Here is a 122,632-nt window from a genome sequence, read left to right on the forward strand (position 1 = left end):
GGATTTGATTCAGTGCTCTGTTGTGAATTTTTTTTCAGGAAATATGATTTTAGATAGTAAACAATTCTATTTCTCTACTACTACCTTGCCTACTAACATTTCAGACCCACAAGATCAAATTGCAATTTGTACCAGCTCAAGATTGGGTACACTAGGAATGAGTCAGTTTGTAATATTTTACCTTTTCTTGAGTCCTTTGTAATGTTGTGGGTCCTGATGCTAAGTAATCTTGCACACACACACTTGGAGGAAAAAGTTTTTGTCTATTTTATTAGAGTTTTTTGTTTTAATCACATCACCTTGGATGATCCAATAATCATCCTGGATGATCTGTTAAAAATAGAAACCCTAATTAGGACATCCAAATTAAGATAGTTGCAATTAAGTGTATTGTCCTGAACGATATTCCATCGGCCGGATATGATGGCTCAAATCAGAAAGAATCAGCCGCCAGATCTATTTAGGTATTGTTTATTTTTGGACATCATCTAGGACATCGTATAGGATATTATCCTGAACAATGCAGTGAAATTATGCCTAAATTAATCCTGTAATTAAGGAAAGTAATTAAAGTTTGATTGCTCGATCATATCGGCCTGGATGATCTCAAGATCATCCAGAACGATCAGTTCAAAAACCTTAGTTGTTCCTGGATGATCAAACATTGGCCAGCTTCTATTCAGGGTGATTCTCTGGATGATATGCACTGATTTGAACTAATCATCCGGGATAATTGTGAGATTGGCTTGGAGATCAAGTTATTTTTACATCATCCAGACATCCATTCAGGGTGATGTTCTGGATGATATTCAATGACTTGTACTAATCATACAGGATGATATAATATCATCCTTGATGATATGAATAATAATGTTTTGATCGTCCCAAATTATCATGGCTGATTGAGCTAAATTTGTACTAATCGTATAGGACGATATTTAGATCATCCTAGATGATAAAGTTAGTTTATTGCAATTAAAAGCTATTTTGAAGCTCTTCTATATAAAACCTCTTATTTCTCACAAGTAAGTATCTTTTGTTGTTTTCTTGACCTAAGAGAGCCTAGAAGAGAGGAAGAGTGAGTGAGAGAGAGAGAGAGAGAGAGAGAGAGAGAGAGAGGATCTTATGAGGGGGAGTTTGTGAGGGGTTTCACAAAGATTACTTCAAGTAAGGATCTGAGTCATCTTCTCTGGTCATTGTCCCTGGTTTCTTGGGCATCGAGAGAGGTCTACTTCAACAATTGATCAAGGTTCTTTGTCTACTTCAGGAGGAAGCGAAAAGAGTCGGGTTCTCTTCTTGCTTTAGGAGGAAGTAAAAGGAGTCAGGTTCTCTACCTCACCGGTGTCGGTGGAAAGGAGGTTGGTTCATGCTTCTCTGCCTTATTATGGGGGCAAAAGGAGAGATACTGAGTTTAGTGCAATACTTGGAGGGTGTCTCCGGGGAGTGGATGTAGGTCAAGTTGATCGAACTACTATAAATTTCTATGTTACTGCTTTTAGATTCTGCACTTTAATTTTCTTTATGGTGAATTTTAGTTTGGTTTGAATTTGTGTTTTTTCTTGGAGAAAATTTTAAAATACTAATTCACCCCCCCCCACACCCTCTTTGTTAGCCTTGGTCTAGTTCATAAGGGTTTAACATCCCTAACAAACTTTCAAGTGGTATCAGAGCGAGATTAAAAAAAATCAAGTTTTTCTCCATGGCTGACTCCGGTAATCATAATACTGTAGAAGGGTATTCTATTACCCGATCACCTTTATTTGATAATATTCCTTTTAATTTTTGGAAAACTCGCTTGTCTACATTTTTATAATCTATTAACTATCATATGTGAATGCTTATTAAAGAAGGATATTCTCCTTCATCTCATGAAATTAATAGCATTAAAATTGAACTTCCTTTTACTGAATAGACTTTTAATGAATAATATTTAGCAAAACTGAATGCAAAATATTTGAACTAATTTTTTTGTGCTTTAAAATTAAAAGATTACATGCGTATTTCAACTTGTGCTACTGGTAAAAAAAATTTGGATAGATTGTGTATTACTTATGAAGGAACAAATGAAGTAAGCAATCTCGCTTGAATATTTTATTGAATGACAATGAACTTTTTCATATGAAATCTTCAGAATCAATTTCTGACATGTATACTAGATTTATGCAAATTATCACCTCACTGCGTGCTTTAGGAAGAGAACTCGTGAATTATGAAAATTTTAATACATCACATAGTTCATCCATAGAAAAAATTATGCCACATCAAACTCTTATGGAGCTTCAAGGGCCCTATCCTCAACATCATCCAGGTTTACTTCATTGGTAAGAGAAATAACTAGATATCAATGGGAGACAATGAATGTTCACATGAGTGGATTGGTTCTTCCCTATACAACCCATACCTTCTAGGGTTTGAGGGTGATCAGTTTGCCAAATATGGACTTGCTAAAGAACTCGTTCATCAAATTAAGTTGAAGAAATGACACCCTGCTTTATATAGCCTTCCATAATAGTGGAAAGTAATAAAGGACATTTATAACCCCCTTATCTATAACAGCCTCCACTAGACCCTTATTCACAGGCCCTAGTGGGGCACCTATACTATGGGATAAAGAAACACACTCACTAGGTCTTACTGGCACAAATGATTTGTATAGTGGAGGTATATAGTTCTTGCTAATCTACAGTGGGCCACCAATATTATTGGAAGGAGTATTAAAAGATCTTTGACGAGACTCCTCAACTATTATTCCACACATCATATGGGAAAGAGATTGTTTGTTAGTAATCTGACGTCGAAAGTCTCCTTCCTCGTTTGAGCTACTCTCTAAAAATAAACTACCCTTAAGTATCATGTACCTACAAAAGGTAGGGAGTGAACTATAATCATCAAAATCTGAGGGTGATGAGAGAATTGAATAATGAGGAACATCGATCATCTCATCATCTGAAGAGACAGACTCAACAGTCAAAGAAAAAGTATAAAGGTACGAGGGAGGAGGAATTTGAGTGTTGTAGTTTCTCGATGAGCAAGTTGAATTTCTACCTCTACCTCTATCTCATCCTCCCCTATCTCTACTAGGGGAAATATCGTGCCTAACTGCAAACTAAAAAGGAGCTCTATCAAAATTTATAATGGAAACACCTACCTTAATACCAACTTGTGATGGACCCTAGACTAATGGTTATATAGGGCCCTATGCAGGTGACTTGGCAAGGGGGAGGTTTACGAGTTTTTGAGTCATGTAATGATCAGCATCATCATAAATAGAGACCTCATGCATGAAAAAAGGTTGAGTATCCCCAAGAATAAAATACTCAACATCATTCCTCATATACTTCATATATTGGTGCAAGGTAGAGGGCAACATTCCATATTCATAAAGCCAAGACCTTCCTAAGAGAGCTCTGTATGAATTATTTGCTTCGATCACATGAAACTTTGCCTCAATTAGGAAATTCCCAAACTTTAAAGGTAGTGTAATAGACCCTAGTGCATACTGGCCTTAGTCATTAAAGCTTTTCAACATAGTCTTATTAAAAGTTAGCTTTAAATGACTGAGAGAGAGGCCCTTTAGAGTTTCATAACTCAGGATATTTACTGAAGCCCATGTTTAATGGGGACCCTATTCAACTCAAAACCATTAATTTCAGTGGTGAAATACAAGGGATGATTGTGCTAAGAAGTCCCTAAGAGAAGATCGCAGTCTAAAAAGGTAATGCATGGTATATCTCTTAAATTATATGTATCTCTAATAGACTTGGAAGTAGAGAAGGCTTTATAAGACTCTAGCGATAAAATTAAGGCTGTTTTTGTATACCTTTTATTATTTCTGAATAAGTTCTAGTTGCACATTCTTTCAAAAATGATGTTGTGATTTCAAAATTACATTAAATAGAAGATGGTAATCTAGTTGTTGAAAATGCTAATGGAGAAGATTTTAACAAGATGAAGACAAAAGAGATAACTTCAAATTTAAAATCTCCAGATGTTATGACTTGGCAATTAACGAACATATTTATGATACAGGTACTTTTGAATATTATGCTGGTGATGTATAATTAGTAAATTCTGAAGTTAATAGAGTCCAAAATACTACAATTGAAAAGGTTTTGGATAAAGTTCAATACAGTGTGCCAATAGAAGATTATGCTGAAGACATTCCAAAGAAGTTGAAAGTATCAAACTCAGCTTTTAAAGCTATTAATGGTAATTCTTTTTCTATTATTGCTTCTTCTAATAATGATAATTTTAGTGGAATTGAATTTTTGCATAATGTTAATAATAAGAATCATTCATCTTCAAAATATGGTCAACAAAAGAAAAAAATTAAAAAAGAATTGAGTTTGTATGGTCCTATTAAGGACAGTCTTAGAGGAAGAAGAAGTGAAGGATATCATGAAGGTACTGGGGTCTCTTCCCCATTAATTTCTTAAATGTCTTCATTGCTTTTTTTGGAAATTTTAGGGAGCGAATAAAAAAGAAGCTTCCCATTATTTGAGAAGTTTGGTTGTAGATAATGGTGTTTTCTTTACTGGTATTATGGAAACTAAATAATATTCCATGGATCTTAATGAAGTTAGAAGGACTATTGGTATGGAGTGGAATATTTTTCTTGTTAATGCTAGAGGAACTTCTAGTGGTATTCTTGCATTGTGGCAAAATAATATTTCTTAATTCACTATTTTAAATTCTTCTAATTAATAAATCATTGGTAACTTAAAAACTCCTAATGGCATTATCTGGATGGTAACCATTATTTATGGAAATAAGGATTTACATGAAAGAAGAAACATGTAAGGAGAACGTCCACAATTCTAGGGAGGATTTTGGTGTTTTCGGGAAGAGGGTGGCCGGTCATCTAATGATGACCGAAATACCTCTTCCTTAATATCTGCCGCACGTCCAACTCTGTTGGATTCAAAAGGTAGATTTTTGTTCAATCGCATCTTTTCTCATAAATTCATGAACTCTCCTCTTATAATCAGAGAGGGAGGTTTGATTTCCAAGAAGAAGTCTTTGTTGGATTCAGGGAAAGGAAAAGGAATAATTTCTGACTTAAACAGTAAGTCATTCTCTCCAAATCTATTTTTTATCCCTAAATTAAATGATAAGGAAGCTTCTTCTTCGGGTAGTAAAGATATTAATCCGTTGAAGAAAGATTTTGATGTTTTCAATAACATTCAAAGTGAAGTTAGTATTAAAATTCTAGTCTCTTCATCTGGAATGGACAATTCTAATGTGTGGATTAAAAAACCACATATGAAATTAAATTTTAATGAAGTTTTGAATGGGAATGAGGATGTAAATGTAGTTAAACTTGATATGGAGAAGGAAAAAACCAATGTTGAAGTGTTGAGACATTCATTGGTGGTGAAGATTCTAAGTAAGAATTTACCGTTTTCAATTTGTTCAAATGAATTGAGGAGGAAATGGACTAAATTTGGAGGATTTCATTTAACATCACTCGGATTGGATTGGCTTCTGTGTTCGTTTCAATCATTTGAAGCAATGGAGGAAGTTCTTAATGGAGGACCTTGGTATGTTGAGGGCTTTATTATTGGCTTAGATAGATGGTCACCTGATTTCTCTCCTATCTCCATGGATGGGATTTCTTCTCCCATTTGGGTTCGTCTTTCTCATTTGCCTCTTCATTGTTGGGATGAAACCAACATTACTAGAATAGTTTCTAGAATTGGGACTCCTTTATTATTAAATGGCAACATGTTTAGATGGGGAAGAAGGGAGTTTGCTAGAGCTTGCATTCGAGTTAAATTGAACTCTAAGCTTCCTTGTGGTATTTGGGTTGAAGGTTACAATGGAAGATTTTTTCAGAAATTTGAATATGAAACTCTTTCCTCTATTTATTTTAAATGTGGGAGAATTAGACATAAAGACTCTGTATGTCCAAACATTTCTCAATCTATGAATCTGGTTGTTAAAGCAGTTCATAAAAGTTCTTCTCAAGATAGTTCTTATGGTCCTTGGATGCATGTTATGTTCAAGAACAAAAGAAGGCAGAAAATCCTCTCTACAAGTAATCCTTTTTCATATAGGATTAATGTTGAAGATAATGAAATTGCTGGTCTTGCTACACCTGTTATAATCTCATCGAATCTTATAGATTCCAATAAATATAGTGTGCTTTCTCTTGAAGGAAAAGATAATATGGATACTAAATTATTTGTTGTTAACAAAGATGTTTTGGACAAAAAATTAATTGAAGTTGATTTTTTACGGAAGGTTCAAAGTCAAGTAATAATCCTAATGAATGGTGCCGGGATGTTGCTTATGAATCAATTGCTGATCAAGTCATTCCAATTCCTATTTATGTTAATTCAAAAATTGATGCACAGAACCTGGTTGGGAAGAAAATTCAAAATTTGAAAATGCTCAAAATCTGGATGAAGAAGATGAAGCAGTTATGATTCAAATTTCAAAATTTGAATTATTGAAGGAATTAAATCAGGACATAGGAAAGGAGGCTGTTACTCAGGATAAGGCAAATAAGGTGGCTGAACCAGAAGTTGTTACAGCTGCAGTTGATACCATAACTGAGAATGATGGAAGAACGGCTGATCCTTTAATCATAATGGATAAATTCAGTTATATTGGCAATGATTTCGTTACTCCCCCATCGGCTATTTCCACTGAGAGTTTTGAATTTTCTGAAGGGATAAGTGGAGATTATTCTGCTCAGAAATCAGAGGAGGTTACTCCATTGTATGATATTAACTTGAATTTCAAAAAATCTTTTGTTGTTAAGAATAAAGCTATTATTATTAAAGATAGCTATTCCTCCAATCCTAAACACAAGCTGTTTAAAGAGATTCAAACCTTGGGACCGTTGGAATACACACCTAGGGGAAGAACTGTTGGTTCAAAATTTAAGAATCATAAAAGTGGGTTTTCCCCTATAGCCCGTTAATATGAGTGGTTATTATTATATTAGCAAGTTGGAAAGAAGCATGTTGGATCTTTCTTTATGGTACGTGATGACTGAACTTATGTTCAGAAAATTTCTCTGTTTCCTTGATAGGAGCATTGTCCTCATCAATAGTAATTGGGTTATCTCTACTTCAAAGGATGAGATTATTATTCAAAAGGATGCAATGGATGGAAATAGTTTATTCCATAGAAGACTACTTAAAGACCTTTTAGGCTTCTTATGCACTTTTATTATTCTTTTTCTCTTTTGTAATTGGTTTTTCATTATTTTAGTTTTATATTTATTTTATAAGATTATTATAATTGGTTATGAGATTGTTACTAGTTCTTATTTTTTAACAAGTTGGGAATTCTAGGATACTAATCAACCTTTTAGGTTATTTAATCTTTGGTATCCCCTCCACCCCAAGGGTTTTAAAATCGGAAGTAGTGCATTTCATTCCAATTATGATAATTTTATTTTAACAAATATGCTATTCAATAAGGTTCCTTTCCACTTTGGTTTAGGAACTATTAGTTTTATTTACTTCTAGTCTGTACTAGGTTTTTCTTTTCATTAATGCAATTTGCATTTCTTCAAAAAAAAAAAGAAGAAACATGTGGAATATGATAGAAGCCTTTACTACAATTGATAATCCTTGTATTATTGGAGGAGATTTTAATTGTATCCTATCCATAGTAGAAAAAAAGGTGGCAAAAGATTCATGTTCTCCCTAAGGAGATTTTAAAATCTTTTTGAGTATTGTAAATATTGAATAGTGGAATATTGTTGAGAATTTTTTTTTTTTTATTTTGAAATTATGCCTGATAGCTGGAAAGAAACATTGGCTGTATTTATTCATAAGATTTCTAAAGTTCCTAATTCATAAGATGTGACTAGGTTTAGACTTATAATCTTATGTCAAACTACCTATAAAATGGTGGAAGGTATGATCTTGAATAGATTAAAGGAGTCCCAGGATTATTTCAGAATAATAAGGAGCATTTATACCAGGAAGATCTATTTCTGAAAACTATCTTTTGGTTCATGAGATTGAAAATAAATTTAGATTCTCAAAAGCTTATCCGGGATATATGTTACTTAAACTTGATATGAAACAAGCATATGATAGCATGTATTGGGAAACTTTAAAGCATATTTTATATGTTATGAGATTCCTGGAAAAGATTAGTAACTTAATTATCTAATGCAAAAGCTATATGAAATTCTCTATTATTATCAATGGAAGGAAGAGTAATTAGATAAATACTGAATGTGGGTTCAGACAAGGATGCACATTATGTTTTTTTCCTTTTCATTCTTTGTTCTGAGCTGCTATCTAAGGTAATACATAATAAAGGAGGTGATCTTTGGATAAGAATTGCTCCAAATACTACAAAGGTTTCTCATATGTTGTATGTTGATAATGTTTTATTAGTAGCTGAAGCTACTCAGAATAAAGCATAGTTTATCATTAAAATCTTGATGGATTACTGTACTTGGACTGGACAAAAGATTAATGTTAAAAAATCTATGGTTTTGTATAGAAAATATGTTACTAGAAGAAGGCAGAGAAAGTTAAATAAAAATCTTTCTTACTAACAAGTTGCATAAATCACCTATCTTGGTGTGAAGATGGCCCCAAGAAGGTTAAAAGCTACATTTTTATGAATTTGTATAGAATAAGGAAATGGAGAAGCTCAATAGGTGGGGATCTTGTTCACTATCATTGACTGGAAAACATTTGTTGATTAAAATTGTATATTCTTCTATTCCATCATTCATTATGACTCACTCGTTGGTGTTAAAGAGTATTCTTTATGATATTGATAGATTTTGTAGAAGTTTCTTATGGCATAAGGAATAAGGAATATATGGTTTGCATTATTTCTCTTAGAATACTCTTTGCACTTCAATTAATCTTGGTGGTCTTAGTATTTAAGGGACTGCTAATAGATAAGGTCCTTTAAGAGCTCTTATAACATGGAACTTCATTCAAAATCAAAATAATACTCTTGGCAAAATAATTATGCCAAAATATGTTTGTGAAATTTGGAATGAAGATATCAGAAGAAGCTCATCTCCTGATTGCCGTATTATAAAAGATAATGCTAGTTTCTTAAAACAAATAAAAATTTACAAGTTACAAATGGCAAAAGAAATAATATTTCAAGTTACATCTGGATTCTTGATAGATGTTTAAATAAATGGCCAACAATGTATAACATTAGTGAACCTAAAAAAAATTAGTTTCATATCTTCTAGATAAAACTGGCAGATGGAACAAGGCGGTGTTAAAGAAGCACTTTTCTAAACATTTACTATAGTTAATTTTTGAAATTCAATTTTTTTAATCAAGGAAGATCAACTGGAACTTTTATTTGGCAATTACAGCATTGGCATATGAGGCATCTTCAGTCCACACTATAATTGGTATAAATATCAAATTGATTATAAAGTTAAATCTAACTCCTAAGGAAGTCTTATTTTGGAGGACGTTGGTAAACAATGCATTACCTACTATTCTTTGGTTGAATCATATAAAACTACAAGATTATGTTTGTTGTCCTAGAAGTTGTTTGGAAATTGAAGATACTCATCATATTTCAGTCCAATGTTTGAAGTTAAATGAAATATTTAATATGTTAGAACAATGGGGTATTCATTTTCCTAATTTTAATAATTTAGATTATTACTTGAATAATTTGGGGAAGTTGGCATTATCATACTCAGGAATAGAAAGAGTTTATTTCTCCTCAGTTTATCACAATTGTAAAGCTAGGTGTTATTTTAAGCATGGGGTCAATGTTCCTACTCCAGCAATGATAACAACTTATACTCTTTCTTATTCAATTCAACCTAAATAAATTCCAATTTATCAGAATCGGGATGCTAACTAACATGTAATCCAGTCAAATAATTAGTATCCCCCACCAACAAATTGGATTAAGTTGAATGTGATGCTTCATTGATACATTCCAATTTGGCAAGTATAGCAGGAGTATTACGTGATCATAAAGGTCATTTCTTATTAGATTATGGAAGGTAGTTAAAGCATTGGGACATTTCATTAGTGGAACTACTAGCTATTTTTTATTTCAAGTATGTAATTCAAGACTGAATGAGGGATGAGCAAGGAATCATTATTGAAGGTTATGACATTAATGTTATCAAACACTTGCAAAATACTTTTACGAGGACCAATAATCAAAATAAAAAGCTACAAAGATTGAATTTTTCTTTTTAGATGTTTTTCATAAAGTAAATTTACTTTTTGTTTTTAGAGAGAGTAAAGGAATGGCTGATGTTTATTATCTTTAAGCCCTTTAAGGAGATTTTTATTAGGATGCTTCTGTTTTTACTGAACTTCCTTCAAGGTTTGTTGAATTGATTATATAGGATTTCTATCACATAGTTTTTTTTTTATCTTTTTTCTTTTAGTTTTAATACAATTTTCATTTCTTAAAAAAAAAAGTTCCTTTCAAGCTTGTCCTTGATAACTACACAGTCTTCGATCGTGTGGCCTAGCATCCGGTGGCAGGGGCAAAAGTTGGAATATTCCTTTTTGTTTACCTCTTATGTCCTCCTGGCCTCTAAGAACCTAATTTTGTTTTCTTCAAAAGACTTTTGAAAATCTTTTGTTCAATTCTATGTTGAAAGGATAAGGCTTCATCAATGTCTTTGAAAGGGATCAAGTAAGAGTCTTTAGTGGGCTTCCTAGAAAGGCTATCTTTGAATTGTTTATGGTGGGGGAGCACTGGGATGACTTATAACAGGTTGTTTTCCCTTATTTACTACTAAGATTGTCACTATTCTCTTCTTAAATGACTTCACAAGCTTGGGAACCTTCTTCTCTTCAGATAGATCATTTATGAATGACATCTAAGGAGCCTGTTCATATAGGTTTCTAGCTTTTCTTATAAGCTTTTCAAAGGTTTTTATGGTGAACCACTTTAGGAAAAAAGTAATAAGCTTGTGGATACTGTTCAAGAGAATCTCCATTGCATGTTGCTCTTGCAACTAGGGTTCACACTTCATTGAGAGGTTTCATTACCTAAGGATGTCCTCAACCAAAGACTCTCCTATCTTTTACTTTTCAACAACAAAATCGTCATTAACTATATGCTGTCGAGCTTCAAAAAATCTATTTAAGAATAATTTTTTTAGCTCGTTGATGGTTCTTACTAAACCATTGGGCATATCATCACACCATTCAAAATCAATGCTAGAAAGACTACTAATAAATTGGAAAAATAGTAGAGAGCCTGACTCTTCTACTTTGTAACAGTTTGCTCAAAAATGGGCTAGATGCTATATTGGGTTTTCAACAATGTGAAAAATTTTAAAAGATGGTTGCATAAAGCCCTCCGCATAATGGACTAAATCATACTCCTCATGGTAAGGCCTACCCTATGGAATAGATGTAGTCAATTATGAATGGGCCAAGGGCTCCCTTACCTATTCATTAATAAACTATTTGATATCCTTCTAAGCTGGCGATGGAGGAACCGAGGGATTTAAACAAATTATAGGTTGAACTGAGAAAATTCCTAGTAGAGTTAAAGGAACCGATGGCACTAACTCAAGAATTATTTAACTGGATTCTTGTTTTCTAGTGTAGTCATAACTGCATGTACTGTGGGTTGTGACTGCTCAGGTTGAGACTATTCAGTTTTAGCCAACTAGCTCTACATGTCTATAACCCTTAGTAGCATCTCTATAACTTGCCTCTCTAGATCTTAATATGATCATCTTTAATTTTCAACCTGACTAATCGATCAGAATTAGAATCAATAATAGATGAATCTTCTTCCTCACACGAATGGTGTCAACTAGGCTCTAAGTCTTTAGGTGAGGCTCTTGTTTCAACCATGTTGGCACTGTCAATAATAGCTTCATCTTTGTCCTTCAGTAAATCATCTGAGTCTAGATCAAAAGCTTCCATAGGTTCATTCTTATTTAAGATATCTCTAATTTCATGTACTACCTCATTGACTGGTTTTCCAAACACTAACTAAGATTTGAGTGGTAAATAACCCTTATAACCTAACATTTATTTAAATTCCTTCACGTTAAACTTAGAAGGAATATCATGTAGTATGAGATATTTTGCAGAAGAAGATGCTTCCATCAATTATTTAATCATCTCCTAATTTGTGTCAAGGAATATCCCTTCCCCTTTGACTATTCTAAGGTCAGTAGTCATAAGGGTGGCATCCTCAATAGGGTGAGGGACATCCACCTTTAAAGGTGATTAAGGATATGAAGGGTAACAACTCTTTTTTTTTTTAAAGAAATGCAATTATTGCATTAAAAGGAAATAAATAATAACCTAATACAAACTAGAATGAAAAAACTAATGGTTCCTTGATCAAAAAAAAAAAAAAAAGAACCTTATTGAAAGCATATTTGTTAAAATAAATTTATTATTATTGAAATGAGAGACACTATTTCCCCTTTTAAAACCCTTGAGATGCAGGGGATACCAAAGTATTAAACAACCCAAAGGTTGGTTAGTATCCCAGAGTTCCCAACCTGTTAAAAAATAAGACCTAGTAACGATCCCATAAGCAATTGGAATAAGTTTAAAAAACAAATAAAAACCTAAAAGAAAAAAGAAGCTACAAAAGATAACAAGAAGGAAAATACAATTTATCACTGACATCCACATAATACCTATGAATACTACAAAAAGGTATTTCAGATGCCTTTTCCAACTTCCAAATCCGTAATCCAAACCTAACATTCTGATGAATTCTATCAATAGCTCCATATTCGAGTATCTTTCTACTTTGCTAATTGCAAAGAGAAAACCAACAAGCATTTTTAACGAGTTAAGAGAGAAGAACTATACAGTTATTCATTCTGAGATCAGCCTTCCTTCCAGGAAGATCTTTCACCAGTCCTAAGTCTTGTAATTCTTTGAACAATTTGTGCTTAGAACCAAAAGAAAGCTTAGAACATGAAGAATGATCCAAATTAATAGATTCACATTTCCCTTTCACTAATACCGACTTTTTAAAATTCAGGTTAACTTTTGAAGAGGGAGTAACAACTTCAAGTAATTCCAAAATAGTATATCCATTTGAAATTTCCATAACATTAGGAGTTTTCAAGGAAACAGCTGAACGAATAGCTCCTAAAGGTTCAGCCACCATTTTTGTTTCAGAATTAACGTCTTCCTCAACTCCTTCCTATAATTATGAAATTTTGAATTCAATTTTTGAAGCTTCCACCGATTCAACAACCAACTCTGACTCAGCACAAACAGTAACCTCACCTTCTCCCATAATATTAGTATTATTGAATTAAAATTATGAGTTCTGAACGGACTCCATAAGAAGAAAAGTTTGTTCCAAAATTAAGTCATCTGAGATAATCTGGTAATGGATTAATGAAGATCCATCAATCTGATTTACATCCAGATTTCGATTGATAAAACAATCAGCAACCTTGTTAAAACTCTTATCAAAATCTGCTTTGTTAATAGCTTCAACTAAATTAGCCTCCAAATTAATATTGTTATCAAGAGATAACACAATATTTTTATTGTAAATTAGAAAATCTAGAGGTGTATCTTTATTATGACTTTTAACCAAATTACTCTTAACAGGATTGAAGAGATAATCAGGTTGCTTTTTCTCAATTTGTTTCCTTTTTATGGTATTGAATTTCACGTGCATCCATGGCCCATAGGAATTATCTTCAAGTAGATGTGATTTTTTTGGAACTTATTTATCAAGAAAATCTAGATTTTGATAACCATTAGGACATACAAAATCTTTATGTCCAATTCTTCCACATTTGAAACAAATAAATGATAGATTTTCAAATTCAAATTTTTGAAAAAATCTACCATGAAGACCTTCAACCCAAGTTCCACAAGGGAGGTTAGAATTCAATTTAACCCAAATGCAAGCTCTAGCAAATTCTCTTCTCCCCCATATAAATATATTGCCATCTAATAATAAAGGAGTCCCAATTCTAGAAACAATTCTAGTAATATTGGTTTCTTCCCAGCAATGTAAAGGCAAATGAGGAAGACTAACTCAAATAGGAGAATAAATCCCATTCATGGAATTAGGAGAGAAATTGGGAGACCATCTATCTAACCCAATGATAAAGCCCCCCACATACCATGGACCTCCATTAAGAACTTCCTCCATTGCTTCATGTGACTGAAAAGAGCATAAAAAGCAATCTAATCCAAGTGTGGTTATATGAAACCATCCAAATTTAACCCACTACCTCCTTAATTCAATAGCACAATTTGAAAAGGGCAAATTTTTACAAAGAATCTTCACAACCAATGAATTCCTAAACACTTGAACATTGGCTTTTTCATTTTCCAAATTAAGTTTGACCACATTTGCATCTTCATTTTGATAATGAACTTCTTTCATATTTATTTTAATATTTGGTTTTTTAGTCCACACAATAGAATCATCCAATACATATGACGACACTGGATTTTTGAAATTAACATCACCAAGGATGGTATTATCAATAACCTTATCATTCTTCAACAAATTATTATCTTTGCAACCTAATGAAGAAGCTTCCATATCATTTACTTTAGGGATAAAAATTGACATGGGTGGGAATGACTTACTGTTAAAAACTTCAGTGACTTGTTTTCCTTTACCTGTCTCCGGCAAAGACTTTTGCATAGAGACAAAACCTCCCTCTCTAATAACCAGAGGAGAGTTCAAAAAACAAGAATTCTGAGGGAAGCTGTGATTGAATGAAAATCTACCTTTTGAATACAACAAAGTTGGATGCGCGATAGATCTAAAGGATTTGGTGTTCCGGTCATCCAAGGATGACCGGCCACCTTCTTCCATCTCCAATGCTTGCAGCTGAAATCTTCTTCAAAATTCTTCCTCTTTTTGTGGAGCTTCTCTCTCCTAAACCGATTCTAGTTTTTGGACTGACTAGAATACCTTATGTAACAACTCATACATAAGGTAGGGTTGAGTCCTTACATCCCTAAATAAGGAGCCTGGGGACATCTACTCATATGAGGGTCTTCAGTTTACTGACCTTCTTTAGACTATTTTTTTCCTTAGGGGCCTTTGGCCTCTTTGCCCTTAAATCTAGCTATCTCCTTAATCTCATCATCTTCTCAAGCTTTAACTACCACTAATGCCAATTTTGTAAATTTGGAAGGTGGGATCTATAGTCTGCTAGTAGGATAGCAACCCTTGCCATATCCAGTAAGTACATTCTCCTCCATCTTAGTGGATGATAGGCGAGGCACCCAGTGGTAATAATCCACCAACACAGACGTCACTAGCTACTTGACAAACTTCTTATTCTTTCTAATAGGTTGAGGGGTAAGGTTTTTTGCTTTATACTCTTCTTTTCTTTAAGAGTTATTTCTCAAACTTATGTGATATCACCCCCTTCAGGTGCCTCAAATATTCTTCCTTAGTTTCACATGTCTGGGTAGCATGTATATGGATTATGTTTCTTAACATTCTAGTCCTTTCTACTTATTTTTCTTTTTGAGTTATCTTCATAGAATAATCCACCATGAATGGTGGAGATCTAGCTATCTAAGCTACCCTTTCCTCCCTTGTGGTAGTATTAAGGGGGTAGAAGTGACTCCCCTTAAGGAGTGGTGAGGATGTAGGAATAGGAAGCTCCTCAACACCTCTGGTTCAACCTATTATAGGGCTTTAGCTTAGCAGACTTCCTTGACATGGTTATTTTCTCTATAACCCGCCTCAGATAGTTCTTTCGTTGATTTTTGCTAATTAAAGGAATCCCAAAAATGAATCCTTTTTCAAACAATGATTTTACTTTAATAGTCTCAATGGGGAGATCCTCCCTAGTAGGAGAAACAACGGGTAGGCAATAGTGACCTCCTTTTAGAAAGTGGGGGAGTCAGCCCCTAACCCAAGTGTAATCTCCATTAGGGGGATATCCTTTTCCCCCTCAGCAATAAGATCAACCATGACATTTTAATTAAAAGAAAACTTGATTGACTTAAATCTTATTCAAAACAGCATTATGTTATTACAGGCTAACTCTTCAACGTACAAGTCACAATCAAAAGAAAGGATCGATATGCCAGCCATTATATTGGAATTGATTTTCTATAATTGGAGAAAAAGTTTGAATTTGATGTTTTGAAATTGAATTTCAAAATTCATAAAGGACCTTTTATTTTATTACACATGTTGAATTATAAGAGTTATAACCCAACTTGTGATTATAAAATACAAAGGTCACTTATGTTTTAAACAAGGTTTGAATTTTCACGGCATATGTTAACTACAAGGGGATGTTGTAGGCCGATATATGGCTAGGATAATCTGGAATTGATTTTAGAAATATTTTTATTTTGAAAATTTAACAAATTTTTTTTTAACTTTTCGAACTCAATATGTTTAATCTTTACTCGACATTAGGGTTCACTAAATTAGTAAGAAAATTTAAAGAATTCAGCTTGACTCTTTCACCCCGCCGATCTTCTCGAAGGTGAAATGTCAAAGCTTGGATCTTAGAAGATTTTAGATCTTGAAATTAAGATTGATATATCCCCTTCAAATTTTAAAACTCAATATATTTACTTTCGCTCAATTATGCAAATTTATAAGATTAATGTGAAGATCCTAAAAGTTTGACTCGACTCTTTCACTCCACCAATTGATTGGGGGGGAAATATCAAAGTCTAATTCTAGGAGAGGTTTCCTCATTCAGCTATCTTTCTGACAAGTCTTTTTGATGTTGGCTACACTCACCCAAGAAAGAAATGAGTTAATTGATCAATAGAAGGAAGGTAGTCAAAAATAATTATGCAATAAAAATTATGATGTTATTAAAGATGGAGAGAGAAATTTAGTCCCTCATGGTATGCCATTTTTTTGCATTTGAAAATATTGGATTTACCTTACATGTGAAAATGAAAAAAAAAAATTAAATTTCCTTTGGAAAGTTAGAAGTTGACTGAGATTTAATTCTAAAATTGAACCTACCATTGTGGAAAATATACACCTCGAAAGGTGGAGATAAAATCTCTTAATTAGCTTAGACTCGGAATTATGAATTTTCTTTCGAATATCATAACTAAATTTAAGAAGAAACTACATATGACACTATAGGGCCAAATGGAGTTTGATTAAGTATTTAGCTACGAAAAACTAGATGGCTTATTATTGATTTCATATTTGAGGTGGCGCAAAAATATGATATATCACCCCAAAGGAAGAAAATATCATTTATTATCAATTATTCAAATATGAAAATAACGATCATCATTAATTTTGATTTTTCCAAGGGTTAATTTGAATTTTTGAAAATTAGATGTGTGTTCTGAATCTTCTACATGTGTGATCCCTTATAGTTAATTACAACATAGGGAGGTTGAATTCCCCATGAGTACTCTCAATCAGAATAATAATAGAAATTATATTTTTGAAGATTTTTTAGGAGTGATATCAAAGGAGGTGAATTTAGAATCTCAACTAGGATTGGATTGAGTTTGAGCACTTATTTTAGAGATCAAAGAAGGAGAAGTAAGAAAAACTTTTGGTTTCTGTAATATTTTAGAAGTGCCTTAACCTATTATAAGAGTTAGTCTTTAAGTTTTAGATCGAGGAAGCTTTGATTTGAGCTGATCGATATATTAGAAATTTGGGATTACATTCCTGAAAGTTGGAGACTTAAGATTTTGAGTCTGCCTTACACCCCAAGTCTATTTAGAGCATTGGACAAACAGTAGCCTGAACCTAGCTAATACAATGCAAGACCTGGACTTACCCAAATCTGGATTGAGGAGCCAGCTAACCACCAAAGAGATGTAAAATATATGAATCCAATCCTTTTATGAAATAGTGCATGGTATGGCCATTTTTAATTAAGTTTTGAGGAGTTGGGGATGGAATCTATATTGCAAACTGTATTCAAATACTCTAATTTTAATGATTACAAACATTATTGTCTTTATTATTTCTTTCTCTTATTTCTATGATATTTTGTTTTTCGTTTGTGCATACTAACATTTTAGGAAATTAGTCCATCGTTCACTTGCAATTCTGACCAGCCCAAGACTGGGTAGATTTGCGTTATAGTCGATATTATTTAATTTTATATTTTTTTCCTTTCTTGAGTCAAATCATGTAATTGGTTAAATAACATTACTGAGTAACCTAGTACACACACGGGGGGAGGGATAAAAATACTTTTAAGAAATTTTTTTTAAAGTAATTCGTACTGTATGAAACTAGTTTTGTACTACATAAAGTATTTCAAACTGTATGAATTTATTTGTATTGTATGAACTATTGTGCTAATTGTATACCAATCATACAATATGATTTGGATTATATTGTATGCCCTAATTAAAATCTTTCTTCTTTTTTTTTTTTGAAGGAAGCAAGAATGCATTATAAAAAAAAGAGCAAAGAACCTACAAGAATTCTCCCATAGATTCCTCCTTCAAAATTATAAAGAATGAAGAAGGAATCTTATCCATCGCAATGTTGTCACAAATAAAAGAGGAAAAAACTGCCAAGTTAGCACAAATATCAGCTAACTTATTAGAGTTTCTATCTATACAATTAAAAAGAACTAAATTGAATTTTTGAAGAAAAGAGAGATTATGGGAATTTTGATCACCTTTCTTCATTGTCTCTTGAATGAGCTTCATGATGTTTGCATTATCTCCTTCAATGATGATACCTTTATACTCAAGCATCTAATCTTGAATGACGTCCTTGATCATCTTGATTGCTAGTAGCTCCAAATATGTTATATCCCAATGAATGAAAGACTTGCCAAAAGCTAGAAGAAATCTACCTCTATAGTCTCAGATAACACCTCCAATTCCTCCTTTGTTATATCTCAACAAAGAAGCATCCAAATTAATCTTGATCAAACAGGGTGGAGGAAGATGCCAATTTTTTTTCCAATAGCATTTGCTGATTAGCATCTAACCGGCCCGGGCATAAGAACTTCCATCCTGTAGAAGCTGTAGCAAAGCTGACCATTCAATCATTCCATGAACACTTTCATTTCTTTCTTTCCAGGATAGATATGTTGAACTGCAGTAAATGTTACATAACATAGCATTTTGTTCATTCATCCACTTACGTCTATACTCCATTGTTTCAAAAAATGGAATACCAAACCCCCATTCATTTAGATAAGTGAAAACTTCGAAGATTTTTGCACATCTGTTAGTCACATGATTCATATCTTCCGGCTCATTACAACCTCTAGGACAGAGGTTATTAGTCTACAGTTTCCTAATAGAAAGAAGCTGAAAAAATGGAATAGCATTGTTGAAAAATCTTCACCAAAAGTTTTCTACTCTAGCATTCAGTTTGGCCTCCTTGATCCAACTACAGTATAGTTGTTTATTACAATCACCATTGTATTCAAAAAATCTTTCTTAATTAATCCCATGATATTAGGCAATGAAATCATGGACAATTTTTGTGATTGATTGAATTATACAAAATAGTTTGTACTGTACAATTACCCTTGTATAAAATTTGTCATCTCTTGGATTGTACCAAATTAAATACATAATTTTTGTACATAATGTACCATACGATGTCTACAGTGCTGGATGATCACACGTGTTTGAAGTAGGCCATCCCAAGGATCATCCCAAATGATATGAAGGAATTTCTACAGATCATACCATATAATATTTGTATCATACTTTACGATGCTTTATAAAAGTTAATTAGTTCTTCTAAATAATCTTACTGGACTAGTCTGAATTAAATTGATCGTACTGTACAAACAGAAGACGGATCTCTTGGTTTTAGGGTTTTTTTCAAGCCCACTACTTAAGATTTTCTAACACTCCTATTATATCATCTATGCATATTGAGACTTCAAGTAAAAGTGCTTTGAGGAAGAGAAGAAGGGGAGCTTTGTGAGAGAAGAGATAGAGATTTTTTAGGGAGAAGCTATGAGGGTATTAACAAGATTTCCCCAAGCAAGAATCTTGCCTAGTACTTATAAGTGTCTGTCTGGATTCTCTATGGCTATGAATAAGGAGTTTATTAACCAAGATCATGGTTCTCTAACCATTACCATATGGGTGACAATAGATTCATGGTTTTCTGACCATCATCACGAGGTTAAAAATAGAGATGTGGTTCTCTAACCATCACTTGGAGGATGAAAATAGAGTTGAGATTTTCTGTCACACCGGGGTGGTGAAACAACATATGTATCGTCTTCTCTACCTAACTATAGGAGAAAAAGGAGAGTCACTACTGTTTAGTGCAATACTTGGAGAGGGAGTCTCTAAAGAGCGGATATATTTTAGGTATACCAAAACACTATAAATTCTAATATATTCATTTTGATTATTTTTCACACATTATTTTTTGCTTTTATTTTTGTGATAACTACGTGGGTGAAATATCTAATTTATCTTTTTATTATGAATGTAATTCACTTTCACATCAAGTTATAAAAATATTTTTTATTAAAATAAGTTTTTAAATATCCAATTCACCCCCTCCCTCTCTTGGTTAGCCTCGAGCTAGTTCTTTAGGGTTTATCAACCTTCATAAACTTTCAAGTGGTGTCAGAGTAGGATTCATAAATTATATTTTTGAAAACTTTTGAAAAAAGATCTATGGCTAACTTTGGTATTTGTAACACTGTGCAATGATACTCAATATCTTGACCACCTCCATTTGATAACCTTCATTTTGATTTCTAGAAAACTTGCATGCCCACCTTTTACAATCAATTAATTATTCCATGTGGAAGATAGTACATGATGGTTATTTTGCACCATCATAATTAGTAAATGGCATTAAAATTGAACTTTCTTTTTCTGAATGGAGTATAGATGATAAAAATATAGCCCAACTGAATGCTATGTATTTAAACTATTTTTTTATGCTTTGAAATTTGATGATTAAATGCATTTATGTACTTGCATAATTAGAAAAGAAATTTGGGATAGACTCTGCATAACCTATGAAGGAACAACTAAAGTGAAATAATTTAGGTTAAATATTATGCTCCATGATTATGAACTCTTTCATATAAAACCTAGTGAAACCATATCTGAAATATATACTAGGTTCACACAAATCATCACATCCCTACATGCTTTAGGTAGAGAATTATCAAACTTTCAAAAAGTCAATAAGATCATGCGATGTCTGCTTAGTTCATATGATGCCAAAATAACTTCTATTTCAAAATCCAAGGATTTAAATGTTTATCCTATTAATAACTCATAAGCTAAAAGTAATTTGATGTATGAGAAAGAAAGAGAAAATGATAGCCTTAAATGCTAGTGATTCAGATTGTTCCTCTGATGGAGGAGATAAAGAAAGTGCACTAATGACTCGATAGCAATGGAGCAAGGTAAGAATTATAGAAGTTCTAAACCTTCTAATGATATTATCTATTATGAATGTAGGAAATCAGGGCTTGTTAAAACTGATTGCCCAAATCTTAATGGTCACAAAATCAAGGAGAATATTGAAGAAAAAGCAAAGTAATATAAATGAAAGAAAAAGAACACAAAAATCCTGTTAAGGATCATATGGCATTACTGGATGAGTTTGATGAATTGAATAAGAAGTATTCTACTTTATCTAAAACACGTGATTCTTTGAAAGAATTGGAACTTGATTTAGAACAATCATTTAATGAGTTAGAAGCATGTATTAACATTTTAGATCTTAGTGAGCACTCATTAAAAATTAAAATATATGCTCTTGAAAGTGCTAATGAAACAATGTTAGAAAAAAAATAAATGATTTTTAAAATAAACCTGTTCTTAAGCACTCACCATATCATGCATCTCATAAACCTAGGAATAAGAATCATAACTATCATAGTTAGTTAACACTTTTCCTAATATTAGATATTATTGTTGTGGCATGTTGGGACACATTAGCCACACTTGACCCTTCACCGTAGAACACACTTGGTGTGGAGACCAAAATGCATCAAATATAACATGGCATGTATTCTGATAATTTACCAAAATTCTAGAAGGGATCCAAACTCACTTGGGCTCCCAAAACTTTTCTTCTACGATCTTTGAATTTTAAAAGCTCTCACAAAAGACTCAGTGGGAGCGTGTGGTTTTTTTTGGCTCGATATTTATTTCCTATCACTTGAAATTAACCATTCATAATCTTCTTAATGTATATGTTTTTGTCTTGTGATTTTTGTGATTTTGTTTTTGTTCATATTTTTGTTCCTTTGGTTTTGTTGTTCTTATTCTTTATGATTGTATCCTGATCTTCACACAAACTGCCATACTAAACCTCACTACCTTTTCTACAAAACATATTTTTTTTATCTTCTAATCATATTGTGTGATCTGCACAGCACTACTTTGATCACAACCCTTCGCTTCATGAATGATCCATATTGTATTTATCATTGACCATCATACTATATGAAAGCATCATATTGTACGAATACCTTTTCATACTATATGATCCATCTATCAACTCTATTTGGGATAAATTAAATTCGATTTGGTATGACATTTATTATTGATCATACTGTATGAACACCTTTTTGTATTGTTTCAAACTTTTTTGTTAAAGGTCGTACAGGCTGACTCCTCCGGATGAGATCCATGTCTCTAATCATCACGTATGATGTCTAATCATACTGTATGATTAGACACATTTTTTAACTAATCATATATCTGAAATAAATACATACAGCAATCCCTTATGATAGCATGATTGTACGACACAATTTGCTGAATTTCTTTTTAAATAACCAACCTCATTCAATTTTTTTTACACTACTCTTCAAATCCTCCCTTCTTGTATTCCAATCCTTACAATGTTTGGTGGAAAACATAGTCAACAAACCCATAGGGCTTCCTCCTCTCAAAACTCTACATATAATTATTTTCTGATAGCTTCTTATGAAGTTACCTTCAAAAATACAAAGAAGTCATGATCACGCCTTCCAGGCTTCTTAATCAGTAGGCCCTTAGCTTCCTAGTAATGAATCTCTTCAACTCTACTTCACTTTAATTTATTCTGACCTTGACCTATCCCTTCCATTTTAAATCCTTTATGAATTTATCACAAACCATAAGATTAGTAGGGATGCTACGGTTATGTCTTCCAAAGTGTGCTGTCAGAATATAGGAATCACTAAGGAAGACATAAGAATTAGAAATCACTAAGGAAATAGACCTGTTGTCATGGCCTCCAGATCTGATTTTAACTAGAGTGCTATAAACCTGAAGCTTAGAAATGATACTCTAAACTTCCACTAACCTTTGATTCACACCATTAACTAAAATGCCAAGGTTATCTAGGACGGTCTGAGAACTTCTATCATCCCTAAAGTTGGAGATCATATAAATATGACTCCCTACTATCAATTGTCACATACTTTATAATTTCAAACACCGAAATGATAATTAATTACATCCAAAATCTCACTTCCGTTTGATAGACTTGAGACTCGCCTGGATCAATATTAAACCCAGCATGATAATGATATGGGCTGGTTTAGGGAGCAATTTGGGTATATCCAATAAAAATTTACTAACATCTAACAATATTAAGATAGATTTAGTAAGTTTTTCCAACCACCTCCATAGCAACCTTCAGATCAGGATCCAGCTCGGTAATAGTTTGTTCGTGTTGTACTTTTATTTTTATGTCTCTATTTTTCTTTTATGGTTTATTATTTTGTCTTTGTATTTTATTTTTCTTTCTAGAACTTCATATGTTGTTATTCTTTTAAATTTAAAAAAAATAATTAAAATATTTTGTGTTTATTTCTTCTCTTTTATGTGGAACTTTTTCTTTCTAGTTGGTTTTATGCACTTAAATATCTTTTATATGCCTTTTACTTAAGAAATCTATAATTAAAAAAAATGTGTTTCTGTTGATCATACTGGATTACATGGATCATACCGTATGATTAAACTTGTACTATACAACTTTGATCGTACTGTATGAATGAACTCTCTTCAATGCTCTTTATTGTTTGTAATAAATATATTTCTATTCTGACTTAAAAAGTTTAATAAGTATATGCTGGCTTTATTAAAACTTGAAGGATAAATGAATCTTGTGAATTTTCATATCCCTTCTTATTTCCTTTGCATGATAATTCCATGTCTGAACTTGAAATATAAATCAAATTAGAGTTGATTTGTTTGAAATAAAAACTCTTTTATTCTACTATATTTTTTATATATATCATGAATATATTCTATAATTTGATAAGTAAGACTCATTATTTTTCAAAAATCGGGCTATTTTTTTGCTATTAGAAATATCGGGTTTTCTTTGTAGATTATTCCTCCCTATATAAAAGAGTGAATTACTCATATCTTCTTAAATATTTAGAAAAGAAGTGATTTATAAAAAAATGAGACCAAAATCAAAAGATGTGCAATGATGCCAAAAATAAAAAGATGCACTAAGTGTCTCAAAAAATAAAAGATATGTTATGTATGCCAAAAGCTGATAAAATAGGCACAAAATGAGCCCAACTTAAATTAGCTTTTCTTTCTAGTAAATCTTTAAATCTTAGAAAATTCCTATGTTCTAGAATATGTTTTATACTTGATTTTGGAATATCATTGTTCTTCATTAATCACGTTTTATGTAATATTCTGTTTGATTTATTTTATGCTAGATGTCTGAAAAGTTTATGTTTCCCTGTCTAATTTTAACTCTTGAATTAGATGTTTGTTTCAACAAAGAATTTTAGCCTATGAAGATGTTAAGTTGGGTGTGTAAAGTCTAGAATTCAAATCCTCTAGTCACAATAAAGTCAAAACTTATCTTATTTGTTTTATTTTTTATTTGTAAAGTAATTTTATTTTATTCTAAAAAATGACCACGATAGTTTACTGGTCTGTGATATTTTTCTTTACCTTGAGTTTTTAGTTGTTTTGAGTCTGTTTGTTTTATACATTTTAGGTTCTATTTTCTATTCTTCTTCCTTTTGTTTACCCTCTTGTTTGTGATGTCAAAAGGTGAGTAGTATTTTGTTGTTTGTTGTTGTTATTGTAATTTTTTTTTTATTTGTTATTGTTATTGTTGTCTATATATTTAAAAAATAAAAAAAATTAGATAAAGTTTTTACACTCCCTTTTCTTATAGTTGGTTATTATCTAAGGGGGAGTTTAGAGGAAAACAATATTTTGAAAATCTAAATAATAATGTTTGCCATCATAAAAAAGGAGGAGATTATTACAAACCATATTCAAGCATAATAATTTTGATGATAATAAATATTATTGTGTTTGCTGCTGCTTTCTCTTATTTCTGTGATATTTTATTTTGTGTTTATGCATACTAACATTTCAAGAAATCAGTCTATCGTTCACTTGCAATTCTGATAAGCTCAAGCCTACTAAACTAGAGTTATAGTCTATTTTCATTTTATTATGTTTTTTTTGTTCTTTCTTGAGTCATACCATATAATTAAGTGGATAGCATTACTGAGTAACCTAGCATACAAATAGGAGGAGAGGTATAAATGTTTTTGAGGGAGTTATTTTTAAGTAATTTATACTGTACTAAATTGGTTTTGTACTGTACGAAGTATTTCATAATGTATGATTTTAATTTGTACTGTATGAACTATTATGGTCTATCAAAACCCTAACCGTCAAAGGTTATGAAAGTTTCTAATTCTGTACTGATCATATAATATGATTTGGATTGTATTGTACGCCCTAATTAAAATCTTTCTTAATTAATCCCACTATATAAGGCAATAAAATCATGGACAATTATTATGATTGATCGTATTGTACAAAATAGTTCATTCTGTATGATTACTTGTGTACAAAATTGGTCATCCCTTAGATCATACAAAACAAAATCTATAATTTTTGTACTAATCATGCAGTTTGATGTCCACAATGCTAGACAATCACTTGTTTATGAAGAAGTTCATCCCAAGGATCATCCCAGATGAATAGAAGGAATTTCTACAGATCGTACCATAAGATGTTTGGATTGTACTGCGTGATGTTTTATAATAGTTAAATAGTTCATCTGAACGATCTTACTAAATGAGTCTGAATTGAATTGATCGTACCATCTGATATGTGTATCATATTTTATGAACAAAAGATGGATCTCTTAGATTTTAGGATTTTTTGAAGCCCACTACTTAAGGTTTTCTAATACTACTATTAGATCATCTTTGGTTGTTGACACTTCTAGGAAAAGAGCCTTGAGGGAGAGAAGAAGGAGAGCTTTGTGAGATAAGAAAGGGAGATTTTATGAGGGAGAAGTTGTGAGGGGATTCACAAGGTTACTCCAAGCAAGAATCTTGACTAGTACCTACAAGCATCTGCTTGGATTCTCTATTACTTTGAAGGACTTATTCAGCAAAGATCAAGATTCTTTGACCATCACCAGGAGGGTGAAAATAGAGTCGTGGTACTCTGACCATCACCAGGAGGTTGAAAATAGAGTTGTGGTTCTCTGACCATCACCTGGAGGGTGAAAATAAAGTTGAATTTCTCTACCTATAAAAGTTTCATGATTCTTTATCACACAGGGCAAGAAAAATAACATTTGTATAGGATTCTGTACATTGCTGTGGGAGAAAAAGAAGAGTCACCACTATTTAGGGTAATACATGGAGAGTGAAAGTGCTCTGATGGCACTAGAAAGTTCGACAGGAATGTTAAGCCCTTATGAACTAGTCCCAAGGCTAACCAAAAAGGGGGTGAATTGGATATTAAAAACTTCTTTAACTAAAAGCACAATCACAATCTTTTTTTTTTTTTTTTTAAAAAAGATGCACCAAATTGCATTAAGTAGAGAAAAAGGAAACTAATTACAATTGCTATAATGATTACATTCCTCCTTGATTAATTTCAACAATAAGGACAGAATGTCATCAAAAGAAAAGCTATCAAAAGTAAAACTCCTATCTAAAGCCATAGTAGCACAATGATTAGATACTTTATTACAACTTCTAGGAACATGGAAAAAGATCACTTTATTGAAATCATCCAAGAAGTATAGCTCCTTATCCGTCCACCTATCCACATGCCAGAACTTCTTCTTTAAAGAATTTTGAATGAATGTAATAATGTTGATGTTGTCACTCTCAATAATCTCTCCTTTACATTCTAACATCCATCTCCGAATGAAGTTTCTCACTGTAAATACCGCCTCCAACTCCAACTGAGCTATATCCCAATGAAACTTATTCTTCCCAAATGCTAGAATAAGCCTGCCTTTATGATCTCTGAAGACACCTCCTATTCCAGCATTATTTGAACTGAGTAATGAAGCATCCACGTTGATCTTAATCCAATATATTGAAGGAGGGCACCAAGCTTTTGAAGACTCCCGAAGGAGATTAGTACCCTAGCAATCTAGATATGGACTAGACTTATACATGGCCAAAGATAGAGCATTTGCAGCTACTAATGAACATGGTAAAGTAGACTTACCATGCTTAACTTCATTGCGGTTCTTCCAATTAAGATAAACAATGGTGTAGTAAATTCTTACAATTCCAGAATTCTGGTCTGTTAATCTCCTAAGCTTCTTTAAACAATCTTTCAAACACTGAAAAACAGGTATATGAATGCCCCAATCACCCATTTTTATAATAGTATCAACCAAATATTTACACAGAATCATAATATGTTCATAATCCTCCACCACCTGACATCCTCTAGCACACAAGTCATTAAAGGAAATTCTGTAGTATTTAAGAAAGTGATTGGTGGGAATCATAGATTTGCTTAGCCGCCACCCAAAGATCTCCTCCTTTTTGTTGAGTTTCAACTTTTTAAGCCAATTACCATATCCATCATCATCATCATCAGAATATCTACACTTCATCAGCTTCTCATATGATAAGGCAGAAATAGTCTTACCCGAAAACATGCTCAACAATTCCAACTGATCCTCCATCATCGAAGAATCAATTTGAATTTTAGCGATCAACAAAATAAGATCTATATGAAAGAACTGCTTAAGCAAATTATAATTCTAGCTGCCATCGGATATAAGATGTTGCACTGTCATATCCTCCAATGCAGCACAATCACAATCTAAACCAACATTCACCACAAGAATCAAAGTTGTGGAAATTAAATGTGGAAGTAATAAAAAGAAAGAACACACCAAATTTATAGTGGTTCGGTCAAACCTTGACCTATGTCCACTCCTCAGAGGCACCCTCCGAGTATTGCACTAACCATAGTGTCTCTCCTTTAGCCCCCACAGTTAGACAGAAAAGCTCTTACAAAATAACTTCCACCTTCCTCGGTGCGGCGAAGTCGTCAGGTCCCTTGACACCAAAGAGATCTTCCAAAAACTTCCCTCAAGATGAACCTTGAATCAGATGGTACTAAGGTGCAAGCTTGCCGGAGCAACTGTGTGGACTCCCCTCCACACTCCCTCGAAACCCCCTCTAAGGATGTTCTCCCTCTCCAAACTCCACCCTTTCCTCTCTCCCTTTCAAGCTCTCTCTTCAAGTTTTCTCCAGAAGAAACAAATCCTCAATGGCAGCCAAAGACACTTACTAAGTGCCTTATCAAGGATTAAATAGAAGAGCTCCAAACTAGCTCTTAATTGCAACAAACCAACATTATCATCCAGGATGATATAAATATCATCATGTACGATTAGTGCAAATTGAGTTCAATCTGGTAGGATTATTTGAGACGATCAGAAACTTTTTGTTCATATCGTCCAGGCCGATATAAAATCATCCTTTGTGATTAGTACAAATCGGTGAATATCATCCAGACAATCGCACTGAATGGATGTTTGGACGATCGAAAAATAGCTTGATCGTCCAGGCCGATCTCACGATCATCCTAGACAATTAGTTTAAATTTGTCGAAATTGTTCAAAGCTTCACCTTGAATAGGAGCTGTGTGATGTTAATCGTCCAGGATAAACTAAGGTTTTTTGAACTAATTGTCCAGGATGAATTGATCGAGCAATCAAACCTTAATTACTTTTCTTAATTACCAGATTAATTTAGGCATAATTATGTTGCATCATCTAGGATGATGTCCTGGATGATGTCCAAAAATAAAAGCTACCTAAATAGATCTGGTGGGTTGATTCTTTCTAATTTGAGCCTATCGTCCCGGCCGATACAAACATCATCCAAGACGATGAGCTTAAGGAAAGCTGCCTTAACTAGGATGCCTTAATTAGGGTTTCTATTTTAACTAATCGTCAAGGCCAATTTGTGGATCGTCTCGGATAATGAGAGCAAAAAATAAAAAATAATAAAATAAAAATAAGTGGCAAGGTTATAAGCAAGCATACACCCTTACAGAATAAAAATACATTAATAAAATTTACAAATAAAACTTATTTTGCCAAAACATGATCCTTGTAAGGTGCACTGTAATCTTGAAATATTAGTAAACACAGAAACAAATATATATTGCAAATACAGGTGAACAACAGAAAGTGAGCCACAATATTTGTTATTATCAAAAGCATAAACTCCTAGGATTGAGTTACAACAATCTCCCCCTTTTTGATGAAGACAAATATTATAGGTTGGATTTACAAAAAAAGGAAAAAACATTTTCGCCTACTCTCCCTCTTACTAGAATAAAAATTAAAAAATAGCATAAATCAAATTTTTTGTTATTTTTATTTATTTGAAAAAAAAGTATAAAAAATATACAAATACTACAATACGTTCTCCTCCTTTGACATCATCAAAAAGAGAAGGGGCGCAAACAAACAAAACCAACCATGATAAAAAAGTCTTTAAAAATGAGAAAGTTATCTCTTGATTTTATTCAAAAACTTTGTAAGGAATGTATTGATAACCATAATTTAGAAAAGGTTAGAAATTTAGAAATTATTACTCCAAGCTCAAGTTCTTTTAAAGGCTCAAAAACTTTTTAATCCAATATCTAAATCAAGGAATAAATTAGAGAAAGAAAACATTAATTTTTTTAAAACTCCTTTCATAAAACATATCTAATATAAAATCAATGTAAAAATTGGTGAATCAGGAATCATGATTTTTAAGCTCAAGTACCGAAAATATCAAGGGTTTTCTTAAGCTTTAAGTAGTGCAAGAAAAGTAAGAATACTTTTTGTGGGCTCATTTTATTCCTCTTGTCAGTTGTTTGGCAAACTTTGCGCATCTTTTAACACTTGATATATTTTGTGTATCTTTCTCAATTCGGCGTCATTGCGTATCTTTTGATTTGGCATCATTGGTCATTTTTTTTCAATCAAATATGCTTCCTTTATGATATTTTAAGAACTAAAGCAAACTCATACTATTGACAAAACGAACTACTTGATTGAGAAAATTATGAGATGGATTCAAGAACTTATAAAAGATTCCTATGTGATAGATAAAATGTATGGAGATGAAAAAGTTCAGTTTTAAAATCTAATTTAAAATAAAATAAAGATTTTGAATTAAAAATAAAATATTATCTTTAGAAAATAGAGATAGAGAGTCAAAATCATGAGTTTCCTTCCTTTGACTATTCTTAAGCAAGTCAACCACAATTTACATAAGAATTCAAGAAAAATAGGAGGTAGGTTTTTCATTTTTAGAAAAAATAAATAACTTTTAAAAAAAGGTTTTGGTTTTCAGAAAAATGATGATATGTGTGTGTTGATCAGAGAAAACATCACAGAAAAAGAAAAAAAAAAGACAAAAATTAAAAATTTAATAAAAAAGAAAAGGAAAAAGAATGAAAAAGAATAAATCCAAAGAAAAAATACAAAACACACAAAAAACGAACAAAACATGCATACACAAAAAAATAAACACAAAAATAATGGTTTAAACATCATTTTCCTCATGTTCTGATAATTCAGAAGCTAGGTCTAACTAGGAGATTTTTTTCTTTTCATTATTTACACTTTTTACAGTTTGCTTAGCTTTACCCTTTTTTTTTGCAAAAAGAGTTCTTAAATTACGGTACTGATTTTTCATATGTCCAGATTTCCTACATCCAAAGAAAATAACGTTAGAAAAAATTTAAACATTCTTACCATTTTTACCTTTATTCTACTTTTGTTAATGCTTATATTTTAGTAAGTTTTCCAATTTGCTTGATAAGTCATCACTATTGTCACCAACTAAGTCACTTTTCTCTGAGTCTTTAGCATTTAATACTATCATTTCACCTGCATGCAAAAGTATTTAGCCCAAGTATTGCTCGTAGGTAATGAGTGAGCCAATTAAATTATCAATAAAATATTTATTCAAATTTTTTGATTCATAAATAGCAACTACTTTAGCATCAAACTTATCAAGTAGACAGCATAGAATTTTATTGACTTTTTTAGAGTTTGAAAATTCTTTACCTAAAGCATATAATGATGTCACAATTTGAATAAACCTAGTATACATGTCTAAGATCATTTTATAAGGTTTCATACAAAAATATTTATAATCATGCATTAAAATATTCAATCTGGATTGCTTAATTTCACTAATGCCTTCTTATGTAGTGTGTAATTTATTTCAAATTTCCTTGCCAGAAGAGCACGTAGATATAAACATAAAATCATCATAATTTAAAGCACATAAAAAATAGTTTAATGATTTAGCATTCATTGAGAATTGATTTTTTTTCTCTACTCTACTGATTAAAAGGAATATCAGTTTTAATTCTATCTATAATACATGATGGTATAGCATAACCAGTTAAAATCATTTGCCACGTTTAAAAATCAATTGATTGCAAGAAAGTAGACATGCAAATTTTCCAAAAATCAAAAGGAATATTATCAAACAAAGGTGGTCTTGTAATAGAATATCCTTCCATTATATTACAAATACCAAAGTTAGCCATCGATCAAAATTTAAAAGTTTTCAAAAACTGGATTTTATGAATCTCGCTCTGATACGACTTAAAAGTGCTCTGATGGCAATAAAAAGTTCGACAAGGATGTTAAGTCATTATCAACTAGTCCCAAGGCTAACCAAGAGGGGGGTGAATTAAACATTAAAAACTTCTTTAACTAAAAGCACAATCATAATCAAAATAAAGATTCACTATAGAAATCAAAGCGCAAAAATTAAATGTGAAAGTAATAATAAGAAAGAGCACATGAGATTTATAGTGGTTCGGTCAAACCTTGACCTACTTCCACTTCTTGGAGGCACCCTCCGAGTATTGCACTAACCACAGTGTCTCTCCTTTATCCCCCACAGTTAGGCAAAGAAGCCCTTACAAAATCACTTTCGCCTTCCCCAGTTTGGTAGAGTCGCCGGGTTCCTTGACACCAAAGATATCTTCTTCTTCCCAAAACTTTCCTCAAGATAAACCTTGAATCCTATTGTACTAAAGTGCAAGCTCTCCAGAGCAACTGTGTGGACTTCTCTCCACACTCCCTTGAAACCCCCTCTAAGGATCTTCTCCCTCTCTCAAACTCAACCCTTTCCTCTCTCCCTTTCAAGCTCACTCTTCAAGTTTTCTCCAGAAGAAACGAAGCCTCAATGGCTGTTAAAGAGACTTACTAAGTGCTTTGTCAAAGCTTAAATAAAAGAGCTCCAAACTATCTCTTAATTGCAACAAACTGACATTATTGTCCATGACGATATAAATATCATCCTTACAATCAGTGCAAATTAAGATATATCAGCCAGGACAATTTGGGATGATCAGAAGGTTTTTATTCATATCATCCAGGCCGATATAAAATTGTCCTATACAATTAGTACAAATTGGTGAATATCATCCAGACAATCACACTAAATGGATGTCTGGATGATGAAAAAATAGCTTGATCGTCCTGAACGATTAGTTCAAATCAAAGAAAAATTGTCCAGAGCATCACCCTGAATAAGAGCTATCTGATATTGATCGTCCCGGAGCAACTAAGCTTTTTTTAATTGATCGTCCCGGCCGATCCAACGATCATCCAGGATGAATTGATCGAGCAATCAAACCTTAATTACTAGATTAATTTAGGTATAATTGTGTTGCATCATTCAGGATGATGTCTTGGACGATGTCTAAAAATAAAAGCTACCTAAATAGATCTGGCGGTTGATTCTTTCTGATTTGACCATATCGTCCTGGCCGATACAAATATTGTCTAGGATGATGAGCTTAAAGACAGCTGCCTTAACCAGGATGCCCTAATTAGTGTTTATGTTTTTAACTGATCGTTTAGGCCGATTTGTGGATTGTCTCAGACGATGAGAGCAAAAAATAAAAAACACTAAAATAGAAATAAGTGACAAGGTTACAAGCAAGCATACACCCTTACAGAATAAAAATACATTAATGAAAATTATAAATAAAACTTGTTTTGCCAAAACTTGAGCTTTATAAGGTGCACTATAATCCTTAAATATTAGTAAACACAGAAACAAAAATATATTGTAAATACAGGTAAACAACAGAAAGTGAACACAATATTTTTTATATCAAAAGCATAAACTCTTAGGCTCGAGTTGCAATAGAGAGGGAATCTCTAAGAAGTGGATATAGTTTAGGTTGACCGAACCATTATAAATTCTAGTGCGTTCATTCTTATTATTTTCCATACTTTTTTTCCACATTTATTTTTTTGATAACTGTGTGGTTAAAAACTATGATTTCTCTTTTTATTTTGAATGTAATTTGCTTCTACATCAAGTTATAAGAATATTTTTTTATTAAAAGAAATTTTAAATATCCAATTCATCTACCTCTTAGTTAGCCTCAGATAAGTTCTTTAGGGTTCACAACCCTCATAAACTTTCAATCTATAGTGGATCCTAATTAGCCCCTTGACTTATATAGGGTGAATATGCTTGAAAGAAAATGCCATTAAATTATAGACTCATTTAATTAGTTTTTAAAGCAATACATGTTGATTGACTCGAATGCATACATGAGTATGAAGGAATTTAAAAATGGCTTTAAAATATATTTTTATCTAGAGATTGCACAACATCCCCTTAACAAAATTACACCCTAATAGGCCAGGTGGTCGGCTAGAATCCATAAGCAGGGAGGTGCATAACGAGGAAAAGTTTACATGATACATAAAAGACTCTCAGCAGTCCCAAGCTTACTTCTTAAATAATTAGAATTACTATGTGGGCCTAAAATTTTTATTTTATTTTAAGTAGAAAATATTTTCATTCATACCCTCACGAGGCTCCAAACATATTCAGGATAAATTAAAATCAGCATGCAAGAATAAAAGCTAAAAAAAAGAAAGCAGTTATAAGCACATTCAATGTAAATAAATTAATAAAATTAATTAAATAAATTAAAATGTCCACATGGAAAATGCCACTTAATTACAACTCAAGATCTGTAGAAAATTAAAAGTGATTGAGTACCACTAACAATAACCCAGATTATAATCCTAAGATTGACATAAATCTCCTTGAGTTAGATACTCTTTATTTCACTTCTTCATCTTTCTACTGACTCCTTGGATTTTTTAGGTACATATATCCAAATGAAAAGAAATTCCTCTCCAAAGAGGTATTTTATCTTCTCTTTGGATATTAAAATCATCCTAACTTGAATCTACAAATGACAGTGAACTCTCTCCTAAGGGATGTTCTCTCCTCTTTGGATTACAAGTTGGATTTATGTATCGCAACTCAAACATGACTTTCTCAACTCAACTTGATTATAATTGAATTACATTGCAATTGAAAAATAAAAGAAAATTTTAAACTGCCTGTATGGTTATCCAAAGCCGTTGAAATTAATCATAATATCCCAAGCAGTTATATATTTTTGCATTAAATGTAATTCACAGTCATGCTTGACCATGCTCTTTTAATTTTTAAGGGGAGGATTTAGAATTTTCATAGCTATAAAAAACTTATCAATTTAAATCTTTTAATTTTGCCTCCTTGATTTATCCTATATGAGCATTGTCACCTACATAAAACTTTGTATGCATCCAGATCATTCCTAACGAAAGGGTAATCTATCACCGGCTGTTATAATAAATATAGCCGCCAGAAAAAGCGGTGGTCCAAAAATTGCCGGTTAAACGGTCAGTATTAAATCCTATCGACGCATTACCGGTGGCTTGAACCGCCATTGTTAAGTGAATTTATTTTCTATGGTTTGAACCACCGGATAGCCGCTAGAAAAGTTCCTATAATAATCCATCCCGAGCCTTCTATTTCATATCATTGCCCGCTCTCTCTCCTGCGCAGCGCTTGACCCCGTCTCCTTTGCCCACTCATGATCGAGATTCCTCCTCTGGCTGCCGACGAGCTACCTCTGGCCGCCAATAATCATGTATTTTCTCATTAGACATTTGCGAGAGGATGTAACCTTATTGTATGCTTTTTGTTGATGATATTCTTATTGTTGATAAGACTATAGAGGGAGTTGATGGTAAACTTAAATTATGGAGGTCAACCATAGAGTCTAAAGATTTTCTCTTGAGTAAATCTAAAACTAAAAATATGAAGTATAATTTTATTAGTAATAGACCTAGTGAGAGGTTTGTGACTTTGGGTGATCAAGTCATTAATAAAAGTACATGTTTTAGATATCTTGGATCTATTGTTCAGAGTGATGGTGAAATAGAAGTGGATATTATCAGCACAATTCAAGTTGGATGGTTGAAATGGAGGAATGAATCAGGCTTGTTGTGTGGTAGAAACGTCCCCCTCAAACTTAAGGGGAAAGTTCTATAAGATGGTGGTGAGATCTGCAATGCTTTACGGTGCCGAATCTTGGTCATTATAAGAGAAGCATAATACTAAGTTAAGTGTTGTATAGATGAGGGTGCTTAGGTGGATGAGTGGCTTTATCCCTAAAGATATGATACAAAATGAGCATGGATGTTCTTTTTGCTTTAGTCATGGATGTTCTCACTAGACATTTACGAAAGGATGTAACTTGTTGTATGCTTTTTGTTGATGATATTCTTCTTGTTGATATGACTAGAGAGGGAGTTGATGGTATTCTTCTTATTGATAAGACTAGACACCGCTAGAGTTGCATACGAGAACTCATCAACATCAAGCTGACCATTAGTGGGTTGATGAGAAGGCTAAAAAGGCTCATGTGAGTATAATTTTTTGGAGTTTAGGAATAGAAATTTATTATAATAAAACTAATTCTAATATCAATATATTTTATGGATTTATTCTCATAGGATGATTTTGTACGAGCTTGGGAAAGTCATCAGTCCATTGGTGAGGGATCATCTTCAAGATCGACCTAGATTTTTTAGTATCATACTTGGTCATATATTATTGGAGGAAGATGGAGGGTGAGGGTATATGGCTTGGGTTTGCAAGGCTATGCTTATGAGGGCAGTTCATCCACCTCATCATTTTGTGATCCAAGTGGAGATGAAGAAATTATAAGCCATAGGGTTGCAACGCTAACGAGAGAGATAGAAGAGATGAGAAAGGTTCAAAATGAGATGCATGCAGAGCTGCGATCCTATAGGGATGAAAATCAAAATAAGAAAGAGCAAGAGCAAGAGAAGATACATGCATCACTAGACTGCGAGGATACGGAGGAGGATTAGTACTCTTTTTTGTTTGATGAACTTATGGTGAAGTTATTGTAAATTTATTTGGTTATGAACTTATTTGGTTTAACTTTTTAAACTTAGTTATGAACTTATTTGGTTGAACTTATGAATTTAGTTATGAAATTATTTGGTTTTACTTATTGTTTTGTTTTAATGAATATATTTGTGATAATTATTGTGATTGACTATAGTGGCGTGTTTTCCAAATTATGAACATTGACTGTAGTGGCGTGTTGCCCAAAATTGTGAACATTTCTGAAATTTTTATGCAGGTTTAGAGTTTAGAGTGAAAATCCCTCAAATAGAGGGGAGGCTACCAATTTTTTTTTCAAATGCTATAGGTTTCTGGCGGCCAACCGGCGGTTTGGCCGACTAAAACTTCGATACCGGACGACTAATTAACAATGCCGAAAAACTTCTAAAACTGCCTGCAACATCGGCAGTTTGCCGACGGTATCCGGCTGTACACCGGCGACACACCGGCAGTCGCACTGACGCACTGTCAGCCCCGTCAGTGTTAACCGCCGGTCACAAAATTGGCGGTCACTGGTGCTTAGACCGTTGGAAGCTAACTGACGGTTGAACGGCCAGTACGCCATCGGTAATAGAACCGCTGGTCACCGGCGCTTAGACCGCCGGAAGCTAACCGGCGGTATTAACCACCGGAAAATTGCTGGTGAAACAAACCACCAAAAAAACATCGCCGTAAAAGGTTTCTGGCGCAATTTTTTCGGCGTTTTAAAAGCTGTTGAGAAGCCGTTGGTTTTTTTCCAAACCGCCGGAAAACAAGTAGTAACCGCCGGAATAAACCGCCGAAAATGAGTGATTTTCCTGTAGTGTTTTATTTTGTCCTTTATGGGAATAAAGTCAACGAAAAAAGGATTTCACATATATCTCATTTATTTCTGTTGATGAATATCCAAATAAAAACTTAAATGACAAAGAAAATAATTCTCAACAAATATTAATGAAATTAAATGAATTAAAAGAGTTCTACAATATTAATATTAAAAAGTAATTTCCCTGTTCTCAATATTCAGAGTGTTCCTATCAACATTGAATTAGAAATGTCTAATTCAGATAATTTATCGGAAGAAATTCAAAAGACAAAAACCCATTAGGGATTAAATGTATTTAAAATTAAATAGACCTTGCAAAAACATTAACTCCCTATCAGCTTATCCAAATTGGACAAATAAACCTTTGATGGATTTAGGAAGAAACCCTCTATTTATTGAACTAAACATTACGGCTAGAGGAGTGGTAGATTTATCTGAGTAGTTAGATTAGTAATTTGAGTGTTTTGTGTAATTGGAAAGCTTAAATACATAAAATTGGATTCAAATTATGCTTGATTGAACTTTAGGGTATGTTTATCATCCTAGAATTTTCTCAACTTTGTTTGAATCATACTTTGGACTAATTGGAATTTTGAAGCTCATAGGTCAAATTTTGACCTATGAATTTAAAAATCATAACTCCTAATTCAATGAGAAAAATTTCCTGTAATTTATGTATATTTTCACACTTTATGTAAGGGGTAGATGAGCATTGATTACACCTAAATTTCTTTCTTAGATAACCTTTAATTATTCTTCAAAAATATAGATGCATTTACTTTTGAAAAATTGTATGAAATTTAATGTTGACCAAAATGATATAAAATTTCTTTGGAACACTTCTAATATTCTTAGGGATGTGGGTTTAAATTTCATAGCAATTGGATAATCAATTAGCTAACTCTATTTATATAATACACTAAATAACCTATAAATTTTAATAGCTCATAAAAATAAATTTAAAAAAATGAAGTCCAAAAGAATGAATTTTCTTTGAAGATGATTTATTTTCAAATTATTTAGAAGAGATGGTCATAATGTGGAGATCTGAAGATGAACAAAATATATGTATATAAACAACTTCATTTTGTATAAACTTTAGTTAATCTTAGTGTAGAAATCCAAGATTTTTATTGGTGGAGCTTGGCCACCACCATTAAGTTTCTCCAGACCCTCGGTTCACATGCACTTTTCTTTTACTTCTTTTGTATACACTTTGATTTCTTACTGATTATTTATTGTATATGATGTGTGAATTAGAAATTATCTATTTTTCTTAGTTTTCTTACATTGCATGTGATTTTTCCTGGTCACTCATTAGGTTCATAGGATTCCATGATGTTTATCATTTAAAAACACCAACCTTTATGTGAGCATGGCATGCATATTTTTTTTTCTACTATGGATACTAAGCTCACACATGCCAGCAATAAGATCGGGGTGGCTGAAGAGATGGGGTTGGTATACTATTCCTATTAATATAAGGTCGTATTGCTGCTAAATTTTTTTAGAAAGCCAGACATAAAGATCACATTAGTTAATGATCACAAATGATATTGATTATATTGATATAAATTATATTTAAGTGTGTAGACTTTTAAACTTAAACTTTAGGTAAGAAGAGATATCTTCTACATAAAGGACAAAATTAAGAATAAGAAACGACTGATACCAAAATTAAAAATGTGAAGCCATCAAAGACAAAAATGATATGAAAGAAAGTATAGTGTGCCGATCTACAATTTTCTTATTTTTTTAATAATATTCTTCTTGTACATGAATATATTAGATTCAACAATCAACCATATACATCAGAGTGCAGAATACATGAAAGAAAAAAAATTATGAAAGTTAATCAAAGAACTTTATCTCTCACCAATTGTACTATACAATTTGGATAGAACTGCATGATATTATTTTAAAAATTGGACAATGTGAAATTAATTTAAAATTAAAATTTGAAGTAATAAATCATATAGTACAGTGAATATTATCATGTATGATCTTCTATTTGATTGAACTGGTTGTTATCTATTATTTTAAAAAATATTTAAAATCATATTTTATCTAATCATCAATACAAACCTATATATATATATATATATATATATATTAAAGATATTTAACTATTTTTAATATAAAATTAAGGAGTTGAATCAGATCAAATTTTAGACTATGCGATTACTAATATACATCTAAACAAATTGAGAGCTTATCTGGAAAATCTCAGTTTGAATAGGATGATTCAATGCTTCGAGTAAAAAAAAATAAAAAATTCAATGCTTCGAGTCAGAAACTTGTACTACTTATATGATTCACATCATATAGTCCTACCAAATAGAGAATAATGCTTGGTGTTTTAGGCTAATTAAACTAATTATACTGAATAATCTATGTACTATACTATACATTCAGGAAGATAATTTTAATAAACGAATTTTTAGTGTTTCTTTTACAACCACCACATAAATATCAATAACCAAGAAACCTAAGAGAGTATATGAGGAGAGCTTTTACATGGTGTTTATAAGATTTTATGAAGAATCTTGAGAAAATTTAAATAAGTTTTGGAAGAGAGATTGGAGAAACTTTTATGAAACATTTTGGGAGAAATCTAAAGAATTAGGTGATGGGATTCACCAAGAATATCTTGTCTTATTTATTTCCTAGATCCTCTAGATTATTGTAATAGCTCTTTTAAAAGGACTCTTGTGAATCTTGGTGTGGAGACTCAAATCTAATTAAGGAGGTTAGTGAGAAGTTATTTTCAAGGAGAAAGGCATTTTAGGGTTCCTCCATTGCCCATGAAGGAGAGAGGCTTTATTTCTTTGCAAGAAACAAAATGAGAGAATTAGTAGAATTCTTGATGAGAGGACTCAAAGAGTGGATGTAAGTCAAGTCTATTAAAACATTGTAAATCATTTACATTCAATTTACTTAATTTTTGCATTTACTTTATTACAATCTTATATTCTACTTGTGATTGTTTGATGATCTATGAAAAAAAAATATTTAATATTGCAATCTAATACTCTTAATGTAATTTTTCTTTATAAAATAATTTGAAGAAAATTATGTCAAAAGTAGGTTTTATTTAAAGAAAGTTTCTATATGCAAGTCATTAAAAAGTTCTCTTTTAGTTGATAAAATACTTTTTTTTTTTAAATCTGTGTTTTTATATATACGCACTTCCCTCTAAAGTTACAACTTTTAATACATATCAATCTACACCCACCCCACCCCTGTGTGTGCCATACAGTTTCAATTAACATCAAACCGTTTTCTTAAACTTAAAGCTAATAATCTATCAAATTACTTACTAGTCTCTCTAAAGCATATTTAATAAAGCCATTGCTAAAATTCTAGCTAATTCATCTAAATTTGATGCATCTCTCATTATGCATCAAATAATATCTATAAAGATTTATTAAATTATAACAATTATATTTATACTGATGAGATTATCAAAGCCTTTCATACTTTATGATTCTCTAAAAAATTCATGCATCAAAACTGATTTAATAAGTACTTTTCACACTGTCAAATGGAGTTTTTTTTAAGGGATAATTTTCAATTCAATAATTATGTTACAACTCTATTTTATATTTATTTCTTATTTTCCTTATGCCTTCATTTACGTCATGCATGTATGTTTATTTCCTTATCCTTAAAGACAATTATTTCAAGTATGAATTTCATCCTATTGTATAAAAGTAAGCTAATGTATTTCACTTGATTATGCTGATGATCTATTAATTTTGAAAATATCAATCATCTTTATATAGAGGCTTTTTAAGACTATATAGTCCAATTCTACCATTCATCTAGTCATCTAGCAAGCTATAATAAAACTTTAATATGTTAAATTAAATCTATTACAAATCCATACTTTCTTGTTACTATTTTAAACCTTAAATGGTCAAATATTCCTTTTAAAATATATTGATTCTTCCTTGTCATCTACTAAAACTTTTGTTAGAGAACTAACCTTTATTGCTTTAGAGAATTCAGGATTGACTTTTTGGGATCAAAACAAACATAGTGTATTCTACTAATAAACTTTAATTGATTAAGGATATTTTTTTATTTATAATTCATGTTGGTTTAGATCTCTATCTCTCCCTAAATATATTTGGAAATGTTTTTAGATTATGTTTTATATTACCCTAACTAGACAAACCTACCAAAAAAGCACATATCTTATCCTAACAACAAATTGCTATGACAAAATATGAGAGGAGAATTAGCTTGACTTCTCTCTCTATTCTTAATTCAATAAAAATAAAGATGATCTAGAACCATATGCACAATAATAACATTTTTAGGTCAAAATGAAAGCCTGCTATGTTTTTTTCTTGGTACACTACATCTAAGGGTTTCATGCTTTTGAAAGAAAGTTCCTTTAGTTACCTATACAAGAAATAAAGTATGTTATAAAATGGGCTTTGGACTGACTTTCTCTTTATTTCATGATCCTTGGCTTAGTGGCTACAATTTTGTATAAGCATTCAATAGAATTGCTTTCTATATTTTTAACCTTTTTCACATCAAGTTGGCTTCAATTATCTCCAATGTTTAATGAAAACTTTCCATAATTGCAACATTCTCAATAATGAGAGTAATAACCAAATACTATAGGTTAAGACTTTATTTTTCCCTAAGTATTATTTGTTGTTTGTTGCGAATCTGATTTCAGAGAATATAATTTTGATGATAGCAAACACTTATGTTTCTCTACGACTGCCTTACCTACTAACATTTCAGGTCCACAAGATCAAACTGCAATTTGAACCAGCTCAAGATTGGGTAGACTAGGTCTGAGTCAGTTTGTAATCTTCTTACCATTTCTAGAGTCAATTGTAAACGATGTGATTCCTGATGTTAAGCAACCTTGCATACACACACTCTTGGGGGAAAATTTCTGACTATTTTTTAGAGTTTTCTATTTTTGATCACATCGTCCGGGATGATTCAAAAATTGGCCTAGATGATCAGTTAAAAACAAAAACCCTAATTAGGGCATCCTGGTTAAGGCAGCCATTATTAAGCGCATCGTCCTGGATGATAGGCTCAAATCAGAAAGAATCTTCCACCAGATCTATTTAGGTATCATTTATTTTTTGACATCATCCAGGACATCATCTTGAACGATGCAATGCAATTATGCCTAAATTAATCTATTAATTAAGGAAAGTAATTAAGGTTTGATTGTTCGATCATATCATCCAAGACGATTGCAGGATCGACCGGGACGATCAGTTCACAAACCTTGGTTTTTCATGGATGATCAAACATCGGCCAGCTTCTATTCAGGGTGATGTTCTGGATGATATGTACTGAATTGAACTAATCATCCGGGACAATCGTGAGATCGTCCTAGACGATCAAGTTATTTTTTCTCACTCAACTCTCCTTCAATCCTTCTTGCACTCCCTGTTTCACTATGATCATGGCCTAGTTTAGGGAGTCGTTTGCGCCTCTTTCCAATTACTTTTAGCCATCACCACCACCACCACCTCCCCCTTCAGATGATCAGGGGCTATATACCTTTTAGTTTATTTTCGTGATATTATTTTTCCTTGTTTTAGTCTTCTCAAGTTTTGCAGTTTATGTGTTATTTTTTTCTTTTTCCCTCCTCCTTTTTATGATGTCAAAAGGGGGAGTAGCTGTACTATTCAAGTTTGTACTATTTTCTCGATGTACTATGTTGTTCTTTAGTAAAATTTAAATTTTTTATTTCACACTATTTTTATTAATTTGCTTTGCTTTGAGCACATTTAATTATTTGATTGTTTGTCATCATAAAAAAGGGGGGATTATTGTGAATATGATTTCAGGAAATATATTTTTGATGATAGCAAACACTTATGTTTCTCTACGACTACCTTGCCTACTAACATTTCAGGTTCACAAGATCAAACTATAATTTGAACCAACTCAAGATTAGGTAGACTAGGTCTGAGTTAGTTTGTAATCTTTTTACCTTTTCTTGAGTCAATTGTAAATGATGTAGTTCTTGATGCTAAGCAACCTTGCACACCCACACTTGGGGAAAATTTTTTAACTATTTTTTAGAGTTTTCTATTTTTGATCACATCATACGGGATGATCCAAAAATCAGCCTGGACGATCAGTTAAAAATAGAAACCTTAATTAGGGCATCCTGGTGAAGACAACAGTCAATAAGTGCATCGTCTTGGATAATAATTGTATCAGCCGAGACAATAGGCTCAAATCAGAAAGAATCTACTGTCAGATCTATTTAGGTATGATTTATTTTTGGACATCGATGTCCATGCAATTATGCTTAAATTAATCTAGTAATTAAGAAAAGAAATTAAGGTTTAATTGCTCGATCATATCGTCTTGGACGATCGCAAGATCAATTGGAACGATTAGTTCACAAACCTTAGTTATTCCTAGACGATTAAACATCAGCTAGCTTCTATTCATGGTGATATTCTAGATAATATATGATGTATTGAACTAATCATTCGGGATGATCATGAGATCGTCCTAGACGATCAAGTTATTTTTACATCATCCAGACACCTATTCAGTGTGATGTTCTAGACGATATTCAATGAATTATACTAGTCGTACAGGACGATATCCTATCAACCTGGATGAAATAAACAAAAACCTTCTGATCGTCTCAAATCATCCTGACTGATTGAGCTAAAGTTTTACTGATCGTACAGGACGATATTTATATCGTCCTAGACGACAAAGTCAATTTGATGCAATTACGAGCTATTCTGAAGCTCTTCTATTTAAGACCTCTTGTTCTACCCAAGAGAGTATTTTTTGCTACTATTCTGACCTGAGAGAGCCAAGAGGAGAGGGAGAGCAAGAGAGAGAGAGAAAGGATCTTATGAGGGAGAGTTTGTGAGGTGTTTTTCAAAGGTTTCTCCAAGCAAGGATCTGTCGTCCTCTTCTTTGGTCGTCGTCCCAAATTCCTTCGAAGTTTTAGAGAGGTCTACTTCAGCATCTAATCAAGGTTCTCTACCTGCTTTAGGATGAAGCAAAAGGAGTTGGGTTCTCCACCTCACCTGAGTTAGTAGAAAGGAGGTTTTTACAGGCTTCTCCGCCTTGCTGTAGGGGCAAAAGGAGAGACTGAGTTTAGTGCAATACTCGGAGGGCACCTCTGGGGAATGGACGTAGGTGGAGTTAACCGAACCACTATAAATTTATGTGTTCTTTATTACTGCTTCCATATTTAATTTCGGCACTTTGATTTCTTTGTAGTGAACTTTGGTTTAAGTTTGTGCTTTTGCTTAAAGATTTTTTAAAATATCAATTCACCCCCCCCCCCCCCCTCTTAGTTAGCCTTGGGACTAGTTCATTAGGGCTTAACATCCCTGTCGAACTTTCACTATTAAGTGAGCTCTTTACTCTCACTTTTAGATATCCATTAAGCTAAATTAATTTGGCATGATGGCTTCTCGCTTCACCATTAATTTTTTCCTTGAATAACCTATTTATATAATTCAAAAAATTTTAATAATTTAATCCATTTTTCTCAATTACAATACATGAAGTTTTTATATAATGAGTATTGTACATTACATCCACCTTCCTTTTCTCTCATTCTCTATAATTTTTTAAAGCTACTCTTCTTATTGACCCAACATCTTATTTGGCCCTTTTGAACTCTTGAAGTTTAATGAATCATGTCAAAGCCAAATAGATAATAAAATAATTTATCACCTTCCTTGTTTACTTTCTAGTACAAAATATTTGATGGAAAAATGTAGTATCCAATGTGAACCAAATGAGGTGTGGGAACTAATAGTGGTGTTTTTATAGATTTTGGACTAGCTTGAGAAGTTATGAAGCTTTTAATTTAGCTGCTTACAATGGAAAATTATCTTTCTATATTAAAACTTTGGATATGGTATATTAGCTTCTTAGGGATTTGAATCCGTGGATGGGTATGAGAGATGTATAGGGCTATTTAGGAGAGTCTGGATATGTTTGGGTTAAAGGATGTTAAGCTTAAGGCTAGGCACAAGAGATGCAAATTAAGCTGGGAAAGAGGAGAATTAATGACAAGAAGAGGTAACTAAGGACTTGTCAAATCCCTTAAGGATCAGCCACCAAACCTTCTCGCATAAAATTTACAAAAGAAAAATATAATTTTTACTCAATATGTCAAAAGAACAAAGCAATCTCCATTTATAGCCCTTTTTCAAGCCTATACATCTTTGGAAAGCCATAGGAGCCAATACAATATGATTAAATTTATTGATGATATGTCCTAATACTATTAAAAAAAAATATATAGAATTAAATTAAGTTCCAAATACATTAGAACTTGGATTAGCATCAAATAACATGTAAAGTGATCTTTAAATAAATTAATTTATGAAGATCTTTGTCTTTTTTTACTTGTATGGCCCACCTGCTCATCAAGGGGCATTAAATTAGGCTTTTAAATCATTATACCATTTTTTTAATAGTATTATGGGACATTTATGGGCTTATATGGAGAGTTTTGCATAATGACTGGCCCAAATTCTAATGATGAACCTAATTTGTAATCTTGTTGCTGGACTTTTTTTTTTTTTTTTTTTTAAAAAAAAACCACAACACTTTGTTTTTGAAGAAAATGCAGCAAATTGCATTAAAGGAAGAGCTAAGAAGTTATTACAACTCTAAAGACTCATAGAAAAAGATTCCTCCTTTAACATAGACATAAATAAAGGAGGAACCTTATTCATACTAACATCATCCCAAATAAATGAGCTCAAAATACCATAGTTAGCACATAAATTAGCTAACTTATTACAACATCTATCAACACAATTGAAAATGATGTTGTTAAACTCATTAAATAGATGAATGTCTTCATACCTTGTGTCTCCCTTTTGTTTAGCCTTCTTCAAGAACTTCATGACATTGATATTATCACCTTCAATAATGATTCCCTTGTATTTAAACATCCAATCTTTCAACATCTCCTTAATAGATTGAGTTGCCAATAATTACAAATGAGATATGTCCCAATGTATATACAGTTTCCCAAATGCTAGTAGGAATCTCCCTTTGTGATCACGAAAATCTCCTCCAATACCATCTTTATATGAAGAAAGTAATGCAGCATCCATGTTTACTTTAAGCCAATCAGGTGGAGGGGGATGCCAATGAAGATTAGACAACCTAGAAGGTTGGTTGACATCCCATATACCCGAGAATCTTCCTATCCCTTGAGCAGAAATTGAAGCATAGCTCATTGCATTTGAAGCAATAATCAAAGAGCTATCTTCCTTCCCATTGTGTATAAACTTATTTCTTGACTTCCAAGTTAAATACACCACAGAACAGTAAAGACTGATCAAAAAGGGACTTAGAGATGAGAGGCACTTATAGCAATCTAATAATGAATCAAATTCCTGAAAAGTAAAGCCCCATTCCTTGATTTGTTTAAGGACATCCTTCAGTTACTCACCATTAGCTGCAACATGGTCTCTATCTTCAATTACATTGCAGTTTTTTGGGCAGAGATTATCCCTTTCCAATCTTCTATGTTCAAGGAATTCATGAGTAGGCAGGCCATTATTGAAAATTCTCCACCATAAATTCTCCACCTTTGGGTTAAGCTTGGCTTTCTTCATCCATCTCCAAAACAATTTTGATTCTCGTAGATTCACCGAATTCTCAAATACCATGGAAGGTATTGACCTCCCATTGTTTTGGAACATAAGTTCCATTATATCATCATCCAACCCACTTGGAATATTGGTTTGTAAGATTAGACTTACAAGATCCTCCCCCATGATTCTTCTCATATACTTCACGTTCCAACTCCCATCATAAAAGAATTTGAATAGTGTAAATCTGTTGCAGTTTAGAGGAGTAATAAATGTTGGCCATTTGTTAATGCTTTTATCCAAGATCCATGTATCATTGAATACATCAATGTCATTCCCATTAGAAACTCTCCATCTGATCAACGGCCTTAAAAATTTGCCTCCCATCATAATGATCTTCCAAGCTGAAGATCCCATTTTTTTAATATCTACCTTTTCCAGCAGATTTCCATACTTTGGATAGAAGACTTTGTGTAGAAAGGATTCTTTGTCAGACATATATTTCCATGCAATTTTGGATATCAATGGACCAACTTTAGTAGAGCAAGAATGGAGAGCTCTACCTCCCCATTTGGTTGGCAAGCACATAGTATACCACTTAACATAATGTATGCCATGTCTTCCATTAGATTTGTTCCAAATATAACTTCTACAAATCTTGTCTACCTCATCAAGAATACTTTTAGGCACAAGGGAGTTAGTGCAATGAAATGTAGTGAAGGATAATAAAATAGTTTTAGTTAATAAGATCTTTCCTGCCAAAGATATCATTCTTCCTCCCCAAATGTTTGTCATTTTCAAGGCTTTATCAACAATAAAAAGAAAATCTTCTTTAACTAACCTTCTCATTGCAAGTTTCACACCAAGGTAAGACAATTGTTTGGCTGTTTTGAAGCCCATCACTCGGCCAATAGACTTCTTCCTCCTTCTACTAACATTTTTGCTGAAAATCATAGAAGATTTGTTGACAATGATGGGAAGACCTATCCAACTGCAGAAATTACCCAAAATAGATTTAATCTCCTTAGTTGCCTTCATGGTTGCTTCCAAGAAGATGATCACATCATCTGTGTACAACAAATGAGAAATAGAAGGCCCATTTGCACAGAGACAAACTCCCAATTAATCTCCTCTTTGTTTGAAGGCATTTGATAGTAGTTGTGCACAAAGGATAAATAGATATGGAGGCAAGGGACAACCTTGTCTAAAGCCGCACTTTCCATCTATCCAATTTGATAAACTTCCATTAATAGAAATAAAGAATTTTGAATTTTGAATACATTCCAAAATCAGTTTAGAAAACTACCATGGAAAACCAAAGTAATTCAAAGCTTTTTCCAAGGTGAGTCATCCCATAGAATCATAAGCTTGCTCCATGTCAATTTTGAAGGAGACAAAACCTTTTGATGAATTGGAAATCCTTAATTTGTGAATAACCTCTTGAGCTATCAACACGTGATCTGATAAGGATCTTCCTTTGATGAAAGCCGCTTGTTCTTCTGAGATCAATTTAGGGATGATAGTGGCCATTCTATTCATAAGAATTTTTTCCACCAATTTGTAGACCGAATTGCATAAGCTAATTGGTCTATAGTTAGAGGGAGTTAATGGGTTGGCAACTTTGGGAATCAACACTATTAGTGTCTCCTTCCATTTAGGATCCATTTCAGATGTTTCAAAAAAAACCATTTAAGGCTTTCCATAAATCTTTTTTATTATCTCCCAATAGGCTTTAAAATATGTGAAAGTTATTCCATCATTACCTGGGAAGATATTGTTTCCACTTTGCTTGACAACTTCTTCCATCTCTTCAATAGTGAAGGCTTTGCTCAATGTACTTCTATCATCCTCATCTAGGCAGCTCCATGTACTTGGCCAATCTTCTAAATTACAGCAACAGTATCTCCACTTTTCCTTGAAATGTTCAATCAAAACATTTTCTATAAGAGATTGTTCCTCCACCACTTCTCCAGCTCCATTCTTGATCTTAGAGATGAAGTTGGAATTCCTTCTAGCTGAGGCATAGGCCTGAAAGAAATTTGAATTTCGGTCTCCCTCCATCATCCACTTTACCTTAGCCCTTTGTCTCCACCATGTGTCCAGCTGGGCTATAGTAGAATTGAGTTCTTCCACCTTTGATTTTAGCAACCAGCAATCTTCTTCTGTTAATTCTCCTTCATTTGCCTCCAATTGAAGATCTTCTATTTGTTTTAGCAAGTCCTTTTTTAGTGATAGTAAATTCTGCATTTTTTCTTTGCTCTAATAGAAAAGAGCCTTAAGAGAGTTTTCCTATTTGAAATTCAAAACATTAGCTGAATTGCCTTTCTAGTTTTTCCTCCAAACTTTATCCACCATAGCCATTGAAGCCTTGTTAGAGGCCCAAACATCCTCATACCTTAGTATCTTCTTACTTGTTTGTTGAACCATAAGGTTTAGGATGATCGGGCAATGATCTAAAGTCACACGAGCCAATTGCCTCACTAGGAAGCGATTAGTAGAAGTTAGAGCAGCCGGATTTAGGAAGCATCTATCCAGCCTCTCTAGGATTCGGTCTACACCTTTCTTATTGTTACACCATGTGAATTTAGGACCAACAAATCCTACATCATGGAAGTCATTGTTAGCTAGGAAGGTCTTCATTTCCTTGGATCCAAGGGAAAGTTTGAATCTTTTCCCTCCCCTCTTATCATCACATAAAAGAATACAATTGAAGTCACCTCCTATGACCATAGGTAACTCCTTAGAGGCAAAGAATTCCAGCCTTTCCTAAAGTCTTCTCCTTCTATAGACATCCTTGTTGCCATAGATTGAAGCTATCCTCCATGTACCTTTATTAGGAACCTCCAAATCCCCCATAATGTATTGTGAAGAGGATTCTAAAACTTGAAATGTAGCCATGTTTGATTTCTATATCACGAGAATACCCCTGACAAGCCTTCTGAAGGAACATGAAAAAATTCCCATTCAAAGACAATAAGTTAATCCACCTCTTTTCTTTCAAAAGAAGTGATTTTGGTTTTGAATAAACCAATAAAAAAAACCCCATATTCTTTGACAAACTCCTTCAAGTATAGAGAAGCTCTTCTCTTCCTAGCTCCTCTATAATTCCAAAATGCTATGGATGAATTCATTGAATAAAAGGGGATGAGGACCCCATCTTATCTTTGTTTTCAGCTTCAGCCCTCCTACTCCTAGGAGCTATGTTAATTGGACCCAATCCTTTTAACTTTTTAGTACCTTTCCTCTTAATAGAAGAGGATCCTCCATCCTTGGTTTCTTTGGCAATCTTCAAATTCTCTCTGTTGTTGATAAGATCTTTTTCTGAGTCTTTGATAGATCCTCTCATTTCTTCACACAAGTTGTTCTCAACCACTTATGTAGATATAATTTCTCCTTCCTCTACCAATTCATCTAGGATGCTGAATTTGTTAGCATAGATAATGCTAGAGGAATGAACATTCTTACCTTTATCAACCTTGTTTTATAAGGATTCTTTGTTTTGAATTTGAATGTTCTTAGATTGTGGATTAATATTGACTTCCTCTGTATGAGTAACCAGCTCCTCCACATTTGACATCTTCACAGCTTCCCTTACCTTCCAAACCGTCTGGTTATTGACAGTTGCAGTTTTATTTCCAGCATTTTCCTTACTGTCCCGAGGGAAGGAATTTCTGACAGCATTTTTAAAATTCCTTTTTTCTATCATAATTGACCTAAAGCCAAGGCCCGTAACCAATATTTTCTGCATTTGGAGCTGCAGTATTTGCTGCTTTACTGAGATTTGAGCTTCCTTCTACCAACACCTTTGAAGTTCCCCCATCTTCCTTTGAAACATTGGTTTTATTTGATGAATCTCCAAGCAGTTGTTCTTGGTGTGACCAATTTTCCCACAACAAAAATAGAAATCTGGAAGTCTTTCATACTCTATCTTTTGAAAGAACTTGCCCGAGCTCCCTTCCACCCAAACTCCTAGGGGTAAGTTAGTGTCCAAATTGATGCGAACACAAACCCTTCCAAACTCCCTCCTACCCCATTGGAACAAATTTCCATCAATCATGAGAGGTTTTCCAACCATTGAGGCAATTCTACATATATTGATTTCATCCCAACAATGGAGTGGGAGGTTAGGAAGCCTAATCTAGATTGGGGCACACAACCCTTTTAAGGATGACGGATTGAAGTTTGGAGGCCATTTGTCCATACCAATGATCTTTCCATTTACAAACCAAGGGCCATTAGTGTAGACTGCATCCAAGGCTTCTTTGTCGTAGAATGAACAAAGAACCCAGTCCAATCCTAACATTGTTAAGTGGAACTTCCCTTTTGAAAACTCCTTTCCTAAAGAGTTAGAGAATACAAATGTAGAAAAATAAATAAATAAGAGTAAATAAAAATAAATACATAAAATTATGCAAATAAATAAATAATATAATTGTAGCTTGATAACAACATATTTATTCAATAAAAGAAAAAAATTTAATCAAATTAATCATATCATAAGGTGTAATCTAGTTCTTTTTTTTTTTTTTTGAAGAAAATGCATAGCATTGCATTAAAATAGAAAAAAGAACAAACTAAGGACTTACCACACTAGATTCCTCCTTTAATATAGACATAAAGAGAGGAGGAATCTTGTCGTTGGTAACACCATCCCAAACATAAGAACTCATAATCCCATAGTTAGCACATAAATCCGCTAACTTATTACATCTTCTATCAACATAATTAAAAACAATTGAATGAAAATCTTCAAAAATTTGAGTATTACCATACCTTATGTTTCCTTTTTGTAAGAACCTTATCACATTAGCATTGTCTCCTTCAATTATAATACCCTTATACTTGAACATCCAATCCTTGATCACATCCTTGATTGATTGAGTAGCAAGAAGCTCCAATGAAGAAATGTCCCAATGAACATATGGTTTACCAAAAGCCAATAGAAATCTACCTTTGTGATCACGTATAACTCCTATTCCATCTTTATAAGAAGTTAGTAGGGAAGCATCCACATTGATCTTAAGTCAATCGGGTGGAGGGGGATACCAATGAATATTGGACAGCCTTGACGAATGGTGTAATCTAGTTCACCAAATTAAAAAAATGCACATAAAGAATGGAGTTGAGAAAAGAATTTTATTCTTGATGTTGAAAAAAAAAACAAAGAGAACCAGAAAAAAACACCATAATGCAAGTTTGGGCAAACTCACCAAGTTATTCCAACAAGATAAATGGATCACCAAATCCATCATCACATGCAAACAAGTGGATCTTCTTTGCTCATAGCAATATGGATGGAGAAGTAAAACCCATGAATTTTCTAATGGTGATAGTTTGGACATGGATCTAATTATTATTTTATGGGGAACTTATCCTAATGCAAAAGGCCATCAAGCCATATCAAAAATCTAAACAAACACCGACGCAAACAACATAAATTAAATCAATTCTTCACCAAAAATATCTGATACTCAATTGTTGTGTTCGTGGGTATTTACCAAGTTCTTTAATTCTGGATAAATTAGATCCTACCGCAAACATTTCTAGCTTTTGCAGCGAGTGACATGTGCCTTCAAGCTCCTTAATATTGACTTCTTTAGACCACTTGCCATTGATACCAAAAACTATATAGTGTCATTGGGATCTTTATGGTGAAGACAACAATTTGATTGATGTCCTCTTAGGGCGATGATATAATGCTTATTTGGGTGGTGGTGAAGTTGGATTTCAAGATTTTTGATAGATTTGCATTTAAAAATCCTAAGCTAAAAAAAATGGATATTCCTTGGATAAAAATAACGAGAAACTTCATATCAAAGGTTTGGGATGTTAGAGGACTAACGGTTGTATTTTTATGAATTTTGGATAAGTGTTTGAGAGAAGTTATGAAACTTCTAATTTAGTTCATCGCAAGAAAAAAATGTCTTTCTATATTGGAACATCGGCTATCATATATTATGGTTTTTAGTGATTTGAAGCTTTGGAAGGGTATGAGAGATGTATATAAAAGAGAGTTTTGGAGTGTTTGGATATATTTAGGATTTGGGAAGCTAACCGTAAGGCTAAGTAATAGAGATAAAAATTGTGTCAGGAAAGAGGAGGAATAGTGGCAAGAAGAGAACACTGAGGACTCACCAAAACCCTTGAGGATTAGCCACCAAGCTTTACTAATAAGTAGAATAGCCACCAAGCCTTTCCACATGAAATTTGCATAAGGAAAAATATTTTTTTATTCAATCAATCAAAATTCTAAAGCAATATCCTATTTATAGACTTTTTCTAAGCATAGACAACTTAGGAAGCCTTAGGAGCAAAAAAAACTATTACATGGATTGATGACATGCCCTAATACTAAAAGGCAAAAAATAAATAAATTAAAAGCTTCTAAAAACATGAAAAATCGGATTGACCACAAATGACAGGTAGAGTGGCTTTGAAATAAATTAATTTATGAAAATATTTACCTTTTTTACTTATATGATTTACCCACTCATCAATGAGCGTCAAATTAATCTTTTAAATCATTCTCCTATAATTTTAAAAATATTATGGTACATTCATTAATTTGCATAGAGATTTTGAGGGTAATGATCTTAGCTTGAAGGGTTCATAGATTTAGAGAACCAAATAACGGATTTGTTAATGTTACCAATGAGACCAATATAATCATGAAAAGAGTTTAACATAGACCTGAGGGCAGAGAAATATGATTACCATATACATAACTAATTAGTTCTATTCAACAAGAAAACTTGTTACTTGTTTCCACCAAGTCAAATCTAAGCTTTAAAGGTGAAATAAATTTATTAGTGTTTTACCTCATAAAGTTCATGCCATTAGATTTGGACTTATGGAGGTATTTTTCATTATCATTCCAATTATCATCGTTAACACATGTAATTACCATATCATTTGAGCTACTGTACTCTTTTTAATCTTCTCAACTATTGTTTCATTAAGAAATAAAATCCAACATTGGCTAGCCGGCGCTTTTTGGCCAGTGTTGTTGGTGTCTAGTTGTACTTATATTTATTTCCAGATATTGAATGCCTTTGTAAGTTGGGATGCTGAAGACCTCTGCTACTGTTTTTGTGGCTTTGCCTTCGTTTTTTTTTATTTCATTTTATAATAAAATTGAACTCCTTTCTCAAGAGAATAAAAAAACCAACCTGAAGAAGAGCTGCGCATGACATTGAGTATGAACAATATGCGAATATAATTGTGAGCATTTTCAAGTAGTTCAAATGAAATAAGCTTAGAGTCATCATAGATTGTTTATTCACATAAAACTTCAGCCTTCTGATAAGTTTATCAAGAGAATAGATATGTTAATATTAAAAAATATAAATATATACTTAAAAAGACCTAATTAGAAATTCTTAAAAAAGTCTTTTATTAAATTTAAATAAAATTAAACTCTTAATAAAACAGACAAAAAAAATCATATAACCTCATGTAGTGAAATAAAAGCATGTTCTTTATATCTTCAAGTTGTTCCAATGACCAGAAATTATCTACCGAAAAGTAGAACTAAACTGGGGCATGTTTAAATAAAACTACAGAAGATTGATTATATAAAACTTCTATGCAACCACTAAGCTTAAATTGCTCAAAACAGCTTGATCCTAAGAAACCAAATTCAAGTTTTTACTAATAAACATGCTTGCGGATGTAAACGGAAGCAATATGGATGCCCATTTGATTTTAGACAAATTAAAAATATGTTTATGATTTCATAAAATTGACTAAATTTTGTTAAGTAAAATTCCACCGAAATCTTAAAATCCATAAATCGCTCAATTTTATATATTCACACATAAAGCAACATAATAGAAAATCACAATTAAAACAACTGAAATTGCCTGCAACCAAATAATAAATATACAACTCATAGAAATAAGTTCAAATTGAATGTGTAGAATTGATTGTATAACTTATTTAAATACTGGTATTTCATTTCTAAGTGGTTTACACGTTCATAGAATGCAGTTCATGTGATCTATTGCTTGAAAGAGCTTTGATTCTCAACCAAAAGTCCTAAATTTGAAACATGTATATAATTTGTGTGTGAGTTTAATTTAGATGGCTTAAATGTTCCCCAAAAAATCATAGAACAGTAAAAAATTGTATACATACAAGTACACGACAGTACATGTATTAATCGCTCATAAAGCCTCTCACAAAAACAGTCAAAAACCAAATGAGGTAGATCAGCATAGTTAATAGCACAGCCCCGCTCACCGATGAATTCTAGACCAGATCGTTAAGCTAAACTCAATACTGAGACTAAATATTTTTACTTGGGGAAGAAGATTCAAATGGAATTAACAAATAAGATTTACATAATGTGAACTAAATTATATTCAAAGGAACAAACCCTTGGAAGTTGTTGGCACCACTAATACGATCCTGCGACATTATGTGAGTTGTCCTCCAACCAGCTTTGGCTTCCCATTAAAGCAGTGTCAGTCTCCGACAATGGTGCTGCAAGAAAAACTAAAGTTAATATCAAGGGTGTCACTTTGATTGTACATCCAACATAAATATAGTTAATCTGAATTGACCGGTTTATTAAACGGGTTGAATATCTCCTAAAAGTACATATTATAATTTTCTGATTTTATAATAACTAAACAAAAATAATAATAATTTACCATTTAATAAAATTTTCATGTCAAAAAACAATGAAATAGTTGATTCATTATTTTCAGGTTAAGCGAACCCATCAAAATATCACGAATATCATTTGGATTTCGAGTTAATTAAGCTAACTTGAACTCAACCCAAATTTTATTTGAGTTAAATTTTCATGCCATATTCAGGTCAAATTTTAGTATTGAATTCATTATTTACACCCCTAGTCAATACTAACCTTACATGTTCCGCCATCTAATGAAATCCACTTACTTCAAGAGTTTATGTTCACTAGATTATTTTTTATTTTCCTCAAATTTTTTTACAAATGTTAATGACCTTTTTCAACAAATAATTGAGCCAGAACATTCCATACTCGCTTTTTTATTGATAAAATCCTATTTACTACATTGTTGAGCTGATGGTTTGTTCTGCATGAGGCCCTTCAGTTTTTTACTCCTAGTACTATTTTCACGATATAGCCTACTATCCCTGAAAAAACCCATTCTAAAAAAGATTAATATATGATATTATTATCAAACAATAGAAAACCAAAATCATTGATATTAATCTCAATCTAAGGACATCTTAATGATCTAATTTATTCACTTTCAAGAATATTTATCCTTTAATATATCTTGTCGAAAAAAAAAAGTTACCTTACGGTGCCTTTCACTAAAAATACCATTTGTGTATACCTTTTTGGAATAAATTCCACTGAAAGTATATCATATCATGTAAAAAATAATGAATTATTTCTCTCATTATCTAGATCTACTCAGATGTTATATTTGGATGCTCGATGCATGACCAATCATCATGAAGTTTTATAAAAATTCGCTATTACTTATCGTGATAGTAAATTAAGATGAAGTGTCTTAATTTGCTAATTGCATGTTGCATGATTGAGCAAGAAGCACAAATAAAGTCCCATCAAAACGTCTCTATTAAAAAAAAAAATCCAGTAGTCTATCCTTCGCTCTCCCTTGCACTACCTTGGACCAGCCATCAATGTGAAATTTATTTTTCTTAAAGCACAAGTATTTGTAGTTTGAATTTTGTTGTTCGTTGTCACATGCTTGAAGAGTGGTTAATGTAACTAAGGGATTGTGTAAATGTAGTTAGATTTCCGTTTCTTTTTCAAGTATTTCAGGTAAAATCAATGATTTTAATTCTTGATACCCCACCGAAATTTGCCTTGATCAAGCACGAATCTCGAGGCATATTCATGTTGAAAAACTTCCAAATTTAAATTTGAGACGATTCAAACTCCAATTTCAGCAACATTATAGTCAAATTGAACATCTCAAGGAGACGAACCCAGCGACACCTAAATCATTTCAATCCGAGCCCAAATAGCTCCAAATTAAGGGACTGAAGCATAGTTGGAAGCTTCAAAGTACTAATTGGGTGACCGAATGATATCCAAATAAAGCATGTTTATAGTCAAACTGAGCAGTTAGACGAAATGAATCAAACAAGCCCAAGATCACTTATTTCTGACATTATTAAGACACATATATGTTGCATGAAGCTTTATGATCGAGGGGATCAGTATGGGCTATCTAATGGAGCAATCTAAACATTCCCTAGAACTTCTCCATTTTTACATAGCATGCTATAAATAGGCTGATACTCTATTCATGAGAGGGACATTTGGCTTTGGAGAGAGCTCTAAGGCTTCAAGGATCCTAGAGTTCTACCCAAGCACCACTGCCGACGAACTTTTGTTGACCACAGCCCGATCACCCGACAATCATCGAACCACCGTTGCTTGACTAAGGTCCCTCCAACCACTATCGCCCACCGAATATGGTCCTACCGACCACCGTTGCCTACCGACTACGGTCCCTCAGACCATCATTGCTCATCGACTATAATCCCTCCGACAACCATCATCCACCGACTATGGTCCCTCTGACCTTCTGTCGCCCACCAACTATAGTTCCTTCGACCAATGTCGCCCGCCGACTATGGCCCCTCCAATCTCCATCGATCACCAACTATGGTACCTCCAACCACTGTCGCACACCGACCAAGCTCCATCCAACCACCATCGCCCGCGACTACGGCCCCTCCGACCACCATCGTCTCTCAACTATAGTCCCTCCAACCATCGAACCACCACAGGTCGTCGGCTATGGTCCCTCCGACCAACATCGCTCGCCCACTACGACCCCTTCGACCTCCGTCGCCAGCCGACTACAATATGTACGATCTCCTGTCGCTCGCATATTACAATCTGTCCGACCACCGTCGCCCGACTACGGTCCCTATAACCATTGTTGCCCGCCAATTGTGATCTCTCCGACCACCGTCACTCACCGACTAAGGTCCCACCGACCACCATCGCCCGATTGCAGTCCCTTCTACCCACCATCGCCCTTGACTGTTGACCTCTGCTGTGAAAACAAAACAAAAAAGAAAAAAATAATAAAAAATGCATACCTGCCTCTGCCAGATATCACAAATCCTACCGAAATCACGATGAATCGACGTCGAAACAGTCGCTTCTTTGCTATTCCCGCACTGGCCTCAATCCTCACCTTCTACGCGCCTTTAAAATGAGAGCGATGCTCTCATTCACGCTCGGCAGCCATTCGCAAACCACAAACTCCATTCTCGACATCTCCACACACGAAGCTTCCGCTCAACATCTCCTGCTCCCTTTTGGTGATCTCTCGTAGCTCTTCCTTTTTCCCAACCTTCTCTACCCTCTCCGATCTTCCCCAACAGTCGAATCCGTAGCTGAGTCGGAGCCGTGACCTTTGATGACATTCCCTTTACTTGTTAGGATCGGAGGTAACGACATTTAGAGGGGAAGTAGTGACTAAAGTTCGCTGCCTGTGAAGGAAACTTTCTCCCTTTTGTGTGCTTCTCCGCCTCCCTCGTTGTCGATCGACTTTGCTCCCTCGACGACGTCCTGTTGGATCAGGAGTCACGACATTTTAAGGCAAAGCAAAAACGAGAGCCGCAAGCTGTGAACGTAAATCCCTCCCTATCGCAAGCTTCTTCGGCTAAATCCCGTAAATCCACCGAACCAGGGGAATTATTAAATCCCGAATTTGCTACAAAAAGAGGAAGGTAAGGCTTTAACTTGTTGTGAGATTTACGAGACGATCAAATGCTCCTATCCTAATCCATCCCGTCAATATCGGGCTCAAATCCTTCTTAATTACAACAACAACAACAACAACATCAAGCCTTTATCCCACTACGTGGGGTCGGCTACATGAATCCTTTTTCTCCATTGTGTCCTATTAAAAGTCAAATTCTCGTTTAAATCTAATAAAGAAAGGTCATTCCTAATATTTTCTAACCAAGTCTTTTTAGGTCTGCCCCTACCTTTCTTAACATAAGTCAAATCTAATACCTCTACTCTCCTAACCGGGTCATCGCAAGGCCGCCGTTTTATGTGACCAAACCATCTAAGGCGACTTTCTCTAATCTTATCTTCTACTGGAGCTACTCCAACCTTTTCACGTATATGCTCATTTTGTATCCTATCTCTAAGGGTAAAGCCACTCATCCACCTGAGCATCCTCATCTCTTCCACACTTAACTTAGTATTATGCTTCTCTTTTAAAGGCCAACATTCGGCACCATAAAGCATTGCAGGCCTCACTACCATCTTATAGAATTTTCCCTTAAGTTTGAGGGGTACATTTCTATCACATAACAAGCCCGATGCATTCCTCCACTTCAACCATCCAACTTGAATTCTGCTGATAATATCCCCATCTATTTCACCATCACTCTGAACAATAGATCCAAGATATCTAAAACGTGTACTCTTATTAATGACTTGATCGCCCAAAGTCACAATCCCCTCACTAGGTCTATTACTATTAAAATTACACTCCATATATTTCGTTTTAGATCTACTCAAGCGAAAACCTTTAGACTCTAAGGTTGACCTCCATAATTCAAGTTTACCTTCAACTCCCTCTCTAGTCTTATCAACAAGAAGAATATCATCAGCAAAAAGCATACACCAAGGTACATCCTCTTGCAAATGTCTAGTGAGAACATCCATGACTAAAGTAAAAAGATATGGGCTTAAGGCTGATCCTTGATGTAACCCAACCGAAATAGGAAAATACTTGGTCAATCCACCTTGTGTTTGAACACAAGTAATAACTCCTGCATACATATCTTTAATGATTTGAATATAAGCATTATTGACTCCTTTCTTTTCAAGAACTCTCCATAGCACTTCTCTTGGAACTTTATCATATGCTTTTTCTAAATCAATAAATATCATATGTAGATCCTCCTTATTTTCTCTATATTTCTCCATCAAACCTCTTAATAAATGTATGGCTTCCATAGTCGACCTACCCGGCATGAATCCAAATTGATTTTGAGAAACATTAGTATCACGCCGCAACCTATGCTCCAAAACTCGCTCCCATAGTTTTAAAGTATGACACATTAACTTAATACCTCTATAATTCGCACAATCCTGTACATCACCTTTATTCTTAAAAATAGGAATTAACACACTCATTCTCCACTCATCTAGCATCTTTTTAGTCTTCAAAATAGTATTAAAGAATTTAGTAAGCCATGAAATTCCTTCATCTCCTAAGCATTTCCATACCTCTATTGGAATATCATTAGGTCCAACAGCTTTTCCACCCTTCATTTTCTTTAAAGTCACTCTAACTTCAGTTTTACTAATACGCCGATAAAAACAGAAATCTTTATTTTCATTTAGGGTGCTAAGGTCACTATAGTCAATCTTATTTTCACAATCTTCATTAAAAAGTTTAGCAAAATATCTTAATTTGAACTCTAATTTGAGCAAACATAAAGAACCTTCACTCAAATTGAATATCAATCAAACTTGCAAACATCGAAGTTAAGCTTGAATGAACATTTACAAGGGACTTGGGTAAGATTTGGACAGTTTGAATCTGCACACCGAATTAAACATGAACTAGATTCAATTCTGTACTTGGATATTGGATCTAAACAAAGGGCAGAATGACATGGACCTCTGAGTGATCAACAAAGAATTGAACTTCAAGATCATTAAATTCATTTTTGAAGATACTAAAATCAAGTTATAGTTTTGATCAATCAAATGCATATCAACAAATAAATGTGAGACTCACGTCAAATAGAACTATATTGCATATGCGTGACAAGTAATTGAAGCACCTTTGACCGACATCCATTGTCTTGCTAACATGTGTAGCAATCCCTACAAATACTTAAAGAGATGCAAGAAGATGCAGTCATTATTATGATATCCATACAATCAATGTCCACTAACTAGTAAAGGAAAATGATATTCCTTACAAAGAACTATGGGATATATGTGAGTACGCATGAGCAATAGTGATACACATCCAAATGAATATCATGCAATCCACATAAAGAAGAGGATGATTGATGCATATCAATCAGACAAACAAATGTATTTCCTTCTCATTGCTTTTAAATACAACAAAGAACATATCTTCAAATATGAATTTGCAAGATAATATGTCAAATTCTTCCAAGCAACAACATAATAGCAAAATAACCTATAAAGCGGTGAATGGTAAATGATACGCCGACATTCAAGCAATGGTAGTAAAGAAGTCACAGATGAATAATGCAATTACTTATGTATGTTGAAAGTCAACATACAACGAGCAGTGTGCAATAAATGTCGGATCCTATCTATGACCAGCTATATGCATGCATACAACTGAATATACCGATCTTATGTAAGCAGAGGTGAATAATACAAAATGAATGCAAGTTCCTACGAGCAGTGGTAGAAGTTTTGTCGTACATATAACATGCCACCCAAAAGAAAGATACAAGGGAGCTGCAGCAGATGGCAGCACCTACCAACCTGAAGCAGGATATTAGTTAGTGTACTACAATTTACCTACAGAAAGCAACAAATAGTGCACGACAGTCTATCTGTACAATGCAGCAAACAACTCAATCCAAAAGCTGCTACAATATGTCATTGGATCTGCAACATTCATGCAAGCGGACAAAAGACGTTTCACAAATATTCCAAGAATATCTCCTATACGTGCACCATAGTTTGTATACATATAGGTACACAAAGGATAAATACAATCATAACACCCGCATAGGCCCCGACGAACATGTTATAAGTATACACGTGACATTTAGGGAAGCTGCGCAGGTTAATAAGTGAATTCAAATTCAAACCCGATCCTCTTGAGTAGATAAATAGGAGTCGACAAGGTTCCACAAATAATTATAAAATACCGCCAAACACCCGCATGGGCTCTGGCGAGCGTGTTATTGCTACACACGTGACGTCTAAAAATGCTGCGCGGGTCAACAAATGAATTCAAGTTTGAACCCGATCCTTCTATGCGGATCAATAGGAGTCGACAAAGTTCGAACCATCAAACAAATATACAGTTGTGGTGACCAGTATATTTATTTTAGTACATTCCTATTAGGCCTTCAAGGCTTATAACAAAGAAAATTCACTAATAAAGACATAAAGCCTGTGAAACCCAATCCTCTGCTAATAACTCGACAGAGTCGACAATGTTTATCCATAAATACAAATATTTTCAAATGAAAATGATCCAATACTTACCCCGATGATGGCCGTGTTGACTGTAGATATCAACCGGAGGGATTCGCAAATATTTTCAAATGTCAATCAACTACTCCAAAATCCAAAAACTCAAAAATCCAAAATATTTAAAACTAAAATAAATCCATCATCACTTAAAGAAAAATTCACCCATCATCCATAACAGTTTGCCGAGGTGGACAAATTGAAATTTACTTTAGCTCACATAAAGCTAATGCCTAGTCAAAACTATCACTAGGATCCATTCTCAAACAATCTCCTGCCAGTAAGGATTGTGGTATGTGCCCTCTAACAGGTGGTTTTGCAGCAAAATGACACCACAGGATAAACGTTATGACCCGGGGACATCTAAACCGAGGGGTTTTACTGCCAAATGGCACCGTGAAATATCGATTATGGCCAGAGCCAATACGTTCCTTAGCGGCATCAAATCCTTGAGATATGAATCAATAGGATATGATCGATAAGGCACAAAGCTCTCTATTAGCTAAGGTGGATTCAAATTTATCCCCTAGACAAACATTCACCTCAGGTCTACAAAGTTCCCTTGGACAAAGCAACTCATGGCTGCCGACAAGGATCCTTCCGTCAGGTTGGGTCAACTACCTCCTCTGACTAAGTAGACCAGGAACCACGATGGCCCGGGACGATGGAACCATGGGATCTTGATCAGGTCTATCCATTCCCCTACCATCTGCTTTAAGTGAAAGATGGTGCAATTTCCAATTTTAAATATCAAATCTCTAAATCTTCCAATCCTTTAAATTCCTAAATCCCAAACCCATACTGCTACTATATGTCAGATAACACATATTTATATGCATCTGATTGACGACTAGCCTTAATCGAAAGTTCTCTCTCGTGATCGAGAGGGGTAATTAACTATAGGGGCTTACGCCTATATGAAACCAGAACTCAGATCATAAAGTCCTTACAAAATGAGGACGAAATCTCTGGGTAGTGTCTTATCTACAAACCCATCTGTCTTCCAAAATTTACCCCGAAACTTATTCCGTTAAAACTCCCACGCCAAAGAAAGGAAAGCAACAATCGGGCGCAGGCCGGGGCCGAATTTTTGGAGCCCACACTGACCATTGTCGCCGACTATGATCACTCCAACCACTATTGCCCGCCGATTACGGTCCCTCCGACCACCGTCGCCGGCTAACTATGATCTTTTCGACCACCGTCGCTCACTAACTACAGTCCCTCTGACCATCGTCTCCCAACTACAGTTCAACGTGACCTCCTTCGCCTGACTACGGTCCTACCAACCAAAAGAACAACCCAACATTCTCTTGAGCACAACTCTCATGTCATTAAATTCTTCTAACCCCAAGTGTGTAATAGCTCTATATGGTGTACATTGAGCCAATGTCTTCCCCCGAAGAAATGACATCATTTGTAATCAATAAGAAGCATTGGTGGAATTATTTTAACTGGGTCAGGCCCCATAATTTGTTTCCCTTTTCATGATTTTCCACATAAAAATCTCGGTGTCTCTGATGACTCTTGCACCCCTCTCTTATCTTATTTGTATGCTTGATCTTCGTATAAAGTTTAGATGTTAAACTCTATATCTCTCTACTCTCACAAATATTCCAAGACGCAACAATTTTCTTTCAAAAAATATAGCACTAGGAGTATGCTATGGATCCAATGAACCCATATGCCAGGCTGAGTCATCGAATGAAGGAAAAGCAGTATAAGAAACAATGGAGTTAGATCAACATTACCAAGCAAGTCTTCATAGGCGTCTCCAAATAAATAATCACTCATCACAAATACAGGCGAGAACACTTGGTCAAGGCATTCCACAGTATCAGGGGGAGAAGAGAAGGTCAGCTGTTTTTTTCGGCTAACCACAGCATCAGCATCCTTTCCAGGGAGGCTGGTTGAAAGCGGTACAAAGAAATGCTCGGATTCATCACTGCTCTTCTCATCTGATATCTCAGAATTACTAGATGGACCTGACAATGCAGCTTCGCGAACAGTACGCTTAAGATTTAGAGCATATAAATACCCATCTGCATACCAGGAAAGAAAACAATTGTTCTGAGAGTCATTGCCATACCATTATTCAAAAGAAGATAACTTTTTGTATAAGAAACTTTCATAGGGAAGTGCTGAAATAGCACGTAATGAATGCAAACCTTCTGCTGCAACGTCTGCATAATCATTTTCAAAAGGTTGGCCTACAAATTTCACAGTAGGAATATTTTCTGACTGATTCGGTAGAACAGTTGTGGCATGCCGCTTTCCAGTATGCGTACTCTTTCCTGATGAATTTGGAGTTAGACTAAACAAATGTGGAAGTTTAAGAGGCGGGCTGCCCGAAGCCTTTCCAGATTGAAGGGAGAGGTTGGAGGCCATCTCAACTAGTTGATCTGTATTTTCCTGCCACAAAATGCAACCACAAGCAATTAAACAGTTTCAGGCAAACAACAAATGGCAAGATTAAGGAAAGGTAAAATTAAAATTAAAATCAAAGACAATGACTCAGCGTCATAAATATACTACTCAAGTAGAAGGGCTATCTACATACTTGAATCCTTCCACTGCTTTGGGCCTGTGTTGGTGAGCTTGATCGCTCATTATATTCATCTAGTGCAATTGGTGATATGCTATTCACTTCTTCTGTCAGCTCTGCTATTGACTTCTGCATTGTTGGGACTGCTTCTTTAAGTTGACTGATAAGTCCCTGTATTTAAGCAAGAGATATTTAATCCATATTTTGGAGAACAAAATAAAGAGTATGACAACTTCATAATTTAGAAAGTCTTCCTTTAATTTGACGGCCAGGAGGTAATCACACTATGGCTTTATAATATGAGCCAGAGAAAGAGTTTTGTTACTGGAAAACTATAAGCAAATCAAGTTTATTTGGTATCATTGTTGCAACAGCCCTAGACTTTTAATTGGGTTATATATATATATATATATATATATATATATATATTTTTTTTGGATTTTTTTTTAATTTCTTTCTCTAGACCGAACTCTTGGGCCCCCGATAAAAATTTTTTGGCTTCACCATTGTCTACAAAGGAATATCCGAGTATTAAAACAATATATTAAAAAATTAATGACATGATATTTAACAAATTTTATGCTTGTTGTCGACTGCCTAATGTAACCCTCAACTTTTCTCATCCAGGGCTTGGGACACGACAACATCAGTGTTAATCCAAGAAAGATTATGGGCCACATCAGTAAGATCCCAATATTCAATTCAAATATCTAATGATTATAATTAAAAACTTCCAAAAAGTGTTATTAAAAAAATATTGAATAAATAAAAAATATGAGTTTCTTAGTTTGATGAAAAGTGAGTGCAAAGTATTCCAAATATAGAAGTTTTAGGAATTTTAGCGTTTAGCATGATGAAAAATAAATTATGCGTAGCAGAGATGCATTCCAAATTCAATCAATACATTTTATATGTATTCAAAATTAGTCTATGTTTGGTAGAATTCCAAACCAACCACCACCACCTACCACCATCATCGGCATCCACCCACTCGTCGCCGCCACTCAGTTCCATCACCATTGCACCCCGCCTCCGCTACTAATCGCCACCGACCAACACTAACGACCACCAGCACCTATCATTGATCGGCTTTACAGTACATTCATTTTATTTTAAACCAACAGAAAAAAATCACCTCTATATGTTTTACACTCGTTCAAAATTTTTAAATATTTTAAATACATTACATTCTTTTTATATTGTACTCTATTTTAATCTTTTGGCTCTCTTTCTTTCTTAAAACTACGATCTTTATCTCTCAATATATTGCTCTTCGCTCAAAATCCTAACCTCTCATTCTCAAGCAGTCAGATTTTTTTCAAATATTGCGTCCTACAACAACTAAATGAGACATACTTGGCCTCTTTCTCGTCTTCAGCAGCCCAACGACTTGAACCATCTACAAAGCAAGATTTTTCCAACCTGTTTACCCCTTTATCTACATGTCCTCTTATTTCTCAACTTGGGCAATAAAGTCCTCTATGAATATTTAGCAACTGCAACTTCAATTCTAAAAAAAAAAATGTTATATCAAATACTTAGCAATTCTTATGTGCAAATCAAGCGCTAAACGTAGAAGTGGTTATACTTTTTTATAATTGATTTTATATTCCTAAATTAATGATACGTCAGATTATTCATACATTTTCACGTTATTTTGGTTTTTTGTGCTTGGAGGTAGACTTACATATTATTTAAACTTGTTATTCTTTAAAAGATATATTTTTTAACTTTAATATTTATTGAAAATCCTATGTAAACTTCATAGTTATTGGTTGTTTTTTTTTTTTTTTTTTTGGTTTTTTTTTTTTTTTGGGGGGGGGGGGGGGGATCAACATTAAAAAATTGTTTGATTTTAGTGATTTAGCATTTTTCCATTAACTCTTTATTGGTATAATGTTTCTTTATGTTAGGTTTGTGTTTCTACATGTAGAGGTATCAAAACAGGTTAAAAGGTCGTGTTTGGGCCAGACCCTATATTGATCTGGCACAAATCCAATCCACCTAGAGCCCGACCCATTTGAAAAATGGGTCAAAAAGATGAAACTAAACCCGACTAGCTAGCAACTCGAATGACCCAACCCAACACGATAACCCATTTTGTCAAATTTTTTTTAAAATTGTTAACCATAAATTTTAGATTAGTTGATCGAAAATAAGATCATACCAACAAACAAACAAAAGTTAAGAAAACAAATATTAAATGAGATAGTTTGGTAAAAAAAATTAAGAAAACAAATATTAAATGAGATAGTTTGGGGTCAAAATCGGGTTGGCGAGTTAACCCAAACCTGACCCGTTTAATAGATGGATCATATTTCCAAACTCAAACCTGACATGTTTATTAAATGGGTCATCCTGAACTCAGAATTTTTTAGGTTGGGTCTGAGTCGGATTATTTATTTACAGAATATGTATATGCATTATGAGTGGGCACATACATTTAGTATAGCTATATTTTCTTTAGTTTTTAATTTGATTATAATGTCAACACTATAATACTACCAATCAACAACGTTTGGCGATTAAGAATCAATAAATGTAGAAAATATGGTTCATTGTCCAAATACTACTACACAACTTTTATTTTCAACATGTTATTAAGGCTAATATTGTTGAAATTGGAATGATTGATTGAAAAAGAAAGTTTATTGTACGGGAGTATTTTGTTGAACTACCAATATCACAGGGTAAGTGCCTAATATATCATACACACCTATGGAACTAAATTTCATAGAACAAAAAATACTTAGAAGCATCAAATATCAAAAAACGTTAAGATTAACCATGTTAACTGGATAAAAGTCAAAAGAGGCTGAAATTGTTGCATAAAGACGTGAATGCATAGCTTGAAATTTCAATATTTCATGATCCAAAGAATTATGATTGGTGTCATATTAGAAAATAATTGCCAAGATGATCAATATTCATGAATATCTTCTCACGATAGCCAAGCATCTATGAGCAAATGTCTTTTGAAAAATTTAAATCATCATTATGAGTGTTTCGAGGAATACTATTAGAAATGATTATATAAGATATAGGAATTTGAGAAAGATAAGTTTAAAAAAATATCTTTAAAATATTCAAAGGGATTCATTGACTTCAGATTGTTAAAGTTGTAATCAAAGAAGAGGTTTTTGGATATCATTAATTTGATGATGTCTAAAAGCTACAAAATCAATTATTAGTTTTATTGATCTAAGCACTCCTGGCATAAAGATTTGCGATGCCATTTTTGGCTGTCTATTGGATCGGAATCTCACAGACAAGGTATTTATAATCATCTTGGATACTGCTAGTGCCTAGTAGCAATGGTTTGGGGCTAGCACATTAAAAGTAAAATTTTCAGTGGAAAGAAAAATTGCATTTTCAAGATCTATTTATTCATATTAGGTGTTGCGCACATATAGTAAAGATAATGGTACATAAAGGATTAAAATGTAGACAATATGTTATTAAGAATTCAAGAGAGTAAGTTAGGTATCTTCAAAAATCATATGCTTGGTTACTTGAGTTTGTAGAGGTTTCAAAATAATTGGAGGTTTTCACATCATAAAGTTTGTCCAATTGATGTGGCAACAAAGTGAAAGTCAATTTCATCTATGCTCAAGTATACTTTCTGTATCATACTATTTCATGATAATAAGTATAAATGGTTGCAACCTATGATGCACAGACAAGGATACGACAAGGCACGGACATGGGATACATCAATTATAGAAAATATAGGATACGGATATGAGTTGGGCACGGTATTATAATTTTTTTATTTTAAAAATAGTGAATAAAAATTGAATAAGTATACTATTAAAAATAATTTAGAAATAATAAATCATTTAATTGAACCAAAAATTGCGACCCACCAAAGAGAAATGAAAATGAAAATATTCGATGAATGTGGTTTTGAGTGCAGACAGAAGGCGTCTACAATTTACAACGCCGCGCCACTAGATCTGCGACACTTATACAAGCAAACAAAAGGCGTCTACAATTTACAATGCCACGTCACCGAATCTGCAACATCCATGCAAGCGGATAGAAGGCGTTTATAAATATTGCAAAATCCCCACGTACATGCACCGTAATTTGTATACACATAGGTACACAAAAAGGGGAGGTTATGCAATCATAAACCCGCATGGGCCCTGACGAGCGTGTTGTAGAAACACACGTGACGTCTAGGGATGCTGCGCTGGTCACTAAATCTGAACCCGATCCTCCTAAGTGGGTAAAAGGGGTTGACAGGGTTTAATTATAAAATGCCCCCAAACACCCGCATGGGCCCCGACGAGCGTGTTGTGGGAACACACATGAAGTCTAAGAATACTGCATGGGTCACTAAATCTGAACCCGATACTCCTAAGCATGTAAGTAGGAGTCGACAAGGTTCAGCAAATAACTATAAAATGCCCCCAAACACCTGCATGAACCCTAGCAAGCGTGTTATGGGTACGCGTGTGACGTCTAGGGATGCTACACTAGTTAATAAGTGAATTCAAGTTTGAACCCGATCCTTTCATACGGATCAATGGGAGTTGACAGGGTTCGAACCATGAAATAAATACACGGTCGTGGCGACCGATATATTTGTTTTAATACATTCATATTAGGCCTTCAAGGGCTATAACAAAATGAATTCACTAATAAAAGCACAAAGCCTATGAAACCTGATCCCCTATCGGCAAGTTGATATGGTCGACAAGGTTAAATCAAAATAGAAATGACCCCTTACACCCCGATGATGACCGTGTTGAATGCTAATCTTAACAAGAGGGGTTCATTCCAAATATCTCTGAAATGCCACTTAAATGTCCATCAAAATCCGAAATCCAAAAAATTTCAAAAATCCAAAATATTTAAAAATAAAAATTCAACCATCAAAATACTTGAAGAAAAATTCATTAACCCTCCGCAACAGTTTGCTGAGGTGGACAAATTAAAATTTACTCCAACTCACATAGAGCTAAATACCTGATCGAAAATATCACTAGGATCCATTCTCAAATAATCTCATGCCAATAAGGACGTGGTACATGTTCTCTGACCAACAGTTTTGCCGCCAAATGGCATCGCAGGATAAACGGTTATGACCCGAGCCCCTCTGAACCGAGTGGTTTTTGCCGCAAAATGGCAACACGAAATACCGGTTATGGCCAGAGCCAATACGTTCCTTAGTGGCATCAAATCCTTGAGATATGAATCAATATGGCATAAAACCCTCTGTTAGCTAAGGTGGATTCAAATTTGTCCCCTTATACAAATACTTCCACCAGGTCTACAAGGTATACTTAGACGAAGCAACCCATGGCTTCCGCAAGGATCCTTCTGTCAGGTTGGGTCGACTACCTCCTCTGACTAAGTAGACCAGGGACCACGGAACCATGAGATCTTGTTCGGGTCCATCATCCATTCCCCCCACCATCTGCTTTAAGTGTAAGATGGTGAAATTTTCAATTTTAAATATTAAACCCTTCTAATTTTCATATTTTTATGCCCATGCTGCTATTATATGCCTAATACTACGTATCTATAGATAAAATGTATATGATTGACGATTAGCCTTAATCGAAAGTTTTCTCTTGTGATCGGCAGGGGTAATTAACTATAGGGGCTTGCGCCTAAAGGAAACCAGAACTTAGATTATAAAGTCCTCGCAAAATGAGGGTGAAACCTCTGGTAGTGTCTTTTCTACAAACCCATCTGTCTTCCAAAATTTACCCCGGAGCTTAATCCGTTAAAACTCCCCCCGAAGAAAAATAAAAGCAGGTGGAGGCTGAGGCTGAATTTTCGAAGCCCACAGTCTAGAGCCCAAGACACCAAGAAGAACCCTCACAAGAACACAATAATCAAAATATAATCCTAACCCTCATCTCCCTCTCAAACTTAAGGCATGTAATTAAAACAATAAGACAAAAAGACCTTAAGGCCCTTGCCTCCTCCTCCTGTGGCTCCAAATTTGAATTTAAAATCAAGTGGACCCCACCCCACCTCTCTCTCTCTCCCTCTTACAGCCGCCCCTCCTGCTGTAGACACGAACCGGACCCTTCTGGACCGATCCACTAGGGGCCGGGTCTAACAGTTTCATTAAGCTTCTATAAGTGACTAATATCTTGGGCTTTTTTTATTTTATTTTATTTTATTTTATTTTTATGCAGGTTACTCCAACAGTTCAACAGCTAAATTTACTCTTCAGCTTGTCTATTTTGATTTTTTTTTCCGACAATTGTTGAATGGATTTTAGATCATTTTAAACATTGACAACCTCAGGGATCCACTTAAATATTTCTAATCCTCAACAGCTGTTGTTGATACTGCTTGGCCAATGGGCGTTCTTAGCTTTTGTAATGACGCAAACAAGCAAATGAATTAATCAATCTAGAGTATGTATTTGTAAATTTATGTGGCATTTTTGAATGATCTATTAAATCTGTGCTCCATTTGGTATTTCATGGTCATCCTTAAAAAAGTCCCAAGTCTTTGTGTTCGAAATTGCAAATTGTAAGTGATAACTTTTTAACTGTCATATATTTTAACATAAAATATTTCTAATATTTTTTTATAATTATTTGTCTATTTATGAATGATTTTTAAAAAATTTAATCGTTGAAATTAATATCCTTTAAGATGAACATGAGCCTAAAGTGACCGAAATAAAAACAAAAGTTTTCAGACATAATCAAATATAAACCGAGCTAAAACAGAGCAAAAGCTGAATAAGCCTAAGCTCAAACGCAAAGCCAAGTTTGCGCAAGCTTGGATAATTTACAGCCCTACCTATAACACCAGCTCGGAGTCCTTAAAACATGAAAAATAAAATAATGATTACGCCTCAAAGCAATTACATCAGGGATCTACAAGTCAAAAACAATATATGCATATGACTAACTGCTTATGAAACACTCTTTACCTGTATGCTAATTAAATGCTGGCGATGTTCAGCTAGGGTTGCTGCCAATGATTCAGCATGACCAGCAGTACCATCATCAGATGCACTGCGAAGTAGTTCTGGGCCCTCTCCATCATTAGCTTTGGCCTACAGAACAAAATCTAGTCAATGATTTGCAACACAATGAACTATTTTAAGAAACAGCGGCTACTACACCAAGATCACATGACTTTCTCCTATTGGTGCATGCAGTTGCAGAAAGAAAAAAAACAGCTCTATTTAACAAAGGTCAAATAGGTAACAAAGGTACAACAACGACAACAACAAAAGCAGTTGCAGAAAGAAAAAAAAAGCAGCTCTATTTAACAAAGGTCAAATAGGTAACAAAGGTACAACAACAACATCAAGCCTTTATCCCACTACGTGGGGTCGGCTACATGAATCCTTTTTCTCCATTGTGTCCTATTAAAAGTCAAATTATCGTTTAAATCTAATAAAGAAAGGTCATTCCTAATATTTTCTAACCAAGTCTTTTTAGGTCTACCCCTACCTTTCTTAACATAAGTCAAATCTAATGCCTCTACTCTCCTAACCGGGTCATTGGAAGACCGCCATTTTATGTGACAAAACCATCTAAGGCGACTCTCTCTAATCTTATCTTCTACTGTAGCTACTCCAACCTTTTCACGTATATGCTCATTTCGTATCCTATCTCTAAGGGTAAAGCCACTCATCCACCTGAGCATCCTCATCTCTGCCACACTTAACTTAGTATTATGCTTCTCTTTTAATGGCCAACATTCGGCACCATAAAGCATTGCAGGCCTCACTACCATCTTATAGAATTTTCCCTTAAGTTTGAGGGGTACATTTCTATTACATAACAAGCCCGATGCATTCCTCCACTTCAACCATCGAACTTGAATTCTGCTAATAATATCTCCATCTATTTCACCATTACTCTGAACAATAGATCCAAGATATCTAAAACGTGTACTCTTATTAATGACTTGATCGCCCAAAGTCACAATCCCCTCACTAGGTCTATTACTACTAAAATTACACTCCATATATTCCGTTTTAGATCTACTCAAGCGAAAACCTTTAGACTCAAAGGTTGACCTCCATAATTCAAGTTTACCTTCAACTCCCTCTCTAGTCTTATCAACAAGAAGAATATCATCAGCAAAAAGCATACACCAAGGTACATCCTTTTGCAAATGTCTAGGTAACAAAGGTAAAATAGGATAAAAGAATCAAACTGCATGATACACAAATTTATCAAACAATGATCACACATCACAAAAGAAATCTAACTAGCTGACCATGAAAGCAGGAAAAAAATGAGATAGCAAAAAACTTTAGAAAAGTAGTTGTCCAATCTATAAATGCATAGCTAGAACCCCTTTCCCCGGAGAGAACACCTCTGTTAGGCCGGTTCAACCTGAACCGGCTCAGGTCTACAAGAGGCGGCATTTGTCCGACTCCCTTTCTTCTTGCTGCCCACATTAGTGGGCCCGTCAAACGGAATTCAAAATTGAAAAGCAGGGGTTGGCTAGGGCTTGGGAGGGAAATTAGATTAGAAAAGTTTATGTATTAAAGAATATGAGATATTTTAGGGAGAGGTTATGTTTTTGTTTTGCTCTCTATTAGGGTTCTTTGGCGACTTGGGCTCTAGACTCTCTTGTCTAGAGATTTGTGAGAGACGATCCTCCTCTCAAATTGAGGATCACTTGTATCCTATGATGCACCGACACTTCTCCTCAAAGAGGCATGCAGTGTCCGACACCGTGTCTGACACGACACTCGTCCGACACTCCTCTGACACGTGTCGGACACGCCGAAAACGTGTCCGATTAAAAAAATATTAAAAATAAATTGGACACGCGTGTCCGACACGTGTCCGTGTCCGTGCATCATAGCTTGTATCTTGTTTTCGTGCTTGTTTGGCTTTGATTTTCGTATTGCAATCTATCGCTTGTGCTGATTTCTCCCAGATTTTGTGCTATTCTTGTTGTTTTTCACCAATTGGTGATTGGTTTGCTTGCGAACTCAAGTATTTCCTATCAACCTCATGGCATGTTTCGTTGCCAAATAATGGGAGGAAGTTGCACTTTCTAATTCTAAAAAGTAGAAGTTGGAGAAGCCATTTCTAAGAAAGCTTACTCTAATATTTGGGTGAGGAAGAAGAGAAAACCTTTGATAATGCTGGAAAAACTATCCCATTATGCTCTTGTTAATTGGTTGACCATTAGGAAGATTGGCAGCAAAGGGCTTAAGATCTCTTACTCTGCAAAGTGCAAAGGGGCAGCCAGTGGGCATAAATCTACAAGAAAATCAAAGGATGATGGATCTTGAAAGAATGAAGATATTTTAAGGAAAAAAGAACCGAATTGCCTTGCAGTTTCCAGAAACTCTCTAAGGATAAGAGTAAGCGAAGGCAGCACATCAAACACACAAGGTGATTCTTCACTGTCCATATTCTCAGATATGAATAGTAGTTACAATAACTACTTGTAGATATAGATTGAAATATGGTAGCCATAAGTCCAAGAAGAAAAAAAAAGACAATAAATTTCATAAATAAATAAGAATAAGACAAGACATAATTAAATGACTTTAATAAAATAATATATAATCTATTACAACGAATAATTGATGATTATGCTGAAAGGCATGCTAAATGGGCTCGAGCACATTTAGGTGAACAAATATGTGTGGATGTACATGTATTTGTAAAGAGCGCGGACCTAGGGCAATGGATAGTTTCCTCCAATGTGATGTAGAGAATGCGGGTTAGAATAATTGAACAGCCTCTTTAGAATGAAGGAAAGAGACTTTTCTCTTGATTTTTTTCTTTCGTGTTGAATCCTAAATTGTATGGTGGATAATGTGAGACCGTACTTGCTACCTGTAAGCTTGAGAGCCTGTGGGTGACAATGATGAAGGCCGAGAAAAAGAGAAAGAGGAAGAGCAAAAAATATATCAAGACAAAATCTTTATTATCCTAGTCAAAAGTTCAAGAATAAGAAGAACGAGAGCTCTGTTTGTAGAGCTTAAGCTAGAGAAAAAAAGAAAACTGGCACAATCTCTCTCTATTGAGACAGCATTTTGTCTTTTTTTGTCTTTTGTCTTCGTGTTATTGTATAATTCTCTTTTTTTTTTCTCTTTTCATATACTCTCCTACCCCCCCCCCCTCCCACCCCTATGTATAGGGTTTGGAGAGTTACAATAGCATTTGTTCAGATTTATGGAGGAATACTGTCAGCATATCATAGAGCTCCGTCGGTAGCACCGAGTAATGTGGATCTTCTAAGATCGACATTGAGTAGGAAACTAGTATGGTGTCGCCCCATCAAGGCAAGAGGGGGCATGTAATGTCCTTATGTGGGTCTTCTAAGATTGAGGTGACGTTAAGTAGGACGTCGATATGGTGTCGCCTCGTTGAGGCGAGAGAGGGAGAGTAACGTGTTGGCATGGATCTTTGAGTGTGGTGGCAATCCAATGGCAAGATATGTGCCTTTAGCTTGATTTTTTAGAATTATCGTATAGAAGGCTTCAATTTGACATAAATAAATAAAGATTTGTCCGACTAATAGAGGAACTTATGTGGTCGCTACTACCGAGGAGGGTGGTTGTCTGGAGGATAAGGCCTAAGGTGATCCATCATGCTCCAGTGATAAGCTCCTTCCCAACTCCTACGCAAGTCCCTCAAATAAACTGTCTTGGAGGAAGAGTGTGTCTAGTTCCACGCGACTTGAATGTAACGTGTAAGATACCTACGAGGAGTTACTTGCACAAGCAATCATTGTGTACATTTAGTTCATCAATTTATTCAACCATTTGAAAAGCCGAATAAATGAATCGTAAACCGAAGAAAAAGAGCATGAATAAATGCAAACTTAGTACACTAAATCTTATCGAATGATCTCATCATCGGGTTTCTCTATAAATACTAGCTTCGAGTCAAGAAGATACTGGCTTTAGTTTCCAACTTGATAGCCTTGCGTGAATTCAACAAGATGGATCTTTCCTCTCTTCTTAGCGTTCAAGCTTCCAAAAAAGATGCCTTTAAGAGAGCACATGTTGCCTTTCGTCTAAAGGCCTCGAATGTGGAGGAGATTGTGTCGAGTAGGTAGTTGTTGGGGACAAGCGAGTATCCATAGACTCAACGGAGCTTACCGCTAGTTCTCTGCTGAAGAGAACAAGTCTTGATGCTAGAGACTTGGTCTTCATTGAGGATGATCAATCATCTGGTCATATTGCAGAGTCAAATCTCGAGATAGGATGAGAAACCAAATCTTACTATAATTTGATGGCGATGCTCTTCTAACACTACTTCAAGCAAGGGTTAGATATATTTCCTCGAGAGAAAATTATACTGAAGCTAGCCACCCTCCACTATATGCCTGCCTAGCTAACTACAAATGTGTTCTCAGTTCTAACTGATGTTAAATGGATGTTTGACAGGTACCACATTAGTTAGTCAATGTAGTAGTTCCTCTCCATCATTCACATCCATCATTGGAGTGGCATTTGCTTTATATGAGGGTGGAAGAATCTCTTAAAGAGTCATCGAATATCCATCCTCCAATGAAGGATGGAATTATAGACATCACTTTATGAGTTATGCAAAGGGGTGGAGGATCCTATCCATTCATAATCAATATTTAAAAGGTAAAAATAAGAAATAGAGACATTATGACGTATTTAGGCGAGATACAATCCTCAAGATGAGTCAAGGGATAAGACACAATCTAAAAATAAAAACAAACTCATAAAATTATAGAAATTTCATAAATATGATATCCATTATATACAAAAAGTTAAAAAAAAATAAATAAAAATCTCCACCCTAAGAAGAAAACAAGAACCGATTAAATTAAATTTAATTAAAAATATAATAAAAAATTTTAAAATAATAGTGAAAAACACTTAAAAGAAAACTATATAATCAAATTAAAAAGTGAAAATAAAATTAGTTAAAATGAAAATTATAAAATAGATAAAAGAAAATAAAAATAAGCTAATTAAAAAAATAAATAGTTTAAAAATAGTACGAAAAGATAAACCTAAAAATTTGCCTTTTTATCTCCAAATATGTGTAAATTCTAAACCTTAAAACCTAAATCATATAATATATAATATATAAGTATTTTTTAAATAAATGTTAATTTGAGGCAATAGGCTCGTGCACATCAGTATGCCCAAAATGTAAAAAGTGTGAGCCTCGAAGCTCTTATTGGTGTCTTATAGTGAGATGAGCCTCTAGGTGGGCATCTAGAACACATTTTTAAAGAAGATTCATGACCTTGCCAACATAGAGGCTTTTAAATTGTGAGGCAAATCTATAAAACCGGAGAAGATGCTTGCTACCTAGGGCACATATGCTATTGCATAGTTGAAAATGAGAGACCCTAGGAACCGCATATTGGAGTTTGAGCGTGCTAATGACAACATTTATCATAGCTATATATTAAGAAGAAAGACAAGAAGAAAAAAGGCTTCAAGGCATTGCAGATCAAGGAGAGATCTACTAGCAGCAAAGCCAACCTTCGATGAGGAAGATGGCAGGTGGCTCTTGGAGCCTACGAAGGTTACTAGAAGAATACAAGGAGCACTCTGCATTGAAGGCACATGCTCAAGAAAAACTAAATATGACGAGCCTAAGAGAAAGAAATGAGAGAAAAGAAATCATGACTGATCTGGCTGTCGCAGGGACAAGCTAGGCCAACTCATCCACCAAACCTTCCTTCCAAATCAAATTTCCGGACCATGTTCGGAATGAGGCAGATGTAGAAAATACATCAGGAGAGATTTTCTCCGTTGAACGTGATACATTCCAAGGAAAATTCTAGGGGATCCATAGCAATGAGAAAGATGATATGGAAACAATACTGGTGCTTGCAACCTCTAGTTGAATCCTTTCCAACAGGGTAAGTTAAGATTCGTACAGTCTTACTGGGTTGTGATTTTGAGGCTCTCACCAATTTTGCACCATTCAAGTGACGTTGAACAAAGGACAAGCAACAAGAAGGACGAGCAGGATGAGCAGGGTGAGGAACAGGTCTTCAGTGGCCAAGGAGGTGGATCCATAGAAGGTTTTTGATGAGATGCTAAAAAGTTTCAGACCCCTCTTCTTGATTTTTTCTATGTCCATAGTATAATTGTATTGCATTGTTAATGTAAATGAAATTTATATAAATTTCTCTTACGTATTTACCATAATGGTACATAGAGGAGCATGTTTGAGATCGTTTTTTATGGGAGTTAGCCATGATTACGATAACTCTTGACAACAACTTAGACATTTATAAGAGTCATTATGGTATTGAAGATGTGGAGACCAGTCTGCAGGTGCAAGTCTGGACCATCCAATGAGCAAAGAAGCACAGATGCCCAGGATCCAACTTCAAAATACCCACCAATCTTTTCTTCATGTTGAGACAATTGAAAATATATAATAAAAAATGATAAAAGGTTGCCAAATAGTTACAAGATTTGGTAGGACAATGTATGGACAAAAGATTTTTAAGAAATTATGAGGAAAAATATATTGTATAATGTTAATGAGAAGGACAAATGGATGAATCCTATTCCATAGAGAGAACCATCAACAAAATTAACAAAAGGAAGAACTGTCTTGATAAAAAAAATTGTTGGTTACCTATCATATGAGAAGAAACATAAAAAATCTAATACTCAAAACATACTAGAATGAGCAATACAACAAAGCCATAGGAGGAAAAAAATATGAGATGCTAAAATGGTCAACTAAGAGTGTTGTAGATGACAATCATGGTGTGCTCTTAGGTAATGGTGATTGAATATGGAGTACTAATGGAGTTCATTTGAACAAGGTCAATGTTTAAAATATAATGAGATGTTAAAGGATCAAAACTTTTCTTAGCAATAATAAAATGACTGATTTGTCCTTTGATAGTGTTGTCAAGACCATGGCCATTGCGCCCACAATGACTATGACCACCCCTTGTTTCAATGAAAAGAGCAATATGATCATGATCAGAAAAAAGGTGGAGCTGGTAACTTAGTAACTAGGGTAAATCAGGAGAGCTCAATGGTAATGTTCGGGACATCAAAGTGTGCCATTAATTAAGCTTCAATTAATCATAGAGATAAATCATGAATGAAGATGTAAGAGGAACATTGCAACAAGAAACACCTGATATTGTTTCTGCAAGTAAAAAGGCAATATTGAATAGGTTCATCCTAATTTCCTTTCAAGGTAGTCCTAAATAAATTTATCAATTGGCAATCCATTGAAACGTGAACACTATGAACGCTAGTGGGTTCAAGATTGTCAAGCATCCATATGAGAACAACATCAAAAAATTGTCATTTGATGTATTTGGCAATATCCAATTGTTCAAGAAGCAGGGAAACAAGATAACTAAGTTTCTTATCAGATCCCATAGGGAAACATATGTCCCTAAACCACTCAAGATAGCGAAAAAGATAAGTATGGAAGATGCAGCAATTATGGATGAGGACTGCATCCTAAGGAAATGAGTAGAGAACGTCATGAGCAAACACCACCAAGAATAAAGAAAAGATAAGAAAAGGGTTTTAAATAATCATAGACGAAGGGGAAACATTAATACAAGATGAAAGTTATGCAGGGGTGTAGGCACAGGTAAGTTTGCGGCTAGAGCATGTGGGCACAAGCATGACAGGATATAGTGATATAGCACAAGATGTCATCCAAAAAAAAAATTCAAAGACATAGAACTACAAGTAAAATGAAAGCTCTTAAGTAGAATTTTATTTTTTTTTGTATGTCTTTGTTAATTTTAGAGAAATAGAGAGGGAAAAGGCTTAATTTAATTGCATAAAGCTCTCCCTATTTATAGATCTATATATGATATTTTAATAAGGAAACAAATAATTATAGAATAACGCATAATTGTACTAATATGATCCTTCCTAAATTAGCCATCCAAATATGGAAGGAAATTGGTGTTATCTAGGTGAGCCTTCCACGAATCCCCATGCTAGCCATGTGATCAAGAGGGAAGGGATAGTTGGGATGACATTTAACTGTCTTAAGTAGAATTTCTATTTTATGTGTATGTTAATTGGTGTAATAGACTATCTATTTGTGATTTGTAATTTGTGTTTGAAATTCTAATGTGAAAAGGTCATTCAAATCTTTTGAAATTTGAGTATTGAAAATTCAATATTTTGAAATTTGTCTTGTGATATCTTGGAGGGGTCATAAGAAGGGAATGTTACATTGAACTTAAATAGATTTGATGATTGAAAAATGAAAATAAATAAATAAATACTAATATTTTAGTTATTCCAGTTGACCTCCTCATTGAAAGAGGTGAATGGTTATACTTTTCCAAAAAATGTATAGGAAGGGGTGAAAATGAGTCAATCTGACTTGTGAGCCGGCTCAGGCTTGGCTTAATAAATGACTCATGAGCCAAGCTCGATAAACTAATGAGTCAAGCTTGAGCTAACTCTGACTCGACTCGTTAGATCGCGAGCTGGCTCTTTTAAAAAATATTAATATAAAATGCACTTAAAATATATTAGAATTTAGGATTTTAAGTACAAAGTTGTAAAAATGATGAGAAAATATATCTCATCGTCTTTACATCAAATAATTCTCTTTTTTTTTTTAATTTCTCGCTCATTTTATCATTATATTATAATAATTGCTTGAATCATATCATTTTTTATTTTTCATAATAAATGAGGTGGCTCATAAGCTAGCTTGAACTCATAGAATAAAGCTCAAGTTCAAGCTCGAACATGATTAATTAATCAAGCTTGTGCTCAAGCTCAAGCCAGGGGTCACTCAAGCTCTACTAGACTCATTTACACTCCTATGTGTAGCTACTCCTTTGCACCTCGTCAAATGGGTCAGTCCTAACTTAACCCTCCATTTTATTTTAGTTTAATTTCAAGCATTACAAAATATCTATAAATATTAAGTGAAGAATGAAAAGAAGTTATTATGTAAAAAAATTGGAGATCCATTCAAGAAGAGGAAACTTCTTTTTTTTTGGGGGGGGGAGGGGGGGGGGGGGGAGGAGCCCTTAGGGGGGGGGGAATGTAGCCCTTGTAATAGTCCAATAAAAACTCAGCATGCTACATGTCCTAAATATTAACCAAGAAAGAGCACTCCACGTCAAAAGGAAAAAGAGAAACAAATGCTTTCTTGAATGCAATCTGAAGAAAACAAAAAAAAACTTGCACAAAAGAGATCCTTAGGTGCAGTGACCTCAAGCATCAAGGGGAAACCCAGTATCAACGGTAAAACACAACTCAAAGAACTATAACATAACACAACTCAAAGAACTATAAGATGGCACATGAAACTATATTTTAAAATCACAGAGCATTGACAAGCTTTCAATGGAAATTTTGCATCATAGCATCCATCCTAAAAGCACTGAACTGCCGTAATCGCTCCATTGAATGTTTTCCCTATGGTGTAAGCCCAATAACAATAAAGTTCATGTTTTTTATAAGATTAGCAGAGAACAATTAAATTCCTCTAAAAAGAAAAAGAAAACAACAGAGTATATCTTCTTAAAAAACTGAGACACCATTCCGAGAAAAAAAAGTGCCACACAAATTCTCTCATTTTTAGAAAACAATGGAAAAACAAGACAAGTAAAGAGTGGCTTAAATGAAATGTAACTTTAACTAAGCTAGCCATCACTGCAAGCTTCAGAAATAAATAAGTAATGTGGACAGAGAATCGACAATAAAACTTAGGATGTAGAAGGAAGCAGCTTACTAGATGAAGTGATTGCTTATGGATACGTTGCAATGCATGTGTCCACCGTCTAATTACTTCAGCTAGATCAACAATTTGATGAACCCTTACACCCCTATCATCAGCCCTAGATAATATATCAGGATTCCCATGGATATGAGGATAATCAACTTTTTCATGACCATCATCAGTGGATGAAGATACTTCACTAGCACGAGCCGAGAGCAAATCTGGATACGAAACATGAGAACCTGATTCCATGGCTGCAAGTAAAGATGAACCCGATATGCGATACCTACCAATAAAAACATATTTCAAATAAACCAATAAAAAAACATAAGTTACTTTTAGAAAAAACTAATATCAACCTATGCTCACGATGTGCTATTAGATCCTCAATTGGACCTGAAGCAAGAACCTCATGTTGACCTGCAAACAAAAATATATGAGAATGTCAAGAAATTAAGAAAAGTTGAAAGAATCAAATGAATGCCCTTAAAGTCTAAATATCACTCGAGGGGAACTACTATTTTTACAAGCTAATAAAGTAAATCAAGAATATTTGAGAATGAATTTAAAATTGAAATCATCTAATAGCATGGACATTAATGCATATGTATCTGTGTAAGTATGCTTCTTCAAATACAAGGAAATATGATCTTCAGAATCAAAATATGCAACTTAATTTCATATCATCAGCATGCAAATTACAAAGATGGATATTTAAGCTATAATTTTCTAACAATGCTAGTCTTCAAGCAGCATAACCACCAAAAAGATGGATCAGGCTACAAAGGATCTCATGACCTTGGAGATTAAAACAATATATGCCTAAACATAAAATGAGTTTTGATAATAGTAGGTTTTAATCGTGAAAAAATAATATATATTGCTACTAATTGGTAAGAACCCAATCATAAGTATGGCGTATATACACTAGATAAAATATGCATGGGATCAACAAATATGTTGCCATGCATAGTACTGCAGACTGAGGTAAGTGGTGAAATCAGCTGATAAATATCAAAACCCAGACAAATAAAAGGTATATCATTCAAATTTAATACCTGCAACATTGTTAATAAGAATACTCAAAAACATGTACTCGCAATTTCCTCTAAAAAATGCCGAAGCAGTGAAGCACTTTGGAAGAAGCCTAACACAGTTCAATATGAGTATGTCCATAACAGTGATGAAAAAATGCAAAGAATTATTTCCTTGACTCAAACTTCTCTTTTGATTCCACATTTTCAAGCTATTCTTGTGCATTTAATTATGAACAAAATTTTACCAAATAGCAAATGACCGGATAAAAAGAAAAGTGTGTGCACAGGCATCTGAATCTGACAACACAGAGAATGGTCCAGATACTTCTCAAAAGTAAATTACAAAACTTACATAACTAAGAATTGCCATTTCAGTAGATTAATTTGCGTTGAAGTAAGCAAAAATCACATCTAATTATGATCAGCAAGCAAATATGCTTCATAGCTAAGGTGCATATAAGATAAACAATGTGATGCTAATTGATATATGTACTAAGAAACCAAATTCACCAAGCAAATAACTAGTTTAAATGCATAGAACTTACTCTTTCGAGATAGTAAAGACTCCCATAATCGAGTTGCTTTCGAAACCAAATGGGCATTCTGACTAGAACTAGAGATACGATCGTCCCATAATTCCCCATCCAATTTTGCTTTATTTCTCAAATCCTGCAGCTTTTCTAATTCTTGCTGCAAATATGCCTGAAGGAAGGTAATTGTGATGATCAAGAAATTGCTACTAGCAGATGCTATGGGCAAAAATTGAAGAACGTAGGACAACGAAGAATCAAACGCCATGATAAGAAAAAAGGAAGACACCATAAGAATAAAGGCACATATAAAAAGGCGTATAGAGTGCCATGAGTATCAATTTTATGGACACAGAAACAAAAGGGTATGTTTCGTAAGTTGAAGTTTATAAAAATACACATGATCTCTCGATAACAAAAAATAGTAGTTATGAAATAGCAAATTATTTTCTATCATAGCAAGATTATATCAATGATCAATATTAACTTTGACTATTTTTTTATTGGATTTGGAGATATAAAATATATTCAAAGTGAGGCATCTTCATTTATGATAATTGTAGACAGCATAGTTTGGCTAGGTGAGACATCTTATGAAGTACGTGATATGTTCAAGGCATCTTCATTTAAGATAATTGTTTCGGCTAGGTGAGACAACTTCTGAAATACGCAATATGTTATAACAATTAAGAAATATCTTTAAAGAGGATGCTAGGAATAGTAGAAAAATACTGAAATACATGCATTTTTAATGGATATGAAAATGATAATTATCAATCAATAGCTAGAAGATAAAGAGATGGTTACAAAAGAACGGTTTGAGCATCTTACCTCAATTATATAAAAGAATATGGATATAGATTATGGAATAACTACTAGACTTAAATATGGGTAATTATACACAAACTTTATAAACCTTAAATTAGACTAGATATGTTATACAGATTCATGTGGTCGTCAACAAAGAGATTATTGATAGTCAAGTTGAATAATAAAAATGAGACAAGTAAGATGTGATAAAATGGAGAATGGAGTGAAATGATCATATCAAGCAAACGATGAATTGGTGGAAATAGCATAAATTGTTGATGGGTAGAGAAAAATAGATTTATTTGAATTGAGAATGTACAACCAAAGATAGAAAGTAGATAAAATTAATATGAATAGATCTAGAAGAAAAAGGGGTAAATCAAATGTTAAAAGAAATTGTGCAAGAAAATACTTGCGTAAATAGAGTCACACTGCAGATAGCACTCAATATGAATGAATGAAGGAGGATCCATAAAAATAGCATTAGATGGTTTGGATAAAATTGATGATGATCATATACTTCGTAAGAAAAATCTAGAAGATGAAAAGTAAGATAAAAAGTTGAGGTATTAAAAAAGGCTAAGTACCTCTTCTGCACAAAGAGCACGGAATTCAGCAGTCATTTCATTAGCTAAGTTAGACCAAGTAGCTTGCCTATGTACAGCAATATTTGCGTTTTTCAGGAACTTTCTTCTCTCAACTGCGATCCTTGCCTGCGATGCATGAAAGATCCACATAAATATGTAAATATTAAAAATGCAACTTGAAATTTTGATTATATTGTGCTCAAAAAAGAAATGGAGCAAAAATAACAGATCTTTCACATTCAGGATATAGAAAAGCAAAATAAACACAAGCAAGATATCAAAGAATTTAACTGAAGGGAAGAGCAAAATCGTTAAAAAGCCATTCACAAAGCTCAATTAGGTCTTGAAATGGATCAATAGAACAAAAGTACATCATTACTCAAATGGAAAAAAAAAAGGGAAGAACAAAAGTGAGAAATAATGACTGCATGCTAATAGTTTGAATACCTTGGTTACAGGAAGTAATGCAGCAGCATGAAGATAAGAAGAATCCGTGAGTGAAGCAGGAAGTGGATTAGAAGCTACATCAGCAGCAAATGTGCGACTGTGAACCTCCCGCAATGCATGCACAGAAAGCTGCCATAACAGCTCAACGAACCTGCTTTGCAGTAAATATAAGATGAGAGCTACTATGATCAACAACCTAAGAAAGATAACAGGAATGAGAAGATGCAGAGCTAAGGGCTGCAACGCTAATTTAAAGGAAACCTGCAAGTTAGATGAAAATAATTTTTGCTACAAAAGAAACTAGAACTAAAGAAATAATCATATAAGGAAAAAAATTTACAACTAATAGGATAAATTAGATACTGAATTCTACAACGACCTTAAAATGCATCCCAGTAGGCATCAAATACATATATGAAAAGACAATCCGAATTATCTCACACGTACATGCTAACTTATATAAAAACATACTTAGGCCATGAATCAACAACAACACAGGAAATAGCCTTTAGTCAGAAGAAAAGAATGACTGAAATTTCGTATATGCACGTACAAAAATAAGCCGCATCACAAACAGCACAAAAGTAAATTTTGGAAACTTAGAATAAAGTACTCACATAATGACATCGCACAAGAAACATAAAATTTTCAATGAAATATGAAATATAAATTTTGCACAGCAAAAGGCCAACAAATGTTGCTCATACGTAAATGATCCTTATCATGTATGACATATAAAGACAAAAGCTATGCTTTAAAAATAAATTGTTACTTTAATATTATTACATATGCCAAAATTTGGCCTATGAATTGAGGAAAAATAGCTGATGCATTATATCATTGATATATCATCAAAAAATTATCTTGATCAAACACGAATCTCGAGGCAAAATCAGATCGAAAGTTTCAAAAATTAAATCTGCGATCATCTGAACTCCGATTTTAGCAAACTTACAGTCGAACTGAACATCTCGGAAATACAAACCCAACGACACCAAATTCAACTCAATCCGAGACCAATTGGGTTCGAATCGAAGACCCGAAGAGCTGTTGGAAGGTTCAAACCACAATTTGGATTACCAAACAATTTCAAAACATGACATGCTTATAGTTGAATCAAGCGGCTCGACGAGACGAATCCAACGAGCCCAATATCGCCGAATTCCGATATCATTAAGACCTTCAAATGTCTGACGAACGGTCCACGATTAAGGGATCCTCCTATTTACGGGTCATGTCATTCTCAGAAAACTATAAATAGCCCATCATTTCTCTTAAGAGGGGACCAAAGCAAGAAAAGAGGAGAAGAGAAGAAGAGGAGGGAAGAAGCTCCTCCTCGACCACCATCGGAGCTCCACTTGACTTTCAAGTGACGCTGGAGTTCCACCCGACTTTCAAGTGACATCGGATTTCCGCCCGACTTTCAAGTGACATCGGAGTTCCGCCCGACTTTCAAGTGATGCCGGAGTTCCGCCAAATTTTCAAGTGACGCCAGAGTTCCATCGAACCTCCAAGTAACATTAGAACTCTCTCCGACAAATAACGGACACCTGTTTTCTGATACCAGCATTATGATATCCGTGTGCAACTGAATTTCAACCTGGGAGTTGATTATTGTAATCTGTTCGTCCTAAATTTTAAGGACGAGTCAGCCACTTGTAACTCAAGCAAACACTAGTGGAATTCTTTCAACTGGGCGTGGCCCCGTGGCTTTTTCCCTTTCCAGGGCTTTCCACATAAAAATTCTTGTGTTTTATATATTTTCTGTTTGTGTGTTGGATATCCATACAACGCTGAGACGAAAAATTCTAACTCTATCGCCGCGTATATTCTAGCCCGCAACAATCATAGATCAAATTAAATTTTTAATTGAACTAATCAGATAATGACTTAAAAACCTAGATAGAAAGTCAGCTTTATGAATAAGATGAGTGGATGCAACCAAAAAGGCCCTTTGTGGTTGCAAAGAAATCTGTAGATCATAGGAAGCAGAAATGTAGACATTCAAAGCAAATAAAAGAGAGGTAAGATTGATTCCATCAAAATTTACTCCATGAAATTAGATTAATTTCACATACCAAAATTGCAGTAACTAATAGAAATAGAAAAATAATAAAAAAATAAAATGAATAGGCCTTTCTTTTAAAAGCCTAAGGGAACAACTAACAAAGGCCAGAGGTCAAGTCATCAGCTGAAGGGATGGTCCAAGCCAAGCTCACCACAACCGTCCATGTTGATGTAGCAAAGGTAAGGGAGATTAAAGTAAGAAAAGAAAGAATGGATAGCATTGATGTGGCTGAATGGATGGTCTTCTACATAAGTACTTCATGAACAAAATCTTTTTTATGTTTTCCTACATTTTCATGTGTTTCTCATATAATCATTTTATTTCATGCGGTCAAGTTATTCCTCTTTGATTAAAGTTGTAAGTGGAAGAAAAAAGAGAATAGATATATGCATGCTAGAACAACTTATTGCCACCTTGCATGAAAATTTTAATGCTAGTCATGCATTTTTTAATAGGGCAGCCACATCAAGGGTAATTTTATCATTTGCATAAAGCCTTGGATGGCCATGACAGTGAGAATGACATAAGTAGCTTCTCCATGAAGATTTGTAGTGGACTTAAAGTACGTTCTACATGTAGATTTAGAGTGAATTTGAGATAGTTTCTTCATAAGGACATAGAATGAACTTGACGTAGTTTCACCAAGAAGAATTGTAATTTTATACCATTAATATGAGGAGAAGAAAGATTAAAGATCTAATAGTTCATATTTCATATTTTATTTATTTATTTTGTGCCATGACACATGTATATGTTTTTTATATTCATATATAACCTATTATATTCCTAAGTATTTTCATATTCTTCTTAAGGATCATGTTTGTAAGAACTTATAAATAATTATGAAATTTAGGTTGTAAGGACCGTATTCTGAAATATAAAACATATTTGGAGAAGAGTTTCTTCTTTTTATGGGGTATGCTTGTTGATAACTCTTTGATCCTTGATTTGTTGACTTAGATCAACCATCCTTTAATGAGAAGTTTGTGTTCATTTCATTTCTTTATTTTGCTACGTTTCTTTTACCCTTTCACTTATCCATATTCCCTTTAAATGATGCTTATAAGACAGTTGTTAAAATTGCTATATCCATTGGTTTGCAAATATTTAAATCATTCTTAAAATTCACCAAAAAACCAAAAGCAGGCATTAATAAATGTGCTACCATTCCTTTAGTCAAACCAGAATCAGCACACTTTCAAGGGAGGATTTTAAACCTTCATGAATTCATAACAGAACTGATTGGAGATGTTTTAGTTATTAATTTCTTTCTTGTGAAAAAAAAAAATGAGTTTAGAAGATTGCATGATGACAAAATTTGAATTAAAACAAAACCCTGAGTCAAAAACTAAGCCTACGCGTGAGCAAACTGATTTTATTTTACAATCCAAATATGATGATGCATCTGCAACATCTGCATGTTGGCATATGAATCAAACAGACAAAAATGTTGATTGCTTATAATAACTGTGCCCTTGATTTTGATACTTCGGTTCATGATGATTATCAAAGACAATATTGTATACTTTAAATTGATCAATACTAGGTATTGATCTTGCTAGCTTTCCTAGAACGATAAACCTTGCAATCACTATGTTACCATGAAAGCATTATTTTATGTCCATCCGGTATCATGATTCTCACAGAAGTCTTATGGATATTGGGCTTTTATATCTACTGATTGATTACAAGTTTAGTTTTACAATTAAGCTAATCTTAATTGGCTGAGATGCCCTCGAATCTATGCTCTTGTTTGTTGGTTCTCCACAAGTTAAGTTGTGTTCGCATAAGTTGTTCTCAAACCATGGGCATCATCATTGAGGATGATTACTGCCATTATTCAAGTGCTGCCAGCTCCACCAGATCCCTCGAAAAAATTCTCAAGGATCTTCAAATTGCACATGAGCCAACTCCATTGCCTCCTCCATGTCATCCATTCAAACTCTTCCGGATAGATTTCTTTACTAGTCTAGCGAATTGATGTTGTACAAATCAGCTAGTTTAGCTCCGAAAAATTAGACTTTCATAAGCCAACCAAAAGTAGTAAAACTTAAAAAATAAAAATAAAAAATAAAAACTACCAGTTTTTAAGGCCTTTTAGGCCCTTTCTTGTGCCAAAATTTGGATATTCATTTTTTATGTAATAAAAGTTAAAGATGAGATTATTCTTATTTTAGGTTATTGAATAAGAACTTTATACCCCAATCCTTAAGATTTGTTTCTTTACAAATAAGGTTTAATTGAGTGGCCTTTATATAGATTGAATGAAAGAATGAATTTTCTAGGCTAAGTTGGTACTTTCTCCTTTGCTCAAGTAATGTATGCAGAGTTTACTTCAACAACTTACGTGCATGAAGTTCTCTTCTTTTATCTTCTATTCATAATTTCACTTTTGTCTTCCACCTCCATTAATTTGATATCACAGCATCCTTTCAATCATCCCTCCTACACCAAATTTAGGTTAAATAAATGCCATCAGAATACTCAATGCATGCTTCGGCAATAATTAATTTGGATGATTCTTTATATTAAACAAATTATTGAAAAATTAAAGTTATGTTTATTCATAATATTACATATTTGTAGTTTAATGTTAGATTTAACAACTTATGTGCAAATACATGCAATACACTTGCATGCTTGTTGAATGCTTGACACGAATGATGAGGACCATGAAACCTAAATTGATGAGAATAGTTATACATTGCATTACAAAAATCGCTAAAGAATGTATAGTTACAAGGAAGTTAAATCTGTGTAGGTTGTCGATTCAAACATGAGATTTGTAGACGACCATGCTTACAGAATTTGTTATTCAAAGATGTTATCCTAACCACAAGGATATATGCTCAAATTTTGATATGAGGAAGCAGTGCTCATCAAAAAGTTAAGATCCTCATTCTGCTTCTAAGAGCTCACTAACTCTAAGACATGCCAAAATTCCTAGTGTACTTCTCATGATGGCTTGTTTATTGTTAATTTATGATTACATATAATGTGAGGCAAAATGTAAGAGATAGCTAAGAAAATGAAATGATAACTAAGTAAATACTCATCATTAAAATATGTTATTAATTTTGATATAGATTTTGATGTTATACTAACGACCATTGGAAAGTTAAGAGGCTTTTCCATGACTTCAAGACAGAGGAATTGAGTTGTATTTGTGGAATCTACGCACGTCAATAGAATGCAAGTCATTTGTGATCATTGTAAAGCACGCGAACATGCTTCAGATAGACTTATTTCCATTCATCTTAAGAAGTTTGTACTTTTGCAAAAGAATTCTAATTATAGATTTTTATCTCACTCACGCCTTCGTATGTGATGATCCACTGGTCTGAAAATTTTCTCAGAGCGGTTATCTTTAAATAATTAAGTTTTAGCATATAATATAAACTAGTAATCAAAATTGCATTTAATTAATCAAGTTCCAACTCAGTAAAGAACCATTTCGATATAGGCTTTGAAATTTCATTCTCATCTTCATATATTTTCATAGTTGCTTGTAAATACATAAAATAGGATTCCAAATGTGCATAACATTGGATTGCAAATATATGAATATTTATTTTTTTTTAATAATTAAATATGACAAGTTCAAAAAAAAAAGTTGTCTATAGTGGATCTCATTTCAGGCTATGTTACACAAGAAAATATGTGTGCCATTTGTGTGTGGAGCAACTCTTGGTTGTTACGATGAAAAAGAGCCTAGATTAATTCCAATTGATAGCTGTAAAACCCCTCCGAAACTAATTTTTTTTAGTGCTGTTAGTCCGGACGAACTGGCCTTAGTACGGGACGAACTGAAAAAAATTATGAAGAAATCTGTATGGTTCGTCTGGATGAACCTGTAAGGGTCGGGACGAACCTGTAAGGGTCGGGACGAACCTGTAAGGGTCGGGACGAACCTGTAAGGGTCGGGACGAACCTGTAAGGGTCGGGACGAACCTGTAAGTGTCGAGACCAACTGTCGGGACGAACTGAACAGAGAGCATCGTCCAGGGACGAAACAAATGGGAATTAATTTTCGTCTATACGATTTGTGTCCAGAGAAGTTCGTCCCGGGACGATTAGGACATCGTCCTGGACGATCCTGCTTGATAAATTGAGGATTTGAGATATTTTTGAAGAGAGAAAAGAAAGCTGGAGAGAAAGAGAAGGAAAGAGAAAGAAGAGGCTTGATTTCGGAGGCCACGGAGCGATTTTCATCCGACGACGCAGTTGAAAGAATTGTTCGTCTCGCAGTAAGGAATCTGAATTCTATTTCTGATTTCGAAGATTTCGAGTTTTGGTATTTTTCTACTCAGTTTTGTCTTTCCGTTACCGAAAAACGCGCATAATTTTGTAATGATGAAAGTTTTACCGCACAACTTTTGATATGTTTCTGATATGATATTTCTGCACGATTTGAGTATTTTCTGTAAAGTTTCTACCGGTTATTTTGAGTTCTGTGCGATTTTTATCGAATAGAAAATTATCAGGATGTTGGAAAATGTTGCTTCAGTACAAGTAAAGCTTTGTAAAGTTGTTTTATTCGATTTCTGGTAATTTGGTATTTTTCAGGAACTGTGCATTTTTGCAACGACTTCTGTCTACTATACGATATTTTCAGGGGTTTTCGACATTGAGTTAGATTGTGTTTATTGATCGCAATACCTTGTGGTTATGCATACGAATGTGAATATGTGATTGATATATTGTTACTTTACTGAAAGACAAGTGAAGACTGGTTGAACCGTTGGTTGGAGATTATCAGTCGACGAGCACAGAGTGACGACTCTTATTAAGCCAATGGATATGGATATGGATATGGATATAACGACACAACTCTACATCGATATTTGAAAAACACTTTAATAGCTAGTGATTGTACTTGTCGAGTAAGACTATGGTATTGAATGGCTTGTGTAAGTACTGTTCTTATGATCTCATTATGGGTTTATTGATTACTGTATGCATTTATTTATACCGACGGATTTATTAATTTTATTGATTTTGAATGGATTTATAGACTTCTTGATATCGACGGATTTAATGTATTGGATTGATTTCGTGACGAATGGATTTACTAATGGATTTACGAGTTTATAGTTATTGTACGTGTCACTGTACATAGATACTGATATTGATATTATATTGCATTGATACTATGGACATGGATACTATTGATTCATTGATATCGATTCATTGATACTATCGCTTCATTGATACACCGTATTGAACTGCTGCTTGTGATTCATTAATCAATATGGAATAGGTTTTATTGTATTGATTTGATTTCAACCGTTCTTACAATGTATTTATTTGATCGTTTTATGTGATTTCATATTGATTGATATTATCGACCGGAATTGATTTCTTTATTGATCTGTTTGATTATATTGATATAATTGGGTGATGTTCGTTTACTAAGGATTTATCGTTACTGTACGGATTTACTGTTACTGCACTATTTCACTGTTATAGCATAATCGTTCATGTCGTCATTGGATTGTTACTGATATTGATACATACGCAGCTATTACTGATTCACTGTACTGACATTTTACACGTGATATAGTTTACTGGATTGCATATGATTTTTTGAGCAAGTGATATTGAATAACTGGAATTGCAAGTGTATGTTTTGATACGATTCAACTACATTTATTTGACTGATGTTATAGATAAAACGACTACTGTAGAGATTTGACTCAAGTACTGATTCATTGAGCTTTATGGGATTTTCTACTGTTCACTGATTCTAGCACTGCTGATTTTGGATTCTATTGTTTATGCATTGATTTATGTTTCTGTACTGATTTCCGTATCTGCATAGATTCAATGATCATGTGCAAGTGTCTGTTATTGATTGACTGATTGACATGCATATTATTTCAGTATCGTTCTTTGATTTCAGTTATAGGCTTTGGTGACCTGATGGGCTTTTTGAAGCTCATTATATGTGGTTAACAATTTCAAGTCAGAGCAAGGGAGCAAGAAGTGATGGTTGATCAAGACTGTCGACGAATCCTTTCACTATGGATGCCTGGGGCGTCACAATAGCTGTAACATAATTCATAAAGAAGCGAATTAGGTTTATAAAACTTTTAACAAAATAAAAATTCAAACAATATGATTGAGATGAAAAAAAAATCATAATGGAAAATGAAGAATGGAAAAAGACAGTGAGAACAAGACATAACAAACAATTTTTATATAGTTAGGCATGACATGGCAACACAAAAGCATGCTCTTGCTCAGCATTTCATCACCCATCACACTTTCTCCTGCTAGCTAGCAGTGAAAAGTTGTAGTATGTCTTCGAGAGGAAGAGTACCCTGACCTTAATTCCATGTAAATGAACCTCTCTAAATCTCTTCCACAAGGATAAGAAACTACTAGAAAGTTCCCAGATTAAAGAACAAAACAAATAGAATAAACAAAAAGTTCTACACTAAGTAAATGTGATGATTTGTGTGGCATATAGACATTGATTTCATTTTAACATCAAATGCTCAAACTCCTTGTAATACCCCAAATTTAAGCAATGGCTCCTGTCATGCAGTCACTCCTGAATTTAAGACAACGGATTTTGTTCCATCATATGTTTCTCCCGTCGTATGTGTTGCGGAAGCTGAAGGGAGGAAAACGAAGACGACGAAGGGGGTCAATCGTTCGCGTCACTCACAATTGCAGAAGCCGAACAAGTGAGCCATAAGGACGAAAATTGTTCCGTTGTTTGGAGGCGTTTTGATTTGTTGGAGAGATATGGGAGACAAAGAGGATGAAACAAATGGAAGATAGAGCATCATCATGGAAACTGAAGGGATAACTGTTTTGTCGCTTGGTTTTTGAAGGCGGATGGAGTTTTCCTCCATAAAAATTTGAGAGGGGAGACAGAGAAGACCAAGATAGAGAACAAAAACACGAGTTTTCCTCCTAAAATTTTATTTTAAGGTTTAGAGTTTAAGTACTTAATTAAAGAAGGACGTTAATTTTTAAAATTTTTATTTTAGAAATTAATAATACGATAAGATAAATTAACATTTAAATGAGATATTATGATATTTAAATAAGATATGGACTCTAATTGGAAATGTTAATTAAGAGAATTAATTATACAAATAATGAATTGAATTATTAGTGATAATTAACATATTAATAAAAAAAGAATAAAAGTTTAGTAAAAGTAAATTTCAAATATGATAACAAGGAAAATATTATTTAAATAAATATATATAGAGAATGAGAGAAAAAAATTTTAAATTCAATTATAAATAAAATTTTAATTAGTGAATTAACTTATTAGTTTGTTAAGTAAAAAAATTTTAATTAATAAGAGAAGAAATTTTAAAATATTAAGCCTGAGAATTTACAAGCGATCTATAATTTAAAATTTTGTCAATAAGAATATCTTTTATATAGGTGATAAATCTATTGACTTCGAAGTAATGAGTACAAGTGAAGCAGCACGATACCTAAGTTTAAGGTGAGTACTCACGTCTTTTTAATTACATTTATGATTTTATTCTATCTTAAAATAAATGCATCAAAAGAGAGTGATACATGTTTATTAAGTTTTCATTGCAAGCTATATCATGATTTATCTTTCTTGTATCCAATGATTAGTTATTTTGAATTAGATGAAAATTAATATGTTGTGTCACACATTATCATACAAAAGTAATGAAATGTTATATGAATAAAAAGAATAGATAGATATGTTTGTATGTGCATAATTGATTAATGGATCACATCTCCTTATGGTACTAGCTGTGGATGTCATGTATCGCGCGTAAATAAAATATGTTATGAAAAATGAAGTACCTTCATTGGAACTATTTTAGATGGTCTCATATGACAATTGTATTATTTATAAAAAGGATAAAGATGTGACATGTATAGATATGCATAACATTAACAATCATATTTAAAATAAATTTTAAATAGAATTACATTATGTTTGAAATGAGCATACATATTATTCTCAATAATTTGTATTACTGTAATTTAGAAGCATGATATACTCACTGAGTTGTGACTCATTTTTTATTTACAAAAATACATTCAAAAGTATTATTCGATTAATTTAAAATGAGTAGAAGATGAGAGAATATATATCATACGCTTCGAGAAAAAGGTATTTATAACATTTACTTTTAAAATTTTGGGGTTTTAATGACTCTTTCAACATATTGAAAATAGTTAGTAGTTAAACATTTAATCAACTATTCGACCGTCTATTCCCGTCTGATTAATTCAAGCCTCCAGGTCAGGTCGTGACACTCCTATCCTTGGAAAAGCAACGAAATGAACTCATGAAGGATGTCGTAATAGATTTTTGGTAGATTCCAAAAGAACTCTAAAAATGTTTGGTAGATTCTAAGGATGAGATATCTAAAGGCAAGCAAAGTTCAAAAGATTGAACCAAAATTCTTTGGCCTAGCTTAGCCATTTTAGAATTTACTTAATCTAAAATGTCTATAATTTCTATCCATTGCCTACAATTCAAAGACCTAAAAAGAAAGGAAGAGGTAGACCTAAAAAGACTTGGTTATAGAATATTAGAAAAAAAACTTTTTTATTACATTTAAAATAAAATTTGACTCTTAACAAGATACAATAAAGAAAAAGGATTCATACAGCTGACCCCACGTAATGGGATAAAGGCTTGATGTTGTTGTTGTTATACCTACCAAGCAAAGACTCTGCAAAGTCTCACAAAGTTGGTTGAGCCAAACAAATCAAAATATGAGTAGTCCGCAAACCTCATCCCCAAAAACACCTCTATGGATGTCAATTTGTAATTGAATGTTATGGATGTTTCCTTTCGATGATATTTGACCCAATCCCTATTTAAAAACTGATGATTTCTAAACATTGCCTAAAGTATTGAAATCTGAAAATTATTTAGTCACTATTTTAATCAAGAGTGTTATCAAGAGCTTCTCTTGCGATATAATTAACCATAAAGGCCTATCTTTATAAGGAACTTAGAATCCTAGCGTAAAATAAATCTTATTTTAGCTCTCTAAGGTAGGGGAGGAAAGTTTTATGAAAACATAGACAATTTATTCAAAAAACATTTTATTTTTTGAAAGCAATTGTATAATATCATTTCTATTTTTCAAGATGGTATATATGATAGATTTGATTATAAAAATGGAGAGCCTTATTTTTATTTTTGAATCGATGGTAAAACACCATATCTGCTTTTCGAGATGGTATGTTATTTTCTATATAGTATTTGATTATAAAAATATAAATTTTGAATCGCATGACATTTATTTTCTCCCACATCATTGGTCAAGCTAGAAGCAAACACAAACAAGCTTTGTTGAAGCCAAAGAATTTGGGAGTGATACCATTTGTGGATGTGGATTTATTTAGAATGTAGTACGGTTGTTTCCATTCAATTTGTTTTCAACCCATTAGGTCCATTAGGTTCTTATATCAGTGATTTTGACCTAATGGCACTCGACAATAAATATGCGTTGACAAGCCCTGTACCTTGAACATGCTTTGGTTTCTAGAACGCCATTCAACTCTCCTTAGAATTCACACCTTATACTTAATAGTTAGGTATAAGAATATAAGCTACTAAAATGGTCTAGGATTGTATGAATAATTTAGGATTCCACCAAGCACTACCTATTACAAGTGGTATTTTTTTTTAATAATATGGGAAGGCATAAGGAATTGAGGGATTATAAACTAGGATGATATTAATGAATTGCAATAGAGATATGGTAGTAGACCAATGCACTCTAAAAACTCATAAATCAACAAGTTAGTTATTTGCTTTTCCCTTACTTGAATTGAAGTTTTTAGAGGTTGGAGTTTCCCAAGAGAATATTACACTTAAAGTTAATTACAAATTGGGTGATACTAAAAAAACTGTGAATTAAAGAATCTTTCTCGTGTTCTAGCTGTGTTTGTTTAATAGAGATTTATCTATTCTAATAAAGAATAAAAGACTACAGATAAGCAATAAGTCGAAGTCAATGAGCACTAACCATAATCAAATAGGCCATCATATATGTGATGATGTATAAACCTAAGGAATACTAAAGCTCAAATGAGTGATGCGGATAGCTGGTGATATGGATGAGCTCTTAGGATTAAAAGAAAGATGGTTATAGGATTATGATCAAAACAACATCTGTCTTAAGTATGAAGAAATCCTTCTTCCAATAAAAATCTCAATAATTAATTTTAAAAAGGTAATTCTTGCATTTAGACATTTAAGAGAATGAAATTCCATAATGACAACTTCAAAGATGATGGGACTCATATTATGGAATAAAAGTCTTACTTCGGGTAACTTAGGGTATAAAAGTCTAACTTAAAGAATAGGAAGGAATAAGTTAAGGTGAAGACTAGCTTAATGGAAAGGCATCTAACTTAATAGATAGGCTAACTAACCTAGAGGATAGGAGTCTAACCTAAGAAAAAAGATATTTAATTCTAAGGATTAGGAAAGATTGACTTAACGAAGAGGATGTATAAGCTAGGGGAGTCAATGGTAAGGACATCTCTTGTCAAGATATTATAGTTGTTGTCATATATCTTAATAAACTTAGACAGAGAAGATGATAAACCTTTATTAAGCAGGAGGATCCTTGTCAACAATCATTAGGAGACCTCATAAGCCTGGAGGCATGCAATAACACTTCATAATAAATGAATTGAGTCATATCATGCACTTAAGATACACCCAACATGTGTCGAAGATGTCATCTAAGAGTCTAATTAAAAGAAATAAAATATTAAAATGAGCATGGGTGCCCAAAACAAGAATTATGAATAATAATATTAATTTAAAAGTATGTTGCATAAATGACTTAAATTAAACCATTTCCACCATTTTATTTGAAAATATATTATTTTAAAAACTTAACTAACACTTTTGTTGCAAGGTCCCAAGCCCTACATGAAAAAAATGGAGGGCTATGTTTGATTCCCTTTAAGTCAATTAGCTAACTTGGGCATGCTTTTAGCCAAATAAGCCATTATAGGCTATGCCATAAATAAGGATAAACAATAATTCTTCGTACCTTTGACTCTCTTTAACAATACTCTCAAATTAATGAAAGCTCAAAAAATCTAATAATACCCTCAATAGACTAAGCTTTGCCACCAAAATTGGCCACTGTATGTTTTACACTTTCGTACCATTAGGTATTACTTCAAACAAGAAAACTCATGTACCCTAATAAGGAGTGCAATGATAAAGTTAAGACTCCTTGATACTTTGGAATGAGTTTCACAAGACAAATCTTTAAACGGCAAAAACATAGGAACCTAATATGGTTTAGCATCATCCCCTCCCCTCCCCTCCCCTCATATAAGCAAGAAGCATGGTGTAGGAATGAGACAGATTGTAACTCATCTATATGATGATAGTAAAGCTCTTTATTTCTCTTGTTTGTGCCAAAATTAAAGGCTAACAAATTCTATAATTAAGACTAATCTCCTATCAGAGAGGAATAACTAATCATAGATAATTGTGCTCATAGAACTTCAATCTCTAAAAAAAAATAAAATAGCATAAAATCTTTGTGGGGTAAAAATTTTCAATATACCTAGTGACGAACTCAAGATATCCCTCACTCGAAACATTTATTGAGGTCTTAAGATCCCACAAATAAAAAGATATTTTAGAAATGATATATTAAACCTTGAAAGGAGGATTGATAGCCGCCATCAAAGAGTGCAATGTAAGCACCAACTCTTTGTTAATACCAGACACACTATACCCTGAGCAACAATGGTGAATTTGAAGACACATGCAACAAAGATAAGCATGTTTTAAGATAGAAAGTGCCAATGCATGTTAAGAGCCGTAAGTTAGGCAAATGGTATAAATCACCTAAACTCTAGATAATAATTCAACTAGATTCAAGAGTTCATAACATTGCACGCTCAACTAAATCATCCAACGTATAGCTCTCAAACATAGTTCGTACTGCAATATTGAAGACTACAGTGCATCAGCATTAAAAAAAAAAGGAGCTTCCAAAATTTCTTTTAGAATCGTAGAAAGACACCTAAAGCTATAAATGAAAGAAAGAGAAATAGAGTAGTGACCTCGGCCCACAACAAGTCGCGAGTGATGATACCCGAGCGTTGCTCCTTGGCAGCGCCCCTTGGGATTCCAGCTCACTTATTATACTTTGCACAATCTTTCAAGCAGCAGAAGAGACCCAGCAAAAAGCAAATAAAACTTAATGAACTAGGCGAGCCTGAACCCTAACAAAAATAAATTGAAAAAATGGACCCAATCTACCTTACGAAAATCTCGAGACTGGGCAGAATCATAAATCGGCCACACCTTATCGAAATCCTATTGTATTCCCAAATACCAAAACGGTGTGAAATGTCAGATCCAATTCAAATAGAAGACAAAGTAGAGGAATAGCGATCCGGGTGAGGGAAATTCTTGCCTTGGCGGATTGAACGGGCCCTCTTAAGGCAGAAAGGAGAAAGTAGAGAAGCTTCTCGCCCAATCTAGGGTTGGAATGGCGGAAATGGCCAACCCTGGGGCTCCCTCCGACACCGCCGACGCCAATGATTGCGGGATCCAGGCCTAGCAGCAGGCAATTCGTATACATGGCACTTTCCAGCTCTGCCTCTCTCTCCTTTTCTCGATCCGTCGCCATGTCCAAGGCCAAACTCTCCTTTAAAGCTCTCGTTCTCTCCCCAGAATCCTCCCTTACGCTCCCCAGTCCCCCCTCTTTCTCACCGGAAATGGCATTTTTCTCTTTTTTTTTTTTCAAACTTTTAAATGAAGTTACTCACTGTAGTTTATCATTATTCTCATAATTATGCGCTCGTGCGTGGGTTCAACCCGAGTAACTGTGCGGCGCCTTCTAAACGTAAAAATGTAAAATACTGTTAACCGCCAATAATTTAAAAAAGTTCAAAAAAATTTTAATTAGTTCGCTCTACAAAGAGGAAAAAACACTAAAAAGTTTTAAAAAATGCAATAACCTTGTTGTGGTCTAAGAATACGCCGCGATAGAGTTAAATCCTACGTCTTAGTGTTGTACGGATATCCCACTCACACATAGAGTACAAGGTTTTTTATGTGAAAAGCTTTGGAAATGGGAAAAACAACGGTGCATGACCCAGTTAAAAATAATTCCACTAGAATTCGAGTAGATTACAGTGAGCTGACTCGTCTTTGAGGGTGATCAGATTACAAATGCCAACCGTGTAAAGGCCATTTTTCTCCCAGGATCGTCCGGGACGAAGTTGGATCGTCTCGGGACGATCGGTACAGGTTGTGCTTAAATTTTGGAGACTGAGCAGTTCGTCTGGACGATATGTTGGATCGTTAATACGAAAATTTTACAGAGCCTGATCGTCCAGGGACGTTAATTAATCTCGTCTGGACGAAATTCGTCCAGAGTCGAATCGTCCCGGGACGAAGTTTCGATCGTCCGGGACGATCCGTCTGGATATATATAGAAATGAGATATTTTGAAGAGAGAGAAAAGCCCAGGAAAGAGAAAATCGAAGGAAAAAGAAAAAAAAGTGATTTTTGGACGACTCCGGTCCGTTTTCGTCCGTTGCTGTAGTTAAAGAAGTTGACCGACTCGAGGTAAGACATATTCCACCTTTCTCAATTTTCAGAAACGAGGATTTTGACTAGTTTTCTGTTTTGAATTTTATTTCCGTTAGCGAATTTTGGGTATTATTTTCTTTTGACAAAGGTTTTACCGCGTAACTTTTGGTATGTCTTTGAGATGATAATTATGCACGTTTTGAGTATTTTCTAGAAGATTTTTACCGGATATTTTGGATTCTGTGGAGTTTTAAGCGAACTGTAAATTATCAGGATGTTGAAAAATGTTTTGTCAGTACAATGAAAGTCTTATAATGTTGTTGTGAATGTTCTGTGGTAATTTGGTAACTTTCTGAATCTGTAAGTTTTGTGTAAATTCCATATACTGTCGTTATGCCACTGAATTTTCGTACGATTTCTGAAATTTCTGAAATAAGATGATTTGAATATTTAAAGTGTTTGTGTGCTATCAAAAGGGGCTATAAGGGGCCAGAATCCGTTGAGATTCTGTAAGTGTCAGGGAAAGGGGATATAAGGGGCCAGAATCCGTTGAGATTTTGTAAGTGTCAGGAAATGGAGACATAAGGGGCCAGAATCAGTCAAGATTATGTAAGGGTATGGGAATCTGAAATCTGATATGTGATATGTTATCTGGAATATGATGTTTGATATCTGAAATTTGTTATGTGACTTATCTGATCTGTTTTATGAATTATCTGATATATGTACGATTCGGGTTATTTCGTACAATTCTGTCTGCTCTGTGACTTGAAGACTTGAAAACTTTATGATATATGTACTGAACACCGATTCGACATGACTTCCGTTTTCTGTATTTGTTATGATTTATGATTGAATAAGCATCTGTTCTATGATTTTTGTACGGCTATTTCTGATGTGAGTTTCTGACGATTTTGATTGGTGACTAATGCCTTGCTGAGCTGTTAGCTCATCCTTGTTTTCTACGCGGTTTTCAGGTTCTGGGAAAGGGAAGGAAGTCGTGGATTAGCGGTTCAGAGTCTGATCTGTGATTAAGTACTTGATACTTTTGATTTTTGTACAATCATGGCTTATCTGTTCTGTTCTGTTCTTTCTGTCTATAAGCCATGCACTGTATCTGTATATGATTATTTGAGAAAAGAAAAGATAGATGAACTGCGCTGTATTTTGATGTTTATAGTAGCTCTGTGTTTTTTCTGTCTATTAAATCTCTGGAAGAAAGTCTGAAGCAAATTCCAAAACCAGATCCTGGATTTTCAAAGGTTGTGTCGCGACCCGATGCGAGCGGGATCCGTCCCGGTCGGGTTGGGTCGTGACAAGCTTTAGTGGTATCAGAGCAATGGTTTTGGAATTTGAATTGTAAGACAGAGCTATAGGAAGCGATCTGTGAGTCTGTTTGGGATAGTTTTGGTTTGTCTGGAGTTTTATTTTGTTATTTTTGTGCCTAGTTTTCTGTGTGATCATGGATCTGCCAGACCCTGATATGACAGATGGGTAGAGTGCTAGTCAGGCAGCTCTAGTGGGCAGTACTATCCCAATGGTTGGTTCTGATACACTTTCGCAGTTTGCTACGTTGATTGCTCAGATGATGAGCGAGACTCAGAGTAGAGCCTCTACTGTTCGATCTGAGAATATAGATAAACATCTGCAGTTATTTCTGAGATTGAAATCTCCGAGGTTTGAGGGCACTGTTGAGCCCAGAGCAGCTGAAGAATGGTTGAGGAGGTTAGAGAACTTCCGTTAGGTACGGAAGGATTTCAGGTGTTCAGTGATGCTTCACTGAAAGGTTTTGGCTGTGTTCTGATGCAGCATGGTAGGGTAATTGCTTATGCTTCGAGACAGTTGAAACCACATGAAAAGAATTACCCTACCCATGATTTGGAGTTGGCTGCAGTTGTGTTTGCTTTGAAGATTTGGCGTCATTATTTGTATGGCGTCAGATGTGAGATCTTCACGGACCACAAGAGATTGAAGTACATATTCACTCAGAAGGACCTTAATTTGAGGCAAAGAATGTGGCTTGAGTTGATCAAGGACTATGACCTGACGATTCAGTATCAGCCTGGCAAGGCTAATGTAGTAGCAAACGCTTTGAGCAGGAAGTCTTCTGGCTTATCAGGTATTCAGCTCATTTCTGATGAGTATCTGATACGAGATATGTAAAGATTACAGTTAGAGGTGATTTTCTCTACTGGTCCGGATTCTGGTGTTTTGACTCAAATGGATATTCAATCTACTATGGAAGAAAGGATTCAGGAAGCTCAGAAGTCAGATCATGACTATTCGAAGTTGATTGCTCAGATTGAATCTGGTAAGAAACCTGAACTCCAAGTTTTTGATTATGGTGTTATTTTCTGCAAGAATAGACTGTGGATTTCTGTGTTTCGATATTTGAGGAAAGAGATTCTGTACGAATCTCACCATTCAGGTTATGCAATACATCCGGGAAGTGGCAAGATGTACGGAGACATGAAGAGTTTGTTCTGGTGGCCTGGAATAAAAAAGGATGTAGTAGATTTTGTTGCGAAATGCGAAGCCTGTCAGTTAGTGAAGGCAGAGCATCAGCGACCAGGAGGAGGTAACAAATAGCCCAGGAGAGAGAAAATCAAAGGAAAAGAAGAAAAAGTGATTTTTGGGCGACTCCGGTCCATTTTCGTCTGTTGCTGTAGTTAAAGAAGTTGATCGACTAGAGGTAAGGCACATTCCGCCTTTCTCAATTTTCAGAAACGAGGATTTTGACGAGTTTTCTGTTTTGAATTTTATTTTCGTTAGCAAATTTTGGGTATTATTTTCTTTTTACAAAGGTTTTACCGCGTAACTTTTGGTATGTCTTTGAGATGATAATTATGCATGTTTTGAGTATTTTCTGGAAGATTTTTACCGGATATTTTGGATTCTGCGGTGTTTTAAGCGAACTGCAAATTATCAGGATGTTGAAAAATATTTTGTCAGTATAATAAAAGTCTTACAATGTTGTTGTGAATGTTCTGTGGTAATTTAGTAACTTTCTGAATCTGTGAGTTTTGTGTAAATTCAGTATACTGCCGTTATGCCGTTGAATTTTCGTACGATTTCTGAAATTTCTGAAATAAGATGATTTGAATATTTAAAGTGTTTGTGTGCTATCAAAAGGGGTTATAAGGGGCCATAATCTGTTGAGATTCTGTAAGTGTCAGGGAAAGGGGTTATAAGGGGCCAGAATCCGTTGAGATTTTGTAAGTGTCAGGGAATGGAGACATAAGGGGCCAGAATCCGTCGAGATTCTGTAAGGGTCTGGGAATCTAAAATCTGATATGTGATATGTTTTCTGGAATATGATGTTTGATATCTGAAATTTGTTATGTGACTTATCTGATCTATTTTATGAATTATCTGATATATATACGATTCGGGTTATTCCGTACGATTCTGTCTGCTATGTGACTTGAAGACATGAAAACTTTATGATATCTGTACTGAATGCCGATTCGACATGACTTCCGTTTTCTGTATTTGTTGTGATTTATGATTGAATAAGCATCTGTTCTATGATTTTCGTACGGCTATTTCTGATGTGAGTTTCTGATGATTTTGATTGGTGATTGATGCCTTACTGAGCTGTTAGCTCATCCTTGTTTTCTACGTGGTTTTCAGGTTCTGGGAAAGGGAAGGAAGTCATGGATTAGCGGTCCAGAGTCTGATCTATGATTAGGTACTTGATACTTTTGATTTTTGTACAGTCATGGCTTGTCTTTTCTGTTCTGTTCTTTCTGTCCGTAAGCCATGCACTGTATCTGTATATGATTATTTAAGAAAAGAAAAGATAGATGAACTGCGCAGTATTTTGATGTTTATAGTAGCTCTGTGTTTTTCTGTCTATTAAATCTCTGGAAGAAAGTCTGAAGCAAACTCCAAAACAAGATCCTGGATTTTCAAAGGCTGTGTCGCGACCCGATGCGAGCGGGATCTGTCCCGATCGGGTTGGGTCACTGACAAACCGTATGGTTAAAATCTAATGACAAATGGGGATGAAAGTCCATCGTCACTTGGTGGACTGGCAGAAGTCTGGTGCAACTTGAAAATTTAGGTGTATATTGGTAGCTTGGCGGTGGTCTAACAAAACTTCAGCAGTGGGCGGTGGTCCAGCGGAACTCTGGGCATCAAGTGATGGTCCGGCAAAACTCCGGGCTTCAAGTGGTTGTCCGATAGAACTTCGGACATCAAGTGGTGGTCCGACGGAACTCCGGGCCTCGGGTGGTGGTCCGACCGAAGTCTGGGCCTTAGGTGGTGGTCCGACAGAACTCCATGACTCAAGTGGTTGTCCAACAGAAGTCTGGGTCACAGGTGGTGGTCTGGCAGAAGTCTGGGTCTTAGGTGGTGGTACGACAGAAGTCTATGCCTCAGGTGTTGGTCCTTAGGTGGTGGCTTGGTAGAAGTTTGAGCCTCAAGTGGTGGTTCGGCAGAACTCTAAGCCTTAGTTGGTGGTATGGTAGAAGTATGGGTCACAGGTGGTGGTCCGATAGAAGTCTGGGTCTTAGGTGGTGGTCCGACAGAAGTCTGGGCCTCAAGTTTTGGTCCGGCTGAACTTCGGGCCTCAGATGGTGGTTGCGCAGAAGTTAGGGCCTCAGGTGGTGGTCCGGCGGAGCTCATGGCCTCAAGTGGTGGTCTGGCAGAGCTCAGGGCCTCAAGTGGTGGTCCGGCTGAGCTCAGGGCCTCATGTGGTGGTCCGGCGGAACTCAGGGCCTCAAGTGGTCGTCCCGCAAAACTCAGGGCTTCAGGTGGTGGTCCGGCGGAGCTCAGGGCCTCAGGTGGTGGTCCGGTGGAACTCCAGGCAGTGGTCGAGGAGGAAATGAGGCAAGAGGGATCTCCGATCTCTCTCTTTTCTCCTTAGGCTTAGGGGTCTCTTTTCAATAGAAAGGAGTGGTCTATTTATAGATTTCCTAGAGGGACATGGCCTGTAAATAGGAGGAATATCAAGGGTAAATAGGGATTTGTTTGGATGGACGGCTGGTGTTGAATCCCTTGATTATAGACCGTTCGTTAGACATTTGAAGGTCTTAATGATGTCATAATTCCACGATCTTGGGCTCGTTGGATTTGACCCGTCGAGCTTCTCGATTCGAGTATAAGCATGTCACGTTTTAGAATTGTTTGGTAATCCAAATTGTGGTTTGAACCTTCCAACATCGCTTCGAGTCCTTGATTCGGACCCATTTGGGCTCAGATTGAGTTGAATTTGGTGTTATTGGTTTCCTCTTTTCGAGAGATTCAGTTTGACTATATGTTTGCTGAAATTGGAGTTCAGATGGTCCCAATTTTAATTTCGGACTCAAGATTCATGCCCGATCAAGATAAATTTTTGATGATGCAGCAAACCTCATATGAATATTAACAATAATTTAGTATGTCAATGCATCAACATCTTTTTAGGCCTTGATTAAGTATCATAGCATAACTCATTTTATGAAAGTACAGTACTGTATGAATTGAATGTATTATTTGATTAAAATAAACAAATTAAATCAAATTTATCTTTTTGATTGATTCGGTTCAGTTTGATTACTGGTTAGATTTTAGAAGTTGTTTGATTTTTTTATTATGTGATCGGTTTCAGTTGTATAAAATTTATTTTAATCATCCATTAAAATAATCAATTATATTTGTTACATATTTCATTAATGAAGATTGAAAATTAAATAAAAGATTTGAATTTTATTTTATAATATAGTCACATAGGTTAATTAGTTGGATAATAACTTGAGAAATATTTGATTAATTGGGGTATTTATATAATATTTTCAATCATTTTTGGCAATGCAAGTTCTAATAAATGTATCGTTATTAAGAAGCTAGGTGATTTTAATTATACAAGATGGAATTAAGAAGCTAGGTGATTTTATTTATCATGTAAGAGCAAAAGTGAGAAACATACATCAATCACTAATAAACTTGCATATTTTGAAGAATCCATTGTGTTTTATAAAAGAAAAAAAAATTGAAGAGCTTGTAGTGCTTGGATGTACCCAGAAAATGGAATTATGCATACTTAATGTTGAATATAGCACAAATTTTTTAAAGAGTCCTCGGGCAATATGAGCAAGTTAACCCCCACTTCAAGGTTGAGTTGGAAATATAAGAGGATGGGAGTTATATTCTAATTAGGGTCCTTCACATGGTTCGTTGACAAAATTTAAAACAGTATTCTTCTCATATAATGGTGTTCTTCTCTTATATCACATTTCACTGGAAGATATAAAAATGGAGGACCAAAGTGATAGGCCCACCCAAGAAATCTTTAAGTTTTTTTTTTTAAATAGACGAGAGTAAAATTATAGAACTTCTTAGTGGTTTTTTAAATTTATGGAAAAATATACTTTGAATTTTTTATTAAGTTGGGTAAGCATGGGTTTGATAGTTAGGTATTTGAAATTTTATTGTGAATCAGAGTATTATTAACTCCTTTCCTCTATCCTGCTCATCAAAATCCAAGTAAAGTTATGACTAGGCTTACACTACCCTAATCACTCGCTTCAATGCACGAACATCTCCATAACGACACCAAAACTCTAAAAATAAATGTCTATGTTTTTAGGCTTTTGTTTTTTTCTTCCTAGTTATTCCGCTATGTCTCTTTTGAGATCAATAAACCACACTAGGTTTTAAACTCGCAATTGGCCAAGTCACAATTAAATAAAGTGTATGAAGAAATGAAACAATCATTTAGAAAAAAGAATGTAGGAAGACCAAATATAATATTGTTCAATTACCATAACAAAATCATAAATTCAAAATAAAACTCAACCACTAAGATACATAATTATAAAAAAAAACACTACTCACAAATTTTATTGAAAATTTAAACACAAAGGTTTCAAAAGATAGAACCAAAGCAAACACTAAATTCAATTGCCCTCTCCCCTCTAAGGAATTACTCCCAATAATTCTTTCAAATCATACAGTCACATACTCACACTTCCTAACTCTACTTGAAAAATACAAAAAAAATTAAGGGAAGAAGTCCTCCACACCAAAAAATTTAGCTTCTATTTATATTACTTGCATAATAACTGATCAAAACACTGCAGTGCACTAAGTGTAGCACTACAGTGCAATAAGTGTAGCATTACGATGCTCCATGTGCATCTACTATGCATCAACACAATATTTTCATGGTGTTGTGGTACTCTATTGTAACTCAATAAAATATCTAATTTGTATGATTATGGCATTTTAGAAAATAAAATTTCTTATTTTAAATGATTATTTGAAATTTTTTAAATTAATAATTCAATAGATATGATTTCATTTGATTGGTTATGAGGTCGTTGATTTCAAGATAATTTTTTTGCTATACTTATGTATAAATTTATGAGTACTTAGGATCGTTGTGCTTGTAAGAATGTCTAAACTATGTTGGATACTTTGCACTTAAAACACAAGGGCATTGCTTTAGTTAAACCATTTTCTGCTTTTTGTTTTGGATTTTTAATGAGTGGTGCATTTTGGATACCCTTGCAACTATAGTGGGCACATGCAAATGGAAATTAGTTAATATTTCCCTCTCCATTGTTTTCTTTTTATTTCTCCCTTAATTTGACATTCTTTTTTAGCATTTTCTTATTATAGTTCTGGATTGGAATCATTTTTTTCTCTTTTAATAATAAATAAGCTAGTTTGCTATTTGATTCAACAGCTTGTATAATGGTAAACTCATATGCTTGTAACTATAATTTTTCTCTGTCAACAAGCAAAATGTATATTATCATGAACATCTTTGTAAATATCATTATAATTCATCATCAATTAGAAGTATACCATTACATAGATCGTTAAACAAACCATCATAAAAAAGAAAAGGAATATAAAGTTCTGCCACTTGCTGAATTGGAAAATGCTTTGAATTTTGTGAGATCATAAGAACATATAAGGCCATCGTGTCGAAGAGGATTATTAAATTTATAACTAAGAAAATTGTGTTATATGATTCAATGATCATATTGTACAATCGGTATGTAAAGTTTGAACATATCGTACTATAAATGTTTAAGTCATAATAGACGAAATAAGTTTTTAACATAATCATACTGTACAAATCTAGATCATTATGTATGAACACAATCGTACTGTATGAATAGAAATGACAGAATTGAAATTTTAGGATTTTTTGAAAGCCACTTATTTTAATACTCTTATTAGACTTTAAAAAAGTCTTTAACTGTTGAGAGATTTATGTGAGAGTGCTTGAGAGGTCTTGGAGTTTGGAGAGGGAGAAGGAGAAGTTGTGTCAGAGGGATAAGTATTGTGAGGGGATTCATGCAGTTGCTCAAAGTAAGCTTCTACCTTTGTTCCTCCAAATTTCTTTGTTGACCTTTTGGGTTGCTCTATGGAGAAAGTCTTCAAGCTAGTTGAAGATCTATAAGTTCTCTTCCTTACTAGGGGTCCTCTATCTCACCAGGACGGTGAAAAGGATTTTAGTTCTCAGCCACACCGTGGAAGGGTGGAAGTGATTTTGTAAGAGATTCACTGCCTTGCTATATATAGAAGCTAAAGGAGAGTCACTGTAAAGTTTAGTGCAATACTCGTATAGGAGAACTCTAGGGAGTAGACGTAGGTCAAGGTTAACCGAACCACTATAAATTTTTGGTGTGCTCATTCTTATTTCTTTTTAGTATTTTATTTTTTGCATTTTTATTTCTCGCATGTTTGCTTTCTTGCAAAACTAAAATGAGAATATTGAGATTAATTTTATTTAACTTTTGTTAGAAAAGAAAAATATAAAAAATATGAAAATAAAAAGGGAAGAAAAAAATATTTTCATCTTTATTTTTTCACAAAATCAACAAAAGAAATATCTTTTAATTTTTCAAATCATTAGCTTCCACAATACAATATCATATTTTGAATTTAAGTATATCATTAGCTTCCACAATATAATATCTAATTTTGAACTTAAGTTCTGAAATTGGTTTAAATTCTCAAAAAGGGATTTTTGAAAAAAAAAAATTAAAATACCAATTAAACCCCTCTTAGTGTGCCTTGGATAGTTCAAGTAGGTCTAGCAACCCGAATTAAACTTTCCCTCCATGCATGTAATTTGGTTTAAAGGGGTAAAAGGGAAATTTGGTTAACCTAGGTTGACCAGGGATTGGGATTTAGTTCAATGCACTCCAAATCATATTTTAGATACATTGGAGAAGGTTGCATGGCTTGGTTTGACTGGGCCATATTCAAATTTAAGGAAAATTCAGTTTACATGGTTTAGGGTTTTATGGTTTTGTGGTCAACCATGTTTAACCAAAGTTCAATGCTAGTTTAATGCATCATGCTAACTATGATGATCATGATCAATGAGTTTTGAGAGGCTTTTAAGTTTAGAAATCATAATATGTCTTTTTTAGTGGCATAGGCTGTAAATATTTGAAAGTTTTATAGCCTATAAAAAATGTTTTAAGTTTTAGGGGTTAGGGATCTTGACATACCTTCAAATTGATATGATTGATCCTAGGGACATGCCTAATCAATATGCAAGTGATAGATCATAAATCCAAGGTCATTTGGTCAGAGTTAAAGGTAATGGAAATTTCTCCAAAAATAAGATATGGACCAAGGGGTTTTGGGTTTGGTTCTGACACTAGATTTTGGAGTTTTGAATTGTCAATGAGCTTAATTGCTGGATTGGATTTAGATTTTTTTTTTTTTTTTTTTTTTTGATAAAACCCACCCAACGGGTCTGCGCATTAATAACAAAAATAAAGTACAAGGTCCTTAAGGAGAAATACAACCCAAAAAAAGTCAAAAAGGATCCTAAGATCCTTATTTGTCCACTAAGCACAAGTACAAAACAACCTAATAACTTGTTATAAAGAGAAGAAATAAAAACCCAAAAAATGATCTAAAGCATCAGTTAACCAATAAAAAAATAGAAACTTGGAAGACCACGACCAACCACAGGAAAAACAGCAGCACGACCATCAGAACCATAAATGCAAAACTTAAAGGGATTGCCATAAAAGCTCAGGCATGTAGTATCAGTGATGTTATTATACACAACACTCAAATGGCACTCCAATCTTGTCCCCAACCTACCTAGGCTCACACCGATTATGCACGGGAAGTACACACTGTAATAAAATGAAATAGAGTTGAGTGGAGATACAACCAGCTTACAACCATAAAATTTCTTCTAAATCGCCCAACAATTTCTAAACAAATGAGAGAAATACTTCATATCAATAAACTTGAAAATATCCTGAACAATGATATATCAAATAGTCCACACAAATAAAAGAGACGAACCAACCCAGCAGAAATTGTCGAGATGAAGATTGACCAAAATCCAATTTGAAATAACCCTGGGAGTAGATGGGCAGTAAAACAAGTGTTGAATAGAAAAATAAATTCTTTAATCATAGCTCAAAACTAGCCAATCCCACCAATTAGCATAAAAAATTAAGTCAAGAATGATATTATATTGATTGCCAAAAACAAGGTGGTAAGAAAATAACCATCTGCAAATCTTACAAGCTTTAATAAAATAGCAATTAAGGATATGGAAACTCCAAAAAACCACAATCTATAATACAAAGCCTGACCCACTGTCCAAATGAAAGAGAAACTAAGATAGACAACAACAACCTATAAACAACCATCCCAAAAAAAATAAAGCACCATAAGAACAAATAGGCTAGAAGAAGGACAAACAAAAGGATTCAAAATTTTATAACATAAGGAAATCCAAGTTTATCTAATCTAATGATGCATTTAACAAGAGGGAGCTGATTATAGGAAAATTTAGTAAGGAATTGAATGTCATAACCATGATTAGCCAACCAGTCAGCACAAGCATTACCTTCTCTATGAATATGAATCAACTTGACATTAAAGAAAATCATAAGATGTTTAATTTCCCTAAGATTATAACTTTTCTCATCATTGTCTTTAAGGTAAAATAGCATGTGTAATGCATCAACTTCAATCCAAATATTTATAAGACCAAGAGAAAGACATACTTTCAAACCAAACAAGATAGCAAAAAGTTCAGAGTAAATAACATAACAAGAGGTAAGAGGACTAGAAAAAGAAACAACAAAATTATCAATATAATCTCTAATGATACTACCATAACCACACATATCCCTCTTAACCAACCCATCATTATTTAACTTGACCATGTTTAATGGGGGTTTCATCCAATAAATCAATATATTTCCCTCATAGATAGCCTTATCATGAAGGACAATACCAAACTCCTTAGCAACATGGGTCTAACCTTTAAAATTCTTAGAGCTTAGAAGATTAACATTAAACATCATACAAACTTTATCTTTAACATCTCTAATAATTTGGTCATGATTCATAGTGATATTGTTAAAAAGAGTGTTATTCCTACTAAGCTAGATGTACCAAAGAATCAGGGAAGGAATAATATTGACAATATGACCTCTTACATTAACGAACCACAAATGAAGGATATCCTTAATAGAAATATCACTCTTAAAATAATTGAGTTTAAAAAAGTCCTCAAAGTGAATCCACATTTTAGTAGCAATGGGCCCAAAAATAAAAATGTGATGCATATTCTCAACATGATAACAACATTGGTATTTTGAAGAAAGAATGAAACCACGCTTAATTAAAATCTCATATGTAGAAACATAATTATGCAAAACTCTCCAAATAAAAGTAGCAATATAAGTGGGATTGCTTTTGTGCCATAACATAGTAAAAACTTTTGAAGAATCATATTTAGATCTAAAAGTATTCCAAGCCTTCTTAATACTAAAAATGTCATTGTTAGCCATGTTGCACAACATAAGATCATCAGCATCATTTGTTTAACAGAATTTGCAAAATCTGATTAATAATAGACATAGGAATAACTTGCAAAAGTTTTTGAATATCCTAGCAATTATTGGTAATAAAAAATTCACCTTGGTTGTGGAGGTAGAAATAGAATGGAGCATGTTATATATAGAAGACTGGTTTAACCACTTGTCCTACCAAAAAAACAAATTAGCCAACCAATACCCCAAAGAATATATGATTTCACTCCCCATTTGATATTGTAAAGTCTTTTCCAGATCCTGGAATAATTGGATGATTACCAACACAATACTTATAAGTCATAAATTTAAACCAAAGACTAGATTTAGCATAAAAGTTATACCAAAATTTATAAGAAAAAGCATGAGCTAAATCTATCATGTTCTTGCAACCCATACCACCTTCCTCTAAAGAATCACAACACTTATTCCAAGTTGACTAAAGGATTTTAGAATTACGACTCTTGCCTTTCGAGAAAAAACTTATTTATTAATTTTTCCAATCTATCACACACCGCAAAAGTAGGCAGAATAGTTTGGAAAATATAAATAGGAAGGGAACAAAGAACACTTTTAATCAACACCAATATACCCCTAAATTTAAGGAAATTAAATTCCCAAGAATTCAGTTTTTTCTGCACCGCAATAATCAAGTCGTCAAAAAGGAATGATCTTATACGACCCTTAAAAACAGGAACACCAAGGTATTTTAATGGTTAGAGCGAAGGAAAGGTGAAGCGTGACGAGAATTTTAGACTCAAGAAGTTAGAAGGTGCTAAATCAATGGGTGCCGGAGCAGCTACAATTGCTTTAACGGGAGCTGCTGTCGGTATTGGAAACATGTAATATGCCAGTATCAGTCTCTTTTACAGTCTTTTCTCCAGTGCTATCATATTCCCAGCCTATTTATTAGACGCATATATCTTCCAGCCAATTTCCTTGCAACCAGTTGGACTTTCTTTCCTTCTCCTTTCCTGCCACAGTTTCTCTCTTGCTAAGAAAAAGTGTAACGTAGCGGTAGAAAGAGTACCATGCTATGCTGTGCCTAGACTTCAAACAATTTCTCTTTCACAGTGTAAAAGACCTCAACATTATTGGTTGATATAGAATAGAATCAAAGTTCATTTACCAATTAGTCACAAAATGCTATGGTTCTTACTAAACTTTGCACAAAACTAGTGATACCTTTAATAGCAATGATGCGACTATTAGACAAATTCTTAGGAGTGATAAAAAAAACATTTAACTCTATTAAGGTTTAAACCACTTAATAACTCAAAATTATTTAAGAAAGTCATAAGCATATTAACCATATTATTAGAACCCTTAGAAAAAATAATAGCATTGTCAGCAAAGCATAAGTGAGAGATAGGGAATCCCCCTCAAGTGCAAAAATATAGGTTTGGGTGAGCTTCATAGAGATTGGTAAGACCTCTAGAAAGATATTTAACCACAATAATGATGAGAGAATGGGAAAGAAAATCACCTTGTCTGATATCATGGGAGGAGTTAAAAAAATCGTTGCTTTTACCATTAACACTAATGAAAAAGTAAGACCCTCAATACTAATTTTGATCAACTTGATAAAATTAGAATTGAAACCAAAGAGCTGCAAAATTTGATACAAAAATTTTCAGTTAATGTTATCATCAGCTTTAAAAATATCTAATTTAAAAACTATATTACCACCTCGCACTTTAAGATCCAAGTCTTGAATAATCTCTTGAGCCAAAAGGATGTTATCAGTAATGTCTCTACATTTAACAACCCCTATTTGGTAAGGAGAGATAATTTTAGAAAGTAAAGGGGATAACCGATCCAAAATAATCTTAGAGATCAACTTGCTAAAAAAAGAGCACAAACTAATATGAAGAAAATCATCCCACTTATTAGCACATCCTTTTTGGGAATAAGCACAATAGAGAACTAGAAAAGAACTTAGGAATAGAATTGCCATTAAAGAAATCCAAAAAAACAACATATAAATCATTACAAAAAATATTCCAAGATTTTTGAAAAAAAATAGTAGACAAACCATCAGGGCTAGCCACATAATGGACATTCATATCAAAAATAACTTTCTTAACTTCCTCCATCAAAGGTAAAAGGGTATGAATATATTGTCCTCCTCATCAATGATGCTAGGAATAAGCTCAGGTTGATCAATCAGATGATGGTCAAAGTTTTTATTAAAAAAATTAGAGAAATGCTCAACAACAGACTAAGTAGTATCATCTTCCTCCTCAATAATGTTCACATCTTGAAGCTCACTTTGATGAATGAAAATTTTTGGCTCTTTTCTTTTTAACCAACGAATGAAAATATTTACTATTATTATCCCTTTTAATAAGATGTTTAAAAGAAGATTTTTATTTCCAATAAATCTCTTCTTTCCCTTGAAGCTTAAACAAAGAAATTTTAGCCTCTTTCAAATTAACTAAATTAACATCCGAAGGATCATTCTAACAAATAAGCTCAAAAGAAGTATTTTTTTTTTGGCAAAAACAATATTAGTAAAAAGGTTTTTAAAAACATTTCTATTCCACCAACTAAGTTTAAATTTAAGCTTTTTAAGTTTTAACCACAATCTAATAATCTCGTCACTATCATTGTCAGGATGCAAAGGGGCCTCCCAAATCTCTTTGACCAAATCATTGAAAGAATTATCTAACAAACACATATTTTAAAATATGAAAGTATGAGAAAAAATTGACAGTCTATACTTGATACTAGTAAAGAGAGGAGAATGGTCAGAAAAAGTTTTACTTAAATGCTTAACAAAGGTGTTATTACTAGAATTCATCCATAAATCCTTATAAATAACACATTCTAAATGCTGCCACATATTACCACGATCTCAAGTAAAGGGATTACCATTGAAGCCAATGTCAATATGATTACACTCCATCATCATATTATTAAAATCTTCCATAGCAAGATAAACTGGGTTAGAGCCTCCAATCCTTTCAGAGGGGTTAGATATAGTATTTAAATCACCACCAACTAACCAAGGAGAATTAATAAGCTCGCTAACAACAACAAGTTGATTCCAAATATCTTTTCTGACAATACGAGAAGAAGAAGCATAAATAAGGGAAGCATAGAAATTAAACTCCATAAACACAATTTTGCAATATAAAACTTGAGTAAAATCACCAATAACATCAATGCTAATAGGGTATTTCAAAAAAATCAAAAGTTTATTAGAAATATTCGCCACACTATGATTAAAACCAAGAATCCTAGTAGTCTCATCTAGCTTGGATACATAAATAACAGGTTATAATAAAATAAGAAAATAAATATTTTGAATACAGCATAACCTACAAACTCTAATCCTAGAATTAGGCAACCAATGCCCCTAACATTCCAAATAATCGACTTAATCATTAATATGCAATTTGTTTAAAGATTGAGAATGAGTGCTACTAGGAGATTGTACTTTTTGGTTTTGGACATTTTTATTTTTCTTACTTTTGACTAAAGTGAAATCATGCTCTTCATTAACAAGGCCTTTATTAGCACTATCATTAACAAAAGAATCATCATTAGTAGGAGAATAAATTTTATTGCTATACATTTTCCCTTTATCTACAAATCCTTAGAGCTCTCTAAAACACTAGTACCTTCAAGCATACCACTTTCATTATTCTGACATTCATCATTATTCCTCATGAAATTAGCAACCTCCTTCATTTCCTTGTGCACATACTCTCCTTCTTCCATATTTTCATCAAAAGAATTATCCTGGACATTCACAAAAGGTTGAGAAGAACATAAATCAAAACATTTATCAATGCCCCCCCATAGAATCCAATATATTAATGTTAGTAGCACATGGTGAAGAAGTAATTAGAGACATGGAATTATATTTTGAAGAGATAGCAACCATCTGCTCATCAACATAATCCATATTTTCCAAACACTTAGTGACAGGAATATGAGTTCTAAAAAGAATGTGAGGTGGCTCAATGAAATTCTCCACATAAGAAGAAGGGATGTACTCCTCATTCTTATTATCATCTCCACCCAAATCTTGCTCCATCTGACAGACATGCTCATTGTTGCCATTAACCATTTCATCGACATGATTACCCTTGCTCTCTTGGGAAAGATAGGAGGCCATAATCATTTACTGCACTTGTAATGGATTAACATTCTCATGTGAAAGTTGATCAACTTAATTATTATATCCTTTTGATTCTTTAACTATTTCCTTATGATTACGTAAATAAGGATACAAAATAAAACATTCTGAATTTCTATGACCATGCATTTTACAATGGCTATAAAAATAGGTAGGTTTTCAAATTTAACTTTTTGTTGATACCCAGTAATCTTTGAACCAATCCAAATTTCTCTAGAATGTTTCTTTGAATTGTCTAATTCAACCAAAATGCGTGCCACTGATGGACAAGAAATAGCCGTAGTAGCTTGATCTATCTGCAAGGGCCTTCCAAATAGAACCTAAAGCAAATAATATCTGAGAATTAAAGAAATGATGTCTCAAATTAAGAAAAGAAATCCAAACAGGCACTATAGGTGATTCCTTTCTAACATCAAAATCTGAAGTCCACTTAAGCAAACGTATTTGACAACCCTATAGATAGTACGTTCTTCTGGAGAAAATGCGACTATAGTCTAAATTGTTAACGAGCTAAATCACAATATGCTGTTGATCCAACAAGACGACAGAAAAAGCTTCGGATAATTTCAGAGATAGAAAAAAACTTATAAATCAGATCCAGATTCGGCCTTTTCAACATAAACTTTCCAACCAAACTAAAAGCAAAAGGGATAGAAAGCAGGTTAACCACTTTATCATCAAGCATCAAAGTAGGCAAATCCTTGAACGAAGAATGGACTAAATCTAACTTGGAAGAAGAAGAACACGACTTTCCTTCCACTAGAACATCTTTAAAATAACATGATTTACCATTAATATTTGAAGAAACCAACGGGTTAGATGACAAAGGCATCGTCATCTCCCAAACCTCCCAGTAAAAAGAAAAAAAAACGAAATGAAACCACAAAAACATGAATCAAGAGAAAAATGAAAGAAATTAAATGAAAAAAACTAGGAAACGATCCACGATTTGGCCGCGAGAGGCATCGAGAAAGAAAGCCCTAAAATCGCTTAAGAATCACAAGAGCCAGAAAGATGTTGTGGTATGAAATGCTCATATAATTAATAATCATTAATATTCTTCGGTGATTGAAAAGGTGATCAGCTAACTATCACTATAAACTATCAGCTGACGAATTTAATATTTGATTTAGTTTAATTGATTAGTGGAGGTCAACGATTTGTGAAATTTTAGCTTTGAAATGATTGTATCACTAATAATTATATATTGATTATCATGTGGTAGGTCAAATGACATTCAAGGGTTGTTGTCAAGTGACTATTTGTTGTGTCAATGATCAAAGTACTATGCTAAAACATAGCTCATGATTATGTTTAGGGTTTAAAGTGTTGCAACTTGGGCTCCCGAGTTTATGATTTTGATGATAACAAATATTATTGATTACTTATTTATTTCTCCTAGTATTTATAGTGTATATTTATTTGTGTGTTAATTAACATTTTACATACAACATGCACCATTAATTGAAGATTCAGGGCTCAAGATGGGGTAGAATATGTTATGCTGAAAGAGCTTGTAATTTTTATTTATTTTTTTTTAAATTTCTTAAGTTAAGTTTTGTAAGAGTGTATGCTAGTTTGGTGACAGTGCACACACTCACAAGAGGAGTAAAAATAAATTTAAATATTTTAATTTTTTTATACAACATATTGTATGATATGGATTATATTATACGATCTGGTGTCACAAAAAATTAATTAAAATATTTTATTTTTATTAAAAAATAATTTTAAAATATAACTATTTATATAGTATGAACACTACATCATACTAGACTATCTCTTATAATTAGAAACCTTGCCATTTATTAAATTAAGGAAAAAGTTTGAATTTGAAATGTTATTCTATTGGCACTATATGAAACTAATAGTAAAATAATATGTTTAAAATATTACCTAATTTAATCCAGTGATTAATAAATCAAATCTACTTAATTTTGATAATTTGATCATACTTTATGAATTGGATCATACTGTATAATTAATAGAGATGATATTTCATCATCCCATGATTTGTCCTTGACGAATTGCATTTTGGTTAAACTATTTATGTTGTATGCTTGGTTAAACTAATGATATTTGACGACTGGATTGAATTTTAAGGTTTTTTTAGCCCTTTATTAATGTTTTCATATAAAACTTTGTAAATGTTTTTTTTTGGAATTCATAGAGTTGATTTCTTCTAGAGAAAGCTTAAAGAGAGAGTCTTGAGCTAGAGAGAAAGGATAAGGTTTGTGAGAAAGGGGGATAATCCTTATAGGTTTCAAGGGAGTGAGAGAGAGAGAGTTCCACACTGTTACTCTGCCAAGCTTACACATGACTTCCTCCATGTGTCAAGGTTTATCATATGAGAAATTTTATAAATAATATTTCTTTGCTGTTAAAGGACCCAACTACTCAGCCGCACCGGAAAGGGTGAAAGGGACTCTAGGTTCTCTACATGTAAATATATTTTGGTTCTTTGTCATCTCCATAAAGAACAAAAAAGACTCAAGGTTCTCTTCCTATGAAAGGATTGCAATTCTCTGCATCTTTAGGAGGAAGATAAAGGATTCAAGGTCCGCTGCTATTATCGAGGAAGGTGACATATATTCCGGCACTTCGCCGCATCAGGTTTGGTGAAAGTGAATTTGTAAGACTTCTTTGCCTAGTTGTGGGGGCTAAATGAGAGACTATAGTGATAGTACAATACCCGGAGAGGAGGACTCTGAGGTGTGGACGTAGCTCATGGTTTCACCAAACCACTATAAATATGGTATGTTCATTCTAATTTTTACTTTCTCCACTTTCTTTTTATGCATTTTATTTTCTATTATAACTACTTGATTAAAAATTTGTGGTAGATATTATGTTGTATTGATTATACTATCATCACCATCTTTATAACTTTTAATAAGTGTAGTAGCTTATGTATCAAGTAATAGTATTGCTTTCGTCTTATTATGCCTTATGAGCAGTTCATTAAGGTCTTACAACCTCCTTGAACTTTCTAGTGGTATCAAAGCCAATTTTTAAACATATTGTTTTAAGAACTTAGAGAAAAAGATCAATGGATGACTTTGGAAATAAAAGCATCACAGAATGTTACTCAATTAATCATCCTCCTTTATTTGATAATATTACATTTGATTTTTAGAAAAATATGTATGTCTACTTTTTTGCAATCAATGGATATTCAAATATGGCATATGATTCAAATTGACTGTTCTATACCATCATAAATTATTAAAGGAGTTAAAATAAATATTCTTTTTATTGAATGGAGTAGAGGAATAAATTTATGCTCAATTGAATGCTAAATCTTTAAATTTATTTTTTTTGTGTTTTAACATATGAAGGCTATATGAGAGTTTTTACTTATACAACTAAATTAGATATTTGGGATATACTATGCATTACATATGAAGGTACTAGTGAAGTCAAATAATATAGGTTAAATTTATTTCTATATGATTATGAACTTTTCAACATTGAACCTTCTGAAACTATATCATACATGGATACTAGATTTGCTCAGATAGTGATATTTTTAATGCTTTAGGTAGAGGACTTTCAAACTTTAAAAAGGTTAAAAAAAATTACGTTATCTACTAGATAAATTTGATGCCAAAGTTACGGCTATATGTGAATTGAAAGATTTGAATGCTTATTATATTGATAATCTAATTGGCTCATTACTTATGAGTAAAGTGTGAGTTAAAGACTCTTGGATGCAGGCGATGAGAAGTCTATAGTACTACAAGCTAAAGAAATGAATGAATGTGGCTTATGATATGAGTAAGGAAATAACATTGATAACAAGCAAATTTGAAAGTCTACTGAAACACAAGCATAAATATCAACAAAAGTGGAGTAAATATAAAAATGTTAAAAAATTTAAGTTTTTTTCTTACATTAGTTTCTTTGGGTGTAGGAAATCCGAACATCTAAAATATGAATGCCCAAATTTAAAAACTTATCATACAATGAAAAGGGAAAAAATAAGAAAAATGCAATAAAGGAATTTGATAAGAAGAAAAAAATCTCCTAGGTAGACGTAGCTTCTAAATCATTATAATAGGAGCAAGATGATGAGGTAACAAACTTATTCTAAATAATCAAGGATTTAATTGTTTATTCTAATTAGGTATAAAGTTTGTTTGTGTGCTTGTCTATTTTGTGTTATATATTAATTATGTTTAATGCATGCTTGTATGTTTTTGTGTTGTATGGTTTAGTTGCTTTATTTTCTATCTTTAAAATCTTATACATGTAGCTTAATTTATGAGTTATTTTATCTCTTCTTATTTATAATGTCAAAGGGGGAGAATGCATTATGGTTGGTTGTATTTATGGTTAGCTATTGTTCTTCATATATTTTTCTTTATTTAGTTTTTAAATTTTTATTATTATTTAGTTTTTAAAATTTTCTTGTTATTTAGTTTTAAAAACTTATTTGTCTTAAAAAATAAAAGAAAAATAAAAATTCCCTACTTTTTAATATATATATATATATATATATATTAATTATATATATATATATATATTATATGAAATAGAGCATACTATATTATATGGGGTTACTAAAATTAATTAAAATATTTTATTTTTTTAAGATTTTTTTTAAATATAACTTATTGTATAATATGATCAATACGAACAACAAATTGTATTTGATGATCAACTATAATTAGAATCCCTGTCGTTCATTAAATTAGCAAAAGTTTGAATTTGAAATATTTCTATTCCTATTATACAAAACTAATCATGTTGTATGATGTTTAAAATATTATCTAATTTAATATTATGATTAACCAATTGAATCTAATTAATTTTAATAATTTGATCATACTATACAAACTGAATTATATTGTATAATCAACAGAGATGATATTTGGTCATCCCATGATTCATCTTAGACGAACTACAGTTTGGTTGAACTAATTATTCTAAATGAGTGGTCATTCGTACTAGTGATCATACACTAATAGGCAAAATTAAATTGAACGTACTGTACATTTGGTCATTCGTACTGATAATCATACATTACCACTAAGTCAAATTTTACATATTGTACTGGATAATCCTTCGATTGTATTGTATGATCTTTTACGACTGAATTAAATTTTGAGTTTTTTAAGCCCTCTATTTAAGATTTCTCATAAGGCTTTGTATGAGTGTTTTTTTTCATTCATTGAGTTAATTTCTTCTGGAGAAAGCTTGAATATAGAGCCTTGAACTAGAGAGAGAAAGGGTGAGGTTTGTGAGAAAGGGAGAAGATCATTGTGACTTTCAAGGGAGTGTGAGAGATAATTTCACATGGGTTCTCCAACGAACTTGCACATAAGTTCCTCCATGTATCAAGTTTAGCCTTAAGGGAGATTTTGGGAAGAAGATCTCCTTGGTGTTAAAGGACTCAGCTACTCTACTACACCAGAAAGGGTGAAAGGGATTTTAGGTTCACTTCCTGTGAAAGGATTTCAGTTCTTTGCCATCTTCAAGAGGGAGAAAAAGTATTTGAGGTTCTATACATGTGAAAGGATTTTGATTCTCTACTATCTCCAAGAGGAAGAAAAATGATTCAAGGTTCATTGCTATCACCAGGGAAGGTGACATAGCTTTTGCCACTCCGCTACATCAGGTTTGGTGAAAGTGAGTTTATAAGGGCTTTTCCACCTAGCTATGGGGGTTAATAAAGAAACGCTATATTAATAGTGGAATACATGGATAGGAGGATTCTGAGGAGTGGACATAGCTTATGGTTTGTCCGAACTACTATAAATCTGGTGTACTCATTCTAATTTTTACTTTCTATACTTTATTTTTTCACATTTTATATTTTGTTATAACTTCTTGGTTGAAAAATCTATGATTGATGTTGCGTTGTATTGATTAGACTATCATCATCATTTTCATAACTTTTAATAAGAATACTAGTGTTCCCATCAGTTGACAATATTGTTGTCGTCTTAGTGTGCCTTAGGGATAGTTCATTAAGGTCTTACAAACCTCCTCAAACTTACATAAACTGTGGTTCAATAATTGATGAATAGAGATTGATGTTTTTATATTGAGACAATATCCTCAATCAAAATTGAGGTCAATAGTCCAGTCCAGGGGTTTTGAACCTGCACTTGTCAGAGCCGTCCATGCGTTGATGTGGCTTGATCATATTGCAAATCTATTTTCATGACTTATGTTTTGATGATTGACAAACACTGTTGATTTTCTTAGACTGCTTGTTGCTTCTAACTTTTCAGGAATAAAAGATCGGACGAATAGACGAAGCTAGTTCAAGATTGCGTAGGTTTAGGGTTGAGTCAGTCTGTACTTTGTTTTTTCTCTTCTTGAGTCTATTTGTAATGGTGAAAGAGACTGATGCTAAGTAACCCTACACAGACACATTTGAGAGAATTAGAATATCTGTTTTTACTCATATCGGCCAGGACGATATTTACATGT

At 33.7% G+C, this 122,632-nt stretch overlaps 1 protein-coding gene across 1 annotated transcript; it reads right to left on the reverse strand.

Moving 5' to 3' along the window:
- Positions 1 to 54,889: 54,889 nt before the first annotated feature.
- On the reverse strand, positions 54,890 to 99,440 carry LOC110112346 (AUGMIN subunit 6). The gene is made up of 13 exons (XM_020844541.2): positions 99,120 to 99,440; positions 98,963 to 99,019; positions 98,764 to 98,858; positions 84,621 to 84,771; positions 84,174 to 84,299; positions 82,792 to 82,948; positions 81,569 to 81,629; positions 81,222 to 81,495; positions 71,468 to 71,593; positions 64,573 to 64,728; positions 64,181 to 64,424; positions 63,764 to 64,054; positions 54,890 to 55,291 (listed from the first exon to the last, which is right to left on the reverse strand). Exons 1-13 carry the CDS (start codon positions 99,333 to 99,335, stop codon positions 55,206 to 55,208), a joined length of 2,040 nt encoding a protein of 679 aa, XP_020700200.1. The 5' UTR covers positions 99,336 to 99,440; the 3' UTR covers positions 54,890 to 55,205.
- Positions 99,441 to 122,632: the final 23,192 nt, after the last annotated feature.

Source organism: Dendrobium catenatum, unplaced genomic scaffold, assembly GCF_001605985.2.
Source record: "Dendrobium catenatum unplaced genomic scaffold, ASM160598v2 fragScaff_scaffold_1375, whole genome shotgun sequence".
NCBI lineage: Eukaryota > Viridiplantae > Streptophyta > Magnoliopsida > Asparagales > Orchidaceae > Dendrobium > Dendrobium catenatum.

What these genes read in the sequence shown, in the direction of transcription:
- LOC110112346 (XM_020844541.2), bottom strand. Translation starts at nt 99,335, where the DNA reads ATGGCGACGGATCGAGAAAAGGAGAGAGAGGCAGAGCTGGAAAGTGCC. An exon ending in GGCCCGTTCAATCCGCCAAG is followed by an intron (nt 99,020 to 99,119) that starts GCAAGAATTTCC and finishes GGAATACAATAG; the next exon opens with GATTTCGATAAGGTGTGGCC. An exon ending in ATAAGCAATCACTTCATCTA is followed by an intron (nt 71,594 to 81,221) that starts GTAAGCTGCTTC and finishes TTTGTTCTGTAG; the next exon opens with GCCAAAGCTAATGATGGAGA.